We start from the raw sequence: 143209 nt of genomic DNA, 5'->3' as shown, positions 1-143209 counted from the left end.
CACAAGTTGAGGTGCTTCAAAACGGGCATTTTGGGAGCAATAACCAAAGGGTTCACATTTTGATACTCTTATTAGCTCCAAAAAAGGGTTGGCAATAAAAGGCGGGGTGGGATGGGCAAACAGAACCTCAGTATGTTAATTTCCTGATCAACCTCATGGGATTATTCGACATTAGTTAACTCAGTTCATTTGCCACATGTCAGTAAATTATTATACTGGCTATAACACAAGCATTCAAGTTCTAGTTATTATTGTGAAACTGTGATTGCATGACTATTCAAGGGATGTTGTTATATTTGCCAGCTAGAATTTTGCTTTGTCAGAACTGGATAGGCTGATTTTGTAGGTCTTAATTGTTTGCAGTGAGTTGGTGAACTGTTTATACAGCCCATGTTATAGCTCGTCATCATAATCATCATCATCATCATCATCATCATCATCTAATCCTATTTCTCATTGAGGGGAGCATAGGACATCCACTACTGCCTTCCATTTCTGCAGGCTTGAACCACTCTTTCAGCCTCGCACCAACTCATTTTGATCTCCCTCATGTCTTTCTGGGTGTGTGCACCATGTAATTCTAGGCCTATTGTTATGGCTAACTAACATTATTATTCAAGTTCCAATTCCATGTTTTTGTTTTGCTTGCCAGTATGAGTGTTTAGTTAATTAAATAGGCACATTCTAGTGTTCTTGATTTAAGTTCATTTCACTGTTTGTACATCATATTTAATGGTCTGCATAAGAACTATACTAAAAAAGCGGATGTCATAGTATGGGTTTAAAACAGGAACCAAATTCATGTTTACTTTGAAATTTTCGTGCTATTACACAATAAACACAATAAACATTGAAGACATTAGAGCAGCCATGAATTTATAATGATCAGTTTTAGATGTTTTAGAAACAATTTGTATGTGGAGAAAATAGTTTTAAAAAGTCCTTCATGGAGCAAAACTTAATCTGTAATAAGAGGTCTGCTTTCTTTTCCATGAATCTTTATTACTGATGATTGAACACCATTTGTGTGGCCAGTAAGATTATCATGCCCAATTTCATGAATTCAGAAAGTTACTTCACTACAAAATTCAGCGTGCATAGCCATACATGACTACCGCTTTGTATTCAATCACATATTGGCTAACCCGAGATATTGCTGCTAGATATGTTTTCTCTGTGTGCTTAATTTTCTTTAGCAATTCAAAACTCATATTTTGATTTGCAATTTTCAATTGAGAAAGCGACACTAAGGAAGAACAAAGAACTGCCCAATCTAGCATGTTTAGTGTATGTACTTGATGGGCATCAAAGGCAAGGAAACATGAAAAAAAATTCATTTCAGCATGTTTCTAAACATTCCTAGCTGGACTTTCACAACTGCAATACCTAAAGTGCACAGGAAACAACATCTGAAACAAAAAACAACTTTCTTATGTAAATCCACTCCTTTACCATATGTATATTTTGAAGAAACCTCAAGAGGATGTATAGAGACAACCCTGCCTGTGCCAGGAAAATTCAACTGGTAGAGGACTTGCAAAAGGTTAATGATTGCCAATCCACTGCCCAGAAAATACACATTGTTCTGGCTACAACAAAGGTCTATGCCAACTGACTCCTCTGAGGGAAACACAGTCTGCTCCCCGACAATTATGAGGAAAAATCGTCAGATTTCATCGGTTCATCATTGATCGCCGTAAGGAACACAACTACCCACTGCACCTCACTGTGAACATGGATGAAATGACTGAACAATCAACCAAACAGGCGAGAACTGTGAAAATCCGCACCATGGGGAATGAGAAGAATCGAGTAACAGTTGTGTTGGCCTCCTGTGGAGACGGTTTCAAGGTAAAGCTGATGGTCATCTTTAAGCGAAAGATTGTACCAAAGATCAATAACAAGCACGGTGTTGCTGTCTCTGCCCAGGAGAAAGGATGGATGGATTTAGATCAAATGAAAATTTGGATCGAGAAAGTATGGCGTGCTCGGATCCTGGGGAGAAGACGGCTTGTTTATGATGCATTCGAAGCCCAAGTGACCGACAGCGTGAAATCATCATTCAAACATGAAAACACTGACCTTGCCGTAGTTCCTGCTGGATTAACTTCAATTCTTCAACCGCTTGATGTATCTTTACACAAGCCATTCAAAGATGGGGTTAGGAAGAAGTGGATGCAGTGGATGGCGGATGGTATACATGAGTTTACTGCAACAGGATGCCAAAAAAAACCCGCGGAAGAGCTGATCTGCTCTTGGATTTCCGAAGCATAGAATGCAATTCCACCTGAAATGGTCACTGCCTCTTTCTTGAAATGTGGCATCACGAATAATTTGGATGGAACAGAGGACCATATGGTTTATACTGCAGCTAAGGACACCAAAGAACTTGACAATTCATTCATCAGGGAACTATTTCAATCAGACTCTGAGTCAGATTTCAAAGGTTTCATCATTTGAAAGATGCAAAACTTGAAATGTTTGTGCTAGTGCTGTGAGTACCGGTACAAATACACTTGCAGGTTTCATAATGCTTAGGTCTTTTGTAAATAAGTTTAATTAATAGATCAAGAACTGTTGTACCTTAATGAATAATTCTAGATGTTATTGTAAATTCATTTCTTATTTTCCAGTTGTAGTTAATTTAATAAATATAAGTTTGCAAAGATAAACCTTTGGTTTTGTTTGTGATTTTTTTTTTTCAAGTTATGGACAAAAATCAGGGTGCGTATTATACATGGGCATGCATTAAACAAGGGTAAATACCGTATTTGCTTGTCAGCTTGGAGTTAACAGTGATGTGTTTCAAGAACCATCATCATCAAGAACACCAATAGAAAACTACACTTAGGTAAAAGAGTTGTTACTTGCCTGATTAGAGGCTTTGTAATATAATTATCAATTTGTTGTATCCATACTCAGTTGTTTATCCACTAAGTTTTAAGCAGAGATGTTTTAACTATGTGTGCTCAGATGTGGTGTGTTGATACATAAATAGGTCATTGTGATGCACAATGTCACACAATATAGCAACAATAACAGTTTTCTACAGTAGTTCACTTTTCTTCAACTGTGTAGTTACTGTACTGGCTATATTTTTTTTTAAATAATACACTATAGTTAGACAATAAGTTCTACTTTACTAGAATCCTTTTTGATCAACATTTCTGCATAAGTCCCTGGACCAAGAGCACTTTCAAACATCTTAAGATGAAAATCTGAGCTACCAAGGGTGCTATCATCCAGCATATATTTGGTTTTATATTCGCCTTTATCGCACAGCAGCCATCTTGGATTGACGTCATGTACTTTTGACACCAATGCGAGGCCACGCATGTAAAGTCAACTTCCGGCGATCGAGGAGACAAGGCGATTATCTGCAATCATGCCCAACGGAGATCACTGTTGCGTGCCGCAATGTAAAAATCGCACTAAAAATATTCCAAATCATACCTTTCACCAATTTCCAAGTGATGAAGCCATTCGAAAGCAGTGGGTTGTCAAAATACGGCGAGACGTGGGCAAAAGTGTCCAGGTAAGTTGGTTAGGTTATCCATGCCATTGTTGCGCACATGTATTTACATTAATTATTATGATCTGGTCCATCTACAGATAACAAACAGCACAAGAGTATGTTCTGTACACTTTAAGGAAGCGGATTTTCAGACAACTTTAACATGGAAGCGTGTTCTGGAGAAGCATGCAGTTCCGAGTATTTTTTGCTGGTCAAGATCACCCAGGAAAAGCGAGAACCACCGCGTGCACAAGTGGGATTGTTTGATGTAAGCGTGCCATCGTCCCCTGTCACTGTGACAGGTAAATATTGTTGTCGGTATTTCTTTAAACATTCCTTGGTTAAAATCGTAAAATAATCAGAAGTATTGTTATGTTTTTCATTTCAATCCATAGCATCAACTTTCAGCCAAGCTTCTGGTGAGGAAAGTTCTATGGAGGTCCAACCGGAACTGTCATCCTCTCCTGTTGCTGTAGACTTCCCCGAGCCAATATACACTGTCACTGTAACAGGTAAATATTGTTGTCGGTATGTCCACCAGATTGCAGTACCAAAACTCTGAAGAAATCAAAGTACTCGCTGACTCAGCCATGATGTTTCAACACGCGTGGCCTCGCTTTCATGTGAAAAATGGTGACGTTGCATCCAACATGGCGGACTGTGATTAAGGCGAATACCATATTCATAGATGGCTGCCACACAGAGCGCCCTGGATTGAGCCCTCACAAACGAGGCTGGGAAGGCCTCAGTGTCGTGAACAAAAAAGAAATCATACCATGGCATCATCCAGCTCTTCACTGAGAGAAAGTGATACAATTCTTACCAAGAATGACATTCCTGGGGCCTCTTTGGCTGAAATCCTTCATTTTCTCCAAAAAATGAAGAATTGAAGTTTTGGTTATGATGTTGCTGGGATTCGCTCAAATGTCACTAGACAAAAGTGTACCTTATGAAATGGTATGCATTGTTACTCTAGTATTAAAACACTTGTCGGTGAAAATTTTTGCTTAAGATAAAACTGTTATCTTTGTTTTTATTACAGGCCATGAATATAACAAGTGTGGTCTAGATAAAATGATAGTCCATCCAGATCTAAACAATATTTACACCAAAAGGATGACTAGGCTTTTAGTACTATCAGCAGAACATTCGCTTCAAGCTTTAACCCCAAATTATCCAAGCGATGCCTGGAAAAATTCACTGATAAGGATGCCTCCATTTATAAGCACAGAAATGAATCATCCTATTGAAAGTTCAGGAAAAAGAATTGGAAATGCTGGTCACCATTCCATACCAACAAGCTTGAGGAAAGCAAAGACATTTTTAAATGACAGGTATCTGAAAGATATTAACAATCAGTGATAAAAAATACTTCTTACTGAGGACAAAGTTTTACCACAGTTTTGGTTCTCATTGTGCATTGTTTCAGGCCAAGTTATGCATGCAAACTCTTCCAAGTGTGGGTTATTGCAACCGTGCTCTCGCTTTTAATGAATGGTTATAGCCTGCAGGTTAAGCTTGTTTTACACCCAGAGAACAGATGAAATGAACCAAGATGAGGACAAGTCACCTGATTTGGTCTGCACTTCTCTGCTTCAGAGGTGACATGTAAAAAAGGCCTGGGTGATAACATCTCCCCTCAACCACTCATGGAAGTGACTATATTAAAAACAAAGCTTGATGAGACAAAGAACTGGGAAATAGTCTCTGCTGTATGAACCTAGAATAAATCCTAGCCTTGACCTTCAGGCAGAAATGGAACTGAAGAAGCCTTCAAGCTATAAACACACAGATGGGTTTATCACTAATGACTAGAGAAAACTCCTCTCCAACCTTTGTCAAAACCAGATTGAGGCAAAGCCAGACTTGATCATTCTGTAGCTACCAACTTAAAAATAATGAGGCAAATTTGAAAGCCACCACTGACATTTCCTTGATATCTCACTTGAACAATTCCACAACAGAACTGTCTTACCCAAGATTTCCTTTATCTGCAAAGGATATATTTGTACTTTCTCATAACTTAAATGACACTGAAAAAAGACTTCTTCCGACACTGTACATTGATGAGAAATGCATAGTTTTGAATCTGCCACAAGGGACCAGCTGAATGGTAGAGCATAAAAACAGATTTACAGCCTCAAGATTTCAGTTAATATGTAAGAGGTAAAAAAAACCATGACAAGTTTGCAGCTGACCTAATTAGCCAAAGCAATTCTCTTCTAGGTATGTGGAACATGGATTGAAAATATGAACCAGTTGCGTGAAGGGAGTATAAAAAGTTTGCCCAAAAGAATACAGTAAAAGTCCTTGTGTGGTCTTGTTGTTTTCAAAGAAATGTTGATTCTCGCTGCCTCCCCTGATGCAAGGGTTGTTGATTTTGGTATCGAGTGCCACTTTTGACTTGCTGAGGTCGTGTGTCCAGAAAGTAAATAACATGTTGGTTTTTTACCATTTACAAAAGATCTCTGTAAATTCTGGTTGGTATGTAAATGAACATGACTTTTCGGTTTGTTCCACTGGAAAATTTCTGAAATAGAAAGAATTTCTAAAAAGGCAGTCCTGTTTTCCCATTGGAAACTTTCCCTATGGAAATTTGTGTTCCGTTTCCTGATTTCTCGTTGTTCTTACTCGTCCCAAGCCTTTCTCCATCGTTTTTGCAGCCAGGCTCCTCTCATACTCCTGCCAAACAAAATGGTTTCTGTAGGCAATTTGTCACAAACCAGCGTTCAGAATGTGTAGGATTGTTCTGATGCAGATTGTAGGAGTGCTCTGATGCAATGTGTCCACCAGAGTCATCTCAAATCCTAGAGTGATGGGAAGATACTGATGTAAGACTAATTGAATAACAACCTACACAGATAACAAGCACGTTTCAATGGAAATTTCTGAAGTTTTCTATGGAAAAATGGTAAACTCCTGTTACCCCTTTAGAGGCTTGCAAAGATTCTACATTCTCCTGTGCAGCTGTCAATACACATTGCAAGCTCAAAAAAGATCACACATTATGCAAATGTTCAACGCTAGATGAGCGTATCTAGAGCATCCTGCTGTGACTTCACTTCACTTCACAAAAAAAGAATTTCTGTTGAAAGGATCGAATTTGACCCTGTATACTGGGGTGAACTTAAATGAAAGCCTATTATTTCACACATTTTATAAAGCATGCATCATTAGCAGTGTACATGCTAGTGTCACTCCTTTTAAGTTAATTCACTCCTTTACAGTTAATTAGATGGTCAATGTATTTCTTCTAGGTTATAAAAGGTTATAAAATATGCTTCAAAGGAAGTGTAAATGTTAATTTTCTGTGGGCTAAATTTTCTGTTTTACTCATCTTTCCCAGTTACAGAATCAATCAATTTGTAAATACACATTACAGTCCATTGGATTAACTTTTTGTATGTCTCCCTTTTCTTTCATTTTTATACCCTTTATACAAGCGAGTTATTATAGTATCATCAACAGATTACATTTGCATCACACACTTGCAATAATTTTAAATTCATAAATATTTTATTAAATTGTTATAATTTCAGTTTTTAATCTAATTTATTCCTATAGACTGTAAGGTATGGGACTATCATGGAGAAAAACCAAAGGAAAAATACTTCAGCGCAGCCAGCGTCCAGAGAAAAAAAGGAAGAAAACTAATGGAAAATGACAGAAGTTGAGGTGATTAAGGTCGAAAGCAAGAGGGAACCCAAGTGTTTGGTAAGCAAAATTTTGCGAAAATCTAGAAACCATTCAGTCCAAGTTGACAAACAGCATTATCAGCAAGGAAAAATGCCAGATATGGGAGGAAAGAACCATAGACCTGAACGTGGTGGGTAAGACGAACTGCACAGAACAAGAGGTACTAGACAAAAGAAAAAATATCCAGTCTACTGCGAAGGAGGAATTTTCATCATTCAAGAGGGAGATCATGAAAACTGGTGGTAGACCAAAACCAAAGCCACCCTTGCAGTCAAGCAAGCAAATAATTGAGATATTAGGAGATACACCTGTTTTTGCTGGCTGGCAGGGCTTCGAGAGTGGCAATGACTAACAAGCTGATAAGCAACTGTATGCAAATTTTCATTGTTGTTATTTGAAATTTATGGCCTGGCAGAGATAAAAATCATAAGAAGGAACTTTTATCGGACAAAAGAAGCGAAATACTCCCACAATGGGAGAATTTGAAGTTTGAATCTGTTGCTTGGAAGAAACAAACTCAAATTCTGTTGCAGCCAAATATCAGAAGCACTGAAAATACCAACTTTCCCACCACAACAGACTAGACCTTACATACAAAGGTTGCTTGTGCAGCACAACCTACCAGGACACCTATTCAGCATTTCTTATAGTTGCAGAGGCTGCATGCACAATGCCCCTCAACTATAATATTGTTGGCTTGAAAGGGATGAAAGTGCTATTAACCCTTTAACTTGCAATCATACATCATCATCATCAGCATCATCATCAGCAGCAGCAGCATCATCATTGTCATCATCATAAAATCTTTCTTTATCCTGACAAAAAACCGATTAGCTGAACCTAAGGGAGCAGCTGGTATAAAACAGGCGATCAGGAATATAAAATATATACAATATATACATATGTGTATGATGGGACCCCCAAGGGGTAATGGCCCTCTAGAGTACTGCCATTATGTCCCTACATACATACATACATACATAAACTTTATTTGAGTGTCAGAGTATTTAGCTAAAGATAACTAATTGGGGACACTAACATACATACAAATATAAAATATGAAATACTAATATTATATAAAATATATAGATAGTTAATAATTAAATATAGGTATGTTTTATAGGTCTAATTGGTTAAAAAATAAGTTCAAGATTACTTAAATTGGTTGTATTATTATTATGTTGAGCAAGCATAGCAGCTGCATCTTCCGTCCAACACATCTGTCAGGTTAATGGCCTGAACTGCTTTTTTAAATTCATGAAGGCTTGTTTCAGTGAGATTACATGAGTAAGACGTGTTCTAGTTTTGAAGTTGATTTAAGTGATTTCTTACACCACATTTCCCACAATTTCTGCATAGACGTTGCTGTTTGATATCTTTCAACTGATGAAGAATGTCACTAGGAATAAATACTATTCTTGTCAATGGATATTCACAAGGAGCAATATCTTCACTTTGTTTAGTTTCCTTCAAAGGTTTGTCTTCAAAATCAGAAGTTATTTCAGGCCATAATGGTGATTTTGGTGCAGCACCTTAGAGCACCAAAAAATGACACATTCAGTTCTTTCAGAAATACATATTCATCTTTATAAAACACTCAAAACCTTGCAGTATGGCCATCATCACCACACAAGTTGCACAGGCCTGGTCAGCATGGTGTTCATGTGAAACTTCCTTGGTAAGTTTGTCCAAATGGAGGGCCACTTGACACCAGGGTTTTCCAAAAGGTACTTCTGTACAATATTTACCCTAGGACCAAATGATCCTAAAAACCATCATTTCCATTCACTTTTTAGCCATTTTGTCATAACTTCACATGTAGTTTACATGTTGTCACCATATTTGGAAGTGAAAGGAAGAGTCCAACTTTTGGAAAAAAAATTGACACCAATATATATCAAATTAAGATGTCACAGTCAGGTGATGTCATGCTATCATTTCACTTAAAAGTTTTTAAATTTTCTAGTTTTAGTTCTCTTTTCGAAAGAGGTATTTAAATATTACTAATGAATTTTAAGCAACAGATCTACATAGTAGGTAAGGAGCAATTTTTCAACAACTACAACCATGGACAAATTGTGTTGGAAAATGCCAAAAACATAAATTCATAACCGTAATACTTAGAGAATAAGTGCCAGCACCCCCATTTCCCCTTCCAATGTTGGAAAATGGTAAAATGAAAACTTGTGTTAGATGAAAGTGTTTTGTCAACATTGCACAGGGGTGGGGAGGGGCAAAATGCATATAAAATGAATTTTTCCAACCTTGTGACCAAGGTTGTAGATCAGTGATTGAATCCATACTGAGCCAATGAAAATTTGGTATCCAAGTTCACTGTCCAACTTCCCATCCCTCCAGAATTTACTATTCCCCGTATAAATGTTTTCTATGACCCCACATTGAAAAGAATTCTTGTCCTCACAAAAGGAGAATTTGAAGGGAATTACAGTGGCACTTCTTGAACCACGCCACCTACAAATTACCTACCAGGTGATCAAAAGGTAAACTGAGAAAAATGGAATGGAATCTTCTTCAAGAAAGCAAGGGTCTATTTGACATGAATACTATCAACCCTCTGTGCTATATTTACTTTACAGATTCAGTCCTCGACTGTGAATTATCATAATTATAAGTTTCACTCAAAAAACTTAGCTTAAAACTCATTTGGCACCACCTAGAATGAAACCATTGAAGAGCAAACAAAATTAAGGATCAAAAGTAACCAATCAATGACAGCAAAGTCTATTGAGAGCTCTGCTACACTTCCATTGTGTTTCCAATTTTATTACAGAAATATTACAAAATGAGATGGTATGGAAAGCAGAGGCTAAGCCCTTTTAAGGTAAGCCCCAACATCCAATGAAATTCATCCCACTTCAGACATCCTGTGACACTTACAGCACAGTTTCTGGCCAAGAACAATCATTGACTGGAACATTCTTCCATTTGATAACTTGTTGATAAACTCCTCCACAAAACTTAAGGCCACCATCTCTGACCACTTTCATTTGTCGTAATTTTGTTACTTAATTTTGTTTATTTTATCTTGCATTCATCAGTCGTGTCACTTGACAAGAATACAAGAATGCAATTGTGTCAATCAATGGCTTGTCCATCAGGGACTAGAGAAGCTTGTAGCTGTTTTTAAAGGTATTTTCTCTCAATTTTAGATATTTCTTCATTACTTGTAAGCATATAAATATAAGCAACAAGGTGAACTATATTTTGTTTATCACAAAACAATCACAAGAGTCCAGTAGCAGTGCACCCCCTGTAAAAGTGTAATGTGTGTGTGATGGACCTGAGGAGAAAAGAAGGTTAGACAATTATGTACTACACCTGTTTTTGAGTCATCTGATCTGATATGGAAACTTAGAAAACATGTTTAGTAAACTGGATAATATTTGTCATCGTGGTTTGCTAATCATTGCTAGGTTCATGATTGCCTGTGATCAGTGTGCTAGTTGGTTCCATGGCAGTTGCATGGGAATAAATGAATATGTGGCAGCATTGATGGAAATGGAAAACATCCCCTTTGAGTGCCCTGAATGCTGGAAGCCAGGTATTCTTGAAAAATGCCAGTGATTCGTTTTATCGTTTTGTGATGGGAAGGTTTCCATTTTACTCAATAGTATAAAACGAAAGTTTCGACAATACCATACTGCAAATACAACCTTCAACTGAATCACTATTAAGAGTGCACAGTTTTTTCAACTGAGGCTCAGAGTAAGACTTCATCTATTAATAGACTGTAATTTATAGGAATTAAGGAGTGTCAAATTCCAGCAAAATGGTTTTCTCTTGTACCCTCGTTCAGGCTATTTCCTTATCCTGTTGCCCATGCAACTAGAAAGGGACCAGGATGCAAAGATTGCGGCGAAGGGTGTTCTGGACACTACATAACGGATCCACCAAAGTACTTGGCTCTTTATTCCCAAGGTAAGGCAGTTACATTGCCACCTCCTAGTCGGATTCTTCAGGAATACAACAAGAAGAATGAGACGTTCCTGGAGGCCAATATTGAGAACCTGGCTAGTAAATGTCTCCTCCCCCGACGAGGTTAGGCTTTGGCTTCAACATCTTCAGCAAGTAGCCAAAAACAGGAGGGAGGGCACTGAAAAAGCCAAAGCTTTCCGACGAGGGAAAGCAATAGGTGCATTAACCTGCGTGGCGAGCATTACGTAGTGTTTATTTTTTTACGCAAGAGAAAACAGGGAGTGTTCACAAAGCAAAAAGCAGAAAACTGTTCCTTCACGCAGAAACGACAGAACATCGTAACTAGACTACGAGTAGTCCCTCTTTCACTCAGTCCGTCATGTGTTATGCGAAGGAAAACTGCAATAAGAAAATGGCCGCACGATCTTCTGGGGGCAAGAAGCGCATGTCTCGCTCCAAGGATTTCACACAGCCATTTTTTTTCTTGCAGTTTTCTTCCACATCATGCACGATGGACTAAGCGGAATAGGGACTACTTGTAGTCTACATTGTGACAGGCCATTACAAAGTAGTGTTCCCGTATGAAAACCAGACGAAAACTTGCGCATATAGTCAGAAATAAGTTTTTTCGCCTCATCAAGAGTCACAAATCAAAAGTTTTGGTGTCTTACAAGTCGGTTTTATATCCAGGTTTCATTTTAACATCATTTATATGAACTAATAAAATTAGACTAAAATTTTTACAGCATGCCAATGAAACCCTTAAGAGTCAGTGTCAGTAAAAATCAGATATGATCATCAAAATCCCAGACACAGCCAAAAACTTGATTTCCCTCATACTTTCTATATTGATAGACCCTTGTACCAAAGTAAACAAAAAAAGGTTAGTTTGTTATAATATTCAATTTTTTGGGAGTAATTAAATAAAAACCATTGAGTCCAGATCAAGCCAAATTTCCATATTTGACCTCTTGAAATTCTGTCATGTCCACAGCTTGTCAGCATAAGTCAAAAATTATCTGTGAATTTTCCTTTGCGATAACATTATAGTTTGGGCCTTGAACGATTCATTGATGACAAGAAAATGAGATATTCTCTAGTTATAAATATTTTATGAATTTTTCTCGAAGACACCTTGCGGATGTTTTTTAATAGCTCTGTGGTACCCTAAAACAACAGCCGAAAACGCTTGTTAGTACGCAAGGAAAAACCCAATAACTATATTGCAGATACAGTTCAAGGATAGATGTTCACAAAGATGCTTGCAATTTTTCGGGATACCTTTTAGTTTTGCAGTAACCCTTGTTTGAACTTTGCTTATTTTCGAGATTTGCTGCAGCCACAAGAAACAATTGATCGCATGTCGAAAAGTACATTAGAAATTTAAAAAATGATAAGCTAAATTGAGACTTGGTTTCTGTCTGTTTGTTAATAAATGGTAGTTCGTCGGTGAATTTGCAAAGTAATAGAAAACTCAAAATATGATAGCTTTCATTGATCAGCATGATGTTTTAACTATATGCAAATTTTGCTTTGAAGCCTTTTTCATTCTCAGAAATATAACGTCCTTTGTTTGACTAACAATGCTTCACATAAAGAAACTCATGGGAATGCATAACAAAGAGACATATACACGCTCATAAGTGCATGTATATACCCGCATATGTGCGCGTATTGACATACGCGTATACGCAAAATACGCTTGTATAATACACGTATGCGTAGTTCGCATATATCTGAGCTGCACTGTATATTTTTAAAAGCAGGATATGTCCAAGTCTTATTAACCCATTGACGCCTGAATGAAATTACCCACGACCCACCCCTAATTCCCTGGCGTTTTTTGGAATATTTCTGAGCGAGCGAAAGCACAAAAATAAACCATATGCGCAGTAACCACAGACACAGGATCAGGTTTCAAGACATCGTTTATTTAAAGTTGAATAAATGAAGGGTCAAAATATTAAAATATATTAGCGAACAGAACTCAACCTAATGTGTAAAACTGATGAGAAAACAAGAAATTATGTTATTTCTTTACCGCGCGACAAAATGTCCCACAGAAGCTGAGAAAATTGACTTTGCGAAAATGAGTCAATTATTGACTTTGGAGGACAAAAACAAAACCAAATACAACAGAATTGAATTTCTTGTACTATAACGGCTAACATTTGAGAAAACAACGAAAAATAAAAGCGAAGAACTCATGTAAAAATCAATCTGAAAACAAGAAACCAAGTAATTTCTTCGCCGCGCGACGAAAATATTACGGCCCTGCGAAAGAAAGATGAAAGTCGTAAATCAAAAAGACGACAAAAACAAGCGAATTATTTTGAGATCAGTCGTATTTCAACTGTGTTAAATCAGTGGCCATTTAGTTCTTTTCTCAGCGGTTCTGTAGTAGCTGAATAAGACTCCAAAAAATATTTGAACGAAGCGAATAAACTAAATGAACAAAGTGCCTAGAGGTTGCCGTAAATTAAATATGCAGAAATCCAGCATGCAAGTTACTGTTCACTTTTAAAACCTAAAATTCCCAAATACAGGGAACCAAATGAAAGAGATGCAAAAGGAAGTTCAATAACAATAAATTTTCATTCAAGCTGAGATGAAGAAACCTATTTAAAAGCAAAAAATTATTCAAAATTTCACAGACGTGCTTCGCTGCATGACCACATGTTCAAATTATTCTTCACGCTCACGCGAAAGCTTGAGTTTTTACCGACCGCTTTTGCAAAAGTTGAAAAAAAGTTCCAAAAAGTTCCAAAAGTTGAATTCAACTTTGAAGTAATAATGTACATTACCATTTTTGTTTCTGAAATCCGAAAAGCCGCTTTAAACCTGTGATCTGTCGTCAAAACTTACTTGAAAGCACTTCGATCTTCATGTTTTCTCGGCAGTTGTAGGAAGAAAAACTTCTTCACCAGAAAGTTTTGAGGACTCTGTATTCCTTGATCCTCCATTCTGAGGCCACCTGAACATTGATTTGTATTTTTCCTTTCTATTTTAAAGCCCAAAGCAGTAATTTATCCGTGTTAGGAATGAAAACAAGACCTTGGAAGTTTTTTTTAGATTTGGACCGCAACGCGCCATGTTACCTGCACTTTTCGAGCGCGCGATTTTAAGAAGAAAAAGCGTCTTTCTAGGACCCCTAAAGTCCTCTGAAAATATGCTCAGAAAGTCCATTCTGATTGGTTTATTTGTCCTCAAGAACAATAGAACAAAAGGGGAACCAAAGAATCTTCAGAGAGGGTAGGAAAGGCAATTGTCCCCATGAGCTTTTTTTCGGGCGGTTAAAGGCAGCACAGGGAAATGGAGGAGTTTTTCGCATGGGCGGTTACGGGCGGCACAGGCGTCAATGGGTTAATTTAGTCATGTCTGCAACGTTTATCTGAAAGTATTCGTATGCTAGATTACTACTCTAGTAGCAGCATTTTTGTCTGATCTGCTTGCGTGACACTATGAAACGCAAATATATGAGCTACAAATTTCCTTTGAGAACGTTTTCAGAAAATTCTTCCTTAATATTGCGCAATTAAAACAATAAAACTTTGTCAAACATGGCTTGTACCACCTCACGTTTGGTTGGGTGAGTATGTGGACCTGATCCAAGACAGTCCATGATAAAAGATTCAATCTTGTTTGGAACTGCCACTTGTATTTTCCAGTATCTTGCAACAAGAACTCATGGAATATCGACATGACACAAATACTGCTGAAGTTTAGGGACATGGAACCGAGGTTGATCCTATTTTAACGAGGCATGCTTGTTTCCAAACACCAAAAAAAAAAACATCCAGGAGATGACCATATGTCCCCTGGGCCATGAACACTTGGAAAATGGCTAGCGAAAGTTGATAAGACCATATGGTGTTCCTGAGGAACACAGGGGGTAGGGGGTATTCCCAGAAGAATTGGGTGGGGGTGTGCGGCCCACTCTCCAAAAACTTTACCAAACTCTGCCATTTTCCCTATCCTATTTTTGACCTGACAAAAATATTCGATACCCTTTCAAGGCCTGAACCTTAAATCAATACCCTGTTTCAGATCTGCCCTGTAATTTGTTTCCCAGTTCAGACTGATCATTGTTTAAGGTTCTTGAAGGGCGTTTGTTAACAGTCTTATCGAAAATGACAAAATAGTAAAATAATACACAATGCAAAATTAGAGTGCAAAAATCATACCCTACTTAAGACCAAAATGGCCAAAAATGATACTCTATTTACAACCAAAACCCCCGAAAAACCATACCCTTTGGGGCTGCACATACCTATATGGCCCATAAAAGGCCCACCCCCATGTAGATATAACTTGGAACACTCATGAAAAGTGTGGTTCATTTTCGAGAAAGCGGATAAGACAGGAGCACTTGCAAATGTTCCTTTTTTATGTGATTTGCTTTTTTTATAGAAACGATAGTACTCATACTACTTACTAGTACATCTCAATTTAACTGGTTCAGTATACTATTCAAATGTTATTCAAATATTATTCAAATGTTATTAGCATCAAGGAGTCAAGCTACACTTTATTATCAGTTTATAACACTACTGACTTTACGTGACCTCTCTCGTCAGATCAGGAGCCAAAGAATGCCCAAAAAATGGCCATAAAATTGACATTAACCCATTGACATCCATTGCGCCCTCATGCACCCAGAAATATAATCCCTCCAAAATTCCAATGCACCCTCATGCGCCCTGTCAGACATGGCACACTTTGATTGGCCGTAGCTAAGAAACTACACTCCCCTGAGAATTGAAATGCAGTGAAACGTGACAAGAATAAATTAGCTTTCATTTGAGACCAAACTCGCGAGAATACGTTTCTTCAACCTTTTCATCAACAGTGAGTTCCTTGATGAAATCGTCTGGCACAGCACTGCCTATGCCCGTTCAAAGGGCGATGCAACGTTCGTAACCAATCGAGCGGAAATTTCAGCATATCTTGGCCTCAATATTTAGATTGGAATCCATGAACTTCCACAGCTGGCAATGTACTGGGATTGCGATCAATTTATTGGAGTCCAGGGCTTTAAAAAAACAATCCCCAAGCAGCGTTTTACAACTCTGGGAAAGTACTTCCATCTTGCCAACCCAAACACCGAGGACCGAGCAGATCTGCTTTGCAAAGATCGCCCGCTAGTTACTCTGTTAGAACAGAAGTCTTCTGAAGCCTACACACCTGGCAAAAACATCACCGTGGACAAGGGGCTTGTGAAGTTCAACGGTAGGCTGTCTTTCAAGCAGTACACGCCCATGAAGCCAGATAAATTCAGGATCAAAGTTTGGCTACTCGCAGATGCCGACACGTATTATGTTCCTCGCTTCCAAGTCTACTTGGGCAAGAACAAACAAACAGTGACTTGCTTAGACGAAAAGGTTTAGGCTATTATGTTGTTTGGACTCTTGGTGAGCCCTACTTAGACAACAACAGACATTTTTTCTTTGATAATTTCTTTACTTTGGTGGATTTGATGCGAGACTTGCAATCGCGAAACACATGTGCTTGCAGTACCGTGCACCAAAACAGGAAAGACTTCCCTGGAGACCTCAAGCAGATGAAACTCGTTGCCGGGGAAGTAAGAACCCGTCAAAGTGGAAATTTGGTCGCAACAATGTGGAGAGATAAACGTGTTGTCTCTTTACTGTCGACAAATGCGCCTCCTGAGCCTGAAATACACACAGTGCAGCAGGTTGTTCAGGGATGGAGAAAGCAAGTTGTGCCCGCTGAATCAATGAAAAAACCCGATGTCGTTGTTGTGTACAAATCTGGGATGAATGGGGTCGATGTCAATGACCAATACAGAAGTTATTATCCACCTGGAACAACTTCTCGAAAGTGGTGGAAATACCTGTTCTGGTTCTTTCTCATTTGTCTATGGTAAACGGTTTTATCCTTGAAAAACTAGCTGGCAAAAAGAAGCGACGCCAGTTAGACTTTCGTCGCAAACTCGCCAAGCTTCTTATCGCCGGATACAATGGATACAAACAACCCTCAAACTCTGGAAAGCGTGCTGTCTCCACCTTTACAACAGAAAAAAATTTGCGAGGACACTTTCTGGGAAAATTAGAAGGCCGGAAAAGAGCTTGTGCCATGTGTGCGAAGGCTGGGAGAAAGCGTAAGGAAGGCCAAGACTGCACCTTCGAAACATCCTACGCATGTGAACAATGTGGTGTTCCTTTGTGTCACGGGGTGAAAGGTCTTGCTTTGCTGAATCGAACTAAAGAGGCAGAACGTTTCCTTTATTGTATAATTATATCCTTGCTATTTTTATTACAGTGCAGTCTCTTCATGAAAATGATTGCATGCTCGCTGCATAGCGCTTCACTTGTTGACCATTGTTTGCAGATGAACACGACAGATTTACTTCATTGTTCAGTTACATTTATTGCTTATAATCAAAACAACTGAATGAATTTGCACTGCCAATGTATTCTTGATTCATTGTGGAACTAGAATTGAAGCATTATATCAAGTTTGTTGGTCTTGACTCGCAAATGAATGTTTGTGAAGTTGCGTCTTATGACGTATCATGATGTCAGCAATGGTGGGCAAATTCAAAATTGAATCGCACTCAAAAGCTAAAGATTTATTTCTTCTTGGAGAGATGACCCATTCCAAATTCAACTAGGATTTCATAACAGCCTTTTTTATGCAAAATCCTGATTAAATGAGGGTAAAAACTGTGTTGTTCTATTTTAAATTTCTCTGAAAGCTGATGGGCACTGCACATAACTCTGCAAAGGATGCCATACCAAATGCATTTGCCAATTTTCATATTTTTTTTCAGAAAGCATCTTGCACATCTGTACGATAAAAGTTGATTTAGTAAATCTTTATTATATAAACAGTATTTCTGTGAATTTTCACAGCAGAAGGACAAAGGGAAGTCATTAAAATCTTGAAATACTGGTGTGTGAGCTCACTCAAGTTGCCATTTTGTCTGGATTTTGAGGGGGTGGTCTGGGCTCAGGGTCTTGGATGCCAGTGGGTTAAAGTGCAAGCTTTTATGGTACACTGTAATAATCAGAGAATTAGTGGGTTCAGATGGAAAAGAAATGGCGAGTTATTTTTGTTTAAATTCAAACTGCCGAAAACAAAAACAATTACTTTTTCATTACGTGATATTTTTGTTGCTTGTCGAGATATAAGTAGCCTACCTGAGCAAGTCAAGCAAAAGTCCAGCAAAAAGCAAATTCTTGAGACTATAACATTCAACTTTAAAAACTCACTATGTTTAAGAAAAGAACAGTTGGGTTCTTTGTGGGCAATTAACATTTGTGGTCTTTTTGAACCCTACTTCTCCTAACATTAGAAGAGTGCAGTCACGCTTCAATGATGCGTGTTATTCAATTACATGACAGAGAGGAGTTGATCGAAACGCGTTGAATTACATCCTTGATTATGGCAATGTATCAGATGTTGTTCTCTCTGCCAACACCAAAAGTGTTCCAATAGGAAACACCATCAACATGAGGTCGACTTACTCAGCAAAGGTCGCTTTTGAAAAGGAGAAAGCACAATTTAGCAGGAAACAAACAAAGAAAGATGTCATGGCGAGCTAAACATGTCAAGACCAAGTCAGGAGGTGAGTCATAGCATATTTTGTTCACGTTTCTCGACACGTTTCTGTTGGGTGTAATTCCATATTTTGTCCTGATGCATATTCAACTTATTCTGCTGATTTTGCTTCACTTGACAATACAGAGGAGTTTCACATCAGAAACTCTTAACTGGAAACATGTATGCATGGGCGACAATCTTTGAAGTGTTATACGTAATTTGCATATTTCAAAATGGCGGATATTGAAAGTTGGCTTATTTCAGGAATCACTCGCTGTACAAATACAAGGGATCCCAAGGAAATTAAACAGCAAAAAAGTTGAAGCCATCCTTGAACATGTCTCAGGAGATTTCCTGGTCAGATTCATTACATACCACAGGCATTTTTGGCACATTTCTTTGAAGTACCAACGAATTCATTTCAGAGCAACTGTACATGCACTTGAAAAAAAAATCATATTTTATTTGTAAGGTAAGGTTACGAGTTGGTTTTGCTGCCATTCGATTGCAGAAACATCAGACGAATAGGATTGGTGTGAAACTGATTGAAAACTTGCGATGAGCTCGCTTGGCAAGGCCACGAATTATGACAATTTTGAAGGTTTTGTTCAAGAAAATACTGTAAACCGCTTCAAGTTGATTTCTCACAAACAAGTGAGAATTTCAACAAACAAATATCCTGCCAATGGACAGAGTATGAGCGAAACTGAATTTGAGCTGTGTCTGCAATTTCTTTGATCCTTACTGACATTTACTCTTAATGCATTCATGACTAAAATCAGACATCGGGGAATATTCAGTAGTAGGGCTTTAGTATTATGCATTTTTGCTTATTTTTATACCGTTGTTGTTGTTGTTATTGTTGTTGTTGTTAACAGGATTGTCGTTATTCTAGTCGAAATATGCAAAACAAATGGTTTTTATAAAACACAATATTTAATGTCACGCTATCCTCTAGCAAACTGTTAAAAACAAAATATAAAGAAATAAATATAATAAGAATCAACTAACATGTACTGTTGTCCTTGAAGTCTTATTGTTGCATTAAAATACTGAACAGTAGAACGTTTTATTCACTGATTAATAAAACTAGTGAGACAATCTCAGATAGTGCGGAGTATAATTTACGGCTCTGATACAGTAGTCACATAGGTCCTCACCCATGCCGTTCTCTCCCTCGGAAGTCTACTAATATGAACAGAATATGAGCGGACAGAAACTTGATAAGACATAATCTTAGCAGTGTGTGTTTCATGTTTGTTTTTTCTTTCAAGGCCCAAAAATAACTTACAATTATTGTTTGTCAAGACGGTTTTGAAAGTCATTGCAGCGAATGTGACAATTGTACTTTTCACGCCAATGTTTGTAACTTGATACTTTTGTTTTCCTCACCAACGTGTGCCACAAGGTACCTTTGTTTCCACGAAAATATAAGAAAGATGTGTATTTTTTTTACTCACTGCTGGAGATAACTGGAAAATAAAAGTTAAATATGTGCTGAAAAGTCAAAGAGGAACGATTTTGTTTTATTCAAAATGCAAATTTTCATTTCACGGATAAACAACAACTAATCTAATTATCAAATTGTCATGTCGAGTCACGGAAGAGTGCGTGCTTATTCTGTTGCCAGCCAAGTTGGTGTAAACAATAAAACCACATCAAACTAATACACAATGCTATCGAGTAATAGCATTGAGGAGCATTTCAAGGAGAAGTATTGAAGGTAGAGATCTTTAATTGACAGAAATTATATCCCACATAGGTGAGCAAGTCACCTCATCGACTGATGAAATTAATTGGTTTCAGTAAGTACCATGGAGTCTGTGGCAATAATAATGAAGTTTCTTTTGACACAAATGTATTCGTTTTACATGTAACTAATGCGTGAAAGTTTCGGCTGAATGTAAACTTTGTGCTCTCTTTCGTAGAAGAGGAAACAAACAAGCTGCTAAGGAGAAGCAGTATGTTCGCATCCCGTATTTCAACCCTGGCAAACACAGAATACTTATGAAACAGCAGACAACATTTCTTGAATCGAGCTAGGAAGGTTCCAGAAGATACGCAGTCACAGTAGTGTTCTTTGCACTAAAAAAGGAGAACTGATGTTACTTGAAATATAACTGCTATCCCCAGCCAAACGAGAGTGTGATATCACTCATTTACAAAAAATAAAAAAGAAGCATGCATCTGAACTGGAGAACGGAGTATATCACACTAGCAATGCCAGAACGCATGCTTCTTACATGTAATGTTCTACCACAAGGGATAACACTCCACGTTCGTGGGTAGTCCCGTATGAAATGTATCTTTCATCTAACATATAGTCGACTTTGACGCAAACTAATCTGCGCATGCGTTTGGGACAAATTGCTTTTGTTCTTAAGAAAATGGCACCACAAGGATAGCATGAGATTTGCAAAACCATATATATATATATTAAACATTTTATTAAAGAAAGCAATGCAAATATGACAGTAAATATGACCCCACCCAACTCCCCTTCCTGCAAGGATAACTGATTGATTGAAATTAATTAATTAAACAAACATTAAAGTTTACACCATATGGCATTAGTGCCTTAGCAAACATCAGCCCCCTAAACCATCCCAATAGTGCACCCTGCACTAAAAACTGCAGAGGTGTTGGAAGGCAACAATCCCGGGGGCGGGGCATTTGCCCTCTTTCTTCGTCCCCACCTTGGGGCATTTAGACAGCTTATGTGTCCGCACCTCAGGAAATTTGCCCATTTTTGGAAAAAAATGCTAATTCCCGGGGTTAGCCCGAGAGGGGGGATGGGCACTGCTGAAATTGATGCATAATCAATACACTCTGCTCACGAACTCTGGTAGGTAACCACAAACTTTTTTCAAGGAGTTTTCCAAGATAACGTGTTACAAAAGCAGTTATTACTAGAAAAATAAAGCCGATGGGGATAATGAACCATGCACCAAGTCACTCTCGAGCTGCATTCTTACCTCGCAGAAAGTGGTTTTCCTCGGCTTGGTCAGCTGTTGTTGTCTTTCCAGTATTCGCATGTATACCGTTGATCTCGAGGACTAGACACATTTTCTGTCGATAAGAGTGCAAGTCAAATAGAACAAATAAGCTCTTAACAGTTTCGAATACTCTGTTAATAAGTTTAACTTGTTACGTTTTACCTGGGAATACTCGGCCACCGTGTCACATGGTCGCTTTGACGTTCGATGTCCCAGGGTCACAAAAAATACATGAGCTTTACTTGTCTTCCGGATATTCACATTGTTAGGCTTTCACGCGTTTCAGGAAAAGCTTTTTACGGACAACTGAAACATAGTAATTGCATCTCCAACGCCAACCAGAATCACAAACAGAACCTCAAACCCTCCGCAAGACGCTTCACGCATGCAATGCAACAGCTGTGTTCCAGACTATTGCACGTGATCTGGTAGTACACGTCACTTGGTTAACCAATCAAATCCCACGATATGTTGGATGCTACTGCATGCGTTGGGCTCTTCAGCTGTTTTATCACCCTGGAAGATGCTTGATCACAAGTCTCTGACACTCCGTTAAGGTGATTCCCTAGAAATAACACTTACTTTAGACTTTTCCAAATTTTTCGTGGTTGTTCCTAATAATGCAGGTTTTCGAAATGTGTGATAAAAAACATCTGGGACGGTGCTCGTTTAAGAGTCATAACTCGTGAGAGGTGCGTCAAAAATCCGTGCGGTGGTACCCATTAAGTGCGTTTTTCTTTTTCTGAATGCCGCTACGCGGGGTATCAATGGCCAAACACACGGAGTTAATACTGAAACGTCTCAACAGATGTATTGCATGTCTTAAAGGAACAATCTGATATGTGTTTCTTGCCAAAAATGTACTTCTTGGATCTGAGCTGACAAAAAGTCTCTCTAGCGTGCGTCTTCTAGGGGTAGTGAGATTCAGGTCACGAGTGAAAGGGTAAGTAAGCATTTTTGGCAGTAATATTTTTAAGCAAGTCTGCATACGAGCCAAGTGGCCCACCAGGCCGGAGCTTATCCCGGTTTCTTAAGCGACGAGGGGTATTTCTACTCCCCACTGGATGGGATGCTAGTCCATCGCAGGGTTACCCCCAGCATTAAGTTCGCCGGTACCCATTTATACACCTGGGTGGAGAGAGGCACTGTGAGAGTTAAGTGTCTTGCCCAAGAACACAACACAATGTCCCCGGCCAGGGCTCGAACCCGGACCGCTCGATCTGGAGACAAGCGCACTAACCATGAGGCCACCGCGCCTCCCTACTCATTCAGTGGAAAGGCAATGGATTATACACTAATTTAATGCAATCAAAAAAGATACGTTACGGTGCTTATTTAAGAGAAAACAAGCATTTATTTCGCTGTCAAGCTTAGCTAGGTGGAAATCTCTTGCGTTGTGTGTGTGCAAGCGCTCATGTGCGCGCGCTAATGACGCAAAAATCGCATGTAGGGATGCGCAGTAGGGATGGTGGCTCTCTAGTGTACTTACGAACACCATCCTTCAAAGAGCGCGAGGTAGAAAAGGAAACTTAGTTGATTTATCTTAAACTTTTCCCTGTAGAGATTTACCAGTATGGGTACTGTTAAAATAAGGCTTATTTTTCGGTTGTCAAATTTTTGGATTAAGGCCATTACCACGACAACATCTCATCTAATGACAGGCAATATTTATACTTTCCTTCGGTGAAATTTTTTCGTACTTTGCCACATCATGTAAATGATATTGCCTAACATTTTGAATTGGTAGAAAGTCAAGGTTGTTCGGACGGTCTTTTCAATATTCTGTAATTTGCATTCTTCTAAATATATTAGATTAGCTCTGACGGATTTAACAAAAATAGGGTATTTTATAGGAATTGCATGTGGTTACAACTGAGCCAAATTTTATAAAAAAAATTCATCGAAGGAAACGCGAGGAAATTCACTGTCAGTTTTGCTTTTTGTGCTCATGTTGACATCATAAAAAATCGAAAAACACTGACGTTTTCTTTTGAGGACGCGCAGATTACTTGAGCTTTCGTCCTATGCGCTCGAGCAATCGTAAAACTATAGGGAGCCACCTTAATTTAAGGAGATTCCTCAGAATTGCATTGCGCATCCCTAGTGCGCACGATTTTCGCGTCATACACAACATGCAAAAAAAAAATGGTGACTTTTTCTAAGGCTTGGCTTGCGAGAGACAAATCATCATTTTTTTTCCTCGGAAACAGGTACAGGGACCTAACGATTTTTTTATTTAGTTTGAATGCAGGGATCATCTTCTTTCTATACAGTGAATATAAACCAATTTCGATTGCAGACTGAAAAATTGTCACGGAAAATGAGAGCATGGCTAGCACTCGTAAAAGATGATGTGTGGCCCCAGAACACTGCCTGCTTGGACCATGTTGAATCTCTGTCGACTAAATATGAATGCCTTTATCATGAAACGTACATCAAATTGCTCCTTAACATTGTTGCAACACATCCATTGCTGTATTTCACGCTTAACTTTCTCGCTATTTTTCTGGTCTCTTAAAGCGTAAGGTGACTAGTTTAAATATAACCGTTTCTGAAAGCAGATAATTTCAGGAATTATGGGGTTCAATGAAGGTCCTCCTGCTCCTAAACGAATACGGGGACACCCCCTTTTATCTCAAATCTTAAATTCTCTTGATATAAGCAGCAAACAGGTAAAGTTTGAATGAAAATCTATTGTGAGTTCGATTTCGATGGAATTACCTTAAGGTGATTCCTCGGAATTGCATTGCACATTACCTCTGCGCACGATTTTCGCGTCATTAGCGCGCGCTCACGAGCGCCTGCGCATACACGACATATACGAAAAGGTGGCTTTTTCTAAACAGCTTGGTCTGCGAGAGACAAATCATCGTTTTTTCTCGGGAAACGAGTTACGGGACATAACGATTTTTTTATTCAGTTTGAATGCTGAGATCACCTTCTTTATATACAGTGAATATGGACCAATTTCCATTGCAGAGTAAAAAACTATCACGGAAAATGAGAGCATAGCTAGCACTCGTAAAAGATAATGTGTGGCCCCGGAACACTGCGTGCTTGAAGCATATTAAATCCCTATAAAGTAAATATGAATGCCTTTATCAAGAAATGCACATCAAATTAGTAATAGTAATTAGACCGACTAGAGTACAATTCAGGGAGTAATCGAGCGAGTATTTTCAAAATCGGACGAGCGCGAAGCGCGAGGCCGATTTAAAATTACAAGCACGATTACTCCCTCAATTGTACTACACAAGGTCTAATTACTAATTAATAATATCTATAATAAATTTTGGAATTAAAAATGTCTTTTGAGATCTTTTTTTGAGCGAAAAAGCCTGTAACGCTTTTAATAAGTTTTGAAAACTGTAGGAAACAGTGCGAGGGAAACTATCAAAGAGCGCGTAATTGATTTGCAAATCACGTGGGTATCCAATTACAGTGATCCAATTACGAAAAAAATCAAATTGGATACCTGTAATTTGACACCCTCGTGATCGCGCGCCCATTATGTGTCAAATAGGCGCGTGAAGAACTAATCACGGTCGAGAATTTTGTTATAGATACGACTACTTCTTAAATTGATGCAATACATCCATTGTAGCCTGCGAGCAGGCTCACGTTGGAGCACATGCGCCCGCGGCGTAGTCGCGTGCGTGACATCGAGCGGCGAAATCGAGCAGTTCTTTTTCGGCTGACTGTCGCTACGTCAGCCTGGGCCGCTCGCGCTTGCTTGTTCCTGTTGGTTTCCAGTGCAAAGCTTCTGTAGTGCTGTTCCTTGCACGCTCTCTCAAGACATGGTTTATCCAATTCCACCTTCTTAACCATTCCTGAGGAAAGGATGTGGTTGTTAAGCCAGGTTGATATTTCAGAGCTACAGTCGAACCCCTATTAAGCAGCCACCTCTTATTAAAGGGGCCAGATATCAAATTCCCAAAATGATTGCCAGAAAAATACTGAATCCCTAAGCGATGACAGATAAGAGTCCTTAATTGAGATGACTACTGATTGTAACATTGAAACACGGGTTTATTATGATTGTTTTGAAGTGATTCCATGTTCACTGACTTCAGGTCCAGCTGGTCACCGCAATAAAATCTTGCGAACAATAAAAGATATCAAGAAAGAGGAGCTAGAGGAGGACATTCCAGATGAATTCCTGTGTCCTATAACACGAAACATCATGTCTGACCCAGTCATCGCAGCAGGTTGGCACATTTTGTAGGATTTGCAAATTGGGTTATTGCAGTATATTCTTTTTCCATGTTTCTTGTTTTTAAGGTGGCTCAAAACAGTTTCCAACACTTACATTTTGATGGATCGTTATAACCACTCTTTATCACTTGATGCTACAATCATGGTATCAAAAAACTGCCCAATTATTGGTGAACACGTTGTTATAATTTTCGTGACACAGCAGGTTACCATAGCAACAGTAGGACCGCCTAAAACACCCTTAATTACAGCTTTAGGAGCTTGTAATTCAAAAACATCCCTCTGCCCCTCCGTCTCTCCGCCCATTAGTTGGTCAGTCAGTCACTTGGTGAACTGGCCATTAAGATCGTTGAACAGTCTATCAGTAGGGTCCGTCAACCTTACTCAGCTCAGAAAGTCAGTCCGTCTGTCCGTCTGTCCGTCTGTTCGTCTGTCTGTCTGTCCGTCCATCCGTCTCTTCGTCCTTCTTTCCGCCCATTATGGTTGGTCAGTCAGTCAGTCAGTGAAGACAGTCAATAAGTCGGCTGGTGTAATTTTTTAAATTCCATTTTTGTCTTGTAAGATGGTTACAGATACGAACGTTCCTCCATAGACGAGTGGCTGACATCTGGACGTTCAACAAGTCCGATGACAAATGCTCCTCTGAAGAATACCACTCTGACTCCAAACAGAATGCTGACTATGCTTATACAAAGACACTGGAGTGGACAAAATATGAACGTTTAGGACACTCGTGCTAATTAAACATTCATTGGTGTGATTTACTCATTATACTCGTGACGTCCGGTACCTTTCGCATTTAAGCGAATCGTATATGAGGATCCTTATATTTTATCTTATTATTTAACAATATCATCTCACAATTTTTTTACTGTTGAAATTCGGTTTGTCACGATGAAATTTTAGAAATTAGCCCGATGGCGGTGGTTGGTGAGGGATGTTTACCGGTGGCAATATCTTGCTTATCCAGTGATCGACAGTCAATTACTGAACAGACACACGACAACATGGAATCTATTTGTTTTATATGATAAAGAAACAAACAAGCCAAAAATGTTAATGACGTCATCTATGCGTCTGTCCTCCAATTGATCAGAAGTAAGAATCAATCAAAATGCGAGAATAATGTGACACCGGGAGCCATAATCGGGGACGGAAACTGTAAGCGCGCGCCATTTCAAGTATTGGGGTTGTCCCCATGATATGGGACAATAATTCTATTTTTAGAACAAATTGCGCCATCGCCTGCGGCACACGCGCGTAAATGCTGCGAGGATTTTTGCGGATGTCGCGCGGGGGAAATAACGTCCGAAATTCCCGAAATTTTTCATGTTTTTAGCCCACAACTCAACGCGTTTACGTCTGTTGGAGTTTTGCTTAAGTATTTTCGTCGTAAGCTGCTCCAGTTTGAGTGAAGTAAGACAGTGTCGAATTTAGGTATGTTCCGCTTTAAGCTTAGATATATATATCGCTGATCAAGTTGTGTTCCGACGGATGCTTCTTTTACATGAGCTGTACATTACTCCACTTTAAATTTCACATATGTTGAAGATTAACAGCTTTTCCATTACACAGCAAAAAACTAGCTGGATATATTTAGATATAGCAGAGCTGCAAAACTTCATAGTTTCCCAGCTCCTCTTGCCACATGCTTGCGAGGAATTTGCCAGTCTATCGCGACCGAAAAGTAAAACAAAATAATTGCTAGTTTGAGTTTCGCCTGAATTGTAAGCAACGCTTGATGTTTCACCAAGGCTCAATAACTTTACGTCCGTAGATACTGCTCTGTTTTATTCGTGTAAAAATCCAGTAAATTCTCTGTTGTCGATGAATGAGAGCGCCCGCCGATGCGTGGTTTGTACAGTCAGTAAATATGACAAATTGTACTTCCGCCGCACTTTCGTGTTAAAACGTACATCGAACTCAAACAATAACTCTATAGTTTTTAAATATGTTTAAGATTGATAAATGTTTGAGAACATATTAAAAGCTAAGCTGAAAATATGCGAATAAAGCAGAAATAATCAGTAAAGTTACGATGACGCTTTCTTTAATCAACTTCGAATAACGATTTCGATTTTGTTGATCAACTTCAAAATATCAAAACTTCTTGCCTATTTTCATTTCCGCAGTGTAAAACTTCACTATGCTTATGTTGAAGAAACACACATGATCTTAGTAACCTTTTTTGCGTTCGTGAAATTTGTTGCAGCATCTCAGCACAAAAGATAACGAAAGAAATCTTTGTCAAGATTTGTTGAAAACACCGACTCGGACTTGAAAGTGCACGAGCTGCACTATGCAAATGAACTAATTGTACGCGTCAGACTTTCCTTTCAAAAATCTTTGCAAACTCACCAAACAAGCAGAGACAATAAGAAACCATCAAAACAGGTTTTGGTTATGATTAAACATTGTCTGAGAAACTCACAAATTAACTCGATACCAGAGTAGAGAGTTTTCTTGCTATATTCTTAAGCATACGCGTGAGCTTACAACTAGCGCGAGCAGATCTTACTATTCATTCCTAGCGCGAGATTGAAGTCTTGTTTTCGACCCTGAAAAACCCACCTTTTCCGTTAGCTCAGAGCATTAAACTACATATAAGCGCCCTGGTTCGTATTCCCTGCCTTATTCCCTGCCATCGCTGTGAAAAATACGCAAGAGAATCTCTAACTCTCACCATTTTATCACGCAACGTGACAACATCTACTCGAGAGCCCCTGACATGTGCGTAAATACGCGCGGATATATGACGTCAGGATGGCGCAATTTGTTCTAAAAATAGAAAGATTGTCCCATATCATAGGTGCGCGCGAATCCCGAGACTTACGGTCTCCGTCCCCGATTATGGCTCCTGGTGACACATTACATAATGTAATATTGCTTTTATGTTAGGTATAGTACTCTGAATCTCTTTGTCCCCAGGCTCATTGCTTTGTTGAGTTAGTGGTTCATTGTTGGAATGAATGTTGTGGTCTGTTTCCTTCCTCTGACAACAAATGACATGTGTTCAGTAACTGAACAGTTAGGAAAGCCTAACCAAATAGGAGGTAACCTGCGATAGACTAGCATCTCATCCGAGGGGCGGGGGATGTTAGCAATACTGCTGGTCACCTCAATAAACAATATTCGTATTCTCGGTATTGGACTGGAACTAGCTGGGTGGATGATGCCGGGGAATATCATTAAAAAGAGATAAATGTTATTTGCATTTGAAAAGACTCCCAGTGTTAGCCTCAGTAGCCTGCGAGCAAGCTCACGTACGCGCGCGGCGTAGTCGCGTGCGCGACATCGAGCGGCGAAGCCGACGAGAAAGTGTTTCTTGGCGCCTCTTCACCAGACTCCCTCCCGCCGGATCGCTTTGCTCTTCGTCGCTTGCGTATGTGACTCAAAGGCGAGCCTGCTCGCAGGCTAATCCATTGTTCTATTTCTCGCTTCACTTTCTCCCCATTTTTCAGCTCACTTAAATCGCAAGGTAAATGGTTCAAAAATAAACGTTTCTTATGGAAGGTCCCTCTGCTCCTAAACGAATACGGGGACCCCCTTTTTTCTTTTTTTTAAATTTTAAGTTCTCTTGATATAAGCAGGCGACAGGTAAAGTTTGAAAGAAAATCTATTGTGAGTTCTATTTCGGTCAACTTACCTTTAGGTATTGTCTAAGGTATCGATTATAAGCGGAAAAAAAAATGAAAAGGCAATTTGCCCTGTTTATCACCTGAGCAATGACATAAACAGATTTTACTCGGAGTCCTTTGTCTGTGAAAAAAATTGAATTATTTCATTAGGATTCAATCGTTTTGTGGGATAAAAATAATCGTCATCTTAGATCAAACAGAACTGGACAAAAACAAGATTCTGTCAGCTGCTGCTATGCCTTTCGGAGAGAGTTGTTTCGTAACTGTGTTTTGTACTTGCTTTTTGTTTCCTCTCTCCTGGGATCAGTGGGATCATAGTTCATCAAGAGGACCGATAAATCCTCACCTGAAGTGGTTTCGTCAGTTCCATTGATGCACCGTGATCCCAGCTACCCTGTATCAAAAGATAATAGTGGGGACATAATAGCCTGCACAAAGCTTACTTTCCTTTGTCCTCAAGGTGGCCGCTGTAGAGAGATGGGACTGTAATAGTTGGGCGGGGACTGCTAAAGCTCAGTCTCCACTATAAGCGTACGAGCCGGGGGGGTGGGGGAGGGGGCTGCAGCCCTCCCAAAATTGGGCAAGTAAGTTTTTTTGGGTAACAAGAGAAATTTGGCCAAAGGGTTTTTAAAACGTTTCCATTTGTTTCGAGAAATTACAATGTCACTAAAAGCAGAGAATAAAAATACTGGTAATAATTACACAATAAGGTAAGATTCAACACTCAAATGTAGTGCGAGTGGGCATTTCCTTAACACCCATTATTTTTTCGTGTATTGCATTGTCACCGGGACAAAAGCTTTATTTTTGCAAGCATTTGGGATTTTTCTTCATGCTTAATGCCCACTGATTGACCATTGCAGCAATTTCATTCATGTCTTTACTGATTCGTGCTTCGATGTCAACGGTGCCGTGTCGAAATTCCATAACGGGTGGCAAAGGTGTGGTACCGATCACGCATAACGCTGAATTTTTCTATTAAATCACGCATCACAGAGAATTTTTTTCCACCAATCACGCGTCACGTAAAAAGAAGTAAGTACATCGCAAATTTTACTTTCTCGACCCTAAAAGCGACGTTAAAAGAAGAGCTCTGCCGATTCAACCACAAAAAAATGCATCAGCACATATGTGACCTCTCACGCGAAAACGTTCCTTTACGGTATCAGTTCGAACGGCTGAACGCAAGTGAACGGATAATTTGAATAACGATTGTCAATTTACTTGTTCCAAGATATCTTAAGACTACTTGGTTCTACATGAGTTGATAACCACTAAATATAATTAGTAATGACTCTAGAAACGATTTAATGAAATGCAAACTGCGAAGGTAAATGTGAGGGATTCATGAGATGTGGGCTGTGCAGGTATATGTTGGGAATTAGTACGATGAAAGCTGCGTAGGTATATGTGGGGGATAAATGAGATGTAGGCTGTGTAGGTAGATGTGGGGGATTAATGGGATGTAGGTTGTGGTATACGTAGGGGTTTAATGTGATGTATGGTGTGTAGGTTTATGTGGGGAATTAATGAGATGTATGCTGTGTAGGTATATGTGGGGGATTGATGACATGTAGGCTGTGTAAGTATATGTGGAAGATTATTGAGATGTAAGATGTGTAGGTATATGTAGGGGATTGATGAGACGTGGGCTGTGTAGGTATATGTGGGGATTTATGAAATGTATGGTGTGTAGTTTAATGCGAGGGATTAATGGGATGTAAACTGTGTAGGTATATGTAGGAGATTAATGAGATGTAGGATATGTAGGAAAGTGCAGGGAACTAATGAGATGTACGCTGTGTAGGTATATGTGGGGGATTAATGAGATGTAGGTTGTGTAGGCATATATAGAGGATTAACGAGATGTAGGCTGTGTAGGTATATGTGGGAGATTAATGAGATGTAGGCTGAGTAGGTATATGTAGGGAGATTAATGAAATGTAGGCCGTGTAGGTATATGTGGGGGATTAATGAGATGTAGGCCGTGTAGGCATATATAGAGGATTAATGAGATGTAGGTTGTATAGGTATATGTGGGGGATTAATGAGATGTAGGCTGTGTAGGCATATATAGAGGATTAATGAGATGTAGGTTGTGTAGGTATATGTGGGGGATAAATGAAATGTAGTCTGTGTAGGAAAATGCAGGGGATTAATGAAATGTAGGTATATGTAAGACATTAATGAGATTTAGGATGTGTAGGTATACGTAGGGGATTAATAAGATGTAGGATGTGTAGGTATATGTAGGGGATTTATGAGATGTAGGCTGTGTAGGTATATGTCGGGGATTAATGAACCGTAGGCTGTGTAGGTATTTTTAGGGGATAAATGAAATGTAGTCTGTGTTGGAAGATGTAGGGGATTTATGAGATGTAGACTGTGTAGGTATATGTCGGGGATTAATGAGCCGTAGGCTGTGTAGGTATACGTAGGAGATTAATGAAATGTAGGCTGTGTAGGTATATGTAAGGGGGCAAATAAAATGTAGGCTGTGTAGGTATATGTGGGGTATTAATGAGATGTTGGCTGTGTAGGTATATGCAGGGGATTAATGAGATGTAGGATGCGGGGTATTAAGGAGACGAAGGCTGTGAGGGGATATTGGGGGATATTTAGGGGGTGGTTGAGGAAGAATACTTCATTGTATATCCCGGAGGTATTGTTTTGAGAGACACTAAAGGCTGGTTTTCACTAGCGACTGAGTCGTAGTCGGAGTCACAATCAGAAGCGTAGAGTGATACGATCTAGTGAGAATCAAACCGACGGAGTCGGAAGCAGAACACCCATTCGGCTTATGACTCCTTCGCTTACGATCTAGTGAAAACTAGATTGTCGGAGTCGGAAACAGAAGTGGATGAATAAACCAATTACAATGCTCCATTCTGGGCCTTGTAATTGGTTGGTTCTTCCGCTTCTGCTTCCGACTCCGACAATCTAGTTTTCACTGGATCATAAGCGACGGAGTCGTAAACGGAATCGGAAGAAATGGAAACGTTCTGATTCTTCCGACTCCGATTCCGTCGAGCTTATAACTCCGCTTATGACTCCGATTTTCGATTTTCACTGGGTCATAAGCGCTCTTGCGACACCGACTCCGACTCCGTCGCTAGTGAAAACCAGCCTTAAGAGAGATGTGTATATATTGCAGTGGAGTTAACTGGCCGCCAAACCATCCGGGCGGTGTCGCACTTATAAAACTTGATTGTGAGCCAATGAGAAAGCACTGACGTCATTGCCAAGCCGGACCAACGAGTTTCTGACACCAGCTGGATTTGATTATTCAAAATGGCGGACATACCTTAGTTCAAGGGTATAATATGTTAATTTGCCAAATATTCTTTATATGCACGCTTATGTTTTGTAACGGCTTTGTAATTTATGCTATACATACAGCTATATATTAAAATACGCTTTCACTTTGTGTACCTTGAGTTAAAGTAGCCAGGTTAAGCCTTGATCGATGAAGTTCGTTTAAGGTTCTCTCTGCCATCTAATATTGCACGTTGCAGCGAAAGGGTAGTTCAAATTCGTTGACAACTTCTACCGTCTACGAATGCCTACGAGCGAAAACAACTTCCGGTGTTTCGCCGCCTAAAGCATTACAATTTTCAATGTTATTCCACCAGGTACCATTGTCTCCGCAACATTCAGATTTGAGGTCAATTAAGTGGCGAGATCCTCGAGAACTGGAAGCTATGGAAAGAAAAATATTGTAACGATTACTTGGTTTGGAGCGGAAAAGCCCCGAGTATCAACTCGCCATGTTCAAGGACGTTATTGATAAAGATGACCTTTAAGTCCTCAAAGCCTTAGGCTAAACTAAAGGAGAAGATGCAAACGATTGCCGTGTAGTAATGGGAAAGATGGAAAGGTATTCCATCGGCGAAGTAACGTAAATGAGATTGTTTCAGCAGGAGCCAAAACTTCCTACCAAAACGCTCGACAACTTAATCGCTGAATTAAAAAGAACCTTGGTAAAGAGCTCCAATTTATGTGATTTTTTACTGTTTTTGCACGATACTCTCATCTGCGTTCGCTTGGTCTTGGGATAAAACATGTACAAAGCACAAAGCCGCCACTTAGGATGACAGACCCCACGTTAAGTAAGTGCATCGACCTTCTAGCATCCGAGATGCAAATACAGGGAACTTAACCAAGACAACGGCGACCGCGAGGACAACGCCTTGTAAAATTGAATGGAAATACGAAAAGTTAGCAGTTCAACTCATTGTTCGCATTCGCGGTCATTTTGCGCTGTTGTTTTGCAAAGGACGGCTATGAACTGTGCAAAGGTTTACCGAACGCACTTGTACAGCCATTGTTTTGCTCATGAAACCTTTTGTTTGGTGGTGCTCATTGACGTCGTGGTTTGCTTCAGGCTCCGTCCACACTACGCCGGAGGAATTTAAAAACGCATACAGCTTTATTTCTACGGTTAGGACTACGGTCCAGAGTAATCCGTTTCGAAAACGGAGCTTTTCGAAAACGCTCTTCAAACCGGAGGAATTTGAAAACGCCGACTTTAAGTTTTCGTGTGGACGGAAAACATTTTCAAACGGACCTTTTCGAACACGATAGGATCAGGAAAACCACGTGATTTCCCTGGCCGAGATTTCCTCAAGCAACAATATAAAGCGAACGGTGATTGTTGCGTTTTTAAATTCCTCCGGTGTAGTGTGGACGGCTGGGACTAAGCTTCCTGGGCTCCTTATGAAGTCAATAATCAGACGGCGTTCTTCAACGAGTCCAAAGAGAAAAAAATCGAGGAGGCCCCATGCAAAGGAGAAATGCACCGTAAATAAACACCGTAAACAAAATAAATATTTAGGAGTGGAACTCTCTAAGGACCTCGATCAAGTTTAATATTCGTTAAATGTTACTAGCATTATCACGAAGACTAACCCGGCGGCTAAATAAAGTTTTACTTTACTTATTTTTACTGTCGGATTTATCAGAAGGAACCTGCATCGTCGCCCGGAACACATTTAAGAAAAACTCTTGTTATTTATTAGTAAGAGACCATCTGTGTGGGATTCACATACCCAAAAGGAAATTCATGACATCCAGATCTTGGGTGTGCAATTTATTATCGAATACCAGGGTATGTGATTCGCATACCTAAAAGGAAATTCATGACATCCAGATTTAAAGTGCACAATGACAAGCCGCTCGTTTTGTCAAACATTTTTACCATCGAATATACCAGGGTATGTGACCGGTCTCTTGAATGAGCTAATAATGATAACGCTTCAGATTAAATCGGTTCTGCAACCATTTCTCATTAAATCAGTTTGTATCAGTTCATGTGGAACCAAGCCAGCTATTCACCTGATACTAACCTGCGCGGTAGACCTTAGAAGGGGAGGGAAAGGGTCAAAACGAGCGCGGAGGATAGAGCACGCTTCGAGGAGGAACGAGGTCCCCTACCCTCACGCGCTTCGCGCGTTCGATCCTCCCGCGCTTCGCGCGCTCGTTTTTCCCCTTTCCCTCCCCTTCGGACACCTGCCACGCAGGCTAATGTGATACATACTTCAGCGACGGTCGCTACATGTAACATGGAATATTCGTTGGATCTAAAAATGGCTCTTGCAAACGAGACTTCGTCATCAATTGCATTTTTGGCTAGTCGACTCAACTACTTGAACACGAAGGATCAATTCAAGTGGTATGGGGATTTTAAAGATTTGATTTGTCTGGTCAAGACATAACTCGAGTTTACGGAAGACGGCGAAATCTCAGAGGATCCAGCCGATACAATGTTTTCATTCAAGGTGGGTGATACACAGTGAAGTGGTATTCTTCAACTCATACCGTCCAAACCCAAGGGTCTTGTTAAGCTGTCTTGTAAGAAAACTAGGCAACCTCTTTGCATCGAAGGATCACCTGCTTGCTCTTCAGCCGAATTGTGACACTCAGCAATGTCAGATCGCGGCCTCAAACGAGTCAACTGCGGTGGATGGTCGTGAATTGCTCCTTGAACTCTTAGCAGAACCTGCAGTCTGTAACCCCGACTTTGCCAAGCCCTTCCACATGCGAGGGTTGTTCCATGGTTAAGAGCAATCTACAGAAAGTCGAGCAACAACGTAATGAACTTCAGCATCTTGTTCCCTCGAAGGGAAATATGAAAATTACCAACGACTCGTAACCTAGTCGAGAACGCCTACTTCAAGAAATTATTGCTCTTCAAAATGAGGTCAAGAAATTAAAAGAGCAACTCGAATATGAACGTCTATCGAATGCACGGGCATCTAACACAATAAAAACCCTAGAAAATGAACGGGATAGCCTTGTTACAGCCATAAAACTATTAAACGATGACCAAACTCGGCCAACACCTACAAACACCGCGTCCCCTCAGGTCGATAAATCCTGAGCTGTTGGCGAGCGGCGGGTAGGAGCTAAATCAACCATCATTTTGGGCTTGGGTTCCAAGTTTAGCGAAAGATCCAGATCAAGTGGAAATCCATCTTGGAAGAAACGACCTTAATCGTGATCCTTGTTCAGTAGCAAACAACATCATCGAATTAGCAAATGAGGCTGATGGCCCAGCTAAAAAAGCGCAAGGTTTTCGTTTCCAGCCTCAGTTGTCGTCGTGATTCCGCACTCAACAACAAAGTGAGAAAGGTAAACAACTTGTTGAGCTCGTCGTGTCATCAATATTCTTGGTCTTTCATCGATAATTCAAACATTTCAGAAAACCATCTTAATAACGATGGTATACACTTGAACAGAAAGAGAACAGCTCTCTTCGTTAAGAACATATCCTTTGCAATCCGTAATATTTCTAATTAGGATATTTTGGGGACTTAGTCTGCGTGCCCAAATGAGTTTTCTTCCAAATGCAAGACAACGACATCAGGTTACTCTCTTCCCATCAACAGAGGATTTAAATTTATTTCTCCCCATATTGTGAGTCTTCCTAAGCATTTCGAAGAGCTTCAATCAGATTTAAGTAACCAAGTAGTTGACTTGCTCGCTCTAAGGGTTAAAGTTTATTTTCTATTGATGGATAAGATTCTTTAAGAAAGGATAGAAACCGTCAGGGCGGTGGTGTTGCCATTTACATTAGGTGAATGATTTATTATCTTATTCTGAGATTTAGATTTAGAAGGTATCGAGGGTATCTCTCTTGAAATTCGAAGACCATGTAGCAAGCCTTGAAGAGATAATCATGGTAGAAAAGATTCTGAGGACAAAGAAATAATCCTTGTTGGCGATCTAAATTGTAACTACCGAAGAAACAAAACACAAACCGCGGTGATAAACATGGAACCAAAACGCATGTTAAACAAAGTTAATTTCCTTGACGTTTCGTATGTACAACATACATCTTCAGAAGTGACCATTAACTAGATTACAATCGAAATTTAAACGCGAAGAAAAAGAAAAAGACTGGTATCTAATAATATGTAACAAGACTAATAGTTAATAACAAACAGATGAGTCTGCGGGAGAGAGAAAAAAAAATTACCATAGTAATAATAACAATACAAAATGTTAGTAAAGAAAAAGTTTTTCACTGCCAACGTTTTCATTCAAGGCTGGCTTTAAATCACGAATTAACAATGTTTCCTTAATTTTACAATGTATATCTGACCTACCAGTTGCTAAGATATCAAAATTGTCCCACTTAATATTATGACCCGTGGAAGTAACGTGATCCGCAATGGCTGAGGTGTGACCGGGTCATACAGGGATTATTAGAAATTTGATACTCTCAAATTCCGTAATGATTTAGCCAAGGAAACTCTGAAACATTACGATGCTAGACTACGAGTAGTCCCTCTTTCGCTTAGTCCGTCGTGCGTGACGCGAAAGAAAACCGCCAGAAAAAAATGGCCGCGCGAAATCCTGCAGGCGAGGAGCGCGCGAAAGGAGGGACTACCGCCTAATCCCAAGAGTTTGAATTATGCGTTGCTCTCCTCGCCCCCAGGATTTCACGCGGACATTTTTTTCTCGCGGTTTTCTTTCGCGTCACGCACGACGGACTAAGCGAAAGAGGGACTACTCGTAGTCTACGATTTGGTGATCTCTTTTAAGACTCTATTTACTATTATTTACTGTCCTTCTAGTTCAAAGGACGTTCACTTATCACGTGCTTGTAAATAGTAAATCACGCATCACGTTATGATGTCCTGTCTTGCGTCACGCGGCTAATAGGACCCAAACACGCATTTTTTTCCCTCTTATGTTCTTTATCAAATGTCATGAATTGGAAAAAGAAAGTGTCAGTGCGGAGTTGAAAAGTAAAAGTTTTTAAAAGATAACACGCAATGATCTTTCAAAAATTGTTTGTGCTCGATTGTTCAAAAAAAAAAAAAATTGGAAAACTTTGGAAACTTTTTTGGGAAAGTGATTCACCGCCATCCTCCCCCTCCTGGAAAAAATTGCCCGTACGCCTATGGTCTCAACGATTGGACTAAACTTTCGTTTACTATTCCTCAAGTGCCATTGGCTCCCAATGAACTGCTTGTTGTTCTAGGAGAAACAGCTATTATGTTTTGTGCTTAAACAAAAGTGGTGAAAGCCAAAAATCGAAAAACGCATGGGAACAAAAACACTTTGTCGGGCTTCATAACAAGTACCCTCTATGCTGTTCAATAAAAGGTATCTCGGTTACTGTGGGTTTTTAAACCTGTCAATCCGGGGCTTTTCTACATTTATGTTCACGAAGTAGCGTCAATTTCTTTCTGCACAGAACGCACCTTTGGCGTTTACTGGACAATAGAAGCTGTAGCTTGTGCTCTAGGAGCGGCCAACATCCATGTCTTCCTTTGAGAATCGTGCAGATTTACAACCAACGATTTTTTCCCCAGATGCGAGATTTATCGATATTTAGCTCACCGACTTTGTACTATACGAACTACTGATATTCCCTGGGTTCAAACCATTTACTGTACTACTTAAACGGCAGTAAAAATAAAGCCTGGAAAAAAAAATTCAGGCTTGTACGGGAGTCGAACCCATGACCTCTGCGATACCGGTGCAGTAGTGTACAGCACCGCAAATGATCCCCGACCGCAAATGATCCCGAACTGCAAATGATCCCGAACTGCAAATGATCCCGAACTGCAAATGATCCCCGATGTGAACCGCAAATGATCCCGCCGGAAAACGAGGAATGGTATGGAGTTTGTTCCTCGGGTCTAGATTTCAATTTTTAGCCTAAACAGAAACAAGTCATGACTGATTAAGATTGAGAAACATAAATCTAAGTCACAAATCAATATGTGAGAAAGCCTCCTATTGTAGCTAACCCCCTACATGAAAGTAATGTAAGATATTAACAAATTGTAAATAATGTTAGTATTGTAAGTTTTGTTGGTATCGTTAAATTGTAAGTTACGTTAACATTGTAAGTGGAGTAGGCATTTTTCGTATCTAATGTTACGTTAGTGCAATAAAAAAAACTCATGACTGACTATATTCTCGATATAGATATAATACGCATCATAAAAAAAGTTTTTCTTATAGAGTAGCGTAAAAGCTCTGCGGAATGCCTTGTAATCGGCTTTGCCTATACCACAACATTTCATAACAATTTAACCGCAGCGAAAATTGCGAACGGATAAATAACGTCAGATAATTAGTGTCTATTTTTATCGCTTGCACGTTTGGTCATACCCTGGGTGCTAGAGACTTTTAAGTGCGGTTTCTGGTTTTGGTTAATGACGCCAAATAAAAAACTTCTGATACCCAGGGTACTCTTGTTATCGATTTTGAAAGTCAGTGGCAAGAAATTCTAATGGATATCGTGTTGTAGTGGTGTAACCTATGTATCAGGCTAAGGTTGTTCATGAAGCAAGACATCTTTGGTCTGGAAATCCTACACGAAAACGGCTTACGGCTGCCATTCTACTTTTAGTTCGTAATGATATCCTGTCTCTCGGTTTTTCCGCATGTCTCCCACGGGTAATGGTGGTAAGTGTTAGATCGCTCAACTATGCAAGTTGACCAATCAGGAATCCTGTCCAGATTCAGTACACGTTTACATCATCAGCATGGAATTTCTGGCTGTAAATTAAAGATGCGAAAGCCGAACCGGCTTGGAGTGTTGAGATGCGGACTTTCTATCTCACAGGATATCATTCGTAGGACTAAAAGGTCATTAATATGTCACGATCGCCCTTACTGGTGACGTGGTATTAACACAAATGTATACAAGTATTTTATGTCTTCGTTAGGGTAGTATTAAGCTATTATTGTTGTAGATCGAGCCAATTGAGAAATGGTATCACTGCTGTTTACGAGCTTTTATTGTTTCCGTGGTTTTTCAGAAGAATCGTCAAAAGAAAATGAGATGGAATTATTTATCATGAGAATTATATTTAAATTGTAGTTTACTTCTTTACATTTATTCAAAGTTATCGTTTGGATGATGAAAATAAAATAAAGAAATAAAAACATGGAACCAAAATCCATGTATTCTCTATTTTCCAGCGAGATCATTTGCGGTCCACATCCGGGATAATTTGCGGTTCGGGATTATTTGCAGTCCAATTTGGGGATCATTTCCGACCTGGGGATCATTTGCCGTCGGGGATCATTTGCGGTGCTGTGCAGTAGTCTACCAACTGAGCTTACAAGCTAATTGGGAGCTGGTCGTTTTGTTGGTTCCCCGGGGTTGGTTCACGGGTTAATTACGAACCAACATACTCCCGTACAAGCCTGAATTTTTTTTCAAGTTTTATTTTCACAACTGCTCAAGTAGTGTTTATAACTGCGATGATCATTCACATCTTCATTCCTTAATCCTTAGAGCTCGAACCGAAAAATTGCTAAATTCTTCGAAAAGTGGTTCGGTTTCGGTTCCTGAGGAGTTTATAGATCTGGCCTTAATGAAATCTAGGCAGCAGAAGTTTTGCGACAAAGTAACTTAGTAACGATATTTTCACTATATTTAATTAACCAGTACTTGAAAATTTTATTGCTCCCCGATAAATTAGTTTCTGGGCTTGTTTGTCTGACGATATATTCACTTTAATGTGGGTCGCGACGTTTCGACCGTTTCTACATTGTGCATCTGATCGCCATTTTTCGTAAACTTGGCCAAAAGCGGAAGTAGTAAAGAGAAATTTATGGAAACAGTTGCCTTAAACTAACGTCTTCGTAGCCAAAAAAGTGTGAATTTTAAGAATAAAAACAAAAACGAAACAGCTGGGCAAAAAGTGGGAAGAAATTCAATATATCTGTGGCAGTTGCGGGGACAAAATCCTCAATAACAGAACCAAGTACAGTTTTCGTGAATAAAAACGCTACCCTCTGGATCAGGGCGAGACTCGAAATCTCGATTGATTGAACCCACACATCGTCCAAACACCGTACTTTCTACAATTCTGTCTGACCGACATGGATGCTAAAACCTGGCGATCACTGATATTGTCGTTGTTAGTCTTGATAAGCGCTTTTACGTCTTCTTTCTTAGTCGGCATGGTGACAGCAACAAAAGTGGCTAAGAAAAGGACCACTTAATTTGGCATCAGCAAAGGGAAAACGGTTGGTTCTGAGGCCTAGATGGACATTGGGTGCTATACTCTTTCTTATGACCTTATACCAGGACCTTAGGACCTTATAGCAGGACTTTAGGACCCTATACCAGGACCTTAGGACCTTATAGCAGGCCATGAAACCTTGAACAGTCTGCCGGAACACTTAAAACTATTTATGTAATGTTTACTGTGTTGCGACCAATTACATGCAGATTACATCAGAAACGTTCTACAAGAATAGAATTAAACCACAACTTGCAATCTTCAACTCGACAGGTTTCCATTACGCAACTGCATTAGTTGGCCTATCTGTTTCTTTAGATATTAAATCTGTTTTCCCTAAAGGCATTATTAATATAGTATTTCTTTTCAGTTCAGAGCTTACGCACAAGTGAAGGGTAATCGTGAATCATTTTGCAGAAAAAGAGAAAGTAAATACGAGAATCCTGGATTCTAGAAATTATTCTTAGTGTTCGCTGTGCTTCTTTGACCATATATGGTCAGAAAGGTCTTCAACATCGCTGATACACATAGGAGTCCAAAAGGGATCAACGGAGCACTGATTGTGCAATACAGTAAACACAATTGTGTCATTTTACTGATTTTATTTCAATCAGGGCTTACTTTGCAAAAGGAGACCATCTACATCTCATAACAGTCATAATATCATATAAATTAACTGACTAATCTCCTTTTTTGCTGTTTACTGGCTAAATCCATACCCCATTGAACCCTCCTTAACTGGACAAGACAATGTGAAAATAACACTGAAAGAAAGCAGATGTCGTGCAGCACTCTACTGTAGTAACTGTTTGTGCAAGGTTTCAATTCACTCAGATCTCGTTTATCCATGAACAGAAACGGGACAAGAGATAAGTTGTGAAAGTGAGTTAGGCACGTAGACAAACGCGGGTACAACCGTGAAACAATACATGAAAGGCAAAGTCAAATGTCACAACGTAACGAGGCCAACTCTGGCTAACGTGAAATATGCGCAGCCTGCTTACCTGCTGGTTACCTGAGAGAGATACACCTCTGCGCAAGTGCAGAGACTGAACGAAAACAAGCGGTTGTGTTGTGTTCAATTTGTTATTTTCTTTCATCTATGAAAAGAGTGGCGAAAAAAAGGGAAACTGGCGAGAAGACTGAAGAAAATCAGGGTGAACTCCACTGATTAAGAAGACCAATATAATAAAACTTTGAACTGAATGAAGGAACAAAAGGTGAAAAGACCTAAAGATGGTTCAGATGGTTTGAGAGCACAAGATTTGGTAACCTGAAATCTACTTCCAACAAGCCCACTGATAGCCCAAGATGATCAATAAATTCTCCTCTCTGTGTAGCAATAAAACAGCTAGCAACTGTTTCACAGAGTCAAAACCAAAGTAATTACTCCGCATGACCAATAACAACAGAAGAAAGCAGAGAACGAACCAATCAGAATTCTTCGCAAATACGAGTACGTATTACGTATACGACATCACGCACGGGAAAATGCGTCCGAACAGTAAGTCACAATTGGTTTTGATTTTGCTCCTGGCAAAAGTTTTTCTCACCAATCACAAAGCGTAGCCAAGCAAAACCAAAGCAATGCGAATTGCTTTCCAACCTCAAAGGAAAGCTGTTCTATTAAAGCAATTGTAATACCATTAGATTGTTATTTTAGCGTTTCAAAACTACTGAACGTGACACATTGAGTAGGTGACTGTTTTACTCTCAGAGAGCAGTCGTTAGAGTCGCTGACCAAAATCCATTTAAAATCATTCCAGCACGGGGTCTATTTCTTTTTCCGAGAAAGAAAGGAAAATATTCCAGTTGAGCTTAATTGCAGAACGTTGTATGATTAAAAAGATTTGGACCTCTTTCAGTTCGTGTCAGGGGGAAATCTTTTTTAGTAGTATCAGTTACCATTAGGCTAACATACTTATCATATTACATACGTTTATGACGCTGAGACGCCAACTGACTACGTGAGCAAAACTTGAATACTCGCTTGTCTTTCTGCGCAATTGTTTACTTCCTTGTTCTTGCAGTTCCAACCGTTGTTAAAGGTAGGTGTTCCTTTACATGTACTTGATAATACTCCGGGAGCGTCCAGCTTATAATGAAAAACCTAACATTGTTCCTTCCTCCTTCTAAGATCTCTTCGCGCTCAGTCTTGCAGAGGCAAATATTTGTAAGCCAACAGAGTTTTATCTGTTCGTCGGGTTTCTGGCTTTTTAAAGCCCACAAAGTTTAAGGAAGTAGAAATTTTCGAACGAATGTCCGAGGTTCAAGCTACACGTTTGCTTTCTGTAGATGTTAGCTGGTTCCCCCCTTTGCATTTTAAACGAACTCATCCAAGTGACACTCATGCCAACAATCTAATATTCCCTATGGACGAGCAATTTCAACAGTGAGGACACAGTTATTTTGTCAACAAAAGGTAAATTAGCTGCACTGTCATTTGCCAAAACTTTAAGTATCTCAATCGTTAAGTTGACCATTTTGATGCATATGTCTATAGACATGCCCAGCTAAATAAAATGATGGCAAAGTTAGTCGCAATTACGATTTGTTCACTGGACTTGTACTAATATTACGAGCTTATATATGGAAACCGACGCAGACGTCGAGTAGCATTTAATTTCTCACAGTAGCACTCTCAAAAAATGTGAAGTTCGCCAATAGAGTGTGTGGACGTGACGACATCAAATTCTCAAATCCAAAACTAAAGAGCCCCTAAAGGTTTTATCCTCACCAGGCATAAGAGGTACTAAATTTATATCTGTTTACAACTTTCCAGCTCAATAGCGTCCTTCGTTTGGAAACCAGCGCATTTTGAATTTCGGAGTTATGGCGGTGCGTGACCTGAAGCTAAGATCGCGTTTGTCGAAATATATACACTTATCTCGTGATTTTTAGCCATTTTAGGAGTTAAAGTATTAGGAAAAGTGCTAGTGTAAATGTTTTTTGGTTCGGTTCAGATAATTAGTTGTCTAGATAGCCAAAGTAAGTTCTAGATGTTTACACTATTTTCAGGCCGCCATAATGGAGGACTAAGGAGGTCCTCCAACAAGGCGGCTCCATACTAGGCTCTATAATTTGCGCGGAACATTTCGACGAATATCTCAACTTTGGGACAACGCACACACCTTGAAGTTGGAGAACTGTCTTCTTTATTTATCGTCTATAACATCACAATTTCTTGACTCTATCCACTGAATGTTTTTTTATTTTATATTTTATTGCGTGACAATGAACACACTCTGTAAATAAATAAACGTTATCCAAGTATGCTGATTGTTTTGCTTTAAAAGAAATGTTCCCAGGGTCTATTTACAAGGATGTAGAGTGCTTTTAGCCTTGGTATTACTCAAACGAGAGGGTTAGTACCTGAGCTTCCTAATGTCTCTTCACCCAGTTGCATCCTGCAATGTTGTACAAAAAACGTCCAAACTCCTCCAGTATAGCCGCCATTTTATTTCCCAGAATGAACTGAAGTTTTTGAAGAAGAAATACCGCTCGGCTTGAGCTACAAGCACTTGCAAAAAGAGTTAAGACACTCACTGTTTTTTTTTTTTTTTTGATACTCACTGTTAATAACCGAACAGTGCGTGTCATTCAGGTCAACGCATCCCCACCCCCCTTCTCCCCCCAGCAAAGATGTTTCGATCTTCACTTGGCATTCAAGTGAAGGGTATCAACATTGAAAAAGGGGGGAGGGGAGGGAGGGGCGTTGTGACTTTCCTTTTGACCTGGAAAAGGGGTTTTAGGAAGAAGAAGTGAATTTTTGCGTCAGTCTCAACCTTTTTGCAACTGCTTGTAGAATGTAAAATAGCGGCGCATCGTTCACTGTTCTTTAATTGCAATTATCCACTTCCTTGTTATAACCTTCCTATCTGATAACATTCTGAAGCAGCGCCAGGTCGTAAAAACTACGATGAAGCCCATCCTGGCGATAAAGGTGAAATTTGATTCAACTTTCATCGCCAGGCCAAGAAATATTATTGCAAAAGATATTCGCCCTTTAGATTTTGACTTGGTGTCTTTTTTTATCCAAGTTTAAAATCGAATTCCAAAAACATTTTCAAAGGGCGAAATGAAAACCTCGTTTTATTTTTGATCGCGGATTAGTGTTAACCCTTTAAGCCATGGGACCAATATGAATATTCTCCTCACTGAACTCCAGATGGGTCTTATGGTATAAGTTGGGAGAATCTGTTCAATCATCAGGGTATTCCATCTTTGGTGATCGTTTTGGTTATTCTCGTAAAATTTATGCTCAATCAAGCAGTAAAAATGCGAAGAGAAATTGCACGCTAATCAAAGAGTTTTAACTGTCTATTAGAACTGATCGTTACTCCTCAAAGAGGAAATTCAGTGGAAAGTACGTCATTGGTCCATATCAGCCATAGTATTGTTATTTGTAAATCTGTAAACAGTGCAATTGTGTTTTATTCATATACGTTAATCAGTTTGGCAACTAAATCGCAAGATTAGATGAAGGCAAAATGAGCGCTATAATTTCCGGACCTCTTTATAGGTTATCTTTCCCGATGGAAGACCAAAAGAGAACGTTGAGCAGTTTTGAACTATCACTAATACTTACGAGTTCAAACTCTGTTGGAAGTCTCGAAACGCTTTTCGTTCTTCCTGAATTAAGGTGTGAAAAACTGCAAACATATCTGCACCAATAAGTAAGTTATAAAGTCGAGACTGTGTTGTTTGAGATTCAGATGGAAGCTCTCTTATCTTGTAGACAAACCGAGGCCCACAATATGGCGGCATTTATTGGAGAAAGAGTTGGAATTAGAGAAACGACAACGCCTGCTACAGTGCCCGCGAACCCAACAGCCAAACTAATGTATTACCTTAACTGTGTGGCAAGTGTTATTCAGCTTGACGATCCCAATCTCAGCAGGCTGAGGAACTACGAGAGTTACTATTTACTGAACGACGCACAAATCGACGCCTTGTTGGCAATGGTCCTACTTTTTAGCCCAGATGAGCTGATTGGTAAAGTATTCTTCCACAGTGAAGACTGTGGAGAACACAGCAACCGATTTTTTGAGTTGAGTTCAGTTTCTCACCTGTTAGCGGTGTCAGACAACGTTCTGATTGGAGGAGAAAGGAAGAGAGTTGCTAACATCATGTTCTTTAAGAGATACTGGTTGGAAAATAATTATATTTCACCCATGACGTCATTTGAGGGTCGTCTGCAAAGGCTGGCACGCGGTCTACCAGGCAGAGCGCCATCCGCCCGCAGAGCACTACCCCCACCTCCCCCAACTCGTCCTTCTACCATGTGTAATGTAATGTAGTAATCCACGCAGTTTTATGCCAGACAGCAGTCACAGCAGACTGAAGTCGATGAACGCGCGTATAGGTAATTGATAGTTTCCACGATGGGAATTGCTGGTATGTATTTTCTTTAGTTTGTGATCAGCACATATATTACTTGACTTTAATATTTTGTAGCAAACAACGTAGTGTAATGCCGTCAGACATAAGTCACAGAAAAAAACGACCTAAGTGCACTGACCACTACGTTTAGGCACGCATACACAGGTTATTGATATTTTACATGACGAATCACTGGGTTGTATTTTCTTTAGTTTGTGTTCAGTAAATGATTACTTGACTGTGATGTCTTTTCATAACCAACGCAATTTAGTCAGACAACAAACAGCCGAAACTATTGAGCTCTACTAAGGGTATTACTTCGGCACGAGCCGCGGTGTAACTCTTCACCTGTAACTGGATTGGTGCTGATGAGGTTTCCATGTAGTTTTAAAATGAGTGGATCGTAACTGCTATTGCTGGACTACTGCGAGCAGTCCCTTTTTGGTGATAGTCAGGGAAGCAGCCATCAACGGTGCAGGGAGACTGTAGCGAGGAGAAAGAAAACAAGAGGAGACTGGGGATTAGAATAGGGAAAGGCGCCTCTCCCCAGTTCCTCCCCTCATGCCTCAACTCGTTAATTCTCTCCATGCTGTTCATGGCTTGCGCAGCTGTCACAGTGATTTGGGTATCCCTGAGTTTTGGGTACCCCCGTACCCAAATCCCTAGTGTTTTGGGTATCCCCACTAGGCATACCCAAAACACTGAATGCTTAAAACTGGGGTAAGTGAAATCATCCACAAGTCCGCTCAAAACCCAATTATCTTCTTACTAAGCTTTTGTCCCGATAAATGAAAGCGTTATTTTACTTGATATAAAGACAATACGTCGCTGAAAATAGTCGCAATTTAGAACAGACTGTCTGATCCGAGTTCGCAGTATAACGACATACAGAACCGAATTCACGCGCCAAAGTTCCTTGTATAAACATGCGCTTGGTGCCGTTATTTTAAACAAGAAAGGCACATTCTAAATCTGGTATAGTTCGGCAATTACATTTAATCAATATGCGAACGAACACACTGAGATGCGGCCGTCACGCAATATGCACACTGGTCTCAAGCTGTGACTGACCTCTGTGTATCTTGCCTGTCTGAAATAAGTTTGTTTGACCATCCCTCCTATTAGATTTTGCCGGCGAACATTTCTCTATGCCATTTAACGAGGTTTTTTTTGTTTTGGGAAGAAATCCAAAATAAATATAAATGAAGTAGACAAGGCTTGAATCTTTGGACAGGGGGAAACAAGTAAAAGTAGGACACCCAAATCCCTAGTGATTTGGGTATCCCCTTCTGAAGTGTTGGTTTGCAATCATTTAATTCAGGGTAGCCAAATCGACCGAAGATAGAAAGGCAAAGCAAACTTGCAAAGTCGAAAGTCAATCAAGAGAGAAACGGACTAGAAATGCTAAATTGTAAGGGATACCCAAATCCCTAGTGATATGGATATCTCCTTCTGGAGTGTTTATTTGTCCTCGTTACTTTAATTCAGGGTAGCCAAATGAACCAAAGATTAAAAGGAAAAGAAAACTTACCAAGACGAAATTCATTCAAGGGAGAAAAAGACTAGAAATGCTAAATTGTAAGGGGTACCCAAATCCCTAGTGATATGGGTATCCCTTCCTAGAATGTTTGTTTGTTATCGTTGCTTTAAGTTAGGTAGCCAAATCCACCGGAGATTTAAAAGGCAAAGCAAACCTACAAAGACAAAAGGCGTTGGAGGGGGGAAAAGAAAAAAGATATGCGAAAAATTAAGGGATACCCAAATCCCTAGTGATATGGGTATCCCCCTCTGGAGTGTTTCTTTGTCCTTGTTTCTTTAATTCAGGGTAGCCAAATCGACCGAAGATAAAAAAACAAAGCAACTTTCAAAAACGAAAGTCATTCCAGTGGGGAAAGGACTAGAAATGCTGAAATGTAAGGGATACCCAAATCCCTAGTGATATGGGTATCCCCTTCCAATATGTTTATTTGTTATTGTTTCTTTACTTCACGGTAGCCAAATCGACCGAAGATAAAAAAAACAAAAACAAAACAAAGCAAACTTGCAAAGACGAAAGTCATTCCGATGAGGAAAGGACTAGAAATGCTGAAATGCAAGGGATACCCAAATCCCTAGTGATATGGGTATCCCCTCGCAGAGTGTTTATTTGTGATTGCTTCTTCAATTCAGGGTAGCCAAATGAACCGAAGACGAAGAGGAAAACAAAACTTACAAAGACGAAATTCATTCAAGGGAGGAAAGAACTATAAATGCCTAAATGTAGGGGATACCCAAATCTCTAGTGATATGGGTATCTCCGTCTAATATGACTAGGTGTTAGCGTTTCTTTAGTTCGAATTAAGGGTAGCCAAATCGACCGAATATACCATTCACCATTCAACTTGGAAAGGACTGAGATGGCCTCCTGTCGAAATAAAAGTAACAAAAAGAAATTTATGCCTTAAAGTAGACCGAGAGTGTCCCCGGAGATGTTTGTATTAAAATTGTTGATTTTCGACTGAAGAAAAATTTACGGGATACAAAATATTTAGTCCAAACATTAACGGGATATGAATTATTTAGCCTCTACCTCAACCTCCCTTCTCCCCACTCCCTCTATAAGGCCTCTATTCCCTTGAGTTTTTTCCACGTGTCTAAATCATAGATGCGAGTCGGGATTTGCGTGGATTTTCGCGGGAAATACGGAAAATGTTGGAAGGATGGATTCTGAAAAATATAGAAATATTTTAGAATATGTCAAAAGCCAGAAATATCCGGCAGGGTCTTCCAAAAACGAAAAGCTAGTTTTGCGAAAATTTTGCAAAAACTTCGAAAATTATTGTAAAAAGAGAAGAAGAAAAAACTTAAAACTTTAATTTAAAACTTGGAAGAACAATTAGCTCGTCGCTTCCCGAAGCACTTGAGATGGGACAGAAAGACAGTTGCTGGCCCAACGGTGAAAATGATCGCCCACCGTATGACATACGTAACCGGTGAAATACTGCATCGGTTTAAAAAGCTGTATTCTCGTTTGGAATGTTCTCGGTACACAGCCATGTATTGGACGGGGATACCAGTATCACTAAAGATTTACATATACCAAATATTCAGCTCTCCCTTACATTTTAACATTTCCAATCATTTCCTCGTTGAATGGTGAAGTCTTTGTAAATTTCCTTTGCCTTTTTATCTTCGGTCGATTTGGCTACCCTGAATTCAAAAAACGATAACAAACAAACATATTGTAAGGGGATACCCATATCACTAGGGATTTGGGTATCCTCTATATTTTAGCTTTTCTAGTCCTTTCCTTACTCGAATGACCTTTGTCTTTGTAAGCTTACTTTGCCTTTTAATGTTCGGTTCATTTGGCTATACCATGGATTAAAGAAACGATAACAAACAAACACTCTGAAAGGGAATACACATATCACTAGGGATTTGGGTATCCCTCACAGTTTAGCATTTCGATCTAGTCCTTTCCTCGTTGGAATGACTTTCGTCTTTGTAAGTTTTCTTTTCCTTTTAATCTTCGGTGGATTTGCCTACCCTGAATTAAAAAAACAACAAGAGAACGAACAAACACTCGAGAAGGGGATACCCATATCACTAGGGATTTGGGTATCCCTTACATTTCAGCATTTCAATCTAGTCCTCGTTCTTCATTGCAACATTCGTCTTTGCAATTTTGCTTTTTTTTTTTTATCTTTGGTCGATTTGGCTATCCTGAATTAAAGAAACGATAACAAATAAACATTTTGGAAGGGGATACCCATATCACTAGGGATTTGGGTACCCCTAACGTTTTAGCATTTCTAGTCCTTTCCTCATTGGAATGACTTTCGTCTTTGTAAGTCTGCGTTGCTTTTTTATCTTCGATCGATTTGGCTACCCTGAATTAAAGAAACGATAACAAACAAACACTCTGGAAGGGGATACCCATATCACTAGGGATTTGGGTATCCCTTACATTTCAGCATTTCTAGTCCATTCCTCATTGGAATGACTTTCGTCTATGTAAGTTTGCTTTGCTTTTTTACCTTGAATTAAAGAAACAATAACAAGCAGGCACATTGGAAAGGGAAGTAATAGGAGAGATAATCAAGGAAAGAGCGATAAATAAACAAGTCTGAGACAAAGTTTATTTCAGACAGGCAACATACACAGAGGTCAGTCACAGCTTGAGACCTGCATATTGCGTGACGGCCGTATCTCAGTGTGCCCGCTCGCATATTGATTTTATTCAATCGCCGAACTATCCGAGGTTTAGAATGCGCCTTTCTTGTCTAAAATGACGTGCATTTCAAGGGTTATCGATAGGCACTAAGCGCATGTTGATACAACGAACTTTGGCGCGTGAATTTGTATGCCGTTATAAATGCGGACTCGGATCAGACAGTCTTATAAATTGCGACTATTTTCAGCGACGTTATGTGTTTATATCAAGATTAAGAAAGCTTTTATTTATTGAGACAAAGCTTCGTAAGAACATAAATGGTTTTTGAGCAGAATTATGGATGATTTCGCTTGCCCCAGTCTGTGGTATTTAACGCTTTCAGTGTTTTGGGTATCCCTACTGGGGATACCCAAAACACTAGGGATTTGGGTATCCCTACTGGGGATACCCAAAACACTAGGGATTTGGGTACGGGGGTACCCAAAACACGGGGATACCCAAATCATTGTGACAGCGCTGTCGCCCATCCAGAAAGGGATAGCAAACGTGCAGTGTAATTTACAGAGGGCCTGCTGTGATATATTATATTCAGGGTTATATTACATAAATGACTAGATTGGTGTTCGTTTGCTTTTTTGCGGTAGTTACATGTTCAATGGTCACTGATACATCGCAATAAAGCGTACGTTAGTACTTTTCCTAGATTGTGAGAGACTGAGGTTTTTGTATAATCTGTAGTTTAAAAGATTACGCGAGTGACGTAGTCTGTTTGAATTAGTAACTGGATTGTCACAGTTGAGGTTGAAGGTTTGTTTTCCAGTACAACAACAACTTTATTTTTATAATTGTATAAACCTTTGCAATTTGTCCACCCGAGTGTAGTGGAGCTAATCCAGTCGGGTGGAACAACAACAGAAATAAAGTACACTTTATCTCTTGTATTGATTATTTTAGCTAATTTTGTATCGGACAATTTTTTGATCAACTGTCACGCAACGGCCGAGGAATAACCGTTCTCAGTCGGCTTCTCCCCCTAATAGCAGGTTTGCACGTTGTCGTCATTTGACTACAACTACCAGAATTCCTTTCATTTTTTCTTTCTTATTTAAATTTTGAATTCCCAGTGGGGTTTGGATAACAGTTGCCCTAATTAGCATAAGAAACAGAAAAAGTGGAGGATTCTGGTCATTGTAGTCAAATGACGCCATCATACAAATCGCCTATTGTTGTTGGAATGTCGCTATGTACTGTGTGGCCGTCTGATCGTAAGCACTTTAGCTTGTATACAGGAATCACAGGATTGTATTAAAATGCTCAAATGGCATGTAGCAATTACTGGAGTAAGGATTTTCATTAAAGAATTTGACCGTTTGACCCTCATAACAATCAAAGGAGACCTATCGTCAAACTCCTGGATTAAGTAATATAGAGATGAGACATGTTGGTGAATTTGCAATTACTAGTGTATTTTTAAAGGCTGTCAAAACAAGCCGGGTTCGTACCACGCAAGGTCGCACTTATCTCACAAAGCGTAGGCTTTTTTCGTTGGCTTTTGTTGCACACATATTACAGAATAGCTAGGGTGGCAAAATTGCAGGTGAACAGAGAGTGGTAAAGGCTAAGGGTTCTTGGGTCTCAGAGGACACTCGTGCCAAAGAAATCATAGAGTACTCGTTTCGCTCGTATAAGTTCATTAAGGTCCTCGAATAAGACACATTCTCATCAAAGCTTACCACATTAATAGGTCACTTTCCAGCAAACAAATGCTCATCTCCTGGTCGTTTTGAACGCCTGGACGAGTCAAATGCTCATGAAATTTAGCGTTCAAGTTGGCCATAGTACTAATTCGAACATTCGAAGTCAACTCCACTTCAATTTAGTGAAACACCTAACATTAAGGTGGCTGAAAACAGTTTTTGATACCTGTGTTCATTCACCTTTTTCTCTAAAACCCTTGATCCCTCGGTCGCCGAAAATGGCAGCAAGCGAGTTAACAACACAAACTTTGGTTCTTTGATGGTTAAGCTGACGTATGTGCCGTTGCCATGGCAACATGAATAAATATGAACAGGCCTTTAAAATCGGTTTTGTTTATTTGCAGAAAATCTAGTCATTAGATTTTCTTTATAATTTGCATGTAACAAGCTTGTAACGATTCTCACAAGTTAACACCATTTTGCTAATAATTTAACAGAGAGATCTTTAATTATCCCTTGTTGAAGGTTTACTGGAATATCTAGAATTTCCTTTGTTAAAGTTCAATTATTTTCAATACACTGCGTTCAATTATAGAGAAAAATAGCACAGATAGTGCGGGTGTTGAGTAAATAAAATGATCGCTCTATTAACAGCATGTTTGTTTTTTGCAATCCTTGTGCGCGCGCTGAATTGCATCAGCAAAAGCGCGCGCGAAAACTGTGTTCGGCCACCTTAATGGTCGCCTGTGTAAAAGCCACAAAATCATCAATTCGGGCTGGCACGATGCATGCTTTGAGTAGTAACCGCGCAAACACGATAGCGAGGCACGCGCTGACTGCACGGTTACTATTCTAATATGGCGTCGGGCTCGGTTACTATTCCAACATGGTGTCGGGCGCTCTCGTTCGGGCCGACTAATTATGAACAGTGTCTACACCTGAGTGAGTGAGTGAGTGAGTGAGTGAGTGACATATTTGCATATCGGAGTCCCCGTAAGAAACACGTTTCTACGCTTCGCGTAGCCACGAGTTTAAAAACAAGAAATCCTCCTTTTGATCATATAAACGCATGATGACATTTCATTTTAGAGAAGGGATTTCTGGCATGTAATTATTCGTTGCCACACGTGCAAAGAAATTGGTCAGTATAAATAGCTATAATTTATAGTTCTATTAGAGTTTCTGATTTGGTTGTAATCAGTCTAAATACCGTCTCTAGAAAATCTGTTAACGGATAGAGCAATATAGTTTCATGAGTTTATGGAAGATAAACTAAGGTTACTTCAAAATACTTGTTATATTCTTTTATTTTTATTTTTTGACGGAATAACCGTTTTAGGATTATAGCCTTTACAAGAATCCGTTCTGTAATCAGCAGTCTGTCATATAATAGTGTTGCAAAATATTTAGGCCTCCTTACTAGGGCGGAGCGTAGAAAACTATTAGCATTTTTTTTCTAGTTGCATTTCATTTCTACCAAGCTAATGGCAGTCCAAGATCTGTAAGATGATCAATACTCTCGCCTTTCTGTGTGCTATAGAACAACTTACAACTTTTTTTTCAGGCTTCATTTTCACTTTTGTCTGAGTAGTGTTCATAACTTGGATGATCACTCTTATCTTCATTTATTAATCCGGTGTGGAAATATATGATTTTCATCTATCCACAGTCATTTACAAAACCAAGGTAATTTTTCACCTGCATGGCCAATGAAAAAGTTCTGACAAAAACGGAGAATGAAGTAATTATAGTTCGACGCAAATACATGCACGTACTCCGACGCCAAGCGCGTGAAAATATCTGCGAGCAAGGCGCAATTGGTTTTAATTTTGCTTCTCACTGGTTGACAAGAGTGAAGCTGACTAATCAGTGATCTCAAAACAAATGTGACTGGCTTTCCATCTTCAAAGAAAAGCTACTCTAAAGAAATTGGTAGTACTGAAAATAGATAACATTGACGTTTGAGTTTTAGTGATTGTTTCATTCTCTCAAAGAACAATTGTTGGGGACGCTGACCAAAATCCACTCAAAATCATTCCAGCAGGGCGTCTATTTCTTTTTCCGAGAAAGAACGGAAATCATTGCAGTTGACCTTACTGACAGAATGATCTGGACCTCTTTCAAAACGTGTCAGCAGGAAAATATTTTTTATGTAGTATCAGGCCCAGTTCAGACGTCGTGCTTCTGCCGTGCCGAACTAAATTCAGGAATTAAGTTCGACAAAAGCACGGCAGAAGCACGGCGTCTGAATCAAACTTTTGAATTAAGTTCGGCAAGCAATTAAGTTCGACAAGCTCTGCCGTGCTACACGACTCTGGCACGGCAGCGATTCAAACGTCGTGCTTCTGTCGCGCCAAACTAAATTCATAAATTATGTCAGTGTGTTTTGGCGAGATTTCGTTCCCTCGGGGAGTTAGGAGGAGAATTGTTACGAGGCTTCAGTATACCCTGGATTTGATTCGACTCTGGCACGACGTCTGAATCAGAGTTGATTTCCTGCCGTGCTACAGTCGAACCAAATTGCAATTTAGTTCGGCACGGCAGAAGCACGACGTCTGAACTGGGCCTCAGTCAGTCGTTAGCCAACATTACAAGATGCAGGCACGTCTTATCTGATCACATTACATATAGCATACTTTCTAGACGGTTTGTAGGACGCTGGGACGCCCCCTAAACCAGGTGAAAAACACTTGAATACTTCAACCTCGATTTCAGGAGCTCTGTCACGTTGCCTTGCTCTTCTTTCGGCACACTTGTTTATTTTCTTGTTCTTGCAGATAGGGCGCATTGCTGACTGAAGTGTGCAGGACTTCCAAGATATCCACCACACTGAGTTTCAAGCGTTGTTAACAGTAGGTGTTCCTTTACATGTACTTGATAATACTCGGGAAGCGCTCAATAAGAGTCTGCCTGCTCAGACGGAAAATGTTAATGCTGTTGTTTACTCTGTTACCAGATCTTTTGTTGCTCTTGCAGAGACATACTTTTTTAAGCTAACCTAGCTTTATCTGTCTTGACTTGTAGCTGAATTTTTAAGCGCACAGGTTTAAGGAAATAGAAATTTATTCCACGAATTTGCGAGTTGTTGCACATTTGGTTTCTGAAGATGTTGGCTGGTTATCCATCGCGTTTTAAACGACCTAATCCAGCTAACTGCTCATGCTGGATTTATCCCTGACGAAGAGCACTTTCAGAGGAGGGGACATCAGTTTGTACAAAAGAGCTGCACCGACTGATGTCAAAAGATTGAATACCTTTCTTAGAATCGGCTTATTTTAATTCGCAATACGCCTTACTGAAATTTGACGAGGGCAAAGTGAGTTACAGTTTTATGGGAATTTTCTCACCGGACTCATTCATTAATCACCATGAGACTGGTATTGCGATCTTCCAGTTCTTTAGTGGGCATTTTGAACCCATTTAGTACTAAACAAGAAAAAAAGAACTAGAAAAGGAAGGGAAATATAAAACAGGCTGCGGGATTGGATCTGTTTACATTTCAGAGAAGGTAATTCATGACTATGCTAATTAGTCTGCCAAAAGTGTTAACTTACGTTAACTAATTTTACAATTTTATGGAAAGCGACGTAGACGTCGACGAGTAGTGCGTCGGACGTCATTTTTATCATAGAATCACAGTTGTACTCTGAAGAGATTTGAAAGTTCGCCTCTAAATAACGTACCTTCAAAATCATGCAAGTGTTGATTGTTTTACTTTCAAGGAACTGTTCTCAGGGTCTATAGCACAGATAGCTCTTAGCCCTAGTGTAACGCTAACAGGAGAGTTAAGGAGCGGAAATACGAGCAATATTTTTGTCAAACTTGTCGCGCAACAGTGATGCCGTGATAGTTTTTGTCTAATGCAAACTCGACGTCCTCTGTGGTTTCTTTTTTCCGGACCGAATAGTGGTATTTTCCGCCGAATCCGCCATGTTTGTTGACATTTGATGACAAGAGAGCTCGACCACGAATACGTCATTTTCACGGACCAATCACAGACGTTGTTTGTGAAAATGTTGCGTGACCCTCTGTGCACTGATGCTGAAAGTACTGCCTTGATATTCTTTCTCAGCCTCTTCTGGATCTCTAAAGAAGTAAAGATCAGGAATATCAGTAGGTGTTCCTTTACATGTACTTGATAATACTCGGGAAGCGCTCAACAAGAGCCTGCTCATAAGGAAAATGCTAATACTGTTGTTTACTCTGTTACCAGATCTTTTGTTGCTCTTGCAGAGACATACTTTTGTAAGCCAACATAGCTTTATCTGTCCTGACTTGTGGCTGGACTTTTAAGCGCACAGAGTTTAACACTGGTGTAACACTAACAAGAGAGTTAACCTTTACTATAGTTATCATCATTCGCTTTTCGCGGTGAGCGGTTGTACAAAATACATTCAAAACCATTCGAGTATGGCCATCAATTTGTTTTTCGAGAATGAACTGAAATTAATGGAAAAGCAGACCGCACACCTTGATCCGAAAAATGTAGAATAGCGGTGCATCGTCTACCGTTCGTTTTCTTCCATTTATTCACTTTCTTGTGAGAGAGTTTGATAACCTTCAGTTGTTAAACTGCTCAAAAATTACATTGACTTTAGAGACGTCCTTCAGAGTTAACGAGTAGGAAACTCAATGGAAAGCACCTCACTGGGCCATAAAAGATATAGTTTTGTTAAGTAGGTATAGTAAATGACACAACTCTAACGCCGATGATTTTATTTATGCGTTAATCAATTTGGCAACTGAAATTAGATGAAGGCAAAATGAGTGTTATGACTTTTTCACCAGGCGTCTTCAAACGTTATCTTTCAACTGATTTGGTGATCTCTTATGCATCTTTCATTTCATTTTTAACCCGTAAATCTCCAACGAGCAGCGACCATTATCCAGATGCAAGATGAGTAAGTTTGGATGACTCCTAATACTAGGTCGTTCCGACTCCGCTGGAAGTCTCGAAAGCATTTTCGTTCTATTTGTATTAAGTTGTGAAAAAATTAAAACGCGTCTGCACCGATTAGTCACAGTAGTAAAATCAAGAATATATTATTTGAGATTCAAACGCAAGCTCTGTTATCTTGTAGACAAACCGAAGCCCACAATATGGCGGCACTTATTGGGGAAAGAGTTGGAATAAAAAGGACAGGGAGCAAGGCTACAGTGCCCGAGAACCCAACAGCGAAACTGATGTACTACCTTCACTGTGTGGCACACGTTATTCAGCTCGACAATCCGAATCTCAGCAGGCTGAGGAACTACGAGAGGTACTACTTACTAAGCGACGCAGAAATAGACGCCTTGTTGGCACTGGTCCTAATTTTCAGCCCAGATGAGCTGATTGGTAAAGTATTCTTCCCCAGCGAGGACTGTGGGGGAAGCACCAACCAATTCTTTGAGTTGAGTTCAGTCACTCACATGTTAGCTGTGTCAGACAACGTTCTGATTGGAGGAGAAAGGAAGAGAGTAGCTAACATTATGTTCTTTAAGAGATGCTGGTTGGAAGGCAACTTCATTTCACCTTTGAGGTCATTTGAGGGTCGTCTGCAAAGGCTGGCACGGGGTCTACCAGGCAGAGCACCATCTCGCCCCAGAGCACCCTCTCGCCTCAGAGTATTATATCCACCAAGATCATACTCTTCTATACCGGAAAGACCTGACTCTCCTTCTTCGTCATGTTGTTGCAACATTTTGTAGAGAAGTAAATTTGCTGTCAGACAGCACAGTCTCGGCAGAAAAGACTGAAGTCGAACACGTACATAGATGATTTTTAGTTTCCCTGACGAGGATTTCTGAGTTATACTGATTGTTTTTTTTTTACTTTGGATTCAGTACATAATTACTGAACAGCAATATTTTCAAGCAATTGCAATCAGTGGAGTTTTATGTCAAAATGCAGTGAAAGCAGAAACCACTGAAGTCTACTAGGACTATTACTTGTACGGACGCATACGTACTTGGTAGATAGGTTCCATTACGGATTAATGGGTTGTATTTTCTATACTTTGTGCTCAGTGCATAATTACTGGACAACAATTCTTTGTAGTATTCATCGAAGTTTAATGTTCGTTAAACAGAAATCACAGCGAAACGTCTTAATTCCATAGCTGATTACTGAGATGGGCCTGGGATGTATCTTTTATATTTAGTGTTCAGTCATACAGTACATAATTACCGGATAACAATTCATTTTTTTTGTGGTGATCAAGGAAGTTAATGTGAGACAGCAGTCACAGCAAAAACGACTGAACGAATACATTACATGTAATTGATGTTTTTATAACGGATTATTGGGTTGTATTTTCTGTAATTTGTATTCGGTGCATCATTAATTACTGGATAGCAATATTGTAGAGTAATAAACGCAGTTTAATATCAGACCGAGTAGTTATTGCTGACACAACTGAGGTCTATTCATATAGTATTCGCTTGCAGCAGAATAGCCGATAATTAAGAGTTTCCATAACGGATTACTTGGTTGTGTTTTCTATAGTTTTTCATCCCCAGAACCGCTGAATTGTCATATTTTGTAGTAATCAACGCAATTATATGCCATAAAAAGCATTTCGAGAGCACTAACAAGTAAAGTTTATTTAGAGCATTTCTTACACGAACGCAGAAATAGATAATTGATAGTTTTCCTGGCCGCAAGGAACCACTGGGCTCCATTTTCTAGCTGTCATTTTGTATTCAGTACATAATTGCTGAAGTGTAGTATTTTGCGGTATCTAAATCAACCTTATTTGATGTCACATATTTCAGTTACTAACCAACACATCCATAGAAAATGATTTGGTAGCCATCACCAGAAGTAAGTCTCGAGGTACGAGATTGTAACCACTTTGGCCCGCTCTCCAAATTATTGGAGTGTCATTAACGTTGCTGTATTCAATAAATATTTATGCAGCAATTGCAAGATTGTGTTAGCAGTAATGAATTTGTACGATGTTAATTGCTGAATTACATAATCAGTGGAGAATTAATTTGCCCCTCATAACGAAAAAAACGACACTTGAATGTTTTTGAATTTTCGTGAAATGGTTAGGACCTTCTGATGGACAAATCCACCGAAGATCTGTCAACTTTATATTTTCTTAGCTAAGGTACTTGCTGAAACATTTTTTTGTGTAGTTTTGACAAAAACAGGATCAATTGAAACTGAAAGAAAGTGTGTGTCGTTTAGCACTCTATTGCAGTAACTGTTCGGGAAGGTTTCGATTTACTCAGTCGATTCACTCCATGAACAGAAACGAGCAAAAGATGAGTTGGGAAAGGGAGTTGAGCACACAGACAAGTGCAGGCACAAAATTTGAAAGCGGAGAATGAATGAACGGCAAAGTCGAAGTATCCTTAGCCACAACGTGGCCAATTCTAACGTGAAATGGGGCCGCCTGCACACCTGAGAGAGCGGCTCTATTCGTTATGTTTCTTTTCATCTATAGTAACGAGAAAGCTAGGAGGGCTTGATAAACGACAACTGAAAAGAAGACTGAAGATTGAAAAATGTCGGCGAACGCCTCTGATTCAGCAGACCAGTACAGTGAAAATGTATCTAGGCACGAAAGTTGAAATCACCTTGCAATGGCTGGAGCGAACGCATAAGATTTAGTAAGCTCTATACCTGGCGGCTCGGTAACCAGTCGAGTATCAGGGTGTGTTTCATCATACAAAGGTACGTGATGGAAGAACTGAGATTGGATATGGCCGGGAAGGTTTCAGGGCCAATAACATTGGTTCGAACTGTCGTTTAAAGAGGCAATGTCTTAGTGATTTTTTACAACTGAGTAGTTTTGTTGAAAGCGAAATAATAGAGCACCAAGAGCAAACTGCAAACTGTTTCCTCGAAATAACAAGCCATGATTTTCTTTGGTGATTTTTTCAAATAGTCTTGAAGAAAAAGGGCTTTTTTAAAAGTTGAAACCCAATTCCACCAAGCCTATTAGCAGCCAAAGATGATAAATAAACACTCCTCCCAGTGGGCACTGAAAGAACAAATATAAAAGCTTGCAACTGTTTGGTAAAGCCAAAACCAATGTAATTACTCTGCCTGACAGACCAATAACAAAAGAAGAAATCAGATAATGAACAAATCAGAATTCGTTGCAAATACAGTCGACTCCCGATAACTCAACCCTGGCTAACTCGAACCTCTGGATTTCCGTCATACATTTACTGCAGTTTCACCCTCGGTAACTCGTATACTTTATAACTCGGACCTCCTGCGCCAGCTCGAAACAATTTTTGTTTCCCTTCAGGTCATTCTCTACATTTTTACCCTCGACAACTCGAACCACGTGCAATAAGTCACGATTGATTTTGATTTTGCTCCTCATTGGTTGACATAAAAGTGGCGGCAGTTTTTCCCACCAATCGTAAGGCGTAGCACGCGGAATACCGTATGATTAAACGATCTGGACCTCTTTCAACCAGTATCAGTTACTCCAGTGGTGATTAAAGGGGTAGCGGTATCATGGGAATTATCCCACATTTCGACCAAAATTTATTAAATCAATTTTCAGAGGCCTTTTCATTTATGACTTGGTTCTGGATCACCAGTGAGATGAAATCAAGTAAACTGTTGAGGAAGAAACAAACCAGAGTAACTTTTTCCAACTTCATCTGAGACGCAAGAGAAGAACTTGAAAACGTCGGCCCGAATTTATCCGGTTAGCACTCATTTTTATCTCGGCTATGCGTAACCAAAAACATTTCAAAATAGTTTTCGTGAGCAAAATTGGCCGTTTTGAAGAAAATTTGGCTATTATTTTTCGTTTGTTATGGGAAAACAGGTCTCAGACTTTTGATTCCAGAGTTTACTAACAGTCCATGACACTGCCCCTTTGAGTTAAGGTGGTTCGATACAGTTTTTTTCTGGACCATACCTATCGTTTTCAATTGGCGTTTTACCAACCTTCCCTTAATCTGATCGATGTGAAAATTACACCAGTTTTTGGAAAAAGATTGAAGTTTGGTTAAATATGTTTTCTAAGGTAATCGTTATGATTCACTCAGATTTCTTCTTTCAGAAAGGGGGCATTAAATGAGTTGCGAAAGTTCGCTTCTTCATATGGGGTAATCTAATTTTTTGTGTATTTACATGTAACGCGTACATATATTCCTGTTATTTTTCGCAAAAGTAGTTTCTAGAATGGAAACTACTTGGCCTGTTTGCTATCTCTTTCGGTGTTATGTTTTTTCCGCTTCTGTCACATTCCTCGAAACTTGGTTTTAGATCGGAAGAGCGTTTTAGAACCAAGACGTTGCAGTTTCTTATCTCTTTTGCTGTGAGGTTAATTTCATACAATTCCACTCTGCTAACTTCCGCTCTCGTGACCTTCCCCGAAACTCGCTTTAAGAAAAATGGTGGAATATTTCCCCCCCGCTTTATCTTCCCAAAGACAGGCGTAGGCTAAAACATCGCTGAGAGCGTTTTAGAATAAGAAGCTTACTTGAATGTATGCTTCCATACTCGTGTTAATCTGCATGGAACAAACGCTTTCAGAACGGAGCATTGCAGTTTGTCATCTCTTTTGATGTTACGTTAATCGCATATCCTTCTGCTGTTGTGACCTTTCCCGAAACTCGCTTGCCGGAGGGAAGATCAGGAGAGTTTTCGAACAAGGTTAATGTTTGTAGAATGGAACATTTTCCTCCCGCTATACCTTCCCATAGACACGAAAGCTTAAGCATCGCTGTGTGCGTTTTAGATCGTTTTAAATTCGTAGCACGCTTGTAGAGCGTAGAACAGATACTCAGTCCACAAGAAACGCATATCTCATGTTATGTTTTGTTGGTGTTGTGTTAATTTCATATCGCTTTGCTCACTTCCCCAGTAACCCGCTTTACGATACTCGGTCGAGCCAGGACTCGAGCCTGGACTCGAGTCAGGACTCGAGCTAAGACTCGAGCCAGGACTCGAGCTAGGACTCGGGCCACGACTCGAGCCAGGACTCGAGCCTGGACTCGAGCCAGGACTCCAGCTTGGACTCGAGCCAGGACTCGAGTTAGGACTTGAATAAGGACTCCAGCTGGGACTCGCGCCGGCACTCGAGTCTAAAACTGCAAGCCGGTCTTTTTTCTTTCGTCGACTTAGTTTGTGCCAAATGGGGGTCATTATTCCAGGCATCCAAGCGCAGACCGAGGAAACTGGAAATGAGAATCACGACAACCCTCGAAACGCGACAGAGGAGCAGACGACTAAGCAATTTTGTGGAACGAGTTACGAATGATGTTATTGTACCGAAGGCAGGCAAAACAGGTCTGTGTCACAAAAAGAAACGGAGATGATAACGAGCTGGAATCCCTTAAAATAATGCAGAGGAGGGAGTTTCACAACTCAAAAGAAATCCATCGCAGAATTGTACTAGCTGCACCTTCAAATTCCTTCTCCAAAGACAACTAGAAGTTTCAGCCTCAACCACAAAAGAAAGCAAGGCCTTCCATCATTGATTCAGGCGACGAGAATTGAACTTTTATGCATGAAGTAGACTGTTTTCGTTCTGACTTCTGTGACTTCAGAATGAGTTTTCGTCACGTGACATCGTTTTGCATACTAAATGAGATGTATAGGCATTTTCGGTTGCGCTATGTTTAACAAACCGGCTACTGGAACAATACACCAAACTCTAAAATTTAAGGGGATAACATTATGGGATTTCAAAACGGATCTAATAAAGTGGCAATTGAACTTCGTGTCGCGCAATTTGGTCTGAAATCATACTTGTGATTTCAAATGGGCGCTCGTTCGATTTTGAAAGCGCGCGTATGATTTCAGACCAAATTGCACTCCACTTGGTTCAATTACTATTATGAATTGGAACCCACTCAGCCCTATTACCATTACTTATCAAACATTTCCGTCATTGGCGTAACAAAATGAATAATATACTTCATGTTTTTGAACCTCTCGAGGGTAGTGTAATATTCAGTGAGACGAATGAGGTAAAAAGAGGAAGAAACTTGGACCCTAATAATGGTGGCAGTTTATTGGAAACAACAATAATTGTAACTGAACACGTGTCCTAGCTGGTCTTTTTTCTTCAGTTCTAGAAATCGTCAGGGCCGTTTTTCCTTGCGTCACCGGGACAATCTTCTACTGGCAATTTTTTGACATTTTGGACTAAAGGCAATTCTGAAAGACGAATGAACGAATTGTTGGTATGAATGAACTTTCCCTTGGAATCGCAACTGTTGAATTCTCTTGAATTTGCGACTGTTCAATTCTCTTTAATTTGCGACTGTCTTCCATGCAATAATTTCGCGCACCGTACTATTGGGTTAAAGCAATTCTTGAGAACTCTAACGCGCGTTAGTAATAATATAGAGACAAGTTAAGACTATGGTGAACTAAATGGCTTTATTTGCCTGGCTTACTTAATTAAATCATACAGTACTACAGTGTTAACCAGAGATTTACGCGGTGAACAACAGTCAAATTAAACAAAATGCTATAACTGATTGCTCTGCGAAGCGAAGAATTTATGTATTAGCGGAAACGTGACATAAATTTCTCGGCAAAAGCAGGGAAAGCGAGCTTTATCCAAGGGCGACCAAGGCCCATGCACAGAGAGTACTGCACACATTGGAGCAAACTTTACGGCAGAACCAACCAGCACAAATCCTTACGCATACAGGGCGACACACCAAGCGACAGACAAAACGCCTCACGAGGTTACGTTTGGACCCTAAACAGAAAAGAAACAAAACCTAAACCTTTACAACTTAGAACTCTTTTAGAATAGTAATTTTAGGCGCTAGTAAACATCAACTGTTCAAGACTGTACTTCATGCGCACTACCTCTCTGAATCGCAAATGATGCAAATTATCATGATACTGATCAAAATAAGAAGATAAATGAGTGGATAAAAAGATTCAATTTATCTCATATCAATCTCACGCGCTGAAAAACTAGATCGCACACTAAGTGATACAAATCGATAATTAATCATAAATAATGTGTTGTTACAGTCAATCTCTCAATTGTTTTCACTTACGTTTCGCGGGCTCTGTTTTCGTGGGTTTTACAGCGGTAGTTGAATCCACCTCCCCCTCTACCACGACGTAAATAGGAATTTTCTCGCACAGATCCGCCATTTCATCACTCAGTTCAGAACGGTCTTCAAGAGTTCCGACAACCTTCAACTTCAGTTCAATCTGCTCTCTTGGTATCTCAACCTGACCGCCTTTGCCTCCCTAGTCAGAAAGTGACATAAAAGAAAATATATTTTAGCGATGAAGGCGAATGCTCTCTGTTTTTACATTTATCTTCGGTACTATTATCCTCGGTACTATTCATGAAAGAATAGTTCCGAAGAGGTCTCAAACCGTCCTGTTATATTTCAAGAAAAAGTTCATTTTGTCACTTAACCAATATCTTCTGTATAGTTCATTTCTTTTGTCCTGGTCATCGGCAATGGGATTAACCGTTAACCTTAAAACTGTTCAAAAATTTAGCATTCAAGTGTAAATATTTGAAAATTACAACCGTTAGCCATAACAATGTTAACTTTGACAGAACTTAGCAAACTATCATTTTCAGGTTTCCTTCATTTTAATGGTAATCCTGCACGTGGCCAAAATGACTCAAAATCACGTGACTGAGCTCCTTCAATATTCGGCAGTAATTCGTATGATAATAACCTTTTTCTTCGCGAAATGGTCCTAAGAGCTTTAATATGTTTGTCAGTAATCAAAATAATTTTTTAACTTTTTTTATACAATGAAAATTATTTTTTAACATTTTGAAACAAGCCGTACAAAAAACAAAATATTAACCGTTCGTCGTAAGTCACCACCCCATTGAGACTCTGTTAGTCAGCTTGCCTTAGCTATAAAGGAAGAGACTATACTCAGGGAGTGCGGGAAATTTATTTGTTTCATTTCGAATGCTATCACGGTTCGTTACTGTAGAGTAAGCAATACAAACTTGAAGTTACCAGCAGTTTCACTAAGGCGGCTGGCTTAGGAACATCATCGGTTGAATCGCTCAAAAAGCAGGAATTGGTCGCTGGCAAATGGACCATGGTCATATTCTGCAAAACAAGGTCATACGTGATTTGCTAAAAATTACGACAGCTTTTGAATTAAAGTGGCTAATCAGTAGTGAAGAGGGCTTAGGGTTTAAGTTGACATAAGGAAGGCAGTTTTCTTAAATAATTAATCTTAACTCAAAACTGGTTTGTTTAAGTCTATATAGACTATTGATTTCTTGGTTTTATCAATGTTAGTATCCACGATTTCCGGTAGATTCTGATTTACACCCACAGAGACACCAAGAGAGGTGAAACTTATAGCATAAGAAAGTCCTTGGTCAACAGACATTAGAATAACCTGTAGTATATGTAGTATAATACATGAACAGTTCAATCATGTTATAACCTTCTTAAAGTCGTAGACGATATCTCCCGCTTCGTCATCGGGTGAAGTCTTTGGCACGTGAAAAGTCTCTGTTTCTTTCTCAGTGTCAACTTCAACCTGTTCCTCATAATCCTTGCCGTCTTTGTTCATCTTCAATGTGTATTTTGACACTGGTTTACTAACGGGATCCTGCATAATATGAAAAATAATTACATATCAGAGTAACTCTTTGCTCTTTTAATATTTAGGAAGAACACTTCGGCGTAAGTTATATATTTGGTGCATGCAAGACATCAGTTGCCGGCATTTACTGCTCAGCATCACAAAGATTAATTGCCGAATGATTAACTTCTCCGTTTCCCACATCATATTTCGCGGCAACTTAATAGCTGTTGGAAGGTTGTTTCGAAATCCTTTCTCTTTTGAAAGCTGTTACTCGTGAGGGTAAGACGATCGTAAACTTTATATCGCTTCTACGATACATAATAACGCTGTACAAACTTTAAGTTAATGTGTAACAATCACTCTTATGTACCTCTTTGTCTTCACATTTACAGACAGTCGCCGCAGATGAGGCAGCAACAAAGACGGCAAAACACAGAAGGAAGACATTGAACTCCTGGTGAAAGGAAAGAGAAAATGTATCAGATATTTTTTCCAGCGGAGGTCGCTAAAAAGCAAGCCAACAACGACTTTCGTATCCTTATAGACTGCACACAAAACATACATTTTATGGGTATGGTCAAGCTTTTAACTGCAGAGGATAACAAGGCACGAATAACTAACCAAGGCCGGTATGGAGTTTACTTCACATTTCTCTTGGTTAGACAATGGAGGTGATAGAATTCACTCGAAGGTAAATGAAACAATTTGATGCATGCACTACATACTGCTATACGCTTTCTCCACGCTAAAGCCAACTATTAATTTTCTCACAAAAACTTACCATTTCTTTACTCTTGTAACAAAATGGCGACAGTTCTTCGTTCTTCTTTTAGCAGAGGACTTGTACCTTTCTCGATTGAGAATGGCTGCAAATCCAACGACGAACCTTTTTTATACTATTTGACGGCAGCCGAATGTTTCCTCATATTCAACTTGATATTAAGGATGTATTAGTATTTTCCACCTGATTCTATCGTTTCATCTCGTCTACTGTGACATTGACCTCGTATTAGTGTTAACACTTCTTATTTTTCAGTGGCAGTCTTCCGGACTCATCCTTTCCAGTCCCAGAAATGGTTGTTTCTGACAGCAAAATTCGCTTATATTTAAAACTTAAAAACACGTACACAAATTCAGGTAAAGACTTGGTGCGGTTTTCTGTTCGATATTTCTTGCAGCGCGTGAGAATTCAATGTCACGTCTCAGTACATCCAACTTAACTTGGAGTTCTATCAGTTTAGTGCTTCCTTTAGCCATCACAGTATTGCGCATATGCTGAAACTATTTATGCCAGATCTCTAAGTTCCCAAAGTAATAAACTTGGATCGTCACCGACTTAAGCATTTAGCAGGCTTTTTATATCGCAACTTTTGAGGGGAGAGGGGGAGGGGGGCGGGTTCGCTCTTATCACATGTGCGTCGATTCATGTCAGTAAAGTAAAATGTTCTCAGTGTACATGGAGGGAAGCAGAAAGGAATAACTCTTTTTGGAATGAACTGATGTAACACCAGAGTATTATAATTACTCTGCAAGAACAAAAATCGAATGTAGCTCGAATCAGCTTTTTCTATCTTTTACTTCTATTGCCGCTTCTCGTAACAGATTTAATTGAGCAGAAACAAATTACCGCAGTTGAGAATCCCATCCACCTTATCATAAATCAACGACAGACGTTTTTACAGCAATTGGGCCTTAATCTGTCCCTTCACTTATCCTGCAAAAAGTCTTTAAATTTCTTATGTCTTCCATGCAGTGTCAGAGGTATACTTTGATAATTCTGGAAGAAATGCAGACTGTTCCCCATTCGATCCGGCCTATGTTTTGCCCCTTTGTTGTCTCAGGAAAATTAATTACGTCTCAGTTTAAGATGCAAGCTGCTTCGGTCCTTCCTTCATGTCTTGATGAAAATGATCCCGCTCACAAGAGCTTCGAAAACTTCAAGCTCGTGATTTAGTTTGTCACGCTAGAAGCCAAAATGTGTAAATGCAAAGTCATAGAAACTTTTCGTCTATTCTGTACGCAGCACTAAATCTTGAAAATCACATTTGTTGCATAATCATTTGCCAGCGGGAAGTCAGCATTGCTTCCGTCTTAAAGTGCCACTATGATGAAATTCTCGATATCCATTTTTTTACATTGTCGTACACAATAGGTCTTTCCTAGATATCTTGCCAAGTTTCAATCCATTACGCACATTAGATCTCGCGGATTTTGGACCTTTATTTCCGAGAATTTAGGGCCGCCATTAATTTTGTTCCAAGTCTTGGTTGAGAATTTGAGAAAATGATGTCATTTTCTCATTCAAAAATACCGCACGGGTTGAAATTATGATAACAATTAATGTAGAAAATTGCGCGAATATAGAAGCCAAAGTTTTTGTTATTCTTTATGCGAACTGATGTACTAATTGTTATTATAATTTCAACCCGTGTGGTATTTTTGAGAAAATGACGTCATTTTCTCCAATTCTCAACCAAGACTTGGAACAAGGAAAATTATTGTGTACGAGAATGTAAAAAAATGGGTATCGAGAATTTGATCATAGTGGCACTTTAAAACTCTGTATGTTATGAAAATTTAAAAATTCTTTGCCCTCGACCTACGGCCCTCGGGCTGTACTCAAGAGTTCGGGAAAGATTTTTTCGTCACTGACTCCCTTACGAGGAACAACGGAAACAGCATTACAAATGCTTTTCAAAAATTTAATTTTTGTTTGATCCTTATGTTACGTATAGTCATTGGAACACGCCGGAGTAACATAAATTCATTCCAAAGAGAGTTATTCCTTTGTGCCTCTCTCCATATATATCGAAAACATTTTCACTGTACTAAAATGAATCAGCGCACATGTGGTGCAAGGTTTAGCGAACCCTTCCCCCCTAAAGTTGCGTTTTAAAAAGCCTGCTAAATGCTAAAATGACGATGCATTTTCATTTCTTTGGGAACTTGCAGTCGAAAATTTCCTCGTATTCAACTTGATATCAAGGATGTACTATCTTACTTCCGATTTGAGCATCGTTTCAGCTTTTTCAATGGCAGTTTTCCAAACTTATCTTTTCCTGTCTCAGAAATGGTTGTCTCTGAGTGGAAAATTAGCTCACATTTGAAATTGGTATAAAAAACAAGACACATTCTGGTAAAGACTTTACCTTTTGGTATGGTTTTCTATTAGATATTTCTCGCAGCGCGTGAGAATTCAATACAAGTCTCAATAAACCCAACTTGACTTGGAGATCTATGTTCAGTGCTTCCTTCAGCCATCACCGTATGGCGCATATGCTGAAACTATTTACGACAGATCTGTAAAGTTCCCATTGAACATATCGCATACTTCGAGGGGGGGGGGGGGGTGGGGGAGGAGGGGTGGAGATGATTCGCTAAAACTTGCACCACATGTGCGCTGATTCATCTTAGTAGAGTGAAAATGTTCTCAATACATATGGAGGGAAGCGGAAAGGAATAACTCTTTTTGGAATGAGTTTATGTTACACCGAAGTATTACGATGACTCTGCGATATGAATGAAAATTAGGATCATCTTAAACAAAAATCAAATTTAGTTTGCATCAGCTTTCTGTATCTGTTTCGTCCCGGGTTACCTTCACTTGTGTTTCGTAACGGAGTTAAGGACGGTGCCTACTTTTGTTAGTGCGCACACATTCTGCGCGTCACACAAGGCATGGTTTAAGCGCCACGCGCGCGCTGGGTTGACGTGACGCAATCAACTACGCTACCAAGTGCACGACTAAATTGAAAGCAAAATTTTCCTACTGAACCAAATCAAGTTTAATGAATCTGTACTTAATCAGGAACACCATAACAGCAGCATATCGCTTACCACTAACTGTTAACGCCTTCCAGCTGAAAAACTAGCTATTATCTGTCGAAAATTATACTGAAATCCAACTGTAAACATTTGCCTGCAGATGGCGTAGTGCGCGTGAAAAACAAGCGCGAGATAAGCAAATGTTTTACTTACTGGGGAGGTGACAGGAAAAAATGTAACGGGCACCATAAAAAGTTTCAAAAATGATCAATAACTTTAAAAAACGCGTGGTTACCTCTATATTTGATGTTATAAAATGGAAGTGGTAAGCCTATTCAGCACGTGATTAGTTTCTAGTTGTGAGCAAAAGATATTTAGACTGTATTTTAGCTGAAACAGAGCAAGGCTGTCAGAGACGCTAAAAGTGCTGTTGCAACGATTTTATTATTAAAAACATACCAAAAATGGTTTTTGTGTTACCATTTACCATGTATTTTTTTGATCTTTATAAATGTGTTGCTTTTCTGTATGTAAAGGCGAATTCTAAAGAAAGCTGTGAAGAAATACCGTCTCCTTCTGTTTTCAGAAAAAATGCTGACGTCAGCATTTTTGTTGAGATTCAAGGCTAATTATCTCGGAAAAATGCGTGGCTACCCCCATTTTTCTTCGTGGATCCCAATAGCCCTTGCAAAGATCTACTTTTTCCACGTGCTCCTAACCTGGCGCAAAAACCTTTGTATTTAGTAGGCACCGTCCTTAAGTTTGAGGTCGCAACTATCTTTGATGGTAGTACTAGCTCCCGAGTGCTTGCTAACTCTGTGGCTTATTTCATAGGTTTGCCACCCTCAGTAGCCGTAACTTTCGGAACAGTCAACGTACGTAATTATTTGATGCCCAATCTGGTGGTGTTCAACTTCAATTTTGACATTGACTGTAGCATATGAGGTGATTTTCAGGCAATCTTCTTAGGCGAAATGTAGCCTCTTCAAAACTGGATCTGAAAAGACCGAGAAAAAGAGCTAATTCGTCGATGTAACGCGCGTTGATATTAAGGGATAGAGAAAAGAGATTTGATTTTGAGGTAAATAAAACACGTCTGTGTGACATGAAAGCCACCTGAATGTGTTACCGGAATGGCTCAGTTGATTTGTAATAATGTAGCGAATTTGACGTGTAGACGGCTTAGAGAGAAGAGATAATCGATAACTAGGCTGATAAAAGAAATGACTGCGGTTGAGAATCCTCTTCAACGTATCCTAAATCAACGACAAACGTTTTTACAACAATTGAACTTTCATCCGGCAAAGAGTCAGAGGTCTGCTTGGAAAATTCAAGAACAAATGCGGAATGTTCCCCATTCGATCCGGCCTATTTTACTCCCCTTTGTAGTCTCAGAAACATCAATAACGGCTCAATGAGGTGCAAGTTTCGGTCCTTATATGTGTCGATGAAAATGATCCCATTCACGAGAGCTTCAAAAACATCAAGCTCGTGATCTAGTTTGTCTCGGTGGAAGCCAAAAGGTTTAAATGTAAAGTCACAGAAACATTTTCTCTATTCTGTACGCGGCACTAAATTTTGAAAATTACAAATATGTTAAAGATGCAACCAACCACCCTCCAAAGTGAGTATTAAATGTAGAAATCACATCGACTCGGAAAAAAAAATTTCCGAGTTCCAGATGGGATTTCAACATATATGTTGTATAATCATTTGCAAATCGGGTTCAGTTTGTAAGCCCGAGAGTGCAATTCACTCTGCAGGAATTTTGTTTTCTTCACTTCTTCTTTTTATCAGTCCCCATGAGGAGCTTTACCCTCTAAAAACATTCTGTCCAGGAGGTCTTTTAATCTTGTACACGACTTATCATCGCATGCCAGGAAATGTAACATGAAACAGGACCCGATACATGCTTTTATTTGTCACGCAGTTTTGCCTTTGCACACATGCTGGAAGCCAGTGATGCGTTTGTCGCATCTTTGATACGGTACTTTCCTCGCTAAACCACCAGAATAGCTCACTGTGGGGCTTAAAAGAGATAGGTATAATTTTATGACATTTTTCTGTGTGGAAACATTGCCAACACCGTCGCGTCAAGGGAAGCCGGTTTGTACCAAAATAATTATGACAATTATGGCGAAAGCCGCTTGTAGAAATTTACTGTGGTAACATATGTATGAATGCCGAACAAGATTGAAATCAGTAATTACTAGATCATTAGTCTTAATTTTGGCATAGCGAAATAGGGATACATGGCGCACGGCACTTTCGATTGATGAACATGACTTCGAGTATATTCTGTTTTTGTTTGAGCCACATTCTTATGTTAGCATGATGTCAAGATATCGCGATTTACCTTGCAATATTTTTCTAGTTATATAGCCAGTATAGACGAGTGCGAATCCTTAAAGCCAGGTCTTGGAATAAATGACGTTTTCTTGGGTTAAGACAACGAGGCATGCATTTGGTGTTTTTGTGTCTCGATGATCATTGTTCATGTCGGACTAAATTATTTTTGGCGGGAAATTTCCGCACGGCATTGCCATCAGTCCTCCGATCCACAATGTCATGGAACAAGGAAAAGACTGTAGTGGTAAGTTGCACTGAAATTATTAAATATGCTGATATCAGATCAGAGAGCTTTCATATTTGTGTACGTATCTAGCCTAAACCAGAGAAGAGAGTTCTGTAAAGAACGGTTGTCATATGTCGCAATGAAGCGAATTATCTGATTCACTTTGCGCTAAATACATGCTTAACTCGGCTTAACTTGTTCTGTCTTGCTTGGTTAGTCAGTTCTTTATTGAGCTGTTGTTATCTGTCGAGCAGAATATTAACCTGCCGCGCTAGTTCATTCTGTCTTGCTTGGGTAGTCAGTTCTTATTGAGCTGTTGTTATCTGTCGAGCAGAATATTAACCTCGCGCGCCAGCTTATTCTGTCTTACTTGGGTAGTCAGTTCTTACTGAGCTGTTGTTATCTGTCGAGCAGAATATTAACCTCGCGCGCTAGCTTATTCTGTCTTACTTGGGTAGTCAGTTCTAGCTTATTGAGCTGTTGTTATCTGTCGGGCAGAATATTAACCTCGCGCTTTAGCTAATTCCATCTTACTTGGGTAGTCAGTTCTTGATTGAACTGTTATTATCTGTCGAGCAGAATAATAATGCTAACCTTTTCTGCTTTATTTATTTTACCTGCTTGCACCCTAGCATTTCTTGCCTTCTTTGAGAGGTCCGTATTTTGAGTTGTTTCTATATTTTGAGAAAGGAATCATCTTCGTACTTAACATAATATCTGCCTCTTTTTTTCTTTCTCCATAGGGAAGCTGGTCTGTTAGCGGTATTTGTTCCGCAATCACGAAAGTTTGGAATCTTACCTCAGTCTTAAATGTTAACTTGAGATTTCAGGACATTTCGTAAATATTACCACCAGTTCATGAAACGTGACAATATACAAAGCTGCGGACCGCATGAGAAAAATAATGCCGCTGGATGGGCTTTGTAACTAAATTAGTGTCATTATGTGTTACCGCAAATGTGACAAATAACACCTCGATCGCACAAAACTTGCGAACTTCGATCTTCAGTTACAATTAATAATAAGCCATGGGTGGATTCAATACACCCATGGCTTATTATTAACATAATTTGCATAGATTTTTTTCGTGGGCAAAGCTCGTCATCTCCCTTACATAATTTTTTCCCCCACCCCCATTACTTTTCTAATGATCCGTCCCTCAATTCACTTCCACCGCTAATTCATGTAAAGCCCGATGACAGAAAGGCACAAAATGAAAGAAGAAAGCTATTGTTCGCTTTGCGGCCCATTTTAGGCGAACACACGCTCGATACAGACGAGAAACGTATAAATGTACCTTTTTACAGCGCACATGTGGTACAAGTTTTAGCGAACCATCTCCACCCCAAACGTACAGGCGGAAGAAGAAGCTGGCAGTTTTAATGCTATGTAGGTTTCTAGGATCGCTACAAAGGACCAAAACTTTAATCTTGAAGCTAGGTAGGAGATTTACGTGAATTTATTAGAACACTTTACGAAGGCGAGTATGTTAGTTACTCACTGGAATATTTTCAAAATTTCCTGAACTTTAAGCGGTCGTTAGTTTTGAAAACCTAGTGGGCAGACAAATTCAATTAATATTCTCACTGCATATATAATTAGCGTATCGCGATAACACGCTACATTCCGGTAATCCCGAGGGTCTAGGTTAGTGGCGTCTAGTATGATCCTTTGCGGCCTTTCGAACATAAAATCCGGCCGCGCAGTGCGAGATCTCGCAGTTTGACGAGATTGCCGTGGGTAGACGCTTTGCTCTTTTCTTTGTGGTCACCGCCACCAGCCTTCTGTTCTTTGCTCGTGGGTTTTCTTCAGTTATGGCTGAACCTGTTTTGCCCCCTCTCCCGGGGCCTGGCCCTGAGCCGGCAGACGACCCAGTCGCTGCAGAACCGGCTGTTCCGCCCGTCGAAGCCGCCGAACCGGTGGTAGAAAATGAGGTAATTGCTTCACTTATTTCTTGTGTTTTGCGTTCCGTGTTTCGCGTTCTTTGCCAGCGTTCTCCACCACTTGGTTGCATTATCTTCATTTGTTTGCGTTGGTTTCGTTCCTCTGCGTTTCATTGCCCCGTTTAGGCTAGTTTGGTAGGATGGCGTTCGTTTGCATCTTGGTCGTTCGCCGTTTCGCGTGGGCTTTCCTTTCGCTCTTTTGTTTTATTTTCTACCTTGTTATTTTCTTTGTGCAGTTTTATGTCGTGTTTTAATTTTGGTCTGCGGGGAGTTTTTTCTCCCTCGTTATCGCGGTGCTCCGTTTAGGTTCGTTTTCTCGTTATGCGTATATTGTTTTTTCCTTGTTTGTTTTCCCTCCGCGATTGTTCGCACGTCCTTTTGGGCCTGTGTATGTTCTCGGCGCTTTTTTGCCACCTCCGCCCATTTCATTAGCACGTTGTCATGGTTGCGTTGTTCTCGGTTTCGGTATGCCCCTTTGTTCTTTTGCGCTTTTGGGCGTGTGTATGTTCTCAGCGCTTTTTGGACGGCGCAAAAAAAAAAAAAAAAAAAAAAAAAAGGTAAAAGATGGAAGGAAAGAGAGAAGCAGAAGCGTTTTTAGGACATGGATATGTTCCTGGCGCTTTTAGATGGCAAAGAAAAAAAAAGGAAAAAGAGAGAGAGAAAGAGAAAAAAGAAGACTGGAGAAGTAGAAACGCCTTGAAAGCTTTTTTGGATGGCGTTAAGGGAAAAGAGAAAGGAATCGAAAGTAAGGAAAAGGGAGAGAAGCGCCTTTCAGATAGCACTAGAACGAAAAAAAATAATAAAACGAAGAAGGAGGAAAGAAAGGGATGAGGAGAGCAAAGAATATGATAAGAACCCAGGAAGACGGAGAGGAAATAAAGGGAAAGCGAAGAAATTGAAGAAAGAGTAAATTGATGACAAGTAGAAATTGGTGAAGTGGAAAGTGATAAGGATCGGAATGGAATAGAATGGGAAATGGATGAGGGGCTTTGACAGGGAAATAAGGATTTTAAAGGAATTGACAGTGTTCGAAGAAGGTTAGTGTGGGGCGAGAAATCGTGTTGAGGAGGAAAGTGTAAATTTTGGGAGTTCTAACGTTGAAGCTCAGCAGAAGATACACGACTTTCATAAATGGCGGACCGCTCGGACGGAATGATAACTACTAACATCAGAGCGAGGCTAGAAAGGCCTCGAGGAAACACGCGAACATACATGGCCGACATGCCAACAACTTCGACAAATGTAGCTGTTTTAACAGAAGATGACGTACCAGGAGCTTCGTTATCTGGACGGAAACCAAGCGAATTAAAAAACGAAGAGCTTAAGTTTTGGCTGCGGTGCAGAGGTGACCCAGGAAAAGGCCTTAAGACCAAAGCGGAGCTTGTGAAAAGGTGAGAAATATTACTATACTTTACGGTACACTCTTTTGTTAACATACCTTCCCGTCTTCGATCTACCGTCTTTCACATAACGTGTTCCTGATAATTCTCCTCTTTTTTAGAGTTGAGCAGTACATTGAAACAAGAAGAGATAAAAATATTGTGGATCCTGATCCAAATGGGCTGTATACGAAGAGAAAACAGCAACGAAATCGAAGTGAATCAAGCAAGGATGCATCACAGTTGCAAGGTGACAAAACCCCGAGTTCAGTCTATTATCCAACAGAAGGATGGAGTAATTCACTGTCGAAATTGCCAGTGTTCACCAGAGCAGAAATGAACGAGCATATTGCAAGAACTGGTAAAAACATTGGTAATAAAGATCACCATTCTGTGCCAACCACTTTAAGAAAAGCTAAGACATTTCTGGAAGACGAATATCTCCACGAAATAATGGCAGCGAGTGACCAGCAGCGCTTTTATTTTAAAGCTAAGTGTTATCGCAGCTTTCGGAAAAATGATCCTCCTCATCAACTTAAGCTTGCTTTGTGCATCATAAAGGGTGATGTTTTACATTCAAGTTGCACCTGTGTTGCTGGCGAAGTCGGATTTTGCAACCACATTTCGGCGCTCATGCTCAAGGTATGCAAATTCACTTTATTTGAAGCGAAAACAACTAAGCATTTGCATGACGAGCATGATGAGAATCCCTCTGTGGCATGCACATCACAACTGCAGAAGTGGCACAAAAAGGGTGGTGGAGAAAACATTGTACCCCAGCCTGTACTGGAGGTAAATGTTAAAAAAACAAAGCTGGATGAGCCAAGCACTTCACGTGATGGTGTGAAGTGTACTCTTTATGAAGCTCGCAAGCAGCTTTAGTATGTTGAGAACCACGAACATCATTTTAAGACTGAACTAGCAGAAATTGATGCCAACATGGGTTTTGCTCAAATGTTAAATAATAAAAAGGCTCAAGTTGTGGACACAAAGTTTGGCAAGAGCCCTGTTGGTTCATTTTTGAGCTATCAAGCTTCGTTCACTGAGTCAAATTTTTCTGCCGAAGCTGACCTAACTGCTGTTCCCAGAAATAATATTCCTGTCACAAACATTGCCAACTATCCACGATTTCCTCTCTCCAGTGAAGCTGATATGGCTGTACCTCGAGTACTGACTGATGGAGAGAAATCACTCCTGGCAAATTTAACAGTTGATGAAGACAAAATTCATGCAATTGAGAGTGGCACTCATGAGCAAGCAGGCTGCACTGAATGGAAAGAAGAACGCAAATATCGATTTACAGTTAGGTACGCAGCAATGCGTTGGCATTTTCCACTTCTCACACAAGAATTTACAATAGAAAAGTAAGTTTGAGTTGTACAAAGAACAGAGAGTCAAGCCAGTTTTTTATACGTGTTCCAAAGATGTGGAAAACATTACCATAATTTATCGCTTGAGTGACGCCATGTTTTTATACGAGGCCTTTCTAGCCTCGCTTTGATGCTATAGTTACCAATCCATCCGAGCGGTCCGCCATTTATGAAAGTCGTGTATAGGCGCAGGATTTGAAGTGGGAACGCAGGAGGCGTTTCTATAAGGAATGGGGGGTTGATTGTGGCGATTTTGAGCCGTTCTTTTCCGGGGCTATTTTCGGTTTGATTATGTTCTTGTTCTGTTCTGGTCAGCCGGACAGCAGATGTGATTTTCATTCCTCGTGTTCCTTCTTGTTTCTCAGCCAGTCGATCGTATTCAAATTCTTGAGAGGAAGTTGAAAGCCTTGGAGGACGAGAAAGCGCGCAGGAGCACGGAGGACGCGTTGATAACTCTCCGCAGGCACCTAAACCGCCCGTTAAACATGTTTGATCGATATGGAGCGGTCGAGCTGCTACAGTCTTTGGTTCGTCTCGCGAGGAATGAGGCACACGAGAAGGCCGACATGTACGCGGAGGCTCTCGATGAAGTTAGGGCAAGGTTGGATCAACTGGACAAAGAGGTCGTTGCAGAGGCTTCTTGTGGGTTTCGTGAGGGATCCTGTGCGGGCCAAGATAGCGAAGGAGGCCACCTCCATCCTGAAATCCTCTTCTAGGGTCTCGGCAGCTCAGTCGCGTGGATTTCGTTTCACCCGCCCGAGGCCTTACGGAAATGTTCGTTGCTTTACTTGTAATCGCTTGGGCCACATGGCACGCGAATGTCTTTACAATCACCGTCCTTCTCAGTTCACTTATCGCGCTCCCCACGGGGAATCAGAGGCGGTAATAGTTAGCCCAGCGTTTGAGTAAGCGATCATTGTTTTGTCAAGTGTCTGCTCTGTAGCTAGTTTGTTTTTCTATCATTTTTTCCCTGGCATTTGTATTTCGGCGTACTCCAGTTGTGTTGTCAGCTGGCGCCTTCGATATTGCTTTAATAAAGTTTATTTCATCATCGGTTGTCTCAATTTGTGTGGTCAGCTGGCTTGTTGTAGGCCATTTTTTGCAGTTTGTTTGGGCCTTTGTCCTCATATATTTTAGTTCCCCAGGGTGCCCCTGCCCCATTCGTCCTCGTTGACCTTGGGGGAGCTTTCTCTGTGCCTCGATTCTGGACCTGGTTCGGAGCCTGGGGTCAACGAAGGTTTGGGTTCTCGTTTGTTTTCCCTGTTCCTTATCTCTGTCCGCTTTTGACTTGTTCCCTTAGGTTGCATCCTTTGCTTTTCGGAGAAAGTTGGGCGACGCAGTTACCGTCCGCGAGACAGTAGAGACTTCTTGGTGTGATATTTTTAAGGGAACCCAGCCTTTCGTTGACCCCTTGGCTTCCCCATCAATGGTGGCGAAGAATCCAGCTCTTGGGGTTTTGCGTAATCTCCGATTTGGAAATCCGGATGATTTTCAGGCGGGATCGTTGCACGCACACCCGGCGGTTTGGGAGAAGTTGTTGTCCGATGTCGACAATGAGCACGTCGACCTTATGGCCATAATTAACGAAGGGGTCAAAGTTGAACAATTTTTGGCCCATTTCAAGGGCGATTTCAATGGTCAAAGTTTTGATTCAGATCGTCCTCCTCCAATCGTGTTGGAAAACTCCAAGTCTTGCGCCCGATTTTCGGATTTCATTTCCACTACCATTTTGCAATGGGTGTCGGCCGAAGTCTTGTCGGTTTGGGGCGAGTTTGGCCGGGTCTCACCTCCTTCCCCTCACCATTGAGCCCTCAAAACCTCGCCTTTGCTATGACGAACGTTACCTTAATTTGTGAATCAAGGATCTTCCTTTTAAACTGGACCATTTGTCGGACTTACCAAAGTATGTCTTGCCGGGGCATTACCAGACGACCTTCGATGAGAAAAGCGGTTACCAGCACGTTTGTCTCCACCCGTCTTCCCGTACCTTTTTCGGCCTGCAGTGGCAGGGTTTTTACTTTACATTTTGTACGCTACCATTTGGCTGGAAGGCTAGTGCTTTTCCCTATCACAATTTGGGCCTTGCAGTCTCTGGTGCGGCACGTTCGTACGGTTTTCCACTTTCCCAGTACATAGATGATCGCCACGTTGGTCAGCTTTTAGTACAATCGTCTAAGCTGCCTTGGGCCTCTAGCCACCAGAACGCTGAGGCCGCGGCGTATATTCTCTGTTTCTTGCTATTGGAGGCTGGCTATTTTGTCAATTTGAGTAAATCTCAATGCAGTCCGTCTACGTTTGTCACATTCCTTGGCTTCACCTGTGATTCTATTCGGCAAGTTTTCCTGATCCCAGAGGAGAAAAAAGTCAAATTTAAGGTACTCAGGGAAAACATGTTAGCTTCTAAGAGGGTAACGTTAAAAACCCTTCAGCGTTTTGCCGGTAAGGCTGTTTCCTTCAACCTGGCTGTAGCTGGTTGCAAGCTGTACCTTCGCGAAATCTTCAAAGCCGTTGCTGGTCTTGTACGTAATTCCAAAGCGGCTGCAATCTGAATTGGAATATTGGCGATTTTTAGATGACTGGACGGATTGTTTGCCATGGAGATCGGAGAGACATTTCGCTGTCACTTTGTATTGAGACGCTTCTAAACGAGCGTGGGGAGGCGTTTTGATGACGGATAACGGCAGAATGGAGGCTGGAGATTACTGGCGAGAAGAATCGGGCAGCATACATTTTTTGGAGGCGAAGGCCTTGTTGTGTGCTTTAGATGCTTTCAAGTCAAGGATTCGGAATTCCCGCGTTGATGTTCACACGGATAGCAGAGCTCTGTTGGGGTCATGACAGAGCGAGGGTGGAAGTAACTCCAAGATAAATGACGTGCTTAAGGCTATTTTGTGATGCAACCAAGAGTTCAACTTTTTGATCGACATTCAATACGTTCCTTCGGGCCGGGAACCCGGCCGACGCTCCCTCGCGTCGACATTCAGACCTCGATTGTACCCTTTCTGAGGAAACGTGGTCCCGTGTCCAGAGAATGTTTGGACCACATACCTTTGATCTCATATCACTCGACAGTAACTGCCGCCGTGATCAGCTTGGTAATCGTGTTCTGCATTTCACGCCGTGCGACACCCCTGAGTCATCCGGCATCAATGTGTTTGCGCATCAGTTGCCTATCAGGGAAAACCTTTATGTTTTTTCCCCCTTTGTGCTTATCGGTCCGCTCCTCCGTTTCTTTATTGACCAGCAGTATCAGCACCCCTTCACGATAATCGTGCCGGATATCCAGCCCCGTCGGTACTGGTGGGCGTTATTGCAAGCCACGAGCGTTCATCGATTTCTCCTGGGGCGAAAGGGCGACGATTTGGTTTTGTTTTATCCTTCTGCTACGGCTCCAGGCTGGTTCCCTAGACCGCTACAATGGGACGTTCGGGCTTTTCGTTGCGTCTGTTAAATAATGGCATCACCAATTTTGTTAAGACGAGCATATTACCTACATACAGTTCTTTTCTTCAGGTTGCACGCCCCTGGAAAGCAGCCCGGCGGTGTACGTCTTGTCTCTATCCAAACGATCATGATGCGAATTTTTGCCAGGCTTGTTGGTATATCAATTGGAGCCCCTTTTACTCTGGTTGTCCAACCTGGTCTGGCCATGTCTGCGATCAATAGCCGTTTCGTGAACTTTAAATCTTTGTCAAGTAGCAAACCCTATCAGAAGCAAAAGTCTTCCTTGGAGCGACAGTTGTCAAGTTTCCTCGCCTCTCTTTCGCCCCGAAGGCCATGCCCTCCACCACCTCCGAAGATATCGTTAAATTTCTTATTAGTAAAGACAGAACAGGGAGAGCGGTTGTTCACGTTAGGACATATGATAGGACAGTTTGTAAATGCCCCCGCCGTTTAGCGGCCGGTTCCGCGGATTCCCTCATCGGAAGGGTGCGTGCTATTTATAATAAGTTAGGCCGTTTCAATCATGCAAACCCTGTTTCGCACTCGCTGGTAAAGGAATACTTAAAATTCACCAGGAAAGAGCAAGCGAGTTTGGCGGTCACTCCGAAACAGGCAGTCCCTCTTTTCTTCACGAAGTACAAGTCACTCATCGGTCACTTTAGGGTGAAAATAGCGGCAAGTGCGTCGCTTTCCCTTGTTAGTAAATATATCCTTGTTAGGGATGCCACCTTCTTTGTTGTGGATTTTTTCACTGGGGACAGAGCATCGGATTTAGGGCGGCTCTCTTGCAACCAAGTTTTCAGGTTAAGGGATCGGGAAGGCTTTTTAATTAGATTGTCTCTTACGAAAACAGTTCGCAAGGGATCTCCCCGTGAGTTTGTTCTTGTCCCCTTTCGAGACCCGGATGTTTGCCCTGTTTTTTGGTTGGATTGTTATGTTCGTGCCTGCCAAGCGCTAGGGGTCTCCTTGTCCGAGGGATATTTTTTCCGAGCTTCCGACCATGGGAAATTTGACGGGGAGAGGCCGTTTCTTGGTTCGGCAGATAATAATCGTTTGCGTGTATATCTCTCCGAGGCGAAACTTTGTAGTGGGGAAACGCCCCATGGTTTCAGGGTCGGGCTTTCTAACACCCTTAGCATCTTGGGTTGTTCTCCGGAGGAGATCGCCCAGTATTTGGGGTGGAAAAGTAGCAACATGGCCAGGCACTATGCGCGTGTCTCTCACGCGGCTAGTACTCTTAACCTTTTGGAGTCTGTCATGCCCCGAGCTTCCACTGTCGCTGCCGCGGTCTCTCACCCGGCAAACATCCAACCAATAGTTTAATCGCTTAAGCGTTTTTCTGTATTTGCACAGTACGTTTTAAGTTGGGAGTAGGGGGGTCTGAGTTATGGAAAGCAGGTTTGTAGAATAAAGCAGGTTTAGCATTCTCGGGGGTGTCGTGGTGTTTTTCCTCGTTTTTGTGCGTCGGTTTGGACAGCAAACGGTGCCGGTGGAGCATGGCAATTGTCGGGGCCGGGAGCGGATTCCTCCCATAACTTAGTCTACCGTGATCGCAACAATAGATATGCAGTGAGGATAAATTACTGTTGGCACTGTCACCATCATTTCCAAATCTGTACGACTGAGAAGCCCAAAACTTCTCTACTTGCTCGGGAGTTACATGGTTGACTCATCCTCAGCCCAGTCAAATTCAAAAGCAGAAAGTGCAACTGGCTTGCTCTCATCTTCCTTTCTGTCTGTTGGCTCAGCTACACACCATCCAAATGGGGTCTTCGATGCATACGGCTCAGACTGAGGATTGTCTCCCCAGCAGTAATGTAGCACTATGTGAGCCTGTGGCACGTCCTGACCGTAGCTGCAACAGTTAAGTCGTGCGCGCGCGATGTACGACACTTGAAGTGGCGCGCGCCTCTGCAACAAATTTGCACGCGCAACATTGCGCAAGTTTTCAAAGGGTTTCTAATTTAAGCTGTTTTACGCTCAATTACTATACTTTGTAGCCTTAAGAGTACTATTTTTAAGTCATTGGAAGTTTATTTGAACGTGTATTCAGTTATTTAAGGCTTTTTCATGCGTATTTGTTTCGCGTGTACGCTACCCTTTTCCCTAGGTCTTTCTAGTAAGTTCTGTGGTGTCGCGAAAGCTTACGCGTAGTGCCGCGACACCCAACTAGCGTTATAAAAGAGTAGTTTTTTCGTTAGCAAGATCAGTTGACGCAAGATCTGTTAATTCACCGCAAGTTAACAAGTTTCTCCAAGTTTATCATTGTTCTGGTGATCAAGGCAGCACCAAGGTAATTATTTTTTACGCTATTTTAGTTTGTTTATGTAAGCGGTTTGTATCTTTAGTCGTTTAGTTCAGTTTCATCGCTTGTGAATTGTAAATTTGAGTCTTAAGGTTTCAGATAAAGTCAAGTTGTATACAATATCGTTTTACCGTTGCTGTAAATCGATCTTAAGTTCTCTCCTTTCACTTTTGTAACTTTCGAAGCATTTTAAATGTATTTATATCCTGTTATTTTCGCAAGCTAATGTGTAGTTTATTTGTATCTTTTATTTTAGTTCTCACGGTGTTTATAGAGTTTTAAAGAATTTTAATAAACAGCAGTTTGTGAACCGACGTTTAACCAAATCACTGGAGCAATACTGACCAATGAGGACTGAGACGTCGTTCAAGTCCCCTGGAACATTCGGAAACTCCAATTCCTTAAGGTGGGACCATCTGACAGATCCAGCTTATCTGGGCAGTAACGGTCTGACACATTGAAACTCTCTACTGTCAAAGCATGATGGACTGGGAAACAGGGTCCATCTTGATCAGCTGGGCGGACCAGGAAGCTAACTTTGACTAATTCACAGTCATGACTCTTCTGAGTCACAGTGTTGATGCTTACTTTCTCGGGAGTACCTTGAAGCTTCAGTTTTTCTGTAAGTTGTGACGTGATCATGGAACTAACGGCAGCTGTGTCTAGCAGACCATAAGTGGTAACAATGGCTCCATTGTCAGCAACAACAGACAGAGGTACTACTTCCAGCAGCACAAAACTTCGCTTCGAATTCTCCTTAGTTGCATTGTATACAGTCAGGTCAGTCCTTGCAGGAATACTCTGATCAACATTCCTGTCAGTTTCCATGACTTCACGCGTTGTCAGCCCAGGTGCACGTAACAGTGAATGGTGACTTAAGGGGTGAGCAAAGTCCTTTTCCATATATAACCGTTCTTTTCGGGGCACCTCTTCCTCACATGAGAAGTAGATAGACAACGGTAACACAGTGCATTACGCCGCCGACGTAAACTCTTTGTCGGAAAGACTAAACACCTCGAAATTCTATGCTTTCCCTTGCAAACCTTACAAGCTTCACCTTGGCTCCGGCCACTTCCAACCACTTGATCGTCTTCCGCTGGTAAGACCTCTCCCGGCCCTTAATTAATACTAGCATGTGTTTTAGCAACCTCTGTTGTCATGGTGATAAATGGTTTCCCACTTGCTGGTTTCAACATGAAGAGTTGTTTCTTGGATCTGTTACAACTGCCAACTCTTGCCGTCGGGGTGCTTGATTTTCTATACACCGGGTTATTCTCGGTTTGGGACTCTCCAGTAATGAATGCAGAAAGCTCTTTCAGTGTTGGCTCCTTGCCACCTGTCCTTTCATGGTACAACTTAGCTGACTTTCTCTATTTAGCCTGCAAGGGGTCCGGTAGATGGTCAAAAATTTATCGCATGTTCGTAGTACAATCAAGCTCATTTGACTGCAATTCGATCATTGCCAGCAACAGTCCTGAAGTTTGTCGGAAAGAGTTAGAAGAGCCGCACTGTTACCATTTCTTATTTTGGGACCACTAATAACAGAAGATTTGAGTGCCTCAACAATCATAGCATTTAGTCCAAACCTCTGCTTCAGCACCCGTAGAGCCAGGTGACAACCATTTGGTAGGCCTTGGTAGTTCTCAATAACTTCCCTCGCTTTCCTAGTTGTGTAAGTCATTAAATAGTTCATTTTCTCACTATCAGTTAGTGAAGCTCTATTCTCTACTTCATCTCTGAAATTAGCTCTAAACCGTAGGTACCAGGATGGATCACCAACAAATGGAGTGGGTGCAGGTGGTGGCTGCATCATTCTGAGCTCCATCTTTTCCCAGAAGTCCGTGCTCGAGGTCCGTAGTTGGCCTTCGCAATGGTGTGAGAGTCTCCTTCAGCTTGGTTCACGGTATCCCCACTGCTATAAATAATGTCTTGCTGCAAGGGAGTGTTTGGCAAGGTAAATTCTGGTGCCTTTGTATTTAAGGTATCTTTCCGTTGTCCTGCTGCTGGATCAGGTGCATGTGGATGCTTCAATAATTCTTCATCATGTGCTCTGGGACTGCTGTGCCCTTCCTTGACAAATGTTTCCTGTGGGTATAGTCCATGCAATGCAGGCCAATGGTAGCACTCTGGGTCTTCACCAGGGTCATCAGAGCCCAAATACTGCTCCTCATCTTCTTTAATCGCATCTTCGTAGACTTTGTTAATAGCAGCGACAGCAGCAAAATCTGCCCTTAGCCTTGCCCTTTCTGCTGCTTTCCTCGCAGCTTCAACATTGCCAAGTTGAGCAATCCTCGCTTCTAACTCTGCTTGTTCTGCCTTAGCTTGGAGAGCCGTTGCTCTTGAGGAAGTGCTTGATGCATGTGAAGTTTTAGAGTTCTTTGTTTTTGCGCTCCATTTAGTAGACTTCCGTTCCTCATTACTGCGTCGACCATCATCAATCATCCATTTCTGGACAGTTTCACAAATAAGCTCTACTTCAGTATGCAGGTTGTCATACACCTGAGTGTCAGGTATTTGTTCTTCTTCACTGAGAAGTTCTTGTATCTCCTCATGAAGATCACCAAACTCTTTAAACACTCATTTAATTTCACAGATTCCTCACTGTCTAGCTCCAAATTTTTATCAAGTCCCATAAGTGTTCCAATGTTGGCAATCCGTGACTGTATTTCTCTTTTGAGCTTGTTTCTTTCCCTTTTTCGTTCAGTGAGCCGATAAGCTTTGCCCTTTTCGGTTAGCTTTGGTTGTCTTCTTTCAATAACATTCCGGTCCAATTTCAAGTTTCCTTCTCCATTCCAAATTTTCTCTTAAACACGCACATCAATCCCTCCATTTTCCCTTGTAGAATAGCCCGACTCTTTTCCCTGGGCTCCTGACATTGTAGAATAAACCTGAGGCCAACGCATCGCCTTCTCATCTGGAGTTTCCGCGTGTTCATGTGCCGTGGTTCGGCCATCATCGCTCCTAAGATCCCACATCGACATCGCAAACAATCATGCAATTTCCAAGTTGCAGTTTCGACAAAGAAATCGTTCGCTACCAATAATAGAAGAACTCGAAACTACAACTGAAGGCCAAATAATGCTGGTACCAAAAACCAACCACAGAAACGAAACGATGGTCCAAGAGCGACGATTTGAAGCCAAACAAATTCCAAACACCTTGTGTAATTCAGCGAATCAAAGAAACTGGAAGGGCGAATGTCCAATTCTCTCGGTTTCAATAGACAAGATTCACTCTAGTTCACTGACTTTAATTCGACTAACCCTCCAATGAGACGCTCCTGTTTGCTTGTATATAATTCCATCAGTCGTCCGCGTCTTTATCCGTCTAATTCGTCTTATCCGTCTTTACTTCGAGTGAATCGCAAACACACAACTATCACGTTTGCCGACGTTTGCCGACGTTCGCCATTACATGCACATTGGAAAAGGTCACGTGACTTAAACGCGGGAACTAAACGGCGGGAAAAATACATGAACAATACAGGGAACCCAGCAACGGTCAGGGTATTACTGAAAACAATATTATCAGTATAGAGGTAAAGGCTTTCATAAAAAGAAAATGAAGCTTGCCTTTGGCCACGGCTTGAAAAAATGGCTTGCTGTCACTGTTCATGTGACAAACACGTGGTTAAAATGGCGGGAAACCTGGCTCGAGTCCTGGCTCGAGTCCTGGCTCGAGTCCTAACTCGAGTCCCAGCTCCAGTCCTGACTCGGCATTTACGTATCCTCGTGTACTAATCAGAACAGCTAGCAACATGCTGTTTCGCAGAGCCAAAACCAAAGTAATTACTCCGCTTGACCAATAACAACAGAAGAAAGCAGAGAACGACCAATCAGAATTCGTCGCAAATAGGAGTACGTACTACGTACACGACATCACGCGCGGTGATCACCACGCTCCTCATTGGTTGACATGAAAGTGGCGGGAATTTTGCTAACCAATCGCAAGGCGTAGCAAAGCAAAACCAAAACAAATGTGGATTGCTTTCCACCCTCAATGGAAAGTTGTTCTAAAGCAATTTTGATGCAATTACATTATTATTTTAACGTTTCAAAACTACAGAATGTAACACTAAAAATAGATAACATTGGCCTTTGCATAGGTGATTGTTCAGTTTCCTCTCAAAGAGCAGTTGTTAGAGACGATGATCAAGAGCCATTAAAATCATTCCAGCATGGCGTATACTTCCTTTCCCGAGAAAGAACTGCTTAACTGCAGAAAAAAAGTATCCGTCTACCAGTCAGACTTTACGATCTGGACCTCTCCTAGTACCTGTCAGCAGGCAAATCGTTTTAAATAGTATCAGTTACCCCATTAGCCAAATATACACACACAATGCAAACACGTCTTATCTAATCAAATTAAGGTATCAGTATAACCCATTTGACCATCCGCGCGCGGTCCGCTCTAGCGTTCGTGGCTTCAACAAAAACCCATATAAACCGTATATTTACTGGAAGCTTAATAACTACAGATTATGACCTGACCTGTTTCAAACGGTAAAAATTTACCGTGTTTCGAAAATGTGAATATATTTACAAAGCTTCACGAACCCATAAATCAAGGTATACGCCCGCTAAATTTAGGTCGGAGAAAACAATTAACATGGCATCCGTTTCTTCACACATTGACCTCAAAAACCGTGTCTCAGATTTTTGGCACATGCGTTTGTTATTATTTTACAAGAGGATAAAGTTAGAAAAAGGAAAAAAATAGGACTGCCCGCGAAAAAAAAGGCATAACTTTTTAATGAAAAGAGTAATCAGAATTCGCAGACACGGTTTTGTCGGCGTTCGTTCTGACAACATTCTCTCCAAATTTCAGCCAATTTGGTCCAGGGGCTGCCGACCTGGAACTCGAAATGCACGTACAACTCGCCTATTTTTTACTTTCGAGAAACAGAGAAAAAATAAAATTCGGCGGCATCCAAGTGTTATGAGATTATCACACCATGGGAGACACCGCAGAGGAATCAACTTTCTGTATAACAATAGGACTATGACAGTTAACATGGAACAGGTACAAATTTCCGCGACGGCGCGCGGTAAATTATTCACCAGTGAATAAACCGCTTTTTCATGTGTGAAGTCAGAATTCCAAAGTTAGTAAACGTGAAATTATCTTTTGATTTACTATATTAACGTTCGAAATTTCACGTATCGGTTGACTAATTTTCAAAATTATGACCATGTCACTGTTAACATGCCAAAGACCCGTAGAAGGTTCCCGAGAAAATGGAAGCGCACAAAGGGAAACGCTGGAGAGGACGCCGTAAACGGGACTACATCGACTGATGTTGATGCAAAGGCAAAGATACTGGAAGAAATGACAATAGCTGGGTAAGAAAAAAAACATGTTGCACTGCTGATTCTAATTTTGTACAATCGATCTGCCTGTCAATTTCGTCCACTTCTCTTCGTCAATCTCCTCTGCTTCGACAGTTTCTCGCAACAGTATTTTAGCGCCGCTTGCGCTCAAAGCCGCTTGCTCGCTGGCTTTGTGATTGCGATCGTTGTCGCGTTCATCCAGCAATTTTTCTTGATTGTAAAACGAACCCTTTGCCGCTTTCCGCTAATTTAGCGGCCCACTCTTTGTTGAAAGTGTTTTTCGCCTTCTTTGGCCTTCCTTTAGCCGATGAAAACGGGCAAGATCGCTCTGTCTTCTTCGAAGACATCCGGCACTGATTATGGCGCGCGAATCGCGTGTCAACTCAGCATGATCTTGATGTCATGTGACTTCTTGCCTCGATAATTAATTCATTTGACAGAACTTGTCAACTCTCAATTAAGTAATTAATATGCAAAACAATCTTTCTCGCGCAATAACTAGCGGCAGATATAAGATTTTTTCGTGGAGTTTTTTTTATCTAAAAGATTACTTTAAGATTTATCCAACCGCTTAAAAAAGTAAAATTATGCAAAATTGCAAATTTTCCCCTTACTGATACCTTAATTACAACAATCTTTCTAGACGGTTTGTATGACGCTGAGACGTCAATCTAAACCACGTGAACAAAAACTTCAGTACTTCAACCTCGATCTCAGGCGATTCGGTCTGTCCTCTCGATTTTCCTCCTGCGCAATTGTTTACTTCGTTGTTCTTGCAGATTGATCGTATTGCTGACTGAAGTGTGCAGGACGTTCAAGATTTCCGCCGCAGTTTCAAGCGTTGTTAACAGTAGGTGTTCCTTTACATGTACTTGATAATACTCGGGAAGCGCTCAACAAGAGCCTGCTCATAAGGAAAATTCTAATACTGTTGTTTACTCTGTTCCCAGATCTTTTCTTGCTCTTGCAGAAGCATATGTTTGTAAGTTAACGCATAGTTCTATCTGCCGGAGTCTGATTTTGTTGTTAATTTTTAAGTATACAAGTTTAAGGAAATAGAAATCATTCAACGCATTTCCGAGTTGCTTGTTGGTGCTTGTCCCCAGTCGCATTTCAAATTATCTTATCCAGTAACTGCTCATGCCATCAAACTAATAGTCCCTAACGAAAAGCACTTTCAGAGGAGAGGATATCATTTTGCACGAACGAGCTGCACTGCACTGTCGCCGGGATGTCAAAACATTAAACAACGGAATTGTTAAGCTGATCATTTTAATGCATATGTTAATCAATGGCGTCCAACATAAATTCAGTGAGGGCAGAACTAGTCACAGGTAGGACTCTTTTTATCACTCTTTCATAAATAACATGAGAGCAATTTGCTATCTACAAGCCCTTTAGTCGACATTTTGAACCCAGTTAGGACTAAAAAGGAAAAGCAAAGAACTGGAAAAGTAAGGGTAAGGTTCAACAGGCTGCGAGATTGGTTCTTGCATTCAAGCGAAGGCTTGCATGACCATGCTAATTAATCAGCCAAAACTGCAAGTCAAACGGTTGGCACTTATGATTTGTTCATTGGACTTGTACTAGTTTTACGATCTTATGGAAACCGAAGTAGACGTCGACAAGTAGTGGGTCGGACGTCATTTCTATTAGAGTCGGGAATCACAGTTGCAATGTCAAATAATTTGGAGTTCGCCAATAAATAATGTACTGTCAAAATTATGCAAGTATGCTGCCTGTTGGTCTTCAAGGAACTGTTCTCAGGGTCCATTAAATAGAGAGACCCTAGCCCTGGTGTAACGCTAACAAGAGACGATCAACTTAACTCAGTATCCTTTCAATCATTTTAAACGACGATGACAAACACCTCTCACAACAGTCACTTTCGTTACCATTCGCTTTTCGTCGTAAGAGACTGTGCAAAATTCATTCAAAACCATTCGAGTATGGCCATCATTTTGTTCTCTGAGAATGCACTTAAATTACTAAAAAAGAGGGACGCACGCCTTGATCTCAATGAAAATGCCGAGAGTAACGGCGCATCGTCTTCCGTTCGTCTTTCAATCGAATAAGAAATTCAATGTCGCGCGCGCAAAGCCACTAAGCCGTATGAGATCTTTAAACGACGCAGCTTTAAAGCTGACAACTGAAAACAGGTGATCAGAAGGGAATATGAGTGTTATGACTTTTACAGCAGGCTTCTTCATACGTTATCTTTCGACTGATTTGGCTTTTTTTATCCGGCATGCATCAGTTTTAACCCGTAAGTCTTCAACGAATGACTATCATCCAGATACAAGACGAAAAGAAAATATTAAGTAATTTTGGGTCATTCTTAATACTAGGAAGTTCAAACTCCGTTGAAGACTCGAAACGATTTTCGTTCTTATTGAATTAAGGTGTGAAAAAATGCAAAAATATCTGCACCAATAAGAACGTTATAATTGAAGTCGAGACTGTTGTTTGAGATTCAAATGGAAGCTCTGTTATCTTGTAGACAAACTGAAGCCCACAATATGGCGGCACTTATTGGGGAAAGAGTTGGAATAAAAAACGCGGGGACCAAGGTTACAGTGCCAGGAAGTCCAACAGCCAAACTGATGTACTACCTTGACTGTGTGGCAATTGTTATTCGGCTTGACGATCCTAACCTCAACAGGCTGAGGAACTATATGGGTTACCATTTATTGAATGACACAGAAATCGACGCCTTGTTGGCACTGGTGCTACTTCTCAGCCCAGATCAGCTGATTGGCAAAGTATTCTTCCCCAGCGAAGACTGTGGGGGAAGCAGAAATAAGTTCATTGAGTTGAGTTCAGTCACTCACATGCTGGCTGTGTCAGACAACGTTCTAATTGGAGGAGAAAGGAAGAGAGTAGCTAAGATCATGTTCTTTAAGAGATGCTGGCTGGAAGACAACTACATTTCACCGTTGAGGGTATTTGAGGGTCGTCTGCAAAGGCTGGCACGCGGTCTACCAGGCAGAGCGGTACCGTCTACGACCAGAGCATTGCCTTCCCCGAGATCTAGCTCTACTCCAGCCAGACCTGACGCTGACTCTCCTACTTGTTCATGTGAATGCAACTGTAATATTTTGTAGCGAAGTGAATTTGATGTCAGACTGCAATCTCAGCAGAAACGACTGAAGTCGAACGCATACATAGATGATTTTTAATTTCCCTGACAGAAATTCCTGAGTTGTATTGATAGTTTTGTTTAGTTTGTATTCGGTACATAATTACTGAATAGTAATAGTTTTAAGGAATGAACGCAGTTAAAAAAACAGCAGTGAAAGCAGAAACCACTGAAGTCTTCTAAGACTATTACTTGCACGAACGCAGAAAGAGATGTTAAATAGTTTCCATAACGGATTAATGGGCTGTATTTTCTATACTAATTCAGTGCATAATTACTGGTTAACAATATTTTGTAGTAATCATCGCAGTTTAATGTTCGTTAGAGAGCAATCACTGCAAAAACGACTAAGGTCCACTAAGAATGTCACTTGAACAAACGTATACATGGCTATTTGATAGTTTAATTCCATAACGGATTACTGGGTTGTATCTTCAATACTTAATGTTCAGTACATAATAACTGGATAACAATATTTAGTGATGATCAGCGAAGAACTGAGGCAGTTTGATGTTACACAGCAGTCGTAGCAAAGACCACGGAAGAAATACATAAGGTAACTGATGTTTGTATAACCGATTACCGGGTTGTATTTTGTGAATTTGGTTCTTAATTAGGGGCATAGAAAGCAATATTTTAAAATAATCAAGCAGTTAATGCAGACAGCAGTTACGGCGGACACAACTGAGGTCCATTTAGCGTGTTATTACTAGCAGCAACGCATACATAAAAGATGATATCAATCAGAAATACTCTAAGTAAACTTCAGTTACTTGTGCTGTGACTGCTTTCTGACATATAACTGCGCTGAATATTACAAAACAGGACAAATTAGCAGTTATGTACTTAAGAAAAACTACAGAAAATACAACCAAGTCAATCCGTTATGGAAACTAACACCGGAACGCATACTTTGATAGTCTCCCTGATGAAATCACTGGGCTCCGCAATATTTCATTTCTGTCATTTTGTATTCAGTATATAATTGCTAAATCGTAGTATTTTCTAGCATTCAAAGTAGCCTTATTTGATGTTGACTATACACATTTCGTTAGTTAACTAACAGATCCACAGAAAATGATTTGGTAGTATTTTGAATGGTAGTATTTTCTAGCATTCAAAGCAACCTTCTTTGAAGTCGATGATACAGATTTCGTTAGTTAACTAACAGATCCATAGAAAGTGATTTGGTAGCCATTAACAGACTCGAGGTAAGCTATTGTAATCACTTTGGCCCGCTCTCCAAATCACTGGAATGTTATTAAAGTAGCTGTATTCAGTAATTACTGGATTGCAGATGACTGAGTTTGTATGCAGTAATTACAAGATTGTGTTCGACTAAAGTAATGTATATCTATAGTGGACAGCAGGGGTATCTTGTTGTCCACTATAGATATAGTGCGTGCAACGCATCCTTTACGTTGAAATCTGATTTAATGCATTCAGAATCAATCAACCAAATTGGAACGTAAAATGAAATGAAATGAAGGTGAAGTGAGTGCTATAACTTCCGCACCACACTGATTCATAAGTTGTTGTTCGACGCGTATTAGTTTGGCGATCTCTTTTGAAGCCTAACTGATAAGATATGGCAAACGATTTACCGCTCTGATACAGCTGCTGCGAAAAGAGAAAGTTCTATTTCAAGGATTCCTGTCAATTAATAAGCCTAACGTGCAAGACAAAGCGGCTTCAGTGAAGATTGATCGGCGATCTGCATTTAGTGTAGCCATAACAAGATCTCACGCTTGGGCGGGCTTGAACATCAGCTGCCACGAAAATATTTTCGCGCACGCTCGCGAGACCGACCGCGCGCTCCACGTATCGGATCGATTCGAAAGCCCCAGAGTATCGGCGCATCTTTAAATCCAGAGTACCAATTTCGGGGAAATATCTATTCAGAACGCCTCAGAAATACAGGTCAATGTGCGTTAAAAACTAAAGCTTTAATTTCTTTGATGAAATATCACTTCAAACTCTTGCCAGCACTGGAAAAATAATCCATCTTCCCGCAGAAGCAATAACCAGATTTTAAATTTTTAAAGAACTTTTCTTACAGTTCATATCTTTGTTTGTTGTTTGTTTGTTTGTGCATTACGATAAATTAGGCCATCTTCTCTCCTGTTGGGGAGCCTTGGGCGTCAACCATGGACCTCCACCTGACTCAATTTTTGGCAGTTCTCTTTGCCTCTATCCAAGTGATATTCTTCTTGGCGAGCTCGTATTGCACACTTCGCCTCCAGGATTGCTTTGGGCGGCGTCTTGCCACATGTATTACACATATACTGAAATCTGAAAATTTGAACATTTGAACTTGTATTCCAGAAAGTTTGATAGCTAGTGCAGGACTCGAAAAAACTCCGATCCCGTCCGCTCGTCTGGGACAAGTACATTTTACTCTCGGGCAAGTAACTTTACCGCACGGACAAGAGACGGCCGGCAAACCATCCACCGACTAAATTTTTGATAACGATTTGTAAACAAGGAGTAAATTTTAGGTACGTGGGTATAATCAAGTGTTTGGACGAAGCTTGCCAAAAATAACAAATTATAGCGTTGTTTTGTTGATTGCGCTACGTGCAGAGGTTACATAGCAGGTGATCAAAATCTGCCCCGATCAAACTTCTTTGCACGACTAAATATTGCCGTGTTCGGCACGAAAACGCCCTCTTTATTTCTTAAAATTTCAACATTTTTTGCACTGTATAAAATCAAACTCGACATTAATGTATCAGAGCTGTAGAAACTCTACACAAAAAGGAGCCTTATACATTCCTACAGCAAAAACGATCGAAGCCCTTGCCGGCATTTTTAGTGAACAAATCCAACTATTAGAATCCCCGTGGCAAGTCAAGTTTTCTGGTAGAAATACACTTGGGCGCCGCCAAAATGAAATGTATTAGTATTATTGAAAAGAAATTGACTAGTAAGTCTACTAAGGTATCAAAAACTTTCAGTGTTCCTGGATGTTCTCGTAAACTGAAATAGTTTTTCATTCAAACGACGATTTTCTCTCCCATGAAACTATTTTTCATTTACCTAGTAATAAATAAAAATATATATCTATATAAATACACTCGCGGGCTTTACAAATTCGACACTGTCCTGACTTGAATCCTGGCTCGGATCCTGGCTCGAATCCTGGCTCGGATTCTGGCTCGGATACTGGCTTTATTCTTAGTTTATCTCCCACTGCATCGTTTGAATAGTGAGTTACACAGTCCGGGATCGTTATCAGATTTGATAACCATGTGACGTCACAACATGGCGGCCATTTCAAAAACCGGGAATTTTCGTATTCACTTCGCTTTGCTCGTTATTTGTTCGATTATACTCGGGTAATTTACCCATAATTCTATTCGATAATTACCAGAAAAGAAGGAGCCTCACGTGTTTTGAAGATGGCGGTTGAAGACCAGCGTAAATGATGTAAAATGCTACTCGTAAAGTGAAACAGCGCTTGCAATTTTGCATCCAAACCAGGTATGTTTTTCATTCTGTCATTAGATTTAAGTTACCTGGAGATTTTTCCGAAAATCACAAAAAATATGTCGTTAATCTTCACGCCATATTCTTGGGATTTAACGTGTTTTTAGTGTTGTGCACGATCTGTGAAAAAAGTGCACGGGGGTATTTTGATTTGCGATGTGTTGTTCGTAACGGCGGCCATATTTACAGCTGTAATCGATATGTTCCTAGGTATTGAGATGGCGGATGCTGGTACCCATAGAATCAAAATAGCAAATTTATGTCGATTTTGTGGATATAGCTTGGTCATTACATAGGGTAGGTTTATTGTTGTCGAGTTTTGCAGCATAAAATTTTCGTTCCTTTTAGGCCTGACAGACACGCAGCATTCAACTTTAAGAATTACTGGTGGCAAAATCAAGGGGTACGTAAAAGTAACTTACATAAATCATCTAAGCCCCTTCAGAAAAAATTATAGCTCTTAGTGAGTCGCTCAATTCATGGTACGGCAGTCCAGGTGGTCGGGAAACCACTTGCGAATCTAACATTACCTCTTTATTTTCTTTTGAAGGGTTACCATGAGGTCAAAATCAAGGGGCCAGCAGGAACTCCTTTTCATGTCCTTCCTGAAAATTGGAAACAAAGACTCGTTCGCACTTCGTTGTGTTTTGCCGGAAATTAGAGAAATACCCGAAACACTTCTAGACGTGCCACAGTCTGGTATCCAAGAGCGCTAAGAAAAATTACACTTTGAGAGAAGTTGCTGGAAGACAGATAGGCCGGGTGCAATACTTCATAAACAGGGAACTAAAACACCTTTCGGACTGCGGGAAAATCGACAATCACGTTAAAGGGTAAGTTGCCTATATTTTAGAGTCAATTTCAACAACTCGCGGTCCTGAAATATTTTCCGGAAATGCCGGCCAAACTAGGTCAGTTTTCTGGCACACCAGTCGTTATATAATGAAGCTTATTGTTGGATTTAGCGAGTGAACTATGGTACGAAAACATATTACTTGAATTATAGTTTCTTTTATATGAATCGGTCATTAAAAGCGTTTTTCCATATCACCGAATGCACAACAATAGACTACTGATCTACAACTAAAACAATTTTTTTCCGGAAATGCCAAGACTTCCAAGTTTACTGTCACATCTCACGACATAAAGTGTTGCATGTACCCATTCCACTGAACGGAGGTGTATCACGAATTAAAGTAAATATACCTGCTATTTTTTTGTTGTTGTGCCAGAACCATATCAGGCGAGCCCACAACGACAAAGAGAACTCCAGTGCATCCAAGATGGAAACGAAATGTACAATACGGCAGAAGGGATTGAATTAGCAATCGCAGAAATGGAATTAGGCGTGGGATGGGATATGGCCATCGAGGTAAGCTATTCTATCTTCAGTATATCTGGACAGAGAGTCGACAGAGGGAGGGTGGTGAACTGTTTCGATACAGTTATTTCCATTTCATAGTAATGAATCATAGTAGGAGATGTTTCGGTCCTAACCACGCTTCGCTCATGCAAATTGAACGAAATTCAGTTACAGCTTTCCGCTTGGAATATAGAAGCAACTTGTTCAGTGTCAATTTGTGAACTCAAGATGTATTTATTGTTAGTGTTTCGTTTATATTTTATACAGACTGTTGAACAGCCAGCTTCGCCAACTGCCAAGAAAATGAAGCCTGAGTGAAAATAGAAGCTATCATATTAGTATCAATAAACAACGCTTTTGTGAACAGAATAACTGTTGTCTACCTTCGTGTGTTTTTACTCGGAACAAATATTATACGGTGTCTATCTGAAAATGAAACTTTTCGCTGTAGCTTTTGGAAAAAGACAGTTTTCTTCCATACATCTCTGTTTCTATTCCATGATCCAGTAACCTATTGCGAAGTAAACATACAATTACAATTAAATGAAATTGCATTGTGATGTTGTGAAAAAAGTAACTCCTTTCATCGCAGCGCCCCATCGACCGCCATATTGAATTATACACTGTTGCTACCAAATAATGTCACGTGAACGAAAACTTGCGCAGCGATTGGTTAATGGTTTGTTTTGGTCGAGGTTATCAAATCTGATAACGATCCCGGACTGTTACATGTGTAAACAGAGAACAATCAATATGATGGCATAACTAAACTTTACTGACCAAGAACTATTGCTTTGAAAGATTGACTGCTTTGATAGAGGGCTATACCATGACAATCACACGATCATACATGACAATCATGCGCCATCACGGGATCATACATTATGCAGATCGCCCCCATTGATCTTAGACTCCTTGTGAGGTCAGTTTGCTTGCGCTACATTTCAAAGTAAAATTGTTTCATTATTATTATACAGATATTCATATGACACTGGGTTTTCCACTGTTTATAAATAATGGTATCATGATCGTGCTTCGTGACATGAGATAGTCTATTCATTCTTAACGTGTCAGCACATTGGTGTGCTCATTGCTACGGGATATGTTAACATAACCTTTGTGTTGTTATAAGGGTTTTGTGCTTCATCAACATCACTGAAGTTGACATTGTCTTTAATGTCAAGATTTAATGTATTCTCAGTAAAAATTGCTGGTAATTATCGGCGTTCTGTAAGTTGATGTAAAATTCTGCAGGTTTAGCCTTCATATTGTCGGTTTAATTTGGTACCGCACCCTTTTTTGTTAGTAACGTATAAAAAGATGCAAGGGCGGCAAAGGCTGTTTGTCAATCAATAGCAGGTTTCTGTATCAGATTGCGCTTACCTTGATAGTCAGTCTACATGTTAGGCTAAAGTAAAAGCTCTTCTAACACAACAGCCGAGTCCCATGATGCAAAAACAGTTGATCGCATGATGCTCGTGGCACAGCCAAAACAGCTTGTGACTCGTGTTCTATTACCATCAGTAAAACAAAAACACGTCCTGTACTGCATGCAGTCAACTAAAAAACAAAGTTAACTTGACGTTTCTGCCAGTTTTTTTTTAGAGACTTCGGAAAGCTTTAAGAACTTTTTACTTTTGTAGGACGCAAGAAGAATCAGGAAACGTCAGTATCGTACATAAACTCTCTGTAAAGATGGCAGTCACTATGTCCTTTCTCGAAGGCCTGTTAGTTTCTTTTACCGACAAGTTCACGGCTGGTGTGATCGAGTCCTGCAGAGCTCAGGAAGCACTTGAGGACACTCCGCTAAGACAACGAGAGCATCTTTTGGAGGATTTTAAGAAGTTTAATCAACAAGACACGATTTTTCAGGAGTACGATCCACCCCCAGGAGACGTCAGCAAAATGGGTTGGAAAAAATCTCGACCGAAAAAATGGTGGATGTCGCTTTGGGAGGCAATGAAACACGCATTCTACATACAGATTGTCGGTGGAGTGGCACTTGGTTTGCTTCCTATTTTGGTGCTGATTTATTATTTTGCTTCAGATATTTTATGCTTTAATTGGAAGTCTACAAACTGGACGGCTCTTCCTGAAAAGACTCAGGCATTTGTTGTTACTGAGGGGACAATTAGAGCCTACTTTATTCAAATGTGGACTTTTTTTGTTGCACTGTTGATATTTGGTTGGCCTGTAATCAAGAAATTCAATCTGCTGACCCTCAATCTCCTCTGCGCGTTTTTTGACACTTGTTTCAGACTTTATTTCTATATTTATGGAAATTATCACAAATCCTGGAAATCATATCCATTGAATGGTTTGTTCGTGTTCATTGTGCTTATGAATAGTTTCCTACTCGGCAAAGAAATAGCAAATAAAACACAGACATTAAGGAATTTGAAAGTCAAGAAGGCTTTGAAGGTTGCGGCGATGCTGACACTTCAGTTTGCTTTTGGTATCCCTCTTACGCTTTCCTTCGTCTATATACTGATTCCTTTGTACGCAAAGGAAGATAACGAAATCCTTAGAACTATTATTGCTGGCGGGCTCCCACTAATAACAGCCATACCAAAGGTCATCGTGCGTTTGGCGGCGCAAAGAATTGATTTTGTTCACCCCGGTGACTCACACGTGTTGTTAAGCGTCCTGTTCACCGGCTCCGCCATCGTTTTTCGTATCTTGCAAGCTGACCTCGTCGACCGTAGACTGTTTGTTTGGCTGAGTTTTGCACACGGCGCTGTGGATTTGCTCGAAAGGTTAACCATTGTCGTACGAGATTATTTTTGGTACTTTGTTTACAGGAAGCTGAAACGAGACAGGGAGGCAGAAGAAACGTTAAGAGCAGATAAATTTCGCACGCCAAGAGGCATGCGCCTTATTGCGGACATGAGCATTCAGATGATTCTCGGAGAATCAACAGCAATGATAGCAGCAGTCGGCTTCATACAGCTGTACAAATTCACGTATCTCGGCGAACGTCTGGTGTCTATAGTAGAGTTCTTTATTCGCGTGTCCATTGCTCTAAGCATCGATTTCGTTTTTAACTCGTTCTCGTTTTGGCTGCAAATGTCTTATTTAAATGTGGCTGTGGTGCGAGTTTGGAGGAAGAAATGGCGAAAGCACATGCTAGTTGTTTTTATTTTAACTGCAGTGACTCTGTGTTATTTCGTGCCTCGTTTGTTCGTTTTGGTTGTAGCTAAAAGCAGGTACACTCCAAGAGCTAACAAACTTAATTTTACTTGCACAGAGCCATTTTCAAAGTTTTTAGCTCGCTTACACATGAACGCTACATGAACGCGTACCAGCCGAGAGCAATCAACATGATGGAATGAAAGCCCGGGGGGATACTCCAGAAAAGTTGGGTAGGGGTGTGCGGTCCACTTCCCAAAACCCTTACCCTATTTATGACCAAAATCTGCGATTTTTGCTACTCTATTTATGACCTGGCCTAAAATTCGATACCCTATTTATGAGCAATCAACATGATGGAATGAAAGCCCGGGGGGATACTCCAGAAAAGTTGGGTAGGGGTGTGCGGTCCACTTCCCAAAACCCTTACCCTATTTATGACCAAAATCTGCGATTTTTGCTACTCTATTTATGACCTGGCCTAAAATTCGATACCCTATTTATGATCGTTGCGGCTGGCACAGTTGCCCTAAACATAAGTTTTGAAGGGCTTTTGTTTTCGGTCTTATTGATAATGATGAAGAAGTAACTTCTTCTATTGAACATACCCAATTCCATACTCGAGTGCTGAAACCATACCCTATTTATGACCAAAACGGCTGAAAAACCCTACCCTTTAGGGCCGCACTTACTTATATAGCCCATATAAGGGAGTATCCCCTCCCGGGAATGAAAGATTGATTCCTTTGCGCGAGGGCTATACAATGACAATCATACGATCATGCATCATCACACGATTATGTATCACGCAGATCGCCCCAGTGATCTTACAGTCCACGTGGGGTCAGCTTGCTTGCTCTGCGGTTCAAAGTAAGATTGTTTTATTATAACTGAAACAGATGTTCATGTGGTACTGGATTTCCTCCTGTTTGTAATTAATGGTATTTTGACCGTGCTTCGTGACATGAAATGCTCTATTCATTTTTAATTCGTCAGCGCATTAGTGTCCTTATTGCTACGGGATATGTTAACATACGAGGTATGTTCACATACGGGGTATGTTAACATATCGTAAATACTCTTTTATCTAGTAGATAAATACGTGCATCACCACAACGAAAAAATCTATGCTTGTTTTGTCGACTTCAAAAAAACTTTCGACTCAGTTTGGCATGACGGACTTTTATTTAAGTTTTTACAAATTAATATCGGTGGCTGTTTTTTCAATTTAATAAAGAGCTTGTATTCAAACTCTACATGTTCCATACAAATTGGCCAAAATCAAACACGGCCCTTTCCATACGTAAGAGGGGTACGCCAAGGTTGTATTTTGAGTCCGTTACTGTTCAACCTCTTTATTAATGACATACCATTCTCTTTTGAAAAAATTCTATCTGATCCCTTGGTCCTACCAAACGGCGCAAAATTAAATTCCTTTTATATGCAGACGATTTAGTCATATTGTCAAGATCAAAAATAGGACTGCAAGATTGCCTTAACACTCTGTCATCCTATTGCAGAACATGGATGTTAAGTATCAATCCAAAAAAAACCAAAGTTATGATCTTTCAAAAACGTGCTAAGAAATGTATAGAGTCTAATTTTCATATCGACAATCAGCCTGTTGAAATTGTTCAAAATTATACTTATTTGGGAACACTCATTTCTTCAACGGGTAACTTTTCATTGGCACTTGCTAAATTTAAAGGAAAGGCCCTTCACGCCCTTTTCAGTCTTAGAAAACACGCAAATTTCAGCAAACTACCTCCATTCGTAGCGAATGAAATTTTCGACGCAATGATCTCCCCAATTTTGACATATAACCAGTCCGGGATCGTTATCAGATTTGATAACCTCGACCAAAACAAACCATTAACCAATCGCTGCGCAAGTTTTCGTTCACGTGACATTATTTGGTAGCAACAGTGTATAATTCAATATGGCGGTCGATGGGGCGCTGCGATGAAAGGAGTTACTTTTTTCACAACATCACAATGCAATTTCATTTAATTGTAATTGTATGTTTACTTCGCAATAGGTTACTGGATCATGGAATAGAAACAGAGATGTATGGAAGAAAACTGTCTTTTTCCAAAAGCTACAGCGAAAAGTTTCATTTTCAGATAGACACCGTATAATATTTGTTCCGAGTAAAAACACACGAAGGTAGACAACAGTTATTCTGTTCACAAAAGCGTTGTTTATTGATACTAATATGATAGCTTCTATTTTCACTCAGGCTTCATTTTCTTGGCAGTTGGCGAAGCTGGCTGTTCAACAGTCTGTATAAAATATAAACGAAACACTAACAATAAATACATCTTGAGTTCACAAATTGACACTGAACAAGTTGCTTCTATATTCCAAGCGGAAAGCTGTAACTGAATTTCGTTCAATTTGCATGAGCGAAGCGTGGTTAGGACCGAAACATCTCCTACTATGATTCATTACTATGAAATGGAAATAACTGTATCGAAACAGTTCACCACCCTCCCTCTGTCGACTCTCTGTCCAGATATACTGAAGATAGAATAGCTTACCTCGATGGCCATATCCCATCCCACGCCTAATTCCATTTCTGCGATTGCTAATTCAATCCCTTCTGCCGTATTGTACATTTCGTTTCCATCTTGGATGCACTGGAGTTCTCTTTGTCGTTGTGGGCTCGCCTGATATGGTTCTGGCACAACAACAAAAAAATAGCAGGTATATTTACTTTAATTCGTGATACACCTCCGTTCAGTGGAATGGGTACATGCAACACTTTATGTCGTGAGATGTGACAGTAAACTTGGAAGTCTTGGCATTTCCGGAAAAAAATTGTTTTAGTTGTAGATCAGTAGTCTATTGTTGTGCATTCGGTGATATGGAAAAACGCTTTTAATGACCGATTCATATAAAAGAAACTATAATTCAAGTAATATGTTTTCGTACCATAGTTCACTCGCTAAATCCAACAATAAGCTTCATTATATAACGACTGGTGTGCCAGAAAACTGACCTAGTTTGGCCGGCATTTCCGGAAAATATTTCAGGACCGCGAGTTGTTGAAATTGACTCTAAAATATAGGCAACTTACCCTTTAACGTGATTGTCGATTTTCCCGCAGTCCGAAAGGTGTTTTAGTTCCCTGTTTATGAAGTATTGCACCCGGCCTATCTGTCTTCCAGCAACTTCTCTCAAAGTGTAATTTTTCTTAGCGCTCTTGGATACCAGACTGTGGCACGTCTAGAAGTGTTTCGGGTATTTCTCTAATTTCCGGCAAAACACAACGAAGTGCGAACGAGTCTTTGTTTCCAATTTTCAGGAAGGACATGAAAAGGAGTTCCTGCTGGCCCCTTGATTTTGACCTCATGGTAACCCTTCAAAAGAAAATAAAGAGGTAATGTTAGATTCGCAAGTGGTTTCCCGACCACCTGGACTGCCGTACCATGAATTGAGCGACTCACTAAGAGCTATAATTTTTTCTGAAGGGGCTTAGATGATTTATGTAAGTTACTTTTACGTACCCCTTGATTTTGCCACCAGTAATTCTTAAAGTTGAATGCTGCGTGTCTGTCAGGCCTAAAAGGAACGAAAATTTTATGCTGCAAAACTCGACAACAATAAACCTACCCTATGTAATGACCAAGCTATATCCACAAAATCGACATAAATTTGCTATTTTGATTCTATGGGTACCAGCATCCGCCATCTCAATACCTAGGAACATATCGATTACAGCTGTAAATATGGCCGCCGTTACGAACAACACATCGCAAATCAAAATACCCCCGTGCACTTTTTTCACAGATCGTGCACAACACTAAAAACACGTTAAATCCCAAGAATATGGCGTGAAGATTAACGACATATTTTTTGTGATTTTCGGAAAAATCTCCAGGTAACTTAAATCTAATGACAGAATGAAAAACATACCTGGTTTGGATGCAAAATTGCAAGCGCTGTTTCACTTTACGAGTAGCATTTTACATCATTTACGCTGGTCTTCAACCGCCATCTTCAAAACACGTGAGGCTCCTTCTTTTCTGGTAATTATCGAATAGAATTATGGGTAAATTACCCGAGTATAATCGAACAAATAACGAGCAAAGCGAAGTGAATACGAAAATTCCCGGTTTTTGAAATGGCCGCCATGTTGTGACGTCACATGGTTATCAAATCTGATAACGATCCCGGACTGATAACAGTGAAGTCTGGGGTGCATATGCAAAATCTGATCTCAAGTCTTGGGAAAGTTCCCAGATCGAAAAAACACATCTCCAATTCTGTAAACGTTATTTAGAGTTAAGCAATAAAGTATCCAATGTAGCATGTAGAGCTGAACTTGGTAGGTTTCCTCTCATTATATAGCTATCAATCAGGAAATCACGAATTACTCCTCATATCTTCTAAGTAAGGATAATTGCTCTATTGTTAAACAAATTTTTCTCATGTCGCAAGATCTTCATCACGCTGGTAAAAATAGTTATTATTCTAATATTTTAAGTATGTCTGAATATTATGATTTCCCTTGTTTTTTTTTTTGTTGATCTTACGTACTTAACTAACGGTAAAATCAAACATTATGTTGGCCATTTCTAGGCTTCGCCCGTAATTAACATCCAACTTTTCACTGCAGCCAGCAAGAACATACAATGCAAAAGGTAGCCAGTGTAAAAGGGCAGAGAAAAACAGAAAAGAAAGGGCCAACAAACGAAATTGAGAACGGTTAATGGCAAAAAAAAAGAAGTCCAAATTTTGGCTTATGCGCATGCCCGTAATTGAAGTTTTGCTCAATTTTGTACCTAATCCTCGAAAAATCTCTCCTTTTAGTAAAAACAAGCTTTTTTAGCAAAACTTAGGCTTATTTAGCGTCATGGCAGCTAAAAAACCTGACTAAACGGTTAAAACGGTATTTTTTGGCGAAAGTTTGGTATTCAAAGGGTTAACAGACTCTGCCTTATTTGTGCATCTAATCAAATTGAAGACGAATCTCACTTTTTTATATATTGCAATAAATACTCTATTCTAAGAAATAAATTTTATATAAAAAATATAACATATCATTCCGACTTTTGTACAATTATCTTCGTTACAAGCCATTGGCGAACTTATGACTTCTTTAAATCATTATATTAATATTCAATTAGCAAAATTTATTTCATCTTGCTTTGATCTACGCAATATTCTGCTTTCAAATCAAACCAATGTAACTTGATTGCTATATCATAACATTATTATATGATCACGATAATCGTTACTGTTTTAGTTTTAGGTTACTAAAGCTTTTGCAACACTGTATGTATTTATGGTCATGCAAATAAAGCTAGTTGTTGTTGTAGTCTTTTTCTCTGGCCATCGTAGCTTGATAAGAAATAACACGGAAACTGCGGTGATAAACATGGCAATAAAACGCATGTTAAAAAAACATAACCTTTGTGTTGCTATTAGGGTTTTGGTTTTGTACTTTATCAACATCACTGAAGTTGACATTGTCTTTAATGTCAAGATTTAGTGTATTCTCAGTAAAAATTGCTTATAATTATCTTTGCGTTCTGTAAGTTGTTGTAAAATTCGTCAGGTTCAGCCTTCATATTGCCGGTTTGGTACGACGCCTTGTTTGTAAGTAACGTATAAAGAACTGTAAAAACCGCAAAGACCGTTTATCAATCAATAGTAGGTGTCTGTAAAGCCAATCAGATTGCGCTTACCTTGATAGTCTCTATGCACTTCTCGAGTGTTCTTAAAAATTCCCAAGTGCTTATATAACTCAACAATGTACGAAGGGCAAGTTTTTTTATTTCTTTTATAAAATGTAAACCACCACATTAACATAAAGACATATTAAACAAGAAAAGGATTGCGAATTTTAATTAATCAAAATAAGTATTCTCCTTACATGTACATGCTTTCTTTTTATTGGCTTAAATGCTGAATGAAAAGTAAAACCGTTCCCTTTGTGGCAAGAAACAAACGTTTTCTAAAAAAAGTCAGAACGGTTCTAAAGAAATTATTACAGCAAAAAGAATCTTCGAAAGCTGAAGCAGTTCCCCAGTTCACTGACTTTTGCTCTGAGGAGGATAAAGATTGATTTGCATTGAACCGATTGAGCAAGAATTGAACATGCCGCCAAGCATTTCGCTGTAGATCGTTGTGGTGGATGATCGGCTGTGCGTTTCAACCACTCTGCCTGATACTTCTGCTGCTTTTGGCTGACTAAAAGGCTCATCGCATTGTGGAGATTTCTGTTTTGTCTGGTCGGCCCCTTGTAGAGCAGTAGACAAGACATCACTACATTTCCTGAGCTGGATAGACGACGGACGAGAATTGTAATGCTGGAGACTATTCGGGTTTCTGTGTCCCGAAATGTGGCAGATGTGGCGATCTGACAAACCGGCTTGAGACCACAAGGTTATCGTTGTCGCCCGAACACAGTGATTTGTGTAAACTTTGGAAAGCTTGGCCTTTGTACTTATTTCTTTCATCATGTTTCCAAGAGTGTTGACACCAAGCGGGCGGTTTTCGTACCAGATTTCGGGTGTGATGGCGGATTCATTCCAGTCGCGTCGAGGTTGCTGAAATAAGGCTTCGCATTTCGGATTCAGCTTGGAGATATACAAGCTCAGCGCTCGGTAGCCGTCGTTCTCACTCTCTGTTTCGTACATACGAGCCGTCTTCTCAAAGCTGGATCGGTCTTGAAGTCCACCGGGATGGTTTTTGGTGGTCTCGTCGTGGGTCATAGTAACGTAGCGCTTGCCTTGCTCGTCTACTTCAAATGCAAAACTCGTCGGCTTCAAATTTCTCTGCCCTTCACGACCTCTTCTACACCAGTAGAGAACAACATGGAACCACACGTTTCTCAGCAAAGACCATGGATTTGCAAGGCTTAATACTGGACCAGCTTTCAATTTCTGCAAGTCGTCAACTGGCATGGCCTCTTTGTGCTGCACATTTTCCTTCCCTTGCTGTTTCAGGCTCTTAATTTTGGCGTTCAGCATACGGTTGGAATTTGAAAACGTTGAAGAATTTAGCTTCAAACTTGTTATAAGGTGGGTTGTTCAAATGCCTCTCTATTGCATTTCTGAACGTAATTAAGGACGACTTGCTGTACTCTTCACCTGTTTTGCTTCGTGCTTCTGTATAAAACTGTGACAGACTGTTGTCAAGTTGTTCGTCGCTCATTTCCTCTAGTTTTGGCAGCACAGGAACTTTTTGTGCACCCCATTCTAGGAAAAGAAAACATTTTTTCCAACTCAGCCTTTAAGTGTTGCAAGCGTATTTCGAGTGGTTAACTGTTATAGAAATAAAAAACGCGCCCGAGTGCATAATTTGCGATTTCTCGCTAACTTCACGATTTTTCGTCAACTCATTGCGAAAATTGCGATTTTTTACACTTCTTTGTAATGCTAATTCCACTTACCAGTGGCGGTGCTCAGATTATACAAAATTAGTATATTCTCAGCTCCGACTATTGCATTTCTAGCTCTCTGATTGGCTCAAAAACTCCGACTATGAGCCATTAGTCGGAGTTTTACCTTATATGGAAAACAGTGCGCCAAGTTTAAAAATTTTCCGCTCTGTAAAATTGTTGAAATAAAAATCGGCGGCAAAAACCCGATTAAGAATATACTAAAACAATTATTCCATTCGACCTTGTTGGATATGAAGTGATCATAACCAACTCGCGCTACGCGCTCGTTGGTTATTTATCACTTCATATCCAACGCGGTTTCATGGAATAATTGTTAATTAGCAATTTCTTGCAATTAACATAACAGGAACAAACCGCCAAAGATGACAAGCATGTTTCTGTAAATTTGTATAGACTGTATATTTTTCACGCTTTTTCTCCGAGAATCGTAAAACGGGTTATGAGAAATTTAACGCAATCAAATGAATTAACATAACACCGGCAAAACATAACATGAGATAAGCGTTTCTAGTTCACTGAAAATATATTCTACGTTCTAAAAGCGTGTTACGTATTCAAAACCATCTAAAATGCACACAGCGATGTTTAAGCGTACGTGTCTATGGGAACATAATGCGGAAGGAGAATATTCCTTTGCACTACACACACGGCTTATTAACCTTGTTCTAACACTCTCCTAAGCCAGTTTCGGCAAAGCCACGACAGCAAAATGATATGACATTTACGTCAACACTAAATGAGATAATAATGTGGACATTTCGTCCTCAAGCGTTTGTTCTGTGCACACTGTCGTAAGTATCCAAGGATACCTTGCACAAGTAACCTTCTTATTACTATCCAAGGACCTCAAAGCGACTTTCGGGAAAGGTCACGAAAGCAAAATGTATGCGCTTAACGTAACACCACAAGAGATAACAAACTGCAATGTTTCGTTCTCAAAGCGCTTGTTGTATGCGGATTAACAAGACTATCACGGCACTGACGTTCTACAAGTAGGCTTCTTATTCTAAAACGCACTCAGCTATGTTATAGCCTAGTCGCCTCTCTTTGGGAAAATAAGTCATGAGTATCAAGGGATATGTGGCACAAGTATATGCCAATAGTAAGTATATGCCAAGCTGAAATGCGTTAAGTAAACAATAAAGGAATCGTTACCCTGCACACTGTATGGTATTCAACTTGTCTTTCACAATACATATTCATTAAAATATGGGTAAAATCGGCTTGTGACAATTATAATGTCAACCTATCATACTTCTAATTGGGGATAAAAGTAATATGCAATATGCACTTCAGAGTGAAAAAAATTTAAATTTAAATCCATATTAAGGGACAACAAAAACCAAAGCTCCAAGTATTCTTTAATAAATAGTTATACAAGGTATAGTAATTGTTTTCAAATGCGGAAAGTTATATATCAAACTCAAACACTAAAAATACCGATAAGTTGCCATTGTGCCGCCATATTGATTTATAGTAAAAAGAGACTGCAAGACACGATTTTGCTCATCATCGGATTCGAAAATATGCGGATTCCCCGTCCACAAGTATCAGATTCATTGCAGATTTATTTCTTTCCACTCTGGAGAGCAGGTTTAAAAGTATCCGGATTCGCTGCCGAGTTCGCCGGATGAGTGTGGACGGGAGCCTAACTGGAAAGAAATTATTGCAAATTTCACAGTTTTCGTAAATTTCGTAATTTTCGCAGTTTTCGTAACTTTGGTGAGGCCTTTTTTGCAACCCTTTGAATAAATTTCGTAGATTTTGTCGATGGTCTTGACAATTATTGCAAGTTTCGCAGTTTCCGTAACTGCATTCAATCCTGGACATTACTCAGGCCACCGCGCCTCCCACGCTGGGTATTGAGAGCAACATTATTCCCCTCCAGTTACCACACAAACTAACGTCGCCTATTTTTTCCCGGCTTTACTAGAAGACCTCTCTTCCAGTCGTCTGGAATATCTTCTTTCTCCATACGAAATTTAAAATTCTATGCAGTGCTTCCACAGTACAAGGACCTCCCTCCTTCAATGCTTCAGGAGGGATGTTACCCACCCCTGGAGCTTTGGCATTCTTCAGTTGAGTGAGGGCTGTTCTAATTTCTCCCCTGGAAATAAGTCCTGTGCTGATGTTTAGAGGAACGTCTGCAGGTCGGAGATCTGGTAATCGGCTTGGAGCTGGTCTGTTCAATACGGATTCAAAATGCCTCTTCCATCGCTGAAGCTGGTCTTCCATTTTTGTCAAGAGAGTGCCATCTTCACTTCTAATTGGGCAATTCTGATTGCATCTTATCCCGCTACGTTTCCGTGTTGTCATAAAGAGGGTTCTCAGATCATTGTTCTTAGCCGTGTCTTCTGCTCCTCGTGCATTGCTCTAAATTAAGTTCCTTTTGTCTCTGTTTGTGAAGCCTTTTATATCAATACATTTGCCTGTAAATAGGTCAACATATACTCTAGATAGATAGATTTAAATATCATATAAATGATTTATACACGTTTGAAAGAGTTTTTAGCTTCTAGACGCAAAGTGTTAAACTAAATGGTTGATTGAGTGATTAGTAGCGAAGTAAGGCCTGGGTGGCCCGCTAGCATGTTCGGAAAGCCCACAGCAAAATCCAAGCCACAATCTCCCTCGCAGCCGTTTTTAGTCTCGTCACGAAACGCTCCTCCGTTTGTGGGGAGGAGCATTGCGTGACGGGAAAGTGAATCACCGCCCCCCCCTCTGGAAAAAATTGCCCGTACGCCTATGGTCTCCACTATTGGACTAAAAAATCGTTTACTATTTCTCAACTACCATTGGCTCCCAATGAACTGCTTGTTGTTCTAGCAGAAACAGCTATTATGTTTTGTGCTCGAAAAAACGCATAGAAAAAGAACACTTCATAACAAGTACCTTCTAATGACTATTAAGTTCCACGCTTTCAATAAGAGGCATCTCAGTTACTGTGGGTTTTTAAACCTGCCAACCCGGCACCTTTCTATATTTATGTTCACGAAGTAAGCGTCAATTTCTTTCTTTACAAAACGCACCCTTCGCGTTTACTGGACAATATAAGCGGCAGCTTGTGCTCTAGGAGTGGCCAACATTCATGTCTTCCTTTGAGAATCCCGCAGATTTACAACCAACAATTTTTTTCGCTAGATCCGAGATTTATGGGCATTTAGCTCGCCGACTTTGTACCTTGCTAAAATCAGTGTAGTTTTCAAATTTAGAGTGATAACAGGTTCCAGCATGCACTGAGCTCGAGTCTCGCAAGTTATCGATGCTGCTTATCGAAACGGTGGCTCAACAAAGGCCCTGGGAACTAAGTTGCAGAATTACACTGTACACTTGATAATTTCGTTGAAAGGTCGCCTAGCATGGAAGTGGACCGGAATTCCTCAACCCTCCTTGCACATTCCCATATAAGGGCTAAATCCAATCTAAATCCAGACTTACTTCAGCCCCCATGCACGGTGGTGTAAGGGTAAGGAGAATGTAGGGTCTGAGCTTGTAGCAACCTGAAGAATCAGAACGATTGCGTGCTATAGCTTCGAAAAGCACGTATGTTTGAGCCTGGTTCACACTTGCGAGATAAGCATAGGCACAGGCACAAGAAAAAAGGAACGTTTCTTTTTCTTGTGCTTACGCTTGTGCATATTTCACTAGTGTTACGCTTATCTCACAAGTGGGAACCTGCTTATTTCATTAGCGCTATGCTTATCCCACAGGTGTGAACCAGGCTTTCTTCCCTCTTCAGTCAATAACAGGCTGTTGTTACCAGGTGATGAGGAAGAGGAATTAGCAAGGAGTTTCCACTTTACACCCCAGTGAACCTGTGGAGTGGAGGACTTTTTACATAGCATTGCGAGAGAGGTTCGTCACCTTTAAGGAGCTGACTCGTTCCAAGTCTCCTCTCTTGGGAAAAAGGTACAGGACTCGGGGGATAAACCAAACGTCTTAAGGTCGGCACACACGAGGGGACCAGTCCCATTGTGAGAACTAGCCACTTTTGCTTCGAATTCAAACTGGTTTGAATTTTTGGGACAGGTCCCTGCGACTTGTTCCTCAAAACGCTTCGTATGAACTATTCGTGGGACAAGTCCCTGCGACCAGTCTCTTCGTGTAAACTCTTCAGGGGACTAGTTGCAGGGACCAGTCGCAAGGACTAAGTCCCCTCGTGTGTGCCGACCTTTACTCATGACACAACGGACAAGTCTGCTACATATCACGGTCCCTCCTAGGGTAGGGTTTTGAGGAGGTCGTAAAGAAACAACTAATTTTTTTTCTGGTGGTCCCTGCCCTCTGCTGGGAAAAAGCACATCATACATCAACAAGGGAGAGCTCAGTCACAGCGAAACAACAGAAGAGGACATATTTTTACCTAATTACATTGTATTGCAGATTTGCACCCTAATTTTGTTCCATAGTTATATAGCATGAAAATTGTCTTCCCTTTTCTTGACAATTCGCAAAATATCAATGATCAGTGTAAAGCAAGAAATTCATAACTTCACTTGTAAGCCAGTGGCACAACCTCTACCCACGTAATAAATTATTTCTGGCTATGTAACACAAAAGTGATTTTTCTTGATGTCACTGAATTGAGAGTTTTAAATGTCTTGTATTGAACAACCCACGTACAAAGTTAAAAATATACCGGAGATGAGCGGATTTTCAAATAAACCTTTTTCTTATTACATAAACAATTAAAATTTGTTCAAGGTACGTTTTTTTGGTAAATGCATTATAAAAGGATTTTCAAGCTCATTTCTCAAACATCTGAGATACTATAGTCAACTTGTCCCTTGACCATGACGCCCGAAAAAAAGATTTGAGATAACTGAAAGAAATTCCAGTATCTGGATGTTAACTTACAATGGTTGTTATGTTAATATTTATATTATTAGATAGAGTAATGTTACTTAGAGGAGCACCATCTCTTGAATATAAATATAAATAATATAATCTACTTGCATGAATGAACAATCCGGAGGTTGTTTGTGCGCTCATATTGATCTTTTTGCAATTTGATAAACTGAGCAAGCAGCATACAAAGAATGTTTTGTCTGGTATTGTAACAACTTGTGTTAGTCCTAAACCCCAGCACTGGTTTTCAATAAATATTGAAAAATACCTATAGCAAGGGAACATGTGATTCATGACCATATGGTGAAGACCCAGGATCAATCAGATAAAAAGAACAAAATCAATGTAAGAAATGCAAGAGGGTCTTTGTTCCTGATCTAGTTGAGTGATGCTTTTCTTGTAAACTGATATTCTACTCCTTTCAATGACTAAGCCTTGTGTTGCAAAAATGCACAATCTATAACTCGTTTATGTAGAGTCAGCTGTCCTCCGACTGTTGTGCAGTCTCCTAACTTTCACCTGTCCTTGATATGTTGACAGAAATTTATTTCCGTGTCCATAAAATTTTGAAGAGCTCCAATCACGGCAGTGTTGAGCTGATAGCCTAACTTCTTCATAATTCTTGGGAGTTCTCCTGTTGTACTGGGGTAGAATTTCACTTGCTTCTGCTGATAATGCCTGGAAACCAAAGCAACAGAGTTGAAGCATTTCAAGAATTTTGCAAAACATATCCTATTTCCCAGTGAGCTCAGTATTCACTCAGCCTCCAAAAAAAGAGCACTAAGGGGTACTGGGGGGAGGAAGGAAATACATGTAATTACACATAACAATGAGCTTACGAATATACTTATTAACAGAAATACTAGCCAACAATCAAGCAATCACTTATTCAATTAGATCAGCAAAAGAGCACAGATCACTTCAACTTATCAATTTACATCGGAATCTCATTTATGAACTCCCTAAGGCAAGAGAAATTGCTTCAATCGAAACATTGACTGTAGACTTGTCCTGTTAACCAAGGGAGCAAGAAAACTACATTAATTGATCCAGAGGTTAAAAAATTAGGATTCCACAGTATAAACTACAAAACTATAAATTGAATCAAGCTGCTATACCTTTAACCAGATCACGGCATCTGTGCCAAAACCTTCCATAGAGTAAAGTTGTAGATCTCCATCAAAATATCGGGCATATAATCTTGATAATGGCAGGCCATATCCATAACCAGCCTGCAAACAAGAAGAAATGTTACAATCACACCAGTAGGGAGCTCAAGCAACGACAACAGTGACGCCGAAGACGACGCCTTGTCAAAAATGAATTTATATTTTACGAGCAAAATTCGCAACTTTCTAGATCTGTTCAGTATGCCAATGGCTCTCAAAACGTGCTCAGGCTAAATATGCAATGACAGCGTTCAGTTCCAAATGGAAATACAAAAAATTAGCCATTGTCATTCGCGTTCCTGGACTACGAAGAACTTGGCAATTTCACGTTCCTGTTTTGCAAAGAAATGTACAAAGATTTATAAAGCACATGCAGAGCTATTGTTTTGGTTATTGAATCTTTGGGTTGGTGACGTTCTCATTGCCGTCATTGTTGTGGTTTGCTCAAGCTCCCTAGTGTTACCAAAACCTCAACTAGCATAAATGAAAAGGTAGGTTCTGGATAAGATAAACGCTTTTAAAAAGGTCTTTTTCCCAGTAATTTTTTTATATTGGCAAGTAAATAACACTCATGTCAGAAATTGAAGAGTGGACTAGCATTTCTTCATGTTGCCCTAAAATTGTGAACAGAGAAACAGAAGCAGGAGAATGTGTAGTCACCGTCTACTGTACAAAAATTAAAATGACTGTAAAGTGTTAGCAGAAGGTCCCAAAAAAAACAAAGATTCCAAACAATTAGCCAGTTTTTTTTCCTGCATGGTACAGAATTGCATGTAGTTAAAAAGTTTTTCTTCCTACCATAGGGGCTGCAGAACCACTCCTCAGTGGTTCTGGGGCTGAAGTGTAGTGGTACTCAAATACTTGGTCAATTTTACTCTTGGGTATTCCACCTCCTTGATCAGAAATCTAAAACAAGAAAAGTGCAGGGACAAGATAATTAAGTGACAAAGGTTCAAATGAAGCCTGTAACTGCTGTAAAATTGATGTTAAAATCTTTTAAAATCCAAGTTTTCGCTGATCCATACATCATCAGAGATTAGAAAAATATTCCGTATAAGGCTTAAATACAAATGTAAAGTAAAAACATGTGAAAAGTGAATGAATGTGGAGAGTAAAATGTATAAGATAAATAACAAGGTACAAATATGAATAAAAATGGTAAAATGATCTAAGTGTCACTGTACAAAGAGTCTCTCTAGATATGGTAAAATAGTCATTAGAACAAAAGGTCTGCAAATTCGCTGCATTCCTCTCGGGAGTTGAGAGCAGATTTGTATTTTCGAATGTAAAATGCTTTGAACAGGCGTAAGTTTGCTGGGTTGTTTTTCAGTACAACGGTCTTGATTTCGATGCCTTTGTAGACTTTGTTTTGGCACTTTTAGATGTGTTTCTTTACAGCAGAGTTTTCATTGTTCAAGCATTCTCTTATATGATTGTGAATAAAGCATGTAGTGCTCCTGATGCAGGGACAAGACTTCAAAAACAACAGTTTTTGACCTGTTAGTCCAGGGACATCATGCATATTGTTGCCTTTACTTTAATAGCTACAACATGAATATGTTTAGTCTTAGTGACTAAACTTCTTGGGACTAAAAACAAGTTTGAATGATTAAAAATATAAATACATGTACAAAACTGATGCGGAAAAAAAATAATGCATCAGAAGCAATATTACCTGGGAAATATTTGATTATTATACTCAAAATAGCGAAACATGAATTCCAAGACTGTTCTAGAATTGGGAGTGCACCTTGAGAAAAACCTTAAACTGGTGGCTAGAAATTGGATGACTTATCAGTTAAATTACAAACCTTGACAGTCAAGTCTTGTCTTCCTTTGGTTATCAATACTTTTAGTGGAGGAATGTCAACACTGCTTCCATGTTGCTCCACGACTGCTCGCATGGCATTCTGAAAGATGAATGAAATATATAAGCTGGACTGTAAACAAGTCCCGTTCAGTGTTACTAGCCAGGCAAATTAAACACTCTCTGTGTGAAAATAAAAGGACAATTTTTAAATGGACATTTTTTTAAAAAAATCTACCACATAGTAAGGACCTACCTTTAGTAATTCAAAAAGCATGTGATACAAATGTCCAGGAACATATGCCATTTGAACTGGCTTTTTGGGATCAATAGCTGCACAGAAATAAAGATAATTAATTATTCATCAGAATATACCAGTATGTTAAAACTGATGATACACATCAAGTGCTAAGTACAGGAGTCTGGGTTGACTGGCTTGAAGACTGATGTGAAATGTTTAGAACTGTTTAAAAACAACAGAACTTGTCTAATATATAGATTTAGCCATGCCTAAAAGCAAAGCTCCTGATGGCAATAACTGACGATAAAGGAAAAAGATAATTATTTTTTCATGAATCAGAAACTCAAAAATGATCAATTGTGAGCATGTAATTGTTCAGCGTGTGGTTTTGCTATTTTTTCCAGTTAAATTTTAACAAACTATACCCAACAAGCCTAACCAAGATTGTAGAAATTACGTATATCAGGGGCTTTCCAAGAGAAAGGAATATGTCAGAAGAAAAGTCAACAATGCACCAGGGGTTAATTTGTGCCGAAATTTTGCCTTTGCGAGTACTCCTTCCTTCTCCCCCAGAGAAATAACGTGGCTTGAGCCCACAATCTAATCAGTAAACCAGTAACTGGTCAGTGGTCAACTTTAAAAAAAACATGCAACCTCGATGAGCTCTAAACCTGAGCTCGTGATGTAGTCACGTGATACTGGTCAGCGGATAGCTTGTTGTGACAGCTGTCAATCAACAATAGCTTGGATGCCCAAAATCAAAGGTGTAGCTATGGTAATGGTGCTACTCTCTTAGTTTTCAAGGTATTGGCATACGGACGGGCGTACGTACGCAGGAGCTCTGCTACACCATATAAACTCTTCCTTACAGGCTAGAAATTCCAGTTTGCCAAATGGGATATAGCATCCACTGATGTGCAAAGAACAACTTGCGTGGCTATGGACCTCAACTCTGTCAACTCGCAGTCCATAAACACACTAAAACTGAAATTGGCAGATATCCGGCCAACTTGACCTCATGCTTGGTCAACAACCCATTTGTATTACAGATACAGGTATACATGTAGCTATAGAATCATCAAGGTATTGATACAGTACATCACCAGGGAGTTTTAATGGTTGTCATCCCAGAGGGGTTAAGAGTAGAACTGGAATTAACAGGCGGTCCTCGTACAATGTCTGGCCTCATTGAGGATTTAACCAGTCAAACTTTCATCTTGCAGGTCATGTTAACTGGTCACATTGGATCATATTGTACACTTGAGGAACTTTGAAGTAAAATGATATGAACAAGAACTGTTTGTGGGCAATTCCCATTTTGAAATCCAAACTTCTGGTTTAAAATATAAACATGTCCCCTTTGGTAATTTCCAAGTTGTCCATTCCCTACTTGTATCCTGCATCTTACACATACAATATACATGATAATAATTACAAACCAGCTTAAAACGAGCTGAAGGATCATTGCTTACCATTACACTCAGAAATTTCCACCTCTGGGGAAGCACAGTAAAACTGTTCACACAAGTAGGCGGCATTGTTTATAGCATCTGGGAAAACAAACAACACAAGGAAATGGTGAATAAAACCTGCCCTAATAGAGCAGTTTTCATTTTACAGTCAAGAGTAATTCACATCTATGGTTTGTGGTTTTTCATTTCTACACTTAGAGTTAGTGATTGTTTAATAAACTTGCACTACTTTCTCAAAACCAATTGTGATTTGCTCACATGTTTTCCAATGCTGTGTTTCCTTGCTGTTTACTTACATTTGCATTGAGTTTCCATTGGTTCTCTATGTTTTCTGTGTCCTCTGTGATTAACAAAAGTTATAACTTTGGCTCTGGTTTTACATGCCAAGAGGCAATGAAACACTATTCTAACTTAATCAATTAAATATAAAACCCACGACTCCTAGATTACAGAAAATAAAGAACTGTGTTTTGAATGACCATTGTTTTCTTTGTGATGGTCTAGTTTACAGTTACATAAAGGATTACATGATTCAGGTCATGAGAAAATAACATAACTAATACCTTCTACCACTGATGCAACATGGCATGTTGGGTCAAAACAACCAATGAAATTACTCTTAGAGCTTCTGGCATCCTGACCAAATAACAACACTAGTAAAAAACACATAAAGATGAGTCACACATTATACAAGCTGAAATACAAAAAGCTGTGGTTCAGACAGGATCAAGTATTTCAGGAAATTTACCTTAGTTTGCAAACTAAGGGCAGCTTCAATTGACTGGTACATGTATGTATCTAGTTCAACAGGTCACAAGTAAAACCATGGTTGGTAAGGCTTGAAAAGTACTGTACATGTACATGTACCATCTTACATGTACTTCCCCTTATAATACTTGTATTATACAATAAAATTATTATTAACCACTGGATCATTGTATTATGCAATTCAAGAGTTTTCATTGGTTAAGCAATCATGGTATACATGTATGAGCAATTATACCATGCTCCATAATTTTGGGGCATTGTTTTAGTTTTCGATATTTTGGGGGCATTTTTAATAAAACAATTATTCCACTTGCACTAGCTGAATGTGAGATGATTATAGCCAACTCAGCACTATCAAGCTCGTTGACCATCTATTGTCTCATATTCAACATGACCTTGTGGAATAATTGTTAATTAACACATTGTCAGGGATAGAGATGAAAACAATACAATAATTTGTTAGGGGGATTTTCTTGACTGTAACAAAAACTTTCCAAAACTAACTTTAGAAGAAAAACAACTAGGAGTAAGTGACTGCCAGAACACACAACACTGTTAACACAATACTATTAAGTGCACTTACAATGCTGGGTGATAAGCATTCGTATACTAATACGATTCATGTAGAAACGATCTGTGAGAAAATGAGAAATTATCAGTCATCAGTGTCAAAAAGCTTGGAATGGGGTAAATATGTTAGGACTATTTATTAACAAAGAAATGGATTCTAATGGTCAGCAACCCCAAGTCCCTTGAGAGAAAAAAAAAATTCATAGTGATTATACTGATACTACAGAAGAGTAGCAAACTAATGTAAGAGCAACTTTCTCTAATGGTCACCTACACTGTATACCTATGCAGGTTATAATTGAAGGCTTTAGTGCAAAAAGGGCGTATGTAGCATTTTGGGTCGATTTTTATTTTTTGCAGGATCAAGCCAATTTTTGGCAGACTGGCTTGTTTTGACATGGCATCGTTGTGTAATTGTTTCTGTTGATTTGCGCTTTGTTTCGAGAATTAACATATGCAAAAAACTCAGTTTTGCAAGGGTATCTTTTGGAGATCTTTTGCTAAACGATGAAGTCAGCGAAGTGTGGTATTTGCCGCTAGTTTTATTATTCATATAATTACCCACTTTTCTTACTGTTGCTTCGTTAGCTCAAGCGAATAAAGCGCTGAACAGGCCAGATTCGACTTTGCTTGTCATGAAACCGGTTCAATACGAGGTTGGTCAATTTTTTTTCCTGTCTATTTCTCTACTTCTTTCAAAAATCAAAACATCTTTTTTTAAAAAAAACTGTGCTGTCGAAGCTGCTAAAAGTGACTGTTTAAGTTTGCACCGTGTCAAAATCCACCTTGGAAGGATTCGCTCCAAAAGATGCCGCTCGGAAAACTGAGTTTTTTTGGCATACATTATTTCTAGAAAACGAAGTGCAAATCAACAAAAACAATTACGCAGCAATGCTTTTCATGCCAAAACAAGTCAGTCTGCCAAAAATTAGCTTGATCCTGCAAAAAATAAAAATCGACCCAAAATGCTACATACGCCCTTTTTGCACGAAAGCCTTCAATTTGTTTTTCTAAAACTTTGTCAGGAAGAAGGTTTTTACCAACTTATTTCAAAACTGTAACTTTGAGGTTGTTTGGATTTTTATTTTCTTGTCCAGACGGCCTTATGTATTTTGCCCTAAAAAGAGCAAAACTCGACCCCAAAATTACACTTTTTATGAGCACTAGCAAGCCAAAATAATAAGCGTGGCTGGAAAAGCTAACCCATAGTACCAATAAATCATCTGTTAGCAGTCATTTAGCGTTGTCAGGTCCGCATGAAATTTAAACCTGAATTTTTAGTAAATTGTATGCTTCAACGATGCTATGTCATTTAGGTCAATTTTGTGGACCAGAAGGTCAATCTGGTACATGGATTTACCTGCCCAAACTATTTTCTGGTAAAAAGTATCCCTTGAGCTAAGTTTTTATGGCAAATCTACCTCAGGTAAATAAAACCAAAAAAAAAAAAATTGAGAACATCTTGAAGACTAGGCACTTGAGCTAATCACAAGACAATTTGACCTTTCACGCTGCAATCACTATCTCCAACATTGATCTAGCAAAGTTTGCCTGTGGGTCTAATCTCCAGTAAAATAGTCTTTAAGTCTCTCAGGCCCAGTTCATACGTCGCTTTTCTGCTGTGTCGAATTCAATTCAATTAAGTGCGGCAAAAATGCGACTGTGGACTCATACATCGCACTTGTGTTGCACTTAATTCAGAATTTATACTGTCGGGTATGTCGGTCAGCGGAGAATGTTTTAAACGTAGAGTATTCAATATGGCGGACAAAAATACTGAGCGCAGAAGGACTTTGATTTTGCTAAAAATTGTCCACTAAAGGAACGAGAAGGAGAAGGCTGACAACGGAGCAGTATGTGTTGCAATATGTTCAGGTTGCACTGGGTCGAGAATGGCCAAGTTTCTTCTTTTTCTTTGGCGGGAACACATTTACGCATGCTCAATACATTAACATAATGTATGCATTAGATTTGACACGGCAGAAATTCGATGTCTGAATCAGTGTCGCATTTCTGTCGGATAATGCAACAAGACCAGTCGAACGTGCGGCAGAAATGCAGCAGCCGATTCAGACGTCGAATTTCTGTCGAATTTAATTCGTTGAATCGAATTCGACACGGCAGAAATGCGACGTATGAACCGGGCCTAAGATCAGTTACTGTAAATGAAAATACCTATCAGGCTGCAAACAAGCATTTTAAGCAGATGTTTAAAATCTTAAAAGTTGTTGTCACTGACTTAAAAATCTTAAAATAGACATTTCGGCTAAAATACTATAACCTTCTTCAGTGATGAAATGAATGTTAATGGTGTCTAAATGTAAATGAGATGTTTATAAGAATGTGAGGAACTCGCTAGGGATTAATTTAGCATTTTGTAAATGTGTGGAATATGCGCGTGGTCATTAATTGAGTTCGGTTCGTGAATAGAATGCCACGCTTCCAAGAACAATCTACGCGACCACAAGGGACAGCGGTGTATGACCTTGACATTATTAAAATCAAATTCGTGGTTGTTTTTCATACAGTGTTCTGCCAAAAGAGAGTTCTTGTCACATGTGAGGACGGCTCTTTTATGTTCTTTTGTTCTGGATCTCAGTGCTCTGGATGTTTGACCGATGTAAAGTTTTTCACAGTTTTTACAATTGATTTTATACACGACACCAGTTGACAGGTCTTGATCAAATTTGTCCTTTGGTTTCTTGAGGATCGAACCAACCGTCTTGACAGGTTTATGAGCAACATTTACGTCGAATTGTCCCAAAGTTCTTGCAATTTTTTCAGAGATTCCTTGAAAATATGGCAAAGTAACAAAGCCTCTGTGGCTTTGAAGCTGATTATTTTGGGGCTGATTTAATGCTTTAGGTGGTTTGGTTCTTTGGCAGCTTTTTGAGTTATTTTTTTGTAAAAAAAAAATACCTCTTAGTCGGCGCGTCGGGTATGTTATGGACGGGTCAATGGGTGAGTGAGTGAGTGAGTGAGTGAGAGATGTATGTATGTCACACCAATCAGATTGGATCTACTATAAACAGCCAATCAAATTTCTTGTTGTAAAGGTAAATGGTATGTGACAAGATTTGATCCCAATAGAGTTCAGGACGGCCATATTTATTCTTCTATGAAAGAGGAGGAAGTATTCATATATTGGGTTTACTTCGACATTTTCTGTGGTTTAGGCTGAGGATTTTAGTTAAATGAGCGAGATGAGCCTTGAGGTTTGAAACAGTTTGTGAGTTAGTAGTATGCAAATGCAACGAGATATTTTTATTTTTAGTTACAAAGGTAACTTGATACTTTTGTTTTTCACAAGGAGTAAATTCAATTAGAGGTCACGAATCGTCGCGTCTAGTTCTTAGGACATGTTTTAGAGGGGACGAGACTTTAGATTTGAAACAGTTCTAACGTTCACAATAGTAAGTGCGGGTAACAATTGTTTTGTTCTTGTTGTATGCAAATATAACGAGAGATTTTTGTTTTTTAATTACAAAGTGTAATTTGACACTCTTGTTTTTCATAAGGGAGTAAATTCAATTAGAGCGGACGAATCGTCACCATTCTTTCCCACGAGATGTTTGCTATCTTTAGTAACAAATGGTAACTTAACACTTTTGTTTTTTATATGGGAGTAAATTTAATTAGAGCTGACAAGTTATCGGCTATTGTTTCCAGGATATTAAACAAAAAAGAAGGTTTCGTTTCTGGACGGTTTTTCAGCGTCTCTGCAGTAGCAGTTTAATAGTTTTATTTGATGACATTCATTTCAGTCCGATATTTTTAAAGGTAAAAAGTATGAGAACTGTTCAAATGTTCTTTGAAGACTGCGTGGCACCAAGTTAAAGTGCATTTAATTAAATCAGACTTTCAACGTGCCAGAGGTTTTTTTCTCTTTCTTTCTATTTTCGGTGAAGTTGTGTTGTGTTGTGTAAAAAGGTAAACTTACGACTTGTATAAAATGCGAAAAAGTCTCTAAATTAACTTGAGTATTTTTGAGCAAACATTTCTCTTGGGGGTTGGAAGGGTTATGTGATCGGTGAGCGAGGGAGTTATGTATGTGCGCATGTCACACCAATCACAGTGCGGGTTGTATCAAAGAGCGAATCAAATTGCTTGTTGGAAAATAAGATGGTATCTACATTAATCTGGAGACGTGTCAGATTACTGTAGTTTGTTCAGTCAAACATTTTATGGCTTACTATTTAGCTATCTTACCATGACTGATGTAACATCGCAACCAGAAAAACTTGTCAAATTAACCAAATCATTACTGTACCATGAATGCCTCTATCTCCAAAACTTCACAGAAAAAAATAACTCTTGCACGCCTTGCGTGCTTATGTTTAAGAATTGGTCCGTGTAACCATTGGTTTTAAGTGTGTCCACCACGTGTTGTACTTCGGGATTTTTGTCTTTGTCAGTCGACAGAATATTCTTTTGCTCTGTCAAGAAGGGTTCTGGCCACTGAGTGTTTGTGTTGCAAAGGGTGGTGAGAGCTGAAATGGAGATACTTGTTGGTATGGGTTGCTTTTCTGTAAACACTGGTTTTAATTGATCCATTAGTATTTCTAGTTGTCTTCATGTCGAGGAATGCGATGGATCTATCACTCTCTTCTTCGACTGTGAATTTGATGTGCTGGTTGATCGAGTTAAGATGGGAGTGAAATTCAGTGAGATGCTCACGGGCGAGGCAAACATGGCTATCGTCAACATATCTGTACAACCACTTAGGGGGGTGTGGTGCAGTACTTAACGCTCTCTCTTCGACGTGTTTCATCACCAAATTTGCCAAGATGGCGCTTACAGGTGAACCCATGGGACAGCCGAATATTTGTTTGTAGAAAACACCACCAAAGACAAAGTAGTTGTTGTCAAGCACGAATTCAAGCAACTTCATGATGTTGTCCATGGACATATTGGTTCTTTCGGGGATGGTTGAATCGGACTCAAGTCTGGTCTTAGTCACCTCGAGTGCCAGTGCCATGGGGATAGATGTGAAAAGTGATACAACATCAAAAGACACCATGATCTCATGTGGTTCGATTGTGCAATTAGAGATTTTTCTCACGAAGTCGTTACTGTTCGTAACAGTGAATTGGTTGCGTTGTAACAGAGACAAAATAGAAGCTAGGTATTTGGAAGCCTGATAGGTGGGGCAGTTGATGGAACTGGTGATGGGTCTCAGTGGGACCTTGGGTTTATGTATCTTTGGTAATCCATAGAAAGTAGCTGATGTGGCATCAGTGCTTCAGAGTTTGTAGTACAATTTGTCGTTGAGTTGTTGTGCACCGGGATCATGGCACTGGCACTCGAGGTGCAAAAAATCCGAGGTACAACATGTGGTGGAGACACTCAAAACCAATGGTTACACGGACCAATTCTTAAAAAGTTGCCAAAGAACCAAACCACCTAAAGCATTAAATCAGCCCCAAAATAATCAGCTTCAAAGCCACAGAGGCTTTGTTACTTTGCCATATTTTCAAGGAATCTCTGAAAAAATTGCAAGAACTTTGGGACAATTCGACGTAAATGTTGCTCATAAACCTGTCAAGACGGTTGGTTCGATCCTCAAGAAACCGAAGGACAAATTTGATCAAGACCTGTCAACTGGTGTCGTGTATAAAATCAATTGCAAAAACTGTGAAAAACTTTACATCGGTCAAACATCCAGAGCACTGAGATCCAGAACAAAAGAATATAAAAGAGCCGTCCTCACATGTGACAAGAACTCTCTTTTGGCGGAACACTGTATGAAGAACAACCACGAATTTGATTTTAATAATGTCAAGGTCATACACTGCTGTCCCTTGTGGTTGCATAGATTGTTCTTGGAAGCGTGGCATTCCATTCGCGAACTGAACTCAATTAATGACCACGTGCATATTCCAGACATTTACAAAATGCTAAATTAATCCTTAGCGAGTTCCTCACATTCTTATAAACATCTCATTTACGTTTAGACGCCATTAACATTCATTTCATCACTGAAGAAGGTTATAGTATTTTAGCCGAAACGTCTATTTTAAGATTTTTAAGTCAGTGACAACAACTTTTAAGATTTTATTACTGTGCCTGACTACAACTACAGTATTTTTAAGCAGATGTTTATTTTGAATTTAACAAATCATACATTTGGCGGTTGGTGACTACAGACAACGCACGCAACGAAACATCAGATAATAAATCAGCATCGAGAATAATCTTTGAGAAAACTAGTGGAATACATAATTGACAAAATACTTAGAGTGATTTCTGACCTTAATTTAGCCTGAGTTTGATAAACAATGAGCTGAAATGGAAACATCGCTTGCAACTTTTATTACGTTGTATGTATGAGACATTTTCAACTGTTGCCAGGTCACATGGTAACCAGTCGCGCAGCTGTGTGACCAAACAAACAAAGAAATGGTAATGCAGCCACATGACGACAGTTACCATATCCAGGTGTAAAAACCATTTTAACGAATAACTTGAAGTTACATGTAATTTTCTAGTCATAGAACTCAATCTTAACATTTTTCCACTTCTAAAAAACTTAATGTTTTTGTCTGGAGTAAGAAATCTATTCCATATACAAGGCTGTGGAAAAATTGTGAAAAGCCCAGAGGTTCCTAACCATGAAAAAATATATATCCAGCACTTAAACTTATATGAAAAAAGTGAGTTTTTTCAGTTGCCCAAAGTCAAAAGTTAGGCACCTGTGGCACCTGGGTGCTTCTAGAGCACAGCCCTGATATGGAAAGATATTCTATGATTCTGGTACAAAGAGTATCATATTAATTACATTACCTAGAAAATACTCTATTGATGGATGGAAGGCATCATCACCCTCCTTCTCTCGAAGTTCCATGATGCCCTGAATTATAGAAGAATAAATATTACAGAAGACTTCAGTTCCAAATTCACATGTACGGAAAAAGACAAAAGACAGTAATCATCTAGTTAGGCTTTGCCTCCTTTTTTAGTGCACCTCCTCTTCTAAAAACTTAAATTGACAATTTTGTTTTAAATAAAGATCCTCATCATCCTCATCATCATCATCATCATCGTCGTCATCGTCACACTGTCACACTTCTATGCTTGTTGTTCTGTGATGTTATCCAACCAAAGCTATAATCACTTTTTCTCTAAAGGTCCAACACCATTGGTAACACTCATTTAGGAATGTAAATCTCCAAATACTGTAAGTTATAGACTGAAATAACTTTAAAAGCTCAGATTTGCCATGGGACCATTCTACGATGAGTAGAATAAGTACATTGTACACACTAAAGAAAGTGGCACAATCCTTTCTAGTCATAAAACTGATACATTAAAGAAATGACATCTAAACTAGGCTATAATAATTATTATCTTTACCTGGGCCATGGTCTCGACAACGTTATCATGGCGCTGTTTGATGTACATCAAACTTTGCGTGAATCTATTGAAATACAAATGTTTGACACTAAAGTGAGGCATTGATCCCTGTCATTCACAATTTCATTAGCCATCTCTGTTTTCACCATTTGGCTACAAAATAATTATCAAAAATGATGAACACTCACGGCCTAGCAAGCAGCAATGAAATCCACATTTTCATATTACTTTTGCACACTTTCCAACTTAATCTACCTACCAGTAGGCAGTTTGAAAAACTAATGCAAATTTGTAAACTGTTTCATCAGCTAGCTAAAATACTGCAAATTTTCTAAGAGCAAAACATTACCTGTTTGTAACTTCATCTGTTTCTTCTTCATTTTGAAACTCAACCAACTCGCTAAAACTCTGAACATACCTGACAATAAATCAGATAAGCAACCTTTAATGTGCATGTACTTGCTACATGTATGTTGGTGCTACTACAAAAATCCGTCAAACCCCCACACAGCAGTACACGTAATTTGTTATCTGCACGTAATTCAAACCTTTCACCAACAATACTTTCACATCACATAACCAAATGAAACTAAGCAAAAGTGTTGTTATACTAAAATAGTTACTCACTACTGCATGATTGAGTTAGGCCAGGTCAGACAGAAAAATACCGGCCAGGACACACTGACCATGCTGTATTAGATCTATATATTGTGTACTTGATTTAAATATATTCCCATCTGGCCCTCCTGCTCATTCAATAAGCAGATAGTATACCAATAATAATGCTGGAAAAATGTGATAAGAATGCTGGCAGTAATCTACAATACACTACAATATTTATGAATAAAAGTCTTAGGAGAAATTTACACTTTTGGTGCTTTTGCACACACCTCAGACAAACAGTCATGAACAAATACAACTTCAACTGCCTAGCCTCTCTCCCTACCTCACATACAATGTTGAAACCGAGTACCTGTAATTTCTCCTGAGTTTCAACATTGTATTCATATGGGGAAGGGGAACAGCAATGAATGGCAGCGCTTTTTCAAGCTTCAGTTGCAGAACACGGATAATTCGCTACATTACATCAGTGTCCAAAGGACTTTTGTCAACCATTAACAGTATTCGATTCAGAATAACATGCAATACAAACCATCACTTCAGGGTACAGTAAAGATATTGAAACTTCAATCATACTCACCAGCTTCTAACAAGTTCAACAGATGGCATTTTCAACAAGTTCTTAGGAAGAAGATCAATCTCCCTGATGATGTGTGCAAGCCGCACAGGTAATTCATGTCGACCAAACTGGAAAGATTCTACTGGTTTTGCAGTCTTGCCTTTCAAAGGAAAGAATGTCAATGTTTTAGTCTGATGGAATGTTAATTAAACAAGATTAGAAAAAAGCTCTTCTCAAACTGTCAACCTTTCACTCTTGCCTCTCCATATCAAAGGTTTTCACAAAGTTACAACTAAAACTCATGCAGTAGAGACAAAAGTACACTAAAGAATAACACAATGCACTTCTTATTACTTAAAAATGACTTGATATCCAATCACTATCTAATTAGTTTAAATTTTATAAGAAAATAGATAATTTATAAAATAGATAAAAAACTTCTCTGAATCAGTAAAGTAGCTTTTTTGTATTTAAGCCTCAATAAATGTCCAACACCTGTTTAACCCAACTATTGTATTTAAAACTTGCCGGTCACAGAAAAAAAAATGTCCAGCATTAGTATTACCAACAAAGGTAAACAGAGTCTAATGAAACTTGGAATGGATTACCAGTATGGGATTGGCCTTCTTAATAATATTACTTCTGACATTTTAGCATTTCCTTGATCTGAACCTAATTTTGCACATTCCAAAATGATTTGCTTATAAAATTGTGACACTAGAATGAGGATTAAAGCAATTATGCTGTGAAAATGAAAAGCTCTAAGCCTAATATTTATATTGACCATCCATTAGTTTCATGAGAACAATGTTTAAAAAAATAGATATGTTGCTAAAGTTATGTTGAAAAAACAACACAATTTAACATTAAGAACCACTTAGGAGGACCTTTGTACATGAACAATATCATTGCGTCAAAAGTAATTACCATTTATAAACAAAATTTCTGTCAACTCATGAAGCAAGCACTTGAAATTTGTTCTTCTTTAACTTTCCTTTCTTATAGGCTTGTTTATTTTAGTGTTTCAAAGCTAAAACCTGTTTTATAAGACTGCCAAAAATAACCCACATTATTTGTACTTAAATTTTAATAATGTTTATGGAGATGCCAAAACTGAGCCAAGAAATTTGACCAGATACTACCATTTAAATGCAAAAAAATTCAAGAACATTTCTAAAATTTGCTAGATTGAAACTGGAGACAAAACTGTAAAAAGACATTGTAGCAAGTCAGCTGAATTACTTTCCAAGCCATGCCAGTGGTCATGTCTGACAACAGAAACTCAAAGTGAAATATTTAAAAGTGCATGATTATGTACTATACTTTTTAACATAAAACAGGATCAGAGACACAACTCCAACCTTGTGATTATCACATGATTCACGAGTAAGCGTAAACGGATGTGTTAACAACTATTTTACCGGGTATGGGGGCGTATTGGGGGCGCTGCCTGTACGTCACCATCGTTTAGAATGCAAATGACCTTGAGAGCAGCGAAACACGACTCCAGATAAACAAGGGTAATTCTCGCCGTTCATTTGAGCTTACATAGTTTCAACACTACAAGGGAAAATTTCTGAAGTTTTGAAGTAGGTAGTAAACAGCATAAACATTGTTCGCTCCTTCAGCGCAAAGTCACGGAATAAGTCATCACTCGACTAAGCGCGTAAAATTAACGAACTGACTTGAAAAAATCTCGCGTTTATGAATCGAAAGGGCTATTATTACTTCTACAGAAAAGAACCTGGGTGGCAGAAATTGGCCGCGTGACAAATAAGTTTCATCATCCATAACAGCGAAAAAAAGCATCACTGACTCCTTGTTAGGCGAAGTATTACGCTATTTACATAATTTTGCCTAACAAATGCTCTATTCTTCGAGATCACCGTCTATATACATGAAAGCAACCTGCAGGAGCCGTAGTATTCACGAACGATTTTTAACTCCACCAAGCTTACTCAATCATTGACAAGTTATTGCTGTTCAGCATAGTACATTGAAATAAAACTCGTAAATCTACGTACCGAAAGTTGTAAATTGCTCAATCGACAAGGAGGACTGTTGGTAGCGACTGTATCGCTGAATGAGCTTGGCGACATCTTCAAACAAGACTCTTGTGATCCGCATAATGAAATATGTACTTATGTAGTCAAAACAATACTCTTCTCCCTTCTTGGCTTCATGTAGATTCTCTTCGCTTAGTTACTAAAACACTTGTCCAGCAGATTTTCTGTGATCATAAAGGCATGCTTGAACCTTGTACTCTTAAAAATACATCAATGAAGGTCTACACTGGCGCGACGGAAAAGTCACATGATTTGGTTCAACCAATCAGAATTTGGAAAATTGCTCCATGAGCTGGGTCACGTTTTTCGGCGCTTTTTTAGATCACGGGGAAGGGTGGCAGGTTTTCCTGAGCCAAAAATAGCTAAAAATAAAAATAAAAGGTCAGGCTTGCAAAGACGTTGAGGAATTCATATATGTAGAAATAACTTATCATAAAAATATCTTAAATATAAAAAATTCAGATGAAACTTACATCCAGAATTGTTTTGTTTATGTATACCTGGTGGTTCGAACTGTAGGATTGCGTTATCACTGCACCGGGAAAACACGTTTGACTGGAATTTTCCTTCTGAGCTCTGCGTGCAGAAGAACAGTGAATACACATCTGAACAGAACCTATGCCACAGGCCCATGTAGGAAGGGTATAAAGATCTGTAAACGTACAGGATCTGAGGCAATTGTGTTTGGGGAACTATTTTAGAGGTCTTTAGAGAGAGAGGAAACCCATGCCAACTACCAGACGAGATACATGATACAGTGGACCAGAATGAGCTTCAAAATAAGCAACGGTCACATGACACACGCATTAAGAAAAAATTCATATATTTGGTAATTTTTAAATTATAGGACTTTCGATTTCTAGTACGTCATCCACCAGGGGCCCATCGATGGGCTTCTGTATCCACCTATTAGGCAAAGCAATGTGCGACAAAAAATATAAAACAATCTTTTCCGTCAATTTTCCGATTTCACTCTTCGAGCTTCAGAATCATCGAAGTACACCTTTCCCAGCAATGTAACCCTTCTTCTGTTTCATCATCATCATCATCATCGTCGTCGTCGTCGTCATCATCATTTCCAATTTTCCAACTTGGAAACACATTATAATACTTGCGAAAAAGATTCAGAAGACTTTGATTTCGGACAAGAAACGTGTCCGAAAATAAAACCGTTCGACCGGGAGGGAGAATTTTTATGCGTCCAAAATTGTAAGGTCTGAAATATTTACGTACAGTAAAGAATTAAATTTTTAATTAGCTCCATACGAGTTTATAAACCTGCGAGCCAGCGAGCCATGCGAGCCAAAGGGCGAGCCATGCGAGTCATGCGAGTCATGCGAGCCCTAGTAAAAATGTTAAGATTTTTTATTTGTTACATTTACATTCACATGAGAACAAGAACAAGAGCAACGGAACGAGATGAATAAGATCGCAATATTAAATTCTAAGGGAAGGGACAACCACATGCAGCAGTCAGCCAACCGACAAAGTTTTGGTAACTCTGATTCACTAAAGTGCGAACCTGTTAAAATTACGCGATTCACTCACCATTCTTGACGCCAATACACGGAGTTGCCCTGAAGTACTGTTCTCTTTTTTCTTGAATGATTTTCAACGTGGATATCAATGAATGACAGGTGCCAATGGATACCATTCACTTACCCATTCGAGTAGCGGTGGGGCGGTGGAGCCGTACGTTTCTCTCAGAAAATTTCTCTACTTTAGTCCTGAACCTTAATAAATTTTTGACGCATCGTTTTTATTTTTTGCGGATCCTGGGCGATTTGAATACACAAAATTTTCTCCAAACAACAAAAATATGAAACAAAGAAAAAAATTCATCACACTCAGGGTAGCCATTACTATGACGCAAGACTTGGCACGATGTGCAGATGTTTAGAGCATTTTTCATATTTGCCGCACCAGCAATAGTTCCGGTAACCGAAGCGAGATTAGGATTTTCTTTTGGGAATATTTCAATTGTAGGCACTTTTGTAGCTAAATTTTTATTTAAAATTAATTTCCCAGGCCCGAAAAGAGAGAGTACCCTAGGAGCGAGGTTGTACCGTTTATACTCGTCCCCAGGGTCATCTCCACTTTCAAGATGGCGGGCGAGCGGTTTATAGCGATAGTTTAGTGATAGTCGGGCGCGAGATCTATGTTTCTTGGCGAAAAGTCGACGACCTCTCAGACCAGTTGAAGAAAAAAAAAATACTCGCATAAATGGCTCGCATGACTCGCATGACTCGCATGACTCGCATGACTCGCATGGCTCACACCGTGGCTCGCATGGCTCGCTGGCTCGCAGATTTAGCAGACCCCTCCCTACCTTGAGGATACAGTACTGAAGTATCGTTTTCACAGATACATTTCAAGTTCACTCTACCTGGAATTCGGGTTTTGTAGGCGTAACTTAAGCTATGTTTCAGCAAAGTGTCAGTGGCGGATCTGGAGGAGGGACCCGCGAGGCCCAGCTCCCCCCTTATTTTGGGAAAAAAAAATCGCAGAAGGAAGAAAAGCCGGCAGGGCAAGCAAGCAAGAAAAAAAAAAAACAAAAAACAAAAAAAAAAAACGCTTCCCCCTTGATCCCTTCTTAGCTCAAGCAAAATTTCACAGGTAGGGTAACCCTTAGGCTCGATAACCAGCCGCTGTTCGGGAAAGGAGCCCGCGCTCCTCCCCCGAACTCACGGGGAACGTAGACCGGACTCGAGAAAGCGGTGGAAATCGAGCCTAGGTAACCCTACAACCCGGTTACACTCAAAGGGTCTGGAAACAAATAGAAAGTTAACCCGGGTGGGCGGGTTAACCCTACCTGGAGTATTTACAAGGGAAAAAGTTAACCCGCCTGCCATAACCCTAGCACGTAGATAGGGTTACCTGCCTACCCGGGTAATCTGCCTACCCGGGTAACCCTGGCTGCCTTGTAAACACGACGAAGGAAAAAAAAAAGGAAATGTGTGAGTGCTAGGGTAACCCTCTCTCCTTGTAAACAGGCCATAATTTCTTGACGAGTCATCATGAGGAGTCATTTCAGTAGAGACTGGGAACAAGTCTATTTTCGGATGCTCATCGGCTACTCATCGGTTACAGTCGGCGTAGCTCGTATTTGTGTCGAGTGACGTAATTTGCGACCTCCATCTATTTTGGTCATCGCGAATAGTCATAGACACCTTGAAGAACTCTGTATTTGCCTAAAATGTAGCTGTTTCGTGCTTACAAATGGCTGTGTTAGTTAACACCTTCTCAAAGCATGCCACAGACGTCACGTCATGCAGTTTTTCGCCTAACAGCAAAGTTTTAGCCTCCAGTTCTGGCGATAAAACCGTGCGACTGTGGAACATCGAGGATGGAAGTGAAGTCTCTATATCACCTTTGCTTGGGCATTCGTACGGGGTTAATTCTTGCCGTTTTTCGCCGTTTGGAACTTTACTCGCTACAGCCTCGACAGACTGTAATGTTCACCTTTGGGATGTTAACACAGGCTCTGTGATCGCTGTTCTTCAGGGGCACAAAAGCGGTGTTCGCGTTTGTCGCTTCTCGCCGAACTCTCGATTTCTTGTGACCGGCTCCGCAGATGAAACGTTTTGTATTTGGGATGTTTCCTCGAGAAAGCTTATCCGGTGCGTGGAAAGACTGGAAAGTAGTGTACTGACTTGTTGCTTTACGCCAGATAGCTTGCATATAATAACAGGAACAAGTATGGGAGATTTGTGCGTCTGGGATGCCCAGAGTGGAAAGTTGATGAAGTTGTATGCAGAAGGCCATGATATGGGAGTTGCAGATTGTTGTTTTTCGCCCACTTTTGGATCAGCTAGTAAGTGCCATTCACTGTTCTTCGATTTGTGGTAACTGGTGTTGTTAAAAGGTCAATTCTAGACATTTCTTTTTGACCCAAATATTATTAAGGTATAATTTATAACTTAACTTCCTAAGCTGAAACTTAAGCTAAGTATTGTACTCATTTGTGAATAAACGTATTCTGCTCAATACTATTTCAGCCCAAATAGTCCATCGTAAAAAAACCGAAATGTTAGATTTTATTGAAAACACGGACGCTTGCTCCCGGACGCTTGCTTCTTGTAGCTTCTTGTCGCCAGAAAATTCAATCAAGAAGTCAAAGAAAGGTTGTCAATACATGTACGTCACAGTCCTTCCATATTAGACTAGTTGTCTCGTTAGATAAATTTATTTCCTTTTGTTAAGTTGGTTATTTATTAATGACGTGTTTTCACAAACTTGAGATAAGAATGTGATAAAACCATTCACTTTAGAATGGCTGGATGTGACTATTGTTTCCCCACATTCAGGTGCTTCCCTATAGTATTAGATAATTTTTAGCCAACTAACTCATGGTCATAAAATCCAGTGTTTTAGATACATGTATTCAGTTATAGTGGTTTCATTGCACTATGTCATTGTATTGGTTTTATTAAGATTGTTCTCTGATGCAGGTGTAACATCGTGATTATAATGCGTTGATTTCTCCAACTAAAGGCAGTTTCTATGATAGTAAATTATTTCACATTTCACTTTCCAATGGGTGAAATTTTGTGTGGTATAAAGTGTTGGTAAGTGGCATAAGGTGGATGCGCCAAACAAAGCAATATGAATGCTTACATGTAATTATTTCTTGGTGTCTTTCTTATTTAAATGATCTGAACTCAAAATAAGGCACAAAGAATGTTGTCTTGGTGTCAGTGAATTTTAGAAGCCAGTCTGCCAGTCATGGACACTTTGAAATAGGTCGTATTCATATTCTTGGTACTGGATTAGAACTACTAGCTTGCAAGTGAGGCTAATGCAGGGAGTCTTTTTAGATGCAAATGACATTAATCTCTTTTAATCGTTAATAATCGTCATTAATCGTCTAATACCGTGAATACAAATATGACCTATTTGATATTTGAGTCTTGGAAACATCAGCATCACTATTATAGGCAGTGGTAGTTCAGCTTTGTATATCACAGTTTTAAGAGTTTCAACATGATGGCCAGAGAAATAACTGTGCTTGTTGGGATTGATGCTCTCATTGCCTATTGAACTCCCTTGAAATAAAAGTGAACTGCCACCTCCCATAATATCACTGTTGGATAGGATTTTAATTTCTGTATGGTAACATTTCTCAAAACAGCTATAAATGGGTGGCAGTGAATGCTTGGGAAATATGGCTAAATTCTAGTGTGTGATTTGTAGACTAGCATCCCTTCCAAGGGGAGTATTGTATGTAGCAGTACTCCTAGACCTTCCTTTCCTGGGTCTTACCATCTCAGCTGTTTTTATGACACCCTTTCAAGGTTTTTATTACTTCTACATCAATGAGAAAGCTGGGCTTATGAGAAAGAGAATTATTAAAAATACATTTACCTTCATGTATTGGTCTAACCATCTCACAAAGTCTCAAATACTTCTAGTATTTGTCACCCCCACACCTGTAATAAAACTACTTCTGGCACTGACTGACACTAGCTTTAGAATCTTTTGAGATCTTTTTCTGACTGGATAAAAGCACATAGTGAATCCTCAAACACCCATATTTTTGTCACCGATGTGACCAGGTAAGTTGCACCTTGAGTTGAACTGGCTTTGAAGAATTCTCACATTGTGCTACAAGTTGTAACAACTGTTGGCATCAAGCCCAGGTCAAGTAATGGTCTCCCCAAGAATACTTTTTTTGGGAACAGACAGGGCTCTAGTAGGTAAACATCTAACTTCTCTTTCAGTGTCAATACACTTAATTATCAAGAAGATATTACCAAAGCCATTTTAAAAGTCATTTCCTATCTTATGAAGTCTAATATTTATAATAATAATAGAGCAATGTCTAACTCTGAATTTTCTACGAACCAAATTTTCCAAAGTAACATGTATGAAGGGTTAAACAAGTAAAGTGATATTCCTGTTGAAAAAGAAAACTAATTGAAACTTTCTGTTCAGTTTAGAATAAATTTTAGGTCAAATGATTTCAAACTAGTTTTATGTCTATTTTTCTTTATATTGAAGTAGCTATTTTAAAATTATCTTGATCTAAAATTAATTTTTAACTACAACATAGGCATCATTGCTCCAAATTTAACCATGGATAATTTTAACTGATAATGTACAATATAATTATCAGAACTATTTTTTGAGAATAGGATTCTTTTATGTCAAGCTTTGAATGATCTAAGTCTTTACCTGAAAGTTAACTCTTGTTAAAAAGCACTTCTAAATATTTTAAAATACGCAGCAAAGATTAAACTTGGTTAGTCTTTTTTTTTTCGTTTTTTTTAATGGACAAATATTTATGTGGTATTGTATTATTACTAAGAAATATTTTAATAATGCGAGATGTGTCTCAAATAGCTTGTAATAATTGCATTAAAGATTTCACATTAAACTAATTCTTTCTTCTCTTCATTTTAACTAACATGATACAAATAAAGTTTCTTTTAATTCTTCTTACAGTACTGAATATGGAATCTCCATTTATGACTCAAGTTACATTGCGTCGTCTTGGTCTTGACACAGACTGTAAGCTTAATACATGTATATTGCTATAGTGCATGTAGTTAAACTGTTTTCATTAAACAGAGGAAGTTGTTATTTGAAGCAAGTTGAATTTTTCTGAGATACCTAATCATAACTGTGAATGTTATTGAAGGATGCAGTTCTTAACTCAGTAGCATACAGTAGGTCTTGCAGAATTTATTTTTCTAACTTTTCTTAGAGAGGTCCTTTGTAGAAATTATCACATGACCTTATCAATCAAACAGGTATATATGGTACAGCTCAGAATGGTTGCAAAAAATGGAAAGTTTGTGTGATTAGCAAGCTTTTCAATTTGAGACCAGAAATGATTCAGTGTAAGATTTTATGTTGGTTTGAAAGTTTGAAAAAAGTTTCATGAAACTTTCTTTGTTGCTGGATGGTAAACCTTCCCATACAAAGTATACAACTTTTTTCCATGCAACTCTTCATGAATTTTCAAACTTGCATGCCCACATCTGTTGCTTAATAAATGCTAGCCATTCCAAAATTGGCAATTTTACCAATATTATTATGATCTTAACTGGTATTCTCTCTGATCTTCCCCATACACATACTTACAGGCTTTATTCTCAAAATTGTGATGGTGCCCATACATTTTTGTCCTGGTCAGGAAGTCCTTGTTATCTGCCATCCATACTGTGATATATGTTATTGTAGAATACAGAAGTGCACTCAAGACGATTTACTTGTTATTTTCCAAAGCACTGAACAGACACAGTTGATTTGATTGTCAACAATTTGTTTATAATAATCACTTATCCTTTTCAATCTTGTTGAACACTGGGATCATGTCTACAGAGCACAAAAGGGCTGAGTGTCGATTGATACCCTTGATCAACACTCAGTCACTACTCCATTGACACCTTGGTTGACTCAATTGACACTCCATCAACATCTCAGTCAACAGTTGGTCAACAATCAACTAATTTTGATCGATGCACTCGAGTCGGTCGACAATCAACCGACTGTTCATTGAGTGTCAACCGAGTCTCAATCGAGTACCGATCGAGATGTCGATCAAGGGTATCTATCGAGAGTATTGATTGACACTCAACTGTGGATTCCTTTTATTAGTACACATAATCCGGATATTGTGTGGTCATTCAAACTTAGCCTACTGCTGTATGTCATTTTTGGCTACATATCAGCTGATACGATTGCATCATCATCATCATCATCATCATAAACTTTATTTACCCTCGAAGCAAAGGTATCACTTTTCATTAAGTGGTTGTACAGTAGAAGGGGCTTGTTGTGACATAATCCCCAGTCATAGATCAGAGTAGTGGTTGTTCAGTCATTTTTGTTATTCAGTCAATAATAGAGAATGATACATGTTACACTTATTCAATTTTCTTTTTGACAGACCCTGCTTTTCAAGACACAAGTGGTAGTGCCCCACATTTCATGCTAGCTACTGGTGGAAACGACAACCTTGTGAAGCTTTGGGATATCTTCACTGCGTCAGGTATTAATACCATACATGTCCTGCTTTGATTCTGCCATGATATTGACACCAAGGAAAGATTAATGGTACATCAAAGCAATGTCATGTATAATTTGTTTTGTTTTGTAGTTCTTGTCATCTTACTTCTTTCATTTTGCTGGTATTTTCTATTGGTTTTATTAATTCCTATGTCTTAATTTCAGCATTTTCAGAAGAGTGCCATATACGGAAACGTTGTTCATTAAGTGGTCATCAAGGGCCGGTTCATGGAGTGGCCATGTCTCCTAATGGCAAAACACTGGCGTCAGGGTATGTACACTCTCAAGGCTGTCTTTCTAATGGGAAAGGACCATTAAAAAATATACTATTTCAGCCAGGAAGATATCCACATTTATTATATAAACACCAATGAAATACCAGGTGAGCGTTCACGCAAAAACATGATATCTCCTTGTGTGGAAATAACATGTTATTTTCACAAGTGGAGAGATCTTTTACAATAGCTGTCTAATTTCTTGTGTGCTGATTAGCTCATTTTTATCATCAATAAGAGTACAGACAGGTAAAATTTTAATTTATGCAAGCTTTTAAGTTTAACTTTCAGCTGTCAAACTGTAAACTTTTTAACCAATGAGATTTTATTGACTTTGTTAAGTAGCCAATCAAAAAGCGAGAAAAGCTATTGACAATGTTCACGTCATTTTGAATAAAATTCACTTATCTTTGTTTACAGCAAGTTATGGCGTCTTTTCCCCTCATTTATTCCTGGCATTTGACCATTTTAGGGTCTTGTTATTGTGGAACCACTTGCCTGTGGCTCTTGGTTCCACAGCCACTTTGACCGTGTTATGATGCAATTTATCATCAATAAGAGGACAGACACATAAAAAACTGACATCAATTTGTTAAGCTTTTGCTAGGTTACAAAATAGTTGGCACCTTTTCTAGCAAAAGTGAAATGTTTGTCATTTCTTTGGTGTTTATATAATAAATAGAACATTACATGGCTACTTAGAGATACAAAATTTGTCTTCTCGTGTTGAAAAATATTTCACTTGTTTGCTCTGCTCACAAGGGAAATATTTTTCAACACTTGAAGACAGAAATTTCTTATCTCAGCGTGGCCATGTAATATCCTCTTAAAGAATTGGTTCATGCTTAGCATTCGTTCATCTATATCAAGTTATGGTTGCATGCAGGAAGTTTGGAGAGCATGAAAGAAGCACTACCGCCTTGAGCAACTCTAGCTTTATAACATGGTGGCAACAACTTGGGTGCTAAACTATGTTTGATAAGTTAATAAAGATGGTGAATTTTAAGCTCGGTAATGAAATGTGAAGGTGAATTAATCAACATGACACAAGTGTGGGACAAAAAAAAATTCTGAGTTCCCGACAGGAATCGAACCCATGACCTCCCGAACACTGGGTGGGCGCTCTATCCACTGAGCTACGAAAACTCATGGAGAGCAAGGGAGGTCATGGATTCGATTCCTGTCGGGGACTGAGAATTTTTCTTTGTCCCACGCTCGTGTCATGTTGATTAATTCACCTTCACATTTCATTACTGAGCTTAAAATTTACCATCTTTATTAACTTATCACTACTCACAATGACTTCGATAGCGTTGATCCTAGCAGTATGCAGGTCACCTGTCATATATGAACTCAGTTAAATGACCTTGCTCTCCATGAGTTCTCGTAGCTCAGTGGATAGAGCGCCCGCCCGGTGTTCGGGAGGTCATGGGTTAGATTCTTGTCGGGAACTCAGAATGTATGTACAGTTTATAGCAATATTCCACTAGAGCCTTCAGTCTTCTATAGCAATTACCAGGCTTGTTATCTCGTTAATGATGCACTTTAAGCATTTATTTCTTGTGGTTGGTTAAGAGCAGTGCAGTTCTAGTGTAACACCAGTGGAAAAAGTGCTCCAGTGCAAAAAGTGTAGCCTCGTATAAAAATCGAGACTGCGAGATACACGTAACCACTAAAAAAATGAGACTGTGAGACCCACGAAATTTGACTAAAATTTTGCAAGACCCAGAGTTTTTGAAGGACCATGCACCACCCCTAACATTTTTTCAGAAGTTTCCAAAGATGGGCACTGCATGCTGCAAAAGTATTCCATAGCCAAAGGTTGCAATTTGTCCATTTTTCAAGGGTATTATTAAGTAATCACATGACTAGTGTTGTGTTTGAAATAAAAATTAAATTGAATTAACCTGTTATAATTCAAAAAATTTACTTATGCTTATTTATTCCAAATTGCACTTAAAATCTTGAGATTCCTGTATTAATTCTGACAGGAAAGCAATGATTGCTCTCTTTGTTTGAGCTTGCACCATACATTGTATAATGTATGATAATGTTTGTTTTTTTTCTCTTCCTGTTAATGGGTGAGAGATGCTTGTATTGCACGCGATGTTGGTCAGTTCACTTACACAGACTAGTTCATTCTGTTTAATTCCTAAGAAACAACCTGTCATCCATGTGTTTCTATCTTTCTCAAAAATGTAATATATATAAATCAGTGCCACTTTGAATATCTCTATGTTTCAGATCTTCAGACAAGTTAGTTATCCTCTGGGATCCAGTAAGTATACAGAATGGTAGATACCCTGCTAAACTTGCATTATCTAGCTTCATGAAACCTGTGTAAGGTATATTGTGGAAAATGTGTACATGTAGATAACTGCCTTAGGCAATAATTGTTAGGCAACCCAGTTGCTCAAAAGCCTGGCAAGTCAGGGGCTGTAGAGCAGTTTTCTTTTCTGGTTTGTGGATCTTGTGCTCAAAGCCAGCATTACTGACAGCACCTAATGGAAAGTTATTTTCAGACTACTTTAGGTTTTTACAAACCATGGTTCTGTTGAGATAGATATGATGATTGATTGCTTGACCTTTGTGGCAAAAGGTGTAACATGCAAAAGATCTAACAGGGCTGTCATTAAGTTTTAATTCACTTGTAGCCTTGATCTTCACATCCGTAGCAAGCTTGCTACTTTATGGGTGAATTGTATCAACTACGGGCCAGTTCACCAGTAACATCAAGGGTCCATCAAACATAGTCAGCTGCAACAAGTGTTGTGGGTTACAGCCCTTATCAACAGCCCTGGAATCTATCTATGTTCTAGCTACCTGCAGAATGAGGTGACTAATTGAGTTTAGAGTAATTGCGTAAAACTCTCTTTCACAGGTAATGGGAGTATCATTACTAACACTGGATGGACACACTAGGTATTTGAAATAATTTACTATTAGTTTTTTTGTTGAAGGATCATTGAAAAAATTCTAGTCATATTTTATTTTCCATTAAGTTATTTGCTGTTAAATTTCTTGAATGGAAAATAAACATGCTAGGACTTTGAAATACATTTCAGTTTTCACTGAACCTGATAATTACACCTAATATATAGATTTAGCCAAGCCTAAAAGCGGAGCGTCTGATTATGATAAGTTGGTGTTCTGCTTAGTGGCCCTTTGGGCTGCTTGAGGTTCACTTTGAAGTTCTGAAGTAACACCTCTCACTGGTTTCTGTACTTTTGGATTTATCAGCATTTTTTGTATAATTGCTTCTTTTGGAGGGCTGCAAGTCTTGTGGGGTTGCCACTTTGGTTAAGCTAAATGCATAACCTTTGTTGTTCAGCTCATCTTATTCAAAATAAGGTGTTTTACGTATCTAGCAGAAATGATAAATCTTGTTGGAAAAATGTCACATTTTATCAAAAACATAGTAACATACTGACATTGGAATAAGGGTTGTTATGTTACAACTTAAGTTATCTGTTATTTCCTTTGTTTCTCATAATAAGGTAACTTGGATTTGAGGCCCCTAGTTTTGAGGGTTCACTTTTTGAGGATATATGCTGACAACCAGTCAGTGTATTGCTACTTATGGAGGATCTGTTGCAGGGAGTCATTACTTTCAGAACTTTACATGTCATAAAGTTTCTTATAAAAATGTCATGACATTCTGCTATATATGTCAGAGGTGATATTTATATTAAAATGTTGATTTAATTACTCTTCCAGGTATATTACTTGCTGTACTTTTTCTTTGGATGGTAACTGGCTAGCTACAGGATCCAACGACAGAACAGTGAAGCTATGGAAAGTTTGTCTTACTTCAAGTGGTTAGTTTTAGCTTTGTTGTAAGAAGTATGAATAGCTTTAAATGACGTGAAGTGTTTTAAATTGTTTGGAAGAAATGTTTGTGCAATACAGCACCCATTTAGAAAGGTTTTATTGGAATTCAAGGAAACAATCAGTATAATCACCAGAATATGAGTCCTTACAGCATTCAAACCTGTGTTCCACTTTCTGGTTATTTGCTGATCAGTTACATTTTACTTACAGACTGATACTGATGTGTTAATGTTGAAATGCTACATGGAATACTGATGCAAGACAGGGAATCTGGGTGTAAAACTGTACCAGGACCTTTGTTAAATTTACGTTGCCATTGTTTCAAGGTTCTATTGACCATTTTGACTCTGTAAGGGAGGGACAGTGGTTTAATGATTATTTTGTGCCTGACTTAAAAAAAAGGTTGATGAAGTTTTTAAATTATGATAAATGTTTTTTTAAAGGTGAACTGGACCAATCAGGCAGATATTGTGGTGCAAGGGAGACCGTACAGGTACCACCACTGCAAAAACAAGAACCTCAGGTAATTTAAGGGACACTGACTGTGTTAAAAAAAAAAAGAAATATTGATGCGATCAATGGAGTATGGTAACTATTGTTATGGTCTCAGTATGAAGAAGTTTCCTAAAATTATTCAAACTAATCAATCAGGATCCTTTGCCTTATTAAAGTGATAATGTTATTAACTGTCATCAGTAACTTAGAAAAACTCAGAGTTTCTTCAGTGGCATACATTTAGACCATGTACAAACAGCAGTACAGTCAAGTTGAAATCAATTAATTAATACTATGTTGTTTGTACTTCTCACTGTGTCAAGAAACAAAATGTAGTAAACTGTAATGTCTTCACTTGTTAGAAATTGACATGTTCGACTGCGCAGTTGCAAAAATTGTTTTGCATGTTCAATATTTATGTTTTTGTTTCACTTTAGTTTGACTATGTTCACTTGACATCCTGTTTGATTTGTTCTTTAAAGCAAAGACTGAGGTACGCTGACAAGTTACCTTGCATGCATGTGTCTTTGTCTTCCTTTTCTTTTAAAAAAGCGTCCATTTTTCTTATAAGGAACCAAAGAAACAGAGAAAGAAACTTGTGACTTGGAGTGTTGAGGAGGTTTGCAGCTGGCTAATGTCACTGGACCTTGAATTGTACTGTGAATCATTCCGTGAAAATGCCATTGATGGTGTGGAACTGTCCAACATGACTGGCGAAGTACTAGCATCAGACCTTGGGATAGGTGAGGAACAAGCTGGATGGTCATTTGAGTTCATTTTGATTTGTCTTCAGTAGTTTATATATATTGAAAGTAATATTGTTTAGGGAGAACTTTTTAAAGTTCTTCAACAGTTTCAGTCGCGTTTTTCTCACAACCTGCCCGGTTACTTTGTGTTGACATTTTGTTGAGAAATTATATGCTGATTACTGAAACAGCTACTTAACGAATTCACACGTACATGCACTGACAGTTCCTAAGGGTACTTACCTACTTACTTTGGCCTCTCTGCACCATGTGGCGCATAAGGTCCCCATGCGGTCTTTGCAGCCTCACCCCAGGTGAGGCTCAGTCTTTCTCTCAATTCTTTTTTGGCTGACGGTTGCCATGACAGCCTGGGCCGCCCGCTCTTGCGTGTTCCTGTTGGTTTCCAGTGCTAGGCTTCTGTGGTGATGTTGCTTGCAGGCTCTCTCAAGGGGCATGGTTTATCCAGTTCCACCTTCTTAGTCATTCCTGAGGATAGGATGTGATTATTATGCCAGGTTGATATTTCAGAGCTACAGTCTAACCCCTATTAAGCAGCCACCTCCTATTAAGGGGCCAGATATCAAATTCCAAAAATTATTGTCAGAAAAATACTGAACCCCTAAGCGATGACAGATAAGAGTCCTAAATTGAAGTGACCACTGATTATGACATTCAAACACAGGTTTATTATGATTGTTTTGACATGTTCACAACTTCAGGTCCAGCTGGTCACCGCAATAAGATCTTGCGAACAATAAAAGATATCAAGAAAGAGGAGCTAGAGGAGGACATTCCAGATGAATTCCTGTGTCCTATAACACGAGACATCATGTCTGACCCAGTCATTGCAGCAGGTTGGCACATTTTGTAGGATTTGCAAATTGGGTTATTGCAGTATACTCTTTTTTCATGTGTCTCGTATTTAAGTTGAAAAGTTTTAATCACATTTTAAAGTTAAATCACTTATGATTCTTTTTAGCGAGTTTTTATTTTTCAAATGGTTGTTGGACAGTGTTTCTTGTTTTTGATTCTTAACGAGCTTGTATGATTGTTATGCTCTTAAATAGTTAGTGAAGTCAATCAGTCAGTCAGTTGTCAGTGTGGTTGGTTGGTTGATTAATCAGTCATGTCAGTCATGGAGTCTATCAATCTGTCAAGTGGCCGTCAGTCAATCCGTACGTCAGTCTTTCAGTGCAGCATTGTCTTAGTCCATCAGCAGTCACTGTTTTGGTCTGTCAGTCACTTGGTTAACTGGCCAATCAGATGGTCGATCAGGCTATCAGCTGGGTCAGTCGATCTTAGTCAAGTCAGTTAGCCAGTCTGTATGTCCATCCATCTGCCCATCTGTCTCGCCGTCCATTAGTCGGTCAGTCAGTCACTTGGTGAACTGGCCAATAAGATCGTTGAACAGCCTATCAGTAGGGTCAGTTGACCTTACTCAGCTCAGAAAGTCAGTCCGTCTGTTCGTCTGTCCGTCCATCCGTCTCTTCGTCCTTCTTTCCGCCCATTATAGTTGGTCAGTCAGTCAGTGAAGACAGTCAATAAGTCGGCTGGTTTAATTTTTTTAATTCCATTTTTTGTCTTGTAAGATGGTTACACATACGAACGTGCCTCCATAGACGAGTGGCTGACATCTGGACGTTCAACAAGTCCAATGACAAATGCTCCTCTGAAGAATACCGCTCTGACTCCAAACAGAATGCTGAATATGCTTATACAAAGACACTTCAGTGGACAAAATATGAACGTTTAGGACACTCGTGCTTATTAAACATCCATTGGTGTGATTTACAAATTATACTCGTGACGTATCTTTCGCATTTGAGCGAATCGTATATGAGGATCCTCATATTTTATCGTATTATTTAATAATAGCATCACACATTTTTTTTTACTGTTGCAATTCAATTTGTCACATTG

At 39.6% G+C, this 143209-nt stretch overlaps 9 protein-coding genes, 3 long non-coding RNA genes and 2 pseudogenes across 26 annotated transcripts in view; 9 read left to right on the top strand and 5 right to left on the bottom strand.

Moving 5' to 3' along the window:
* Positions 1-3677: 3677 nt before the first annotated feature.
* Positions 3678-4283, top strand: LOC149115582 (uncharacterized). The gene is made up of 2 exons (XM_089285079.1): positions 3678-3816; positions 3910-4283. The coding sequence occupies exons 1-2, from the start codon at positions 3678-3680 to the stop codon at positions 4074-4076; spliced, it is 306 nt and encodes a 101-aa protein (XP_089141205.1). The 3' UTR covers positions 4077-4283.
* A 231-nt stretch (positions 4284-4514) lies between these two features.
* On the bottom strand, positions 4515-22110 carry LOC110051179 (uncharacterized). Of its 2 annotated transcripts, none has more exons than XR_002296920.2 (3): positions 21871-22110; positions 21688-21781; positions 4515-6321 (listed from the first exon to the last, which is right to left on the bottom strand). It is a non-coding gene; the product is annotated as an uncharacterized LOC110051179 (long non-coding RNA). The 2 variants fall into 2 exon arrangements; XR_002296921.2 differs by lacking the exon at positions 4515-6321 and adding an exon at positions 18277-20797.
* A 13036-nt stretch (positions 22111-35146) lies between these two features.
* Positions 35147-36359, top strand: LOC149115581 (uncharacterized; annotated as a pseudogene).
* A 6620-nt stretch (positions 36360-42979) lies between these two features.
* LOC110064644 (uncharacterized) lies at positions 42980-49971 on the top strand. Its single transcript, XM_020771721.2, has 2 exons — positions 42980-43107; positions 45798-49971. Exon 2 carries the CDS (start codon positions 45817-45819, stop codon positions 46357-46359), a length of 543 nt encoding a protein of 180 aa, XP_020627380.1. The 5' UTR covers positions 42980-43107; positions 45798-45816; the 3' UTR covers positions 46360-49971.
* Positions 49972-54438: 4467 nt separating this feature from the next.
* LOC110051182 (uncharacterized) lies at positions 54439-59204 on the top strand. Of its 4 annotated transcripts, XM_020757199.2 has the most exons (3): positions 54439-54973; positions 55072-55146; positions 57376-58666. In XM_020757199.2, the coding sequence occupies exon 3, from the start codon at positions 57395-57397 to the stop codon at positions 57983-57985; it is 591 nt and encodes a 196-aa protein (XP_020612858.1). In that variant the 5' UTR covers positions 54439-54973; positions 55072-55146; positions 57376-57394; the 3' UTR covers positions 57986-58666. The 4 variants fall into 4 exon arrangements, with proteins under 4 accessions (XP_020612858.1, XP_089141202.1, XP_089141204.1 ...); XM_089285076.1 differs by lacking the exon at positions 54439-54973 and having other exon boundaries at positions 55000-55146; XM_089285078.1 differs by lacking the exons at positions 54439-54973; positions 55072-55146 and adding an exon at positions 55180-55802 and having other exon boundaries at positions 57376-59204.
* A 4421-nt stretch (positions 59205-63625) lies between these two features.
* On the bottom strand, positions 63626-74164 carry LOC110051194 (uncharacterized; annotated as a pseudogene). Its single transcript, XR_016206189.1, has 7 exons — positions 73838-74164; positions 66592-66706; positions 66181-66264; positions 65667-65834; positions 65225-65320; positions 64283-64481; positions 63626-63972 (listed from the first exon to the last, which is right to left on the bottom strand). The product of XR_016206189.1 is annotated as an uncharacterized LOC110051194 (transcript).
* LOC149115580 (uncharacterized) lies at positions 73773-77255 on the top strand. Its single transcript, XM_089285075.1, has 2 exons — positions 73773-75484; positions 75595-77255. The coding sequence occupies exons 1-2, from the start codon at positions 75225-75227 to the stop codon at positions 76352-76354; spliced, it is 1020 nt and encodes a 339-aa protein (XP_089141201.1). The 5' UTR covers positions 73773-75224; the 3' UTR covers positions 76355-77255.
* Positions 77256-88602: 11347 nt separating this feature from the next.
* LOC110051240 (uncharacterized) lies at positions 88603-92343 on the top strand. The gene is made up of 2 exons (XM_020757257.2): positions 88603-88771; positions 90422-92343. The coding sequence occupies exon 2, from the start codon at positions 90441-90443 to the stop codon at positions 91023-91025; it is 585 nt and encodes a 194-aa protein (XP_020612916.1). The 5' UTR covers positions 88603-88771; positions 90422-90440; the 3' UTR covers positions 91026-92343.
* A 1922-nt stretch (positions 92344-94265) lies between these two features.
* LOC149115579 (uncharacterized) lies at positions 94266-96284 on the top strand. 5 transcript variants are annotated; one of them, XR_016206091.1, is made up of 5 exons: positions 94266-94543; positions 94760-94952; positions 95100-95382; positions 95782-95921; positions 96180-96284. It is a non-coding gene; the product is annotated as an uncharacterized LOC149115579 (long non-coding RNA). The 5 variants fall into 5 exon arrangements; XR_016206094.1 differs by having other exon boundaries at positions 94267-94543; positions 94898-94952; XR_016206093.1 differs by lacking the exon at positions 94760-94952 and having other exon boundaries at positions 94268-94543.
* A 959-nt stretch (positions 96285-97243) lies between these two features.
* On the top strand, positions 97244-99379 carry LOC110051201 (uncharacterized). The gene has a single exon (XM_089285072.1). The coding sequence runs from the start codon at positions 97608-97610 to the stop codon at positions 99204-99206; it is 1599 nt and encodes a 532-aa protein (XP_089141198.1). The 5' UTR covers positions 97244-97607; the 3' UTR covers positions 99207-99379.
* Positions 99380-101218: 1839 nt separating this feature from the next.
* LOC149115578 (uncharacterized) lies at positions 101219-103226 on the bottom strand. 5 transcript variants are annotated; one of them, XR_016206086.1, is made up of 5 exons: positions 102960-103226; positions 102551-102743; positions 102121-102403; positions 101582-101721; positions 101219-101323 (listed from the first exon to the last, which is right to left on the bottom strand). It is a non-coding gene; the product is annotated as an uncharacterized LOC149115578 (long non-coding RNA). The 5 variants fall into 5 exon arrangements; XR_016206089.1 differs by having other exon boundaries at positions 102551-102605; XR_016206088.1 differs by lacking the exon at positions 102551-102743.
* A 1641-nt stretch (positions 103227-104867) lies between these two features.
* On the bottom strand, positions 104868-106313 carry LOC149115577 (uncharacterized). The gene has a single exon (XM_089285071.1). The coding sequence runs from the start codon at positions 106019-106021 to the stop codon at positions 105080-105082; it is 942 nt and encodes a 313-aa protein (XP_089141197.1). The 5' UTR covers positions 106022-106313; the 3' UTR covers positions 104868-105079.
* Positions 106314-110811: 4498 nt separating this feature from the next.
* LOC110051169 (pyruvate dehydrogenase (acetyl-transferring) kinase, mitochondrial-like) lies at positions 110812-128177 on the bottom strand. Its single transcript, XM_089285070.1, has 13 exons — positions 127888-128177; positions 125885-126023; positions 125033-125101; positions 124684-124747; positions 124114-124180; positions 117344-117394; positions 116556-116645; positions 115993-116070; positions 114536-114612; positions 114284-114382; positions 113271-113378; positions 112422-112535; positions 110812-111981 (listed from the first exon to the last, which is right to left on the bottom strand). The coding sequence occupies exons 1-13, from the start codon at positions 127988-127990 to the stop codon at positions 111772-111774; spliced, it is 1269 nt and encodes a 422-aa protein (XP_089141196.1). The 5' UTR covers positions 127991-128177; the 3' UTR covers positions 110812-111771.
* Positions 128178-131052: 2875 nt separating this feature from the next.
* LOC110049469 (WD repeat, SAM and U-box domain-containing protein 1-like) overlaps positions 131053-143209 on the top strand; it is a 13559-nt gene continuing 1402 nt past the window's right edge. Inside the window, exons 1-11 of one of the 2 annotated variants that reach the window (XM_089285068.1) lie at positions 131053-131743; positions 134374-134439; positions 135824-135925; positions 136108-136213; positions 138462-138495; positions 139099-139139; positions 139935-140035; positions 140492-140571; positions 141115-141286; positions 142009-142143; positions 142879-143209. The exon at positions 142879-143209 is cut by the window's right edge and continues 1402 nt beyond it. In XM_089285068.1, coding sequence (XP_089141194.1) covers positions 131149-131743; positions 134374-134439; positions 135824-135925; positions 136108-136213; positions 138462-138495; positions 139099-139139; positions 139935-140035; positions 140492-140571; positions 141115-141286; positions 142009-142143; positions 142879-143042 — 1596 coding nt within the window. In that variant the 5' untranslated portion in view covers positions 131053-131148 and the 3' untranslated portion in view covers positions 143043-143209. The remainder of the gene's footprint in view (positions 131744-134373; positions 134440-135823; positions 135926-136107; positions 136214-138461; positions 138496-139098; positions 139140-139934; positions 140036-140491; positions 140572-141114; positions 141287-142008; positions 142144-142878) is intronic. The other variant, XM_089285069.1, reaches the window with a different exon arrangement.

The sequence above is a fragment of the Orbicella faveolata genome, unplaced genomic scaffold, assembly GCF_042242905.1.
Source record: "Orbicella faveolata isolate gen_17 unplaced genomic scaffold, um_ofav_v1 contig_13, whole genome shotgun sequence".
Taxonomy (NCBI): Eukaryota; Metazoa; Cnidaria; class Anthozoa; order Scleractinia; family Merulinidae; genus Orbicella; species Orbicella faveolata.
The sequence above is the reverse complement of the archived record's forward strand: the minus strand, read 5'-3'. Positions and strand labels throughout refer to the sequence as shown.

What these genes read in the sequence shown, in the direction of transcription:
- LOC149115582 (XM_089285079.1), top strand. Translation starts at nt 3,678, where the DNA reads ATGGAAGCGTGTTCTGGAGAAGCATGCAGTTCCGAGTATTTTTTGCTG. An exon ending in GTCCCCTGTCACTGTGACAG is followed by an intron (nt 3,817 to 3,909) that starts GTAAATATTGTT and finishes TTCAATCCATAG; the next exon opens with CATCAACTTTCAGCCAAGCT.
- LOC110064644 (XM_020771721.2), top strand. Translation starts at nt 45,817, where the DNA reads ATGGCGGCATTTATTGGAGAAAGAGTTGGAATTAGAGAAACGACAACG.
- LOC110051182 (XM_089285078.1), top strand. Translation starts at nt 57,395, where the DNA reads ATGGCGGCACTTATTGGGGAAAGAGTTGGAATAAAAAGGACAGGGAGC.
- LOC149115580 (XM_089285075.1), top strand. Translation starts at nt 75,225, where the DNA reads ATGGCGGACCGCTCGGACGGAATGATAACTACTAACATCAGAGCGAGG. An exon ending in AAAGCGGAGCTTGTGAAAAG is followed by an intron (nt 75,485 to 75,594) that starts GTGAGAAATATT and finishes CCTCTTTTTTAG; the next exon opens with AGTTGAGCAGTACATTGAAA.
- LOC110051240 (XM_020757257.2), top strand. Translation starts at nt 90,441, where the DNA reads ATGGCGGCACTTATTGGGGAAAGAGTTGGAATAAAAAACGCGGGGACC.
- LOC110051201 (XM_089285072.1), top strand. Translation starts at nt 97,608, where the DNA reads ATGGCAGTCACTATGTCCTTTCTCGAAGGCCTGTTAGTTTCTTTTACC.
- LOC149115577 (XM_089285071.1), bottom strand. Translation starts at nt 106,021, where the DNA reads ATGCTGAACGCCAAAATTAAGAGCCTGAAACAGCAAGGGAAGGAAAAT.
- LOC110051169 (XM_089285070.1), bottom strand. Translation starts at nt 127,990, where the DNA reads ATGCGGATCACAAGAGTCTTGTTTGAAGATGTCGCCAAGCTCATTCAG. An exon ending in ACAGATGAAGTTACAAACAG is followed by an intron (nt 124,748 to 125,032) that starts GTAATGTTTTGC and finishes GTATTTCAATAG; the next exon opens with ATTCACGCAAAGTTTGATGT. An exon ending in TGTTGCATCAGTGGTAGAAG is followed by an intron (nt 116,071 to 116,555) that starts GTATTAGTTATG and finishes TTGTTTTCCCAG; the next exon opens with ATGCTATAAACAATGCCGCC.